Raw genomic sequence first — 144179 nt, forward strand, 5'->3', positions numbered from 1 at the left:
ATCATCTGCACTTGCCATCCGCGTGGAATAATCAATAGGACGCAAAACCTGGCAGACGTCCTTCATAGTGGCCCACTCTGTGGTTGTGAAGTCTGATCGGCGCTGACTGCGACTTCTTTGCGCCTGATGCAGCTGGTACTCCATAACTGCTTGCTGCTGCTCACACAACCGCTCCAACATATGTAACGTGGAATTCCACCGGGTAGGTAGGTCACATATGATGCGGTGTTCCGGAAGGCGGAATCGGCGCTGCAGAGCAGCAATGCGGGATATGGCCAAGCTGGAACGCCGCAAGTGAGCACACTCTAGGCGGACCTTGTGCAGCAGGGCATCAAGATCCGGATAGTCCCTCAGAAAACTCTGCACAACCAAATTGAGCACATGTGCCAGACATGGGATGTGAGTGAGGTTGCCAAGGGCCAAAGCTGCCACCAGATTTCGGCCATTGTCACACACTACCATGCCTGGCTGGAGATTCGCTGGCAGTAACCACACATCGCTCTCCTGCTTGATGGCATTCCAGAGCTCCTGTGCTGTGTGGCTTCGATGCCCCAATGAAACTAGTTTCAAGACGGCCTGCTGACGTTTGGCCACGGCTGTGCTCATGTCGGTCATAGGTAAACGTTCACGGGTCCATGTGGAGGTGGACTGTGACGGATCCTGCAGAGAGGAATCTGAGGAACTGGTGTAAGAGGAGGAGTCGATGCGTACAGACTGGATTCCTGCAATCCTTGGAGTGGGCAGGACACGTCCTGCGCCACTCGCACGATCTGTACCTGGCTCAACAACATTAACCCAATGGGCAGTGAGGGAAACGTATCGCCCCTGTCCATGCTGACTGGTCCACACATCGGTGGTGAGGTGGACCTTGCTACTGACGGCGTTCAGTAGCGCATGTTTTATGTTTGCCTCAACATGCCTGTGCAGGGCAGGGACAGCCTGCCTGCTGAAGTAAAAGCGGCTGGGCACCTTGTACTGTGGGACTGCCAATGCCATCAAGTCACGGAAGCTGTCAGTCTCCACCAGCCTGAACGAGAGCATTTCCAGGGACAACAGTTTGGCAATGCCTGCATTCAGAGCCTGTGCTCGGGGGTGGTTGGCCGAGAATGCCTGCCTTTTCTCCCATGCCTGTACTACCGATGGCTGTAGAGTAGACTGGGAGTGTGAGGATGACTGGGAAGGTGGTGCTGTGGGTGGAATTACACAAGGTCTCTGGACAACAGTGCCAGAGGTTCTTCCATGGCGATCCTGGGAGGAAGCCAAACCAGCTGTGCGTGAGCTGGAGGAAGAGGCAACACGAGCTGAAGAGGTGGTAGCTGCCGCTGTTGGTTGGACTACATCTTCAGTCTGTTTCTGTAACTCCACCGCGTGCCTGGTCCGCACATGTTTCCACATATTTGTGGTATTGAGGTTGCTGACATTTTTCCCTCTTTTTACTTTCTGATGACACAGCTTGCATTTGACAAAACAAATGTCATCTGCAACTGTGTCAAAAAAGGACCAGGCACTGCAAGTCTTGGGAGCGCCCTTTTTGGCTTTGGAAAGAGACAGGCTCCTAACGGGTGCCAAAGTGGAGGCTACAGGCTCCGCAGTCTTCCCCCTCCCTCTCCCTCTTTGGCCCGTAAGGGGAAGCTCTTCCTCAGAGCTGCTCCCACCACCTTCCTGTTCCTCACGCCACGATGGGTCAAGGACCTCATCATCTCCACTACCCTCTGCCACCAACTGCTCCTCCTGGGTAGTCTCGGCAGCACAGTATGCACCAGAAAGCGGCACCTGAGTTTCATCATCAGATGCGTACTGCACTGTGGTCACCGGAGGCACTGGCCCACCTGCCTCTTCAGAGTCAGAGAGAAAAAGCTGTTGGGCATCACTGCACACTGCCTCTTCTTCCATTTCTCCAATGCTGCTTGGCTGGCCCCCTGTTTCCAAGCCAAGAGATTCAGAGAACAGAAGTAGAGACGGCTCCTGTCCTGGGCTCTCTGACTGCCTGGCCAATTTGGCAGGTGGTGAAGAGACAGATGGCTGCTCTCCAGTGCTCTGTGTCTGAGAGGATGTGGCACTAACTGAAGTCGATGCCGAGGCGTTAGCTGCCATCCACCCGACAACGGCTTCAATTTGGTCTTCACGCAGCAGCGGTGCACGGCGCTCTCCGACAAAGCTGCGCATGAAGGACTGTTCCCTGCTAAAACTGAGTGACGACGAGTCACCGGTGCCCGCAGCAGGCACAGAATCACCACGTCCTCTCCCTGCTCCTATCCCTGCTCCGCGCCCACGCCCACGTGCCTTACTCCCTGCCCTCTTCATCTTGGTTGACAGATAAAGATAAGCAGAAAAGTACTAAGACCTTAGTGTGCTTATTCCTGAAATGCTCCTCCTAACAGGTGTAAGAAACACTAATGTTGTAAAGTGTGGACTAAACTTTATTATTTTTCAAATGTGGCCTACACAAGTGTTAAGTTGTGTTTGGTGAACTTTACTTTTTTTTTTGTGCAGATCGGGCTACAGAGCTAGTTTAAATCACACGGAGACCGTGCAGACAGCCGTAAACGGCGCTGCAAGGCCAAAAAACCCTCCTCTAGGTTATCCTATGTAGTGTTTTTCCACTATTTAGCTGGAGACGGGTGGAAAGACACTAATAGGAATTTTTTTTTAAAAATTTTAAACAGGCTGCACTATTTGAAAAAAAGGAAATTGTTTTTCAAGGTATGAGGCAGTAACGCACCCTGAGCTGAATCCAACCGGCTATAGCTGCACACAGACTACAGGGCGAGCTGCGCTCACACAGAGACCGTGCAGACAGCCGTAAACGGCGCTGCAAGGCCCAATCAACCCCCTCTAGGTTATCCTATGTAGTGTTTTTCCACAATTTAGCTGGAGACGGGTGGAAAAACACTAATAGGGAATTTTTTTAAAAATTTTTAAACAGGCTGCACTATTTGAAAAAAAGGAAAATTTTTCTCAAGGTATGAGCCAGTAACGAACCCTGAGCTGAATCCAACCGGCTATGGCTGCACACAGACTACAGGGCGAGCTGGGCTCACACGGAGACCGTGCAGACAGCCGTAAACGGCGCTGCAAGGCCCAAAAACCCCCCTCTAGGTTATCCTATGTAGTGTTTTTCCACAATTTAGCTGAAAAAATGTGCAGCAGGCTGCACTATGAGCAAAAAAGGACAACTGTGTGAGGCAGTGTGAACCCCCCCTGAGCTGAATACAACCGGGTATATGGCTGCACAGAGACTACAGAGTGAGCTGCACACACACACACACACAGAGACCTTGCAGAACGCTGTTAAAACAGCGCTGCAAGGCAAGAGCGAGGTGAACAGTGAAGAACACACAGCGTTTTGCTAAATTAGCCTTTGGAAAGGAAAATAAAGCAATTAGCTAGCTCAACTGGCCCTCAGTTAGAACACAGCGTCCTGTCCCTAACTGAAATCACAGCAGAGTGAGCGCAAAATGGCGGCAGCATTTTTTATAGTGCAGAGTGACATCATTTCAGCAGCCAATCACAGCCTTGCCAGTACTTACATGCCCACCATGCTAAACAGGATGTGCCCACACTTCCAATCATTCCTCATTGGCTGCTGCGTTCAGTTTGAATTCTGGGAACTTCCGATTCCGGTATCCGATACGCGGGAAGTATCGGAATTCGGTATCGGAATTCCGATACCGCAAATATCGGCCGATACCCGATACTTGCGGTATCGGAATGCTCAACACTAGTATTGTCGTGATTCTGAAAATATACTGGGCACAGATTTTATGCAGAAATTTGGATGGGTTGTTGATCTAGGGAATCAAGTGATCTGGAAAGATTCTAATGGTTGTAAACCTGTAGTCATTGATCCTAGTGATTATAGCCATGTTGGAAGTATTTGCTTAAATGATGTTGTGTCAGCAGATCATCTGTGGCCTGAAACTGGTAGTGATGAGGTATTGACAGAAATTGTACAGCTTTTTCCTTCTCTTTGGGCTCAGTTCAGGAATGAAGTGGGTTTGATGACAGATGTTGTTGTCAATGTGGAAGGGCCGAGATCCTCCTCCTCAATGTCAGTATAAATTGCCTCCAGAATCAATTGAGTCTATGTCAAAGATCATACAGGAATTGTTAAAACAAGGTGTTATCCGAAAGGCTAATCCTGTAAGTAACAATCCTTTGTGGTGTGTCTTGAAATCTGATGGTTCTTATCGAATGATATTGGATTTGCGGATGTTTAACAAACATACTCCCAATGTAGCACCCATTTTTGCAAATACTCATGACATGATGGCAAGGCTGAATGCAAAGGCAAAATACTTCTCTGTACTAGACATCAGTAATGTTTTTTTCAGTATACCTCTTGAAAAGAGTTGTCAGTACAAGTTTGCATTTACTTTCTTGGATGAACAATATCTGTTTTGCAGGCTACCTCAAGGGGCGCATTTGTCACCCAGTGTTTTCCATCAGGCGTTGGCAAAGGTATTATCTAAATTTTCGAGGCCTGATTGTATTTTGCAGTATGTGGATGATATCCTATTGTCTACTGAGGATAAAGAGTCACATGTTTCACTTCTGAAAGAATTGTTTGAGCTGCTGCATGATGCAGGGTTGAAATTGAACACTAAAAAGGTCAAATTGATGCAAACCAAGGTCAGGTTTTTAGGAGTGTTGTTGAGTCCAGGAAAAAGACAGCTACTGCAGGAAAGAATAGAGGCAATTGCTTCTTTACCGATTCCAACATCACACAAGGCATTGAGACATTTCTTGGGTCTTATAAACTTTTCAAGGGACTTCATTGAAAATTTTGCAGATAAGGCCAGGCCTTTGTACGATCTTCTAAAAGGTGAAAATAGTGATTACTTTGGTCCTTGGGGTGATGAACAACAAACCTCATTTGAACAATTGAAAATGAATTTACAAAAGTCACCTGCTTTGTCCACAGTAGATCCTTCGGCTCCATTTGCTTTGCAAGTGCACACATCAGAGACTTCTGTGTCTGCTGTGCTGCTACAGTTGCAGGGAGAAGAGTGGAGAATTTTGGGCTACTTTTCTAAGCTTCTCTCACCTGTTGAAAGAGGTTTTGAGACATGTGCAAGACACCTTGTAGGTGTACTTAGCAGTCAAAGCACCTGAATACATTGTTGGGTTCAACAAAATTACTTTGCAAACTCCTCATTCTACACTAAAACTTCTCTTTGAGAATAATATCCCAGGTGTGTCACAGAGATTTGCTCATTGGTTATTGTCATTGTCTCCCAAACAAATTGAGGTAGATTATAAGGCCAAATATGTTCTTCCTCAATTGATGCAATATGAAGGACAAACTCATGATTGTTTACAGTCTTTTCAGGATCCTAGTCCATCGCTTTTCAGACGGAAGGCAGAGACAACAGATGAACCAATTTTTGTAGATGGTTCCAGATTTTATGCAGATGGACACTACTATTCAGGATATGCCATTTTTTATCCCAAAAGAGAACAGGTTGTAAAACACAAATTACCAAGTCATTTTTCAGCTCAAATGGCAGAGCTAGAAGCAGTAAAAATGGTGATACAGATGAACGAAGCTGATGATCAGTGTCCCATTGTAATCTACAGTGATAGCTCCTATGTTGTTAGGTCACTGACAGATTATTTGCCAGTTTGGGAAAAAAAGAGGCTATGTAGATTCTTCTAATAAGACTCTTGTACATAGTGACACACTGAAAACAATCTTTGAGATAGCATAAAAAAACCCTAATGGTTTTGCTATTGTTAAAGTTTCTGCCCATAAGAAATCTGATGATGAATTATCTGTTGGAAATGCCACTGCAGATAGGTTAGCCAAAGAGGCAGCCCTGACAGGAGAAGAAGTGTTTCAACCTGAACCTCTCAAGGTTAGAGCAGTTAAAAAAACAGACACGCATGTCCCTACTTTTGCGGAAGAACAAGAAAAAGACAAATGTCTTGTTGCTTCCCGGGTTGATCCAAAACCTCCCTTTTGTTTGTGAAAACGTTGTTTTGTGTCATGACTTAAATGGGGAGTTGCGTCCTGTTGTACCAAAACATCTACAGGCCGAGTTCACAAAATATAATCATGAAAGTTTGGGTCATTTGGGCCAACAGAAATTGTTAGACATTCTCAGAAATTTTACTGGGAAAAGATGGAAGAGACAGTACAAAGTGTTGTCCAATCATGTCTCATTTGTGCCCAAATTAATCCAAGACCAAAAGGACAGAAACCGCCAATACTCCGAACCGCACCTGCAGATGGTCCATGGTCTACACTTAAATTGACTACATGGGTCCGTTACCATCAGGTAAAAATGGTCTCAGGTATGCATTGGTGGTAGTAGATGTTTTTTCTAAATGGGTTGAAATTTTAGCTGTCAGGAAAGATGATGCTTTGTCTACAGTTAGAGAATTAGTTAATCATGTCTTTTGTACTTGGGGATCCCAAGAATGATCTCCTCTGATCGAGAAAGTCACTTTACAGAAAAAATCATGCAATCCGTTTGTACTATTCTAGGGGTACAACAACAGTTCCATGTACCTTACCATCCACAGTCTGCTGGTATTGTGGAAAGGATGAATAGAACAATAAAATCCAGAATTGCCAAGATGCTATTGGACAAAGGCAATACTTGGGTTGTTGCAGTACCTTTTGTATTGTTGAGTGTGAGAGGGACAACTTCTTCTACAATTCAGTTTACTCCTTTTGAACTAATGACAGGAAGGAAAATGCCATTGATTTTTCCACATGAACCATTTTTGTCCACACCTCAAAAAGATGCTGTTACAAGGTCCAAATGGTTGCAATTGTTGCAGGAAAATTTAAAAACGATTCTTCCACATGCTGCATCAAGAATGCAGAGAATGGAGCCACCATATGAATCCAAATTCAAAAAAGGGGCTCAGGTGATGATCAAAACTTTCAGGAAGAATGGACCTTGGGAAAGTAACTGGGAAGGTCCCTTTGAGGTAATTGAAACCATGGGACAAGTCATGATTCTTGTGCAACGAACATCTAATGTGGTCAAAAATACCCGCAGACAACAAAGAGTGTGGGTACATGTCGATCAATGCAAATTGTATATTGCAAAATAATGATACTGCATTTCTTTTAGGAAGAAATGGATTCCAATAAGAGCTGGAATACGAAACACCATTTCCTTGATGGAAGGGAATCAACACCAATCCTTCAGGAGTAGGGTTGAGCGAAACGGGTCGTTCATTTTCAAAAGTCGCCGACTTTTGGCAAAGTCGGGTTTCATGAAACCCGACCTGACCCCTGTGCGGGGTCGGCCATGCGGTACGCGACTTTCGCGCCAAAGTCGCGTTTCAATGACGCGAAAAGCGCCATTTCTCAGCCAATGAAGGTGAACGCAGAGTGTGGGCAGCGTGATGACATAGGTCCTGGTCACCACCATCTTAGAAAAGGGCATTGCAGTGATTGGCTTGCTGTCTGTGGCGTCACAGGGGCTATAAAGAGGCGTTCCCGCTGACCGCCATCTTACTGCTGCTGATCTGAGCTTAGGGAGAGGTTGCTGCCGCTTCGTCAGAAGCAGGGATAGCGTTAGGCAGGGTCCATTAACCCCCAAACCGCTTGTGCTGTAGCGATTTCCACTGTCCAACACCACCTTCGGTGTGCAGGGATAGTGGAAGCTACTTTTTTTTTTTTCTCAGTGCTGTAGCTCATTGGGCTGCCCTAGAAGGCTCCCTGATAGCTGCATTGCTGTGTGTACGCCGCTGTGCAAACCAACTGCTTTTTTCAAAGCACAAATCCCCTTGTTCCTTCCTTTCTGCACAGCTATCTTTTTTGTTTGTCCACACTTTTTATTTAATTTGTGCATCAGTCCACTCCTTATTGCTGCCTGCCATACCTGGCTGAGATTACTGCAGGGAGATAGTAATTGTAGGACAGTCCCTTTTATTTATTTTATTTTTTTTAATTCTCCCTACAAAAAATAAGTTGTGGGAGATTAAGATTGGCATTTCTGCTAGAGTGCTATCCCTGTGTGTGCCATCTCTCTCACATAGTGGGCCATAGAAAGCCTATTTTTTTTTTTTTGGTTGATTTGGTTTCTAAATTCTACCTGAAAAAATCAATAAATCAATCAGTTGGAGATAAATATTGGCCTCTGGGCTTGTGTGCCACTCCTGACTCCTGTGTGTGCCATCTCTCACTCAGTGGGCCATAGAAAGCCTATTTTTTTTTTTTTGGTTTCTAAATTCTCCCGGAAAAAATCCTTTTATTTTATTTGGTTTCTAAATTCTTCCTGAAAAAATCATTTTATTTTATTTTGTTTCTAAAGTCTCCCTGAAAAAAAAAAAATGGGAGATTAATATTGCCCTTTCTGCTTGTGTGCCAGTCTTGACTCCTGGGTGTGCCATCTCTCTCTCTCAAATAGTGGGCACTGGGCCATAGAAAGGCAATTTTTTTTTATTTGGTTTCTGAATTCTCCCTGAAAAAAAAAAAATACAGTGGGAGATTAATATTGACATTTGTGCTTGAGTGACAGTCCTGCGTGTGTGGCATCTCTCTGATTTGGTGCCACAGAAAACAGAGTGTGTAACATTGTGCCTGATTTTCCTTGCGGTCTCACCAACCTGTAAAGGGATATCGAAATCATACTGAAGTTATAGCTCACCGTGTAAGTTGTTTGACAGCAACAAATACCGTTACTTTGGTTAAGTTTTTAAAACAATGAGGAAGTCTGGTGGAAGAGGTCGTGGCCGTGGGCGTTCATTGTCAGCTGGTAATGATGGTAGTGGTAGTGGAGCATCAGGTGGTCGTGGGAAAAGAAATATTGCACCTAAGTCTGGAGCTGTGGAGCCAGGTTCATCGTCTGGCTACAGAAGGCCTCGAACGCTCCCTTTTCTGGGAGTAGGAAAACCGCTTTTAAAGCCGGAGCAGCAAGAGCAAGTTTTGGCTTACCTTGCAGACTCAGCCTCCAGCTCTTTTGCCTCCTCTTTTGAAACTGGTAAATGTAAAAGCAGCGCGTCGTTAGTGGATGTTCACGGTCAGGGACAAGTCGCTTCCTTGTCCTCTTCAGCAAAAACAACAACAGAGAAGGATGCAGCAGGCGACACAACGGGTTACTCCATGGAGCTTTTTACACATACCGTCCCTGTCTTAGAAAGTGAAGCAGTTAACAGGCCATGCCCATTACAAGTTGAATCTGACATGGAGTGCACTGATGCACAGCCACAGCCAGACTACTATGCTGGTCCTTTGACTCAGACCACAACATTGCCCTCGCAGGGTACTGATCCAGAATCAGACCCTGATGAGACTATGTTGCCCCATCACGAACGCTCTACCACCGACTTACACGGTGACACAGACGAAGTTGCGCACGAGCTAGAAGAGGAGGTTATAGATGACCCAGTTGTTGACCCCGATTGGCAGCCATTGGGGGAACAGGGTGCAGGCGGCAGTAGTTCTGAAGCGGAGGAGGAGGGGCCGCAGCAGGCATCAACATAGCAACAGGTTCCATCTGCCGGGCCAGTATCTGGCCCAAAACGCGTGGCAAAGCCAAAAACTGTTGGACGACAGCGTGTCCATCCGGTTAAAGCTCAGTCTGCAATGGCTGAAAAGGGATCCGAGGCTCAAAAGAGTGCAGTCTGGCATTTTTTTAAACAACATCCAATTGATCCGCACAAAGTCATCTGTCAAAAATGTTCAACTAGCTTAAGCAGAGGTCAGAATCTGAAAAGTCTCAATACAAGTTGCATGCATAGACATTTAACCACCATGCATTTGCAAGCCTGGACTAACTACCAAACGTCCCTTTAAGGTTGTAGCACCCTCGGCCAATGAAGCTAGTCAGCAACGCTACATCCCTTCCGTCACTGTAAGGCCACCATTTTCCGCACCACCAGCAGTATCTGTGCAGGTTTCTTTGCCAGCCCAAAGCAGTCAGGGTCAGGGAATCACCAGTTTCGTAGGAGGAAACACTGTATCTAGGGCACCGGCGGAAACAATACCGTCTCCAACCGTCTCTCAGTCTGCCATGTCCACCGGCACATCCGCTAGTTCCACGATCTCCAGCTCTCCAGTCCAGCTCACCCTACATGAGACTCTGGTTAGAAAAAGGAAGTACTTATCCTCGCATCCGCGTACACAGGGTTTTAAAGCCCACATAGCTAGACTAATCTCGTTAGAGATGATGCCCTACCGGTTAGTTGAAAGCGAAGCTTTCAAAGCCCTGATGGAGTACGCTGAACCACGCTACGAGCTACCCAGTCGACACTTCTTTTCGAGAAAAGCCATCCCAGCCCTGCACCAGCATGTTAAAGAGCGCATCGTCCATGCACTCAGGCAATCTGTGAGTACAAAGGTGCACCTGACTACAGATGCATGGACCAGTAGGCATGGCCAGGGACGTTACGTGTCCATCACGGCACACTGGGTAAATGTGGTGGATGCAGGGTCCACAGGGGACATCAATTTCGGGACAGTTGTGCCTAGCCCACGGTCTAGGAAACAGTTGGCTGTAGGCGTTTGCACCCCCTCCTCCTCCTCGTCCTCCTGCAGAAGGGAGAGCTCTTCCACAGACCGCAGTCGCCCAACCACTCCATCGGCAGCTGTCACTGTTGCACACCTGTTGTCCCATTATGGCCCAGTTACTGGCAAGCGTCAGCAGGCTGTATTGGCTATGAAGTGTTTGGGAGACAACAGACACACCGCGGAAGTTCTGTCCGAGTTCTTGCAGCAAGAAACACAGTCGTGGCTGGGCACAGTAGATCCTGAGGCAGGCAAGGTAGTGAGTGATAACGGAAGGAATTTCATGGCTGCCATCTCCCTTTCCCAACTGAAACACATTCCTTGCCTGGCTCACACCTTAAACCTGGTGGTGCAGTGCTTATTGAAAACTTATCCTGGGTTCTCCGACCTGCTCCTCAAAGTGCGTGGACTTTGCTCACATATCCGCCGTTCGCCTGTACACTCCAGCCGTATGCAGACCTATCAGCGGTCTTTGAACGTTCCCCAGCATCGCCTAATCATAGACGTTGCAACAAGGTGGAACTCAACAATGCACATGCTTCAGAGACTGTGCGAACAGAGGCGGGCTGTAATGTTTTTGTGGGAGGATACACATACACGGGCAGGCAGTAGGATGGCAGACATGGAGTTGTCAGGTGTGCAGTGGTTGAAGATACAAGACATGTGTCAAGTCCTTCAGTGTTTTGAGGAATGCACACGGCTGGTTAGTGCAGACAACGCCATAATAAGCATGAGCATCCCCCTAATGTGTCTGCTGATGCAAAGTTTGACGCACATAAAGGATCAGGCGTCTGCACCAGAGGAAGAGGAAAGCCTTGTTGACAGTCAGCCATTGTCTGGTCACGGCAGTGTACAGGACGAGGTAGCGGGTGAAGAGGAGGTGGAGTACGAAGAGGATGATGGGGATGAGTATATTTTTAATGAGGAAGCTTTCCCGGGGGCACTGGAAATTGGTGGCGTGGCAAGGCCGGGTTCTGGTTTTGTGAGGGACACAAGTGACGTAGATTTGCCAGAAACTGCCCCTCAACCAATCACAACCGCAGATTTGACAACTGGAACTTTGGCCCACATGGCGGATTATGCCTTGCGTATCCTCAAAAGGGACACACGCATTACTAAAATGATGAACGATGACGATTACTGGTTGGCCTGCCTCCTTGATCCTCGCTATAAAGGCAAATTGCAAAATATTATGCCACATGAGAACTTGGAACTAATATTAGCAACCAAACAATCAACTCTTGTTGACCGTTTGCTTCAGGCATTCCCAGCACACAGCGCCCGTGATCGTTCTCACACGAGCTGCAGGGGCCAGCAGACCAGAGGTGTTAGAGGGGCAGAAATCAGAAGTGGTGTTGGACAGAGGGGTTTTCTGACCAGGTTGTGGAGTGATTTTGCTATGACCGCAGACAGGACAGGTACTGCAGCATCAATTCAAAGTGACAGGAGACAACATTTGTCCAGTATGGTTACTAAGTATTTTTCATCCCTTATCGACGTTCTCCCTCAACCGTCATTCCCATTTGATTACTGGGCATCCAAATTAGACACCTGGCCAGAATTGGCAGAATATGCATTGCAGGAGCTTCCTTGCCCAGCAGCTAGTGTCCTATCCGAAAGAGTATTCAGTGCTGCAGGTTCAATATTAACCGAAAAAAGGACTCATCTGGCTACCCAAAATGTAGATGATCTAACCTTCATTAAAATGAACCACAACTGGATTTTGAAATCTTTTGCCCCACCTTGCCCGCCCGACACCTAGCTTTCCTAAGAAAAGGTCTTGCCTGTGGGCTATTCTGAATGACTTTCGCAATCTCGTAATTTGCAGCACCTGATTGTCCAGCATACGACATGTTTACACCTCCCTAAATGGCCAAACTCCCCACACGGGGCCGTGGTATCGCCACTTGGCGCCAGCACCCGTGAGAGTGCTGTTTGTCTGAAGAGGTGGGTGTGCCCGCTTTTGGTCGACGGCACTGCCACTGGGTCCCTCATAGTACAATAAAGTGTCTCTGGCGGTGGTGGTGCGCATCCAACGTCAGACACACTGTGGTAACATGAGGGGCCCTGGGCCTGTACCACCGGCCACAAGAGAGTTTCCCCACCCCCAGCTCAAACATTGCTAAACCACTTGCACAATTATCTTCCACCAATGTTTAGTCTATGCGCTGACATCCATAAATTCCTGCCACTGACAATACCATTGTGTTGACATGTATGATGGTACTTAACATAGTCAGGGTCAGTGTCCTATATTTACCCAAGTAAATACTTTGTGCCAAATTACTAGGTCTGAAACTACGCAGAGGAGCCCACCCCAGTACCGAATGATTGCACCCTTTGGTGGTTTCGTTTTGTTGTCATGCGAGAGATTAACATGTATTTATTGTTTGGGACTACTAACTGGCAGACACTCATTACAATCGGCCTCCGCTGACAACACCAATGCTGCCCGTGTACCCCTGGAACCAATTATAAATTGCCTACAGCCCAATTTTATTATGTTACTCCTTCGAAGCCTGTCTGCGGTCCGTTCTTTCTAATACTCCTACACTGACCAGTCTACTGCTGCCCGTGTACCCCTGGAACCAATGTTAAAGTGCCTACAGCCCAATATTTTTTTATGTTAGGCCTTCGAAGCCTGTCTGCGGTCCGTTCTTTCTACTACTCCTCCACTGACCAGACCACTGCTGCCCGTGTACCCCTGGAACCAATTTAAAAGTGCCTACAGCCCAATTTTTTTTATGTTAGGCCTTCGAAGCCTGTCTACGGTCCGTTCTTTCTACTACTCCTCCACTGACCAGACCACTGCTGCCCGTGTACCCCTGGAACCAATTTAAAAGTGCCTACAGCCCAATGTTTTTTATGTTAGGCCTTCGAAGCCTGTCTGCGGTCCCTCCTTCCACTAGGCCTCCACTAACCTGTCTACTGCTGCCCGTGTACCCCTGGAACCAATTATAAAGTGCCTACAGCCCAATTTTTTTTATGTTAGGCCTTCAAAGCCTGTCTGCGGTCCCTCCTTCCACTAGGCCTCCACTGACCTGTCTACTGCTGCCCGTGTACCCCTGGAACCAATTATAAAGTGCCTACAGCCCAATTTTTTTTATGTTAGGCCTTCGAAGCCTGTCTGCGGTCCCTCCTTCCACTAGGCCTCCACTGACCTGTCTACTGCTGCCCGTGTTCTCCTGGAACCAATGTTAAATTGCCAACAGCCAAATTTTATTATGTTAGGCCTTCGAAGCCTGTCTGCGGTCCCTCCTTCCACTAGGCCTCCACTGACCTGTCTACTGCTGCCCGTGTTCCCCTGGAACCAATGTTAAATTGCCTACAGCCAAATTTTATTATGTTAGGCCTTCGAAGCCTGTCTGCGGCCCGTTCTTTCTACTACTCCTACACTGACCAGACCACTGCTGCCTGTGTACCCCTGGAACCTATTTAAAAGTGCCTACAGCCCAATATTTTTTTATGTTAGGCCTTCAAAGCCTGTCTGCGGTCCGTTCTTTCTACTACTCCTACACTGACCAGTCTACTGCTGCCCGTGTACCCCTGGAACCAATGTTAAAGTGCCTACAGCCCAATATTTTTTTATGTTAGGCCTTCGAAGCCTGTCTGCGGCCCGTTCTTTCTACTACTCCTACACTGACCAGTCTACTGCTGCCCGTGTACCCCTGGAACCAATGTTAAAGTGCCTACAGCCCAATATTTTTTTATGTTAGGCCTTCGAAGCCTGTCTGCGGCCCGTTCTTTCTACTACTCCTACACTGACCAGACCACTGCTGCCTGTGTACCCCTGGAGCCTATTTAAAAGTGCCTACAGCCCAATATTTTATTATGTTAGGCCTTTGAAGCCTGTCTGCGGCCCGTTCTTTCTAATACTCCTACACTGACCAGTCTACTGCTGCCCGTGTACCCCTGGAACCAATGTTAAAGTGCCTACAGCCCAATATTTTTTTATGTTAGGACTTCGAAGCCTGTCTGCGGCCCGTTCTTTCTACTTCTCCTACACTGACCAGACCACTGATGCCCGTGTACCCCTGGAACCTATTTAAAAGTGCCTACAGCCCAATATTTTATTATGTTAGGCCTTCGAAGCCTGTCTGCGGCCCGTTCTTTCTACTACTACTACACTGACCAGTCTACTGCTGCCCGTGTACCCCTGGAACCAATGTTAAAGTGCCTACAGCCCAATATTTTTTTATGTTAGGCCTTCGAAGCCTGTCTGCGGCCCGTTCTTTCTACTACTCCTACACTGACCAGACCACTGCTGCCTGTGTACCCCTGGAACCTATTTAAAAGTGCCTACAGCCCAATATTTTTTTATGTTAGGCCTTCGAAGCCTGTCTGCGGCCCGTTCTTTCTACTACTCCTACACTGACCAGTCTACTGCTGCCCGTGTACCCCTGGAACCAATGTTAAAGTGCCTACAGCCCAATATTTTTTTATGTTAGGCCTTCGAAGCCTGTCTGCGGCCCGTTCTTTCTACTACTCCTACACTGACCAGACCACTGCTGCCCGTGTACCCCTGGAACCTATTTAAAAGTGCCTACAGCCCAATATTTTATTATGTTAGGCCTTCGAAGCCTGTCTGCGGCCCGTTCTTTCTACTACTCCTCCACTGACCAGACCACTGCTGCCCGTGTACCCCTAGAACCTATTTTTAATTGCATAGAGCATCCTTTTTTAATAGTAGGCGTACAAAGTCTGTCTGCGGTCCACTATTGAAATTGTCCTCCACTGCCCAGAGCAATGCTGCCTGTGTACCCCTGTAACCTTTTTTAAGCTGCAGTGAGCCACATTTTTGGTTTAAGGCCTACTGCCTGTGTCTGTCTGCGCCACTCAATACAGCTGTGTTCCTTTGAAAAAAGCTGAGCGTCAATAGTCTTGTTTTCAGCCTCTAGGAATTTTAAAACTGCATTGGGGCTACAACTTTGGTAGGGCCTACTAACGGTGTCTGCCGCCCCAAGGTGTGCCCCAGGTTTCGTCCACATTGCTTCGATCTTCCTACTCTCGTTTAGTAGTTGTTGCAAACTACACTGCATTAGGCCTACAAATTTGGTATGGGGTGTAGAGAGACGGTGTGTTACACTCCAAGGTGTTCCCCAGGTTTCGTCCACATTGCTTCGATCTTCCTACTCTCGTTTAGTAGTTGGTGAAAACTACACTGCATTAGGCCTACAAATTGGGTATGGGGTGTAGAGACGGTGTGTTCCACGCCAAGGTGTTCCCCAGGTTTCCTCGCCATTGCTTCGGTCTTCCGACTCTCGTTTAGTAGTTGTTGGAAACTACACTGCATTAGGCCTACAAATTGGGTATGGGGTGTAGAGACGGTGTCTTCCACTCCAAGGTGTTCTCCAGGTTGCCTTTCCTGAGCTTCTATCTTCAGGCTCTTGTTAAATAGTGGTTAAATGGAACAACTGCATTTGGCGTACTAGTTGGTTTGGGGCCTACTAACAGTGTCTGCCGCTCCTTGCTGTTCTCCTGGTTTCCTGTCCTGAAATTCCATTTTCAGGCTCTCGTTAAGTAGTTGTTAATGTTAGACTGCATTTGGCCTACTAGTTGGGTTGGGGCCTACTATCGATGTCTGCCACTCCTTGCTGTTCTCCTCCACTGAACAAAGCTGTGCCGCCTGTTTACTACGGTTGCCAATTTTGAACTGCATTTAGACTACTTACTGATTTGGGCCTACTCTCTGTGTCAGCCTCTCATTCCAGTTGTCCTCCACTGCAATGCCCCCTGGTTAGTCCTGTTTTACCAATTTTGAACTGCATTTAGCCAACTTTATTCTTTGGGCCTATATCTGTGTTTCCTCCTCATCCTGCTCATTGCCCAGCCAGTGATAGATGAGTCTGCTGGTACATTGACCCATAACGCAACATTCCCCGTGCACGCTACACAGCAAGATTGTGACCCTGCTGAAAGTCAGGTTCCTCTTCCCGCATACCATACCACCTTACACGGGGACAAAGAGGAAGGTGCAGATGAAAGTGCAGGTTCCTTCATCAGGTGGGGGGAGGAATACTAGTTGGCGACGTCACTGGCACAGGGCCTCTCATAGTACGCAAAAGTGTTGCTGCCGGTGGGAGGCGCCCCCGCCGTGCAAACACACCGCTGTACTTTGAGGGGCCCTGTGCCAGTGCCAATGCCAACGAGTGGGTCCCCCCTGCTTGCTCAGGATCACAGCACTTGCAAAGTTGAAATACTTACCTCTCCCTGCTCCACTGCCGTGACGTCGTCCAGATTTAATGGGCCCACTAATTACTTGAACCAGCCCTACCCCCCACAACTTTAGCCAAATGACCCCCAATTTCAAATGCCTTCCAATTATTATAAGCTAAATTACGATTGACAAGCTTCTGTAACAAGAATGGATGTTTTTGCCATTAAAATGGGCAGTGTAGGTGTTTTCCTGGCCTCCACTCACTGCCGACTATGCTCCCCCATTGACTTGCATTGGGTTTCGTGTTTCGGTCGATACCCGACTTTTCGCGATAATCGGCCGATTCCACTCGACTCGGCTTCTAAGATAGTCGGGTTTCGCGAAACACGGCTCGACTCTAAAAAGGTCAAGGTCGCTCAACCCTATTCAGGAGAAGAAGACATTTCCCAGGAAAAGCTACTATCTGATGGGAATCACATTTCTGCTGCTATGTACTATTTTAACTGTGATCTACGCAGAAGATATTTTGCATCGTGGAACCAACACTAGTGAAGTGAATGAACCTTTCGAAAGAATTCTACTTTCCATAGTTGGTCACAGTCTTCAGCGAAAATGGCAGCAGGAAATGTATTATCTAATCTGATTGTTATAATATTTATAATAGTTTTGCTGTGTATCATATATCAAATAGTTATTATGTGTAAAATTAAGAATATTTACAAAAAGATAAAGATAGAAATTAAAAAGGAAAATGATATTTTAGGAGAAATGCTAAAAATAAAAATATAATCTTTGATTTAATTTGATTTTAGTCACCAAAATTTAGATGACATTCAAGACAGATGTTGATACAAGGTTTTCAGAATAAAGAATGAATGTGATACGAATGGTGAGAGAAAGAGTTTAGGATTGATTATGATATTTCTCAAATCATAATCAGGGGGGAATGTAAAATAATAATGATAATAATAATAATAATAATAATGCAACGTATATACAGAGATCAATTATTGAACAAGAAGCTCTAGTGTGTGTGTGTGCAAGCTATTCTGGAGATCTTGGCTTATACATCTGTTGTTTGTATGTCAAAGCTAAAGAACACTTGTCAAACTGTGTCTATATGTGGATTGCTCATGTTACTTGTAACTAATAAACAAAATCTATTTAGATAAAGTACTATGAGGTAATGTACAGCACCAAGATGTATAGGTTCTGCTAATATGGTACGAGCTATGGATATATAGCACCAGGTAGATCACCATATGTGGTTAGGAGGTAGGAAAAGATAGTAACCAATGGAAGCCTATGGGTCAAAAGAGTATATAAGGGCAGACCCAGCACCAGTAGGGGGCAGACTTTCTCATTTCTTGAGAACTCTCCACATGGACCACATCATGCCTCAAAGACATACGCAAGACCTATGCTTAATTTCTCTCTTATAATTTGTGTGCTATGAACTTATGAATTTACTTTTTCTTCATTTTTGTAACCACTTTTTGAATGGACATTAAATAAGATTTGTTTTATCCACACAATTCAAATTTGCTTTCCTTTCCTATTCTCACCGTATTGTTACTTAAAAAAATAAGGAACAGCTATTTTTTCTAACAGCCATATGTTGTTTAACTGATCTAAAAGTTGATTTAACATCTCCATAACCAAAAAACATCTGATTTTAAAAAAAGCCATAAAGCAGTTTTGCGTATGGTGGAGCCACATTGGACCCCATAGCTGTGCCTTGAATTTGAAGATAAAATGTCTTCAAAAAGAAAAAAAATTCTGTTACAACCAATTTAAGTAGGTCAATTAAGAAGGTAATTACTTCAGTATCAATTGAGGATTGTTCCAATAACTGTTTAGTTGCTCTGATACCTTTCTCATGCTGTATAGAAGTATACAAATAATTTACATCAAAAGAGGCAAGTAGAATTCCCTCAGGTAATTGTCCCTGATTCTTAATGGTTTGTAAAAAATCCCCTGTATCCAAAAGGAAAGATGGTGTAGTTTTGATGAGGGGTGTTAGGACCTTTTCCAATAGTTTTGCTGATTGGAATAAGATAGAATTGTCCAAAGCAACAATGGTGGACAATAAGATAATCCCTTTGATAATAGACATAACTGCGAAATACCTAGTGATTTTGACGAGATTTTCATTACCAAATTTGAGTTATTACCTGTGACCTGGTGTTCATTGTAAGTTGATTGGTTTCTAAAGCATTGCTCCCCTACCCCACTCCTTGACCTTTTCTTTGGTTGTATCTCCTGCTGGAGCCTAAAAAAGATCTTCCAGGACCAGCAAGTTCATTGTCTGAACTAGAAGCTGATGAGCCATCAGTGAACCTATAATTACGATAACTGGAGTAGGAGGAGAAAATGAGGTTTTGCCATCTATAAACTCTTTTTTGCAAATAGTCTTGTGCATCATGAAATTTTTTTTTGACGTTTAAATTTTTCAGTTTCTTGTTTAAAACGTCCAAATTCTCTTTAGTGCGGGATTTCATGGAGCCAAATTTGACCTTAGTTAAAGTGTCTTTCAATTGTGCTTCAATATTGGAGATCTTTTCTTGACCATTTTTGATTTCCTTTATTGAGATATTCCAGAGTTAATGTCCTTATGTCTAGTGGACATTTATTTAACACCTGTTCAAATCTTTGACAAAAATCAGTGTTATCCTGAAACAAGGTAGGACGTAGTGATACTCGGAGGCCTCTTGGAATCCGTTGTGTTCTAATTAGGGTTGAGCGAAACGGATCGGTCAATTTCATAAGTCGTCGACTTTCGGCAAAGTCGGGTTTCGTGAAACCCGAGCCGATCCCACTGTGGGATCTTCGCGCCAAAGTCGCGTTTCATATGATGCGTTAAGCGCCATTTCTCAGCCAATGAAGGTGGACGCAGAGTGTGGGCAGCGTGATGACATAGGTCTCAGTCCCCACCATCTTGGAGAAGGGCATTACAGTGATTGGCTTGCTTTCAGCAGCGTCACAGGGGCTATAAAGGGGCGTGCACGCCGACCGCCATCTTATTTCTGCCGATCTGAGCATAGGGAGAGGTTGCTGTAGCTTCGTCTGAAGCAGGGATATTGTTAGGAAGGGAGTATTAACCCCCAAACCGCTTCTGCTGTAGCGATTTCCACTGTCCAACACCACCTTTTCTTTGCAGGGACAGTGGAGGTTTTTTTGGGTGCATCAGCTCTGTAGCTTATTAGGCTGCATTCTAAGGCTCCCTGATAGCTGCATTGCTGTTTGTACGCCGCTGTGCAAACCAACTACTTTTCTTCAAAGCAAAAATCCTGTTGCTCCTTCTTTTCTGCACAGTTCTCTTGTTTTTTTGTCCACACTCTTGTGTGCAGCAGTCCTTTTTTATTGCTGCCATACTTGTCCTTTGATCACTGTAGGGAGATTGAAATTATACTACAGCCCTTGTATTTTTTGATATATCTGTCATCCACTTTCTGCCACTCAAACTGTAGTGTAATACAGTGGGCCTGATTTTTTGCTGCTGTCTCCCACACATAAAAAAGGAAGATTTGTATTGCCACTGAGTGCATCTGCATCAGTCCTGTTTGTGGCATCTGTCAGCCACTTTCTGCCACTCAAACTGTAGTGTAATACAGTGGGCCTGATTTTTTCCTGCTGTCTCACACACATAAAAAAGGGAGATTATTATTATTATTATTATTATAGCGCCATTTATTCCATGGCGCTTTACATGTGAGGAGGGGTATACATAATAAAACAAGTACAATAATCTTGAACAATACAAGTCACAACTGGTACAGGAGGAGAGAGGACCCTGCCCGCGAGGGCTCACAATCTACAAGGGATGGGTGAGGATACAGTAGGTAGGGTAGAGCTGGCCGTGCAGCGGTATGGTCAATCGGTGGTTACTGCAGGTTGTAGGAGATTTGTATTGCCACTGAGTGCATCTGCGTCAGTCCTGTTTGTGGCATCTGTCATCCACTTTCTGCCACTCAAACTGTAGTGTAATACAGTGGGCCTGATTTTTTCCTGCTGTTTCACACCTATAAAGGGAGATTTAAACTCGCAACAAGTTTACGTACACCTTCTAACTGGTTTTACAGTACCATATAACATTTGTTAGTTTGGTTACATTTTTCCAAGAATGAGGAAGTCTGGTGGAAGAGGTTGTGGCCGTGGTCGGTCATTGCCAGCTGGTAATGACGGTAGTGGTGGTGGAGCATCAGGTGGTCGTGGGAAAAGCAATATAGCACCTAAGTCTCGAGTTGTTGAGCCAGCGTCATCGTCTGGCTACACAAGGCCTCGAACGCTCCCTTTTCTGGGAGTAGGAAAACCGCTTTTAAAGCCGGAGCAGCGGGAACAAGTTTTGGCTTTCCTTGCTGACTCTGCCTCTAGCTCTTTCGCCTCCTCTTTGGAAAGTGCAAAATTTAAAAGCAGTGCGTCGTCAGTGGATGCTCCTGGTCAGGAACAAGTCGCTTCCTTGTGTCCTTCACCCAGAACAGAGAAGGATGCGTCAGGCGACACAACAGGTTACTCCATGGAGCTCTTTACACATACCGTGCCTGGGTTAGAAAGGGAAATTGTTAACAGGCCATGCCCATTACAAGATGAATCGGATATGGAGTGCACAGATGCACAGCCACAGCTAGATTATTATGCTGTTCCATTGACTCAGATCACAACATTGCCCTCGCAGTGTACTGAACAAGAATCTGACCCTGATGAGACTATGGTGCCCCGTTTCGAACGCTATAACACCGGCTTACACGGTGACACAGAGGAAGGTGCACAGGACATAGAAGAGGAGGTGATAGATGACCCAGTTGTTGACCCCATTTGGCAGCCATTGGGGGAACAGGGTGCCGCCGGCAGTAGCTCTGAAGCGGAGGAGGAGCCGCAACAGGCATCAACATCGCAACAGCTTTCATCTGGCAGGCCTGTATCTGGCCAAAAACGTGTCAAAACCAAAAACAGTTGTAGGACAGCGTGGCCATCCGGTTAAAGTAGCTCAGTGTGCAATGCCTGAAAAGGTATTCGATAGTAGGAAGAGTGCAGTCTGGCAATTTTTTAACCAAGATCCGAGTGATCAGTGCAAAGTCATCTGTAAGAAATGCTCAATGACCTTTAGCAGAGGTCAGAATGTGAAAAATCTAAATACAACTTGCATGCGTAGACATTTAACCACCATGCACTTGCAAGCCTGGACTAACTACCGAACGTCCCGTAACGTTGTTGCACCTGCTCACAATGAAGCTAGTCAGCAACGCTACATTGCTTCCCGCACTGTAAGCACACCGTTTACCACAACACCTGCAGCAAATGTGGAGGTATCGTCGCAAGGCCAAAGCAGTCAGGGAATCACCAGGTTCTTGGTAGGAAACACTGTATGTAGGCCAACAGCAAGAATACCATCACCAACCCTCTCTCAGTCTGCCATGTCCACCACCACCCCCGCTAGTTCCACCATATGCAGCTCTCCAGTCCAGCTCACCCTACAAGAGACTCTAGTTAGGAAAAGGAAGTACTCATCCTCTCATCCGCGTACACAGGGTTTGAACGCCCACATTGCTAGACTTATCTCGTTAGAGATGATGCCCTACCGGTTAGTTGAAAGCGAAGCTTTCAAAGCCATGATTGGACTACGCAGTACCACGCTACGACATACCCAGTCAACACTTCTTTGCGAGAAAAGCCAACCCAGCCCTCCACCATCATGTAAAAGACCGCATTGTCCATGTACTCAGGCAATCTGTCAGTAGAAAGGTGCACCTCACAACAGATGCATGGACCAGTAGGCATGGCCAGGGACGTTACGTGTCCATCACGGCACACTAGGTTAATGTGGTGGATGCAGGGTCCACAGGGGACAGCCATATTGGGACAGTTCTGCCTAGCCCACGGTCTAGGAAACAGTTGGCTGTAGGCGTTCCCCCCTCCTCCTCCTCGTCCTCCAGCAGAAGCGAGAGCTCGTCCACAGACCGCAGTCGCACGACTGCTCCATTCGCAGCTGCCACTGTTGCACACAAGGTGTCCCATTATGGAACAGCTAGTGGCAAGCGTCAGCAGGCTGTATTGGCAATGAAGTGTTTGGGCGACAACAGACACACCACGAGTAGTGTATAATAGCCATGATCCGTCAAACTCAATCTGACAGGTGCCCCGCCCCTATCAAAGTGTATCAAAGTGTGTAACCCCTCCCCTCCTCCTGTCAGCCAGCTGTCCCTGAGGCTGGCTGATTTCCCCTTTTGATATCGTTTGATATGCTTTAATTTATTGCAGTTTGATATTATTCACGTATTTTGTTTTTTATACACGTAGTTCGAGTTTGATTCTGTAAGCTGTATTTTATTCACAGTGTACAGATATAGTGGAGAACTTATATAACACATGTTTATAATTATAGCCTAGTCATGTATTTATTTTACACGTGGTTTATAACACCTTTCTCATTTGTTTTATATTAGATTTTATACGTAGCCCGAGTTTGATTCTGCAAGCTGTGTTTTATTCAGTGTATTCATATAGTGCAGAACTTATAACACACCAAGCTGTTTATTTGTGGTCCTACAGAACATTAACTAAATGGTAGGGTTATTTGCGGGTCAGAGGTTTATAAAGCCTAGGTCAATTGCTGTTGTAATCGCTTTACCAATAAATGTTTATTTACACAAACAGAAAAGTTATTGTGTCCTGTAGCTGTCTATTTGTTTTTTGTATTCGCTTCCTTAGAAAACTTATTTGTAATTCTACTGAACATTAACAGTAAATTGTAAGCTGTGTTTATTCACAGTGTAGCAGATTTTCTCCTACAGAAAAGTTATTGTGTCCTGTAGCTGTCTATTTGTTTTTGTATTCGCTTCCTTAGAAAACTTATTTGTGTTTCGACGGATCATTAACAGTAAATTGTAAGCTGTGTTTATTCACAGTGTAGCAGATTTTCTCCTTGTGGCTGCCTTATATACACAAACAGAAAAGTTACTGGACAACTTATTTCTGTATATATATATATATATATATATATATATATATATATATATATAATATGCACCAATGTTACAACACAAGCTATAATATGACCCAATGTTACAACACAAGTAAGAAGCGGCGTGTTTTATACAAATATAAACCAAAGACACGATATTGTAAAAAATTTAAAAAGATTTATTTCTCACAATAAAACAACATCTCAAAGACATTTCAATACTATAAAAATTCTTACAGAATATAAAAAGTAAAAACATTAAATAGTACAATGAACAATTACACTTCTCACAAAATAATTAATATAGCGTTACAAGACGAGTACAGCATTTATCTAGTACATTCTTTACATCGTGAGCCACATGGTTTGTAGCATCGGTAGAGACCTTTTTTTAGGTAGCAAAGTTCCACGTGTGGTACCTAATGACGGGGAATGTAAAGATTGAATTGTACGGGGTGCCGCCGCTAACTTCAGCGGTGTAGATACAGAGCGTGTCTCACTGTTGGTAATTTTTAATTCATCTAAAAGCTTCCTAGTAGCGGGGTTACCCACAACTGTAGACGGCATATTTAGCTCGGCCATAGCCTGCATAAATGAATCCCAACCCGGCGGTAAATTTCTACTGTTCAGAGCATGACTCTGCGTTGTACTACGTACCAAATCCAGTAAGTTAGACCCGGGTATTACGGATCCTTTGAAAATAAATTCAGCATTATTATTCCATGCTGTGACATTTTTATTCTGCAGCAGCCTGTTTAGTAAAAATTCAGCATTCTTTTTATATCTTTGGTTTATATGTCCGACAATTTCAGCGATCTCATGATTTTTATCAGAGTCGGTATTTGGCAATTGCTGCTGACCAGGATCAGGAGGGCTAACGAGATTTAAAGCCGTTACTTCTTTTGAGCTGTGCCTCGTATGTACCAAGTAGCGTTGTAGCACAGAGCTATACATTTTAATTTTCACATCATCGGGAATGTCACGACGCTGTAAAATGTCGCTAATTTCACCATCAAGGCGTCGAATAACACTGTCGCGTATGTTATCTGTAGTACCGGGTCTTAGTTTGTCTAGCTCCTGTTTGGGGACTAGATACATTTTCGTTGCATGCTCCATTATCTTCCGGCGATCAGGCTTGTTATTATTGGAATTGCAAAAGCTAAAAGAGGGCCGATAAACCCGCCGGCCTGTTTTAGTAGGCGCTTCTTTTTCTTTATGGGCTGAGATCTGTCGCTCAGGGTTCTTATAGCTTTACGCCACTTCTTTAATATACCTTTTTGGCGCTCTTTCAGCGGAATCCTGCCTTTTAAGATATTTAAAGCAATCTCGCCTATGGCTGTAATTAAATCATTGCTTGCATCGCGCAAAATAGACTTTCTGACAGCGGGGGTTGCTTTCACTAGGGTTTTTAAGAGAGCCCAGTTACGCCGGAGCCTCTCAGACATCTTTACAGCACAACGCACACAGCGTAGAATGTCTGATACCGGGTAAAATTCACTTTTTAGAAGTGTTTTTCTTTTGAACATAGACAGCGGGAAACGCGGGTGGAAACAACCCAGTCCTTAAACGCAGATCCTCAGGCGTATTAGCTCGCAAATCTACAAGCAAATACCCGTAAGGCTCCCGCGTGGCATCCTCAAAAGCTTCTAGGAAAAAACGTGTTTTTCCGGGATACATCTGACGAGCTAGAGTTAAAATTTGTAATTTATCTCGGGGGTTGTTAAAAAGCACCATGTACTTTGTGTTTAAATTTATCGTACGGCTTTTCTTGCCCTGACAAAATATGTTTTGCACCAAGTAGAAAATGCTGAGATTTCTGTGGTGCACATACTTGGTAAATGCTTTTTCTATCTCACAATTCTCACTAGCACTCTCCATGAGATCATCAACAATCGCCAAATTCACCTTCTCCGGTGGGAATAATTCGTCATCTACGAATGTATTCGGCAGACCCTCCACAAATCTGGCGTGGGGAAAAGAGAGAGAGATTTCATCATATAGTTTTTGCCAACACGAATAAAACCATACAATATTATCAGGTTTCTGAGAAAAATTAGCTTCAATATTATATAGCAGCTGTTTTACAAAATAGCTCTTTCCAGAATTAGACGGGCCTGCTAGAATGCAAGAGAAAGGGTGCTGCAGACGCGTATCCATCACAATACTCGACTAATACCCAAAAGGTAATGTTGTGAAATCGTCTAATAGTCGGCGCTTTGTATAAACGCACTTTTGTGTTTTGCGTAATGGCCTTGTTTCAATATCCCAGTACTATTTATTTCTCACAATGGACGCCTGCTGTACGACAATACGTTTCTGAGTTTCTGCGGCAGAATTGCGCGGGTAGTCCAGAACTAGATCTTTCAGACTGTTGAAATTAATCGATTGAGAGTTACCAACATTTAGTGTTATCCCCTTAACTTTTAAGACAGTTTTACCGGTGTTGAGTTTGTAGCCGTAAGTTTTGGGGCCCGTGGATACAAATTCTGTGATGTGTGTACCATCGGGTATTTCACTGGTCAGCTCCCCCAGGTAATCGCCTAAAGGCGGTTGCCACTCACCATCTCTCTGTACAAAAATAACTGAGTCTGTGTCGTGATAAAGGCACCTCTCCTGCAGCCGGTCCAGCAGAGAATAGAGCTCTAACCGAGCATACGCTGTTGTAAAACACGCTATAAAAATGTTTGTGTTTTTGTTGAGTGTGTGGTGGCCTTTTGCATATTTCCAGTTAACGGTTGCGGTGTCATCATCAAGGAAATGTAACATCGAAATGTCATAGTAAGGCAGGAACAAATACTTAAAAAGCTCATCTGGATCCCTAACAATGCTGGTACATGATAGATTAGATCTCTGGGCAAACTTTCCCCATAAAGAATTTAAGAAAAGCTTGGAGATCTGTCGCTTAGCAGGATTGACAGCTATATTTTCAGGCCGTAATTGGACACCTTCTTTTTCAAGAAAAGAGTCAATGTACTGCCGTTTCTTGGCGTCATCAGTGCACCAGCTAGGATAACCAGAGGCTTCCTGCTTATCCCTAAGATGTAATTTAATGTAGGGAGCAAACAGATCATCAGTGGTTTTAGGAAAATGCCATATTTCATAGATGTGAGCGATCCGATACCCTTTTTCTATAGCCATCTCGAGCTCTATAGTGCACCAGGTGCCTGTCAGCGCCCGTTCTTCATCACTGTGGGCACAAATATCTACCTGGGAATTTGCAGCGCATGTGTTGCAAAGGGGAAACATTAATTTTTTGTTGAGTTTTACCGGTAGAACTGGAAAAAATAAATCTCTCGGCGGGTAGACCTTGACTCTAGCAATACCAAAGTATTTTTTAATGAATCCAAAATTGTTGTAGATGATGTCTGGATGGCCTACAGGGTATGTTTTAGTTTTGTTTACAAAGGGGTACAGACTGGTGAAATCGTAGTAATGTAAAGTCTCCCCTTCTTCCAGATGGTGATAGAGCTTAATGGCGTTAGTTCGCCCACCATAAAGCGCATCACGGGGGTCTAAAGGAACGGGGAATTCCATCTGGCGGAGAAATGCTTGAAGGTTAGAATCATTTTCAATCATTTCATTCCACTCATGCTCCCACATCAGTCTTACTGTGTACCCGCAGCACTGTAAGTAACGCTTTTTAGCTAAAAAGGTGTAATATAACTGACCGTAGGACGTACTTGTGACCTTATTCGTGTCATTTTCATTATAGCACACGGGGCATCCGTGGTAAAAACTGTCTATTTGTTTTTGTATTCGCTTCCTTAGAAAACTTATTTGTAATTCTACTGAACATTAACAGTAAATTGTAAGCTGTGTTTATTCACAGTGTAGCAGATTTTCTCCTTGTGGCTGCCTTATATACACAAACAGAAAAGTTACTGGACAACTTATTTTATATATATATATATATATATATATATATATATATATATATATATATATATATATATATATATATATAATATGCACCAATGTTACAACACAAGCAAGTAAGAAGCAGTGTGTTTTATACGAATATAAATTTTATTTCTCACAAAAAAACAGCATCTCAAATTTTAAGTTAGCTAACAGCATGATGCTGACAATTGCATCTTTGCGGTATCTGATAACGACATGATGAACATTAATTCTGCATTATTTTATCACATGATGAAAATAGCCATTTTATATTGAATTACTGCAGATCGCCGGCATGACTGAGTGTAATATTGCACTCAATACTGTGCAAAGGGTCTGAATACTTATGTCCGTGTGATATTTCAGTTTTTCTTTTTAATAAATTCGCAAAAAAATCTACATTTCTGTTTTGTTCAGGCATGATGGTGTGCAGAGTGTACATTAATATATATATCTCAGAATGCAACTGAATAGTAATGCTAATTAGTCCATATAAATAGAAAATTATGTAGAAATCCAAAGTTTTGATAAGTGTATGAAAATACACCAATATTAACTATTTGTGCTATTTTAGGCGTACATTTGGCTCCCCAATGTTACAACACAAGCAAGTAAGAAGCCGTGTGTTTTATACGAATATAAATTTTATTTCTCACAATAAAACAGCATCTCAAATTTTAAGTTAGCTAACAGCATGATGCTGACAATTGCATCTTTGCGGTATCTGATAACGACATGATGAACATTAATTCTGCATTATTTTATCACATGATGAAAATAGCCATTTTATATTGAATTACTGCAGATCGCCGGCATGACTGAGTCTAATATTGCACTCAATACTGTGCAAAGGGTCTGAATACTTATGTCCGTGTGATATTTCAGTTTTTCTTTTTAATAAATTCGCAAAAAAATCTACATTTCTGTTTTGTTCAGGCATGATGGCGTGCAGAGTGTACATTAATATATATATCTCAGAATGCAACTGAATAGTAATGCTAATTAGTCCATATAAATAGAAAATTATGTAGAAACCCAAAGTTTTGATAAGTGTATGAAAATACACCAATATTAACTATTTTCGCCCGCATTTTATATAAAATCTGCATAAAAAAATCTTCTTGGCTGCACCAAAACACGTAAGAAACAAATGTACAACTTTTAGCGCTGCCGCATCCGCAGATATTATTCCAGCGTTCTTTAATTCTACATTATTTTATCACACATTAATTTCACAACTTTTATATGATATTTATAACACATTCTCATTTATAAGGGATTTATAACACAATATTGTAAAATCATTTATTGGTTCGCGGCCTTACTAATATCCTTTGAAAATAAATTCAGCATTATTATTCCATGCTGTGACATTTTTATTCTGCAGCAACCTGTTTAGTAAAAATTCAGCATTCTTTTTATATCTTTGGTTTATATTATATTAGCTTTTTGTCATAGGTCAGGGATTTTTTGCACTTTATTAATATGCGGTTATTAGTCATTTAGGACTTATGTTATCATGTTTTTGCACTTTATTAATATGCTGACCACATAGGTCAGGCACGAACACACACACACAACACAGAACTCACACACAACAAACACACATAACATACAAAACACACACAACACATACAACACACACGACAAACATACACACACACACAACATACAGAACACATACAACACATGCGACACACACACACAAACAACACACACACAACAAATACACATGATTTTTTGCACTTTATTAATATGCGGGCCACATAGGTCAGTGATTTTTGCACTTCATAGGTCAGGGATTTTTTTGCACTTTATTAATATGCGGTTATTAGTCATTTAGGACTTATGTTATCATGTTTTTGCACTTTATTAATATGCTGACCACATAGGTCAGGGATTTTTTGCACTTTATTAATATGCGGTTATTAGTCATTTAGGACTTATGTTATCATGTTTTTGCACTTTATTAATATGCTGACCACATAGGTCAGGGATTTTTGCACTTTATTAATATGCGGTCCACATAGGTCAGTGATTTTTCCACTTTATTAATATGCTGTACACATATAGTATTTTTGATATCTCAAAAGGGTGTGACACATTCCCATATATTATTCCAGCTTTCTTTAATTCTACATTATTTTAGCACATATTAATTTTACAGGGGACTGTGCTGTCTATAATTTGACTCCTTTTTATTCAAAGACATCTAACATATACAGACTTTTAATGTTTTTGTGTAAAATCGCGGGCAGACAGGCACGAACACACACACACACACACACACAACACAGAACCCACACACAACAAACACACAGAACCCACACACACAACACATACAACACACACAAGAAATAGACATTTAGGACTTATTTATGATTAATATGCGATTATTAGTTATTTAGGACTTATGTTATCATGTTTTTGCACTTTATTAATATGCGGTTATTAGTCATTTAGGACTTATGTTATCATGTTTTTGCACTTTATTAATATGCTGACCACATAGGTCAGGGATTTTTTGTACTTTATTAATATGCGGGCCACAAACACTTCTGCACCCACGGGCGCTTCTCAGACAACCATGCATCCGGTACTCATCAGGCACTGTGAAATAATGCAAAAATACATCTGTGTGCGGCTGTCGGCATCAACATTTTGCTATTATAAGTTTATGGTTCTGTAAAGAACACGCAACACATACAGAACTCACACACACACACACAAATACACACAACACACAACACGCACATATTATGAAAAATGACAATCATTGTATGTGATTTAAAAGACTTTAGTTAGATTTATCAGGGGTGATTTAGTTTGAAAGCACGCAGCTCCTCGGTAATGTCTGGTGTTGGACATGCATTTAACAGTCTTTCATATGTATCGCAGAAAGATTTTAGTTCCATCTGTGTGAGTTTGCTTTGAGCGTACTGCGCAGACATGTCAGTAAACATTTTGACATGGTCAGCATCCCACGAAGGACGACCTGTGTAAGGTGTATGTACAGCAACTTTTTGCTTTCTACCTACATGGCGCCGGGATACGGCGCGTTTCTTTAGAGGTAATACAGGGGCAAAAACGCTAAAAGAGCCTGCAAGAGCAGTATCTGCAGATTGCACAGTCTGGCACACAGGTATATTGAGGGGCTCTATGGGTGACCACATACCCTCGGAGAGCTGTTCAATATCTCTGTTTTCAGGAGTAACTTGTGGTATGGCGTCTGTGCTATTGGCGGGCCGAGTTATGCGGGGCCTAGCGTTCTGCGCTGTACGTTTCTCTCTTGAAACGTTCGTATATTTCTGATGTGAAATCTTGGGGCTTGGATTCCCGGGTTGTTTTGGTGCAGCGTAGCATTCATCACGATCCACAACACAGATGGGCGAAAGAGATGTTGTTCGCACCGCCGTATTAGCTCTTTGTGGTTGATTCCCTTCAGCGCCGTAATTACGCCGGTGCAAAACTCGTTGCTGAAGAGGCGACGTATCTAAAAGAAAAGATACAAGTGGCGGTTAGCCGCGAAACGGCGCAAAATTGGAAAAGCTAAACGGCGACGCATAGCTATGATCATGCGTAATATTTGAAAAGTTAATGGGGACAGGTACCCATGAAATCATTGTAACAATATTTACATAAACCTGTATAGAGCAGTCCAGATATATACTTACAAGTATGAAGCGGGAATTGTCCCACAACAGCTCCTGGTTTAACGGGTGGCGCGATGCTCAAACTCGCAGAGGCGGGAATATTCTCTTTTTCAAGCTGTATTTTCCGGGCAACTAGATTAGCTGGTGTAAGTAAAAATATAACGATTAGCGAACACAGAATTGATTTTCTACACAAAACTGCAGCGTTGAGACGGATATATATATATATATATTCAAAAATGAATTTTCTGACAGTTAGCTAGCAGCTGTAAGTAAATATGAGTATTACACAAAAGTGAGAATCGACTGTATTTCAAGTGAACAGATACCTTTTCTATTCTTGAAACACCGGCGTAACGAGCTGCCGCGTGTTTTAGGCGCATCGGGTTTCGCTGAAGTTGCAGGGTTCTTGACATCTATGATCTCCACGTCTGAACCCAGCGTATCGCGTGGTTCGGGAACACACCAGTTTTCAGGCATATCGTCAGATGTCTCCGTGTCAGTATCTGTATGAGAAATTGCGCGTAGTTCGTGTTTACATACAAAGGATTAAAGCAACTGATATAGTATAATATAGTTTTACGGTATAAACATATTTGCGGTGTAAATTAATATAGCAAGACTTATGCCGCTATATATTAATAATTCAGTATTATATTGGTGGCTACCGCTATTATTTGTTTTATTAATTTAATCATATATTTATTATGACATAATTTGTGTAATACAATAGTTAATAGATGCTATAGTTTTATGCCATAAACAGTATATATTAACATAGATAATATATATATATATATATTTAGCTTTCTTACATGTGATACATGAAAGATAAATATCTTTGTACCGTGTTACAATGACATTTTTCCCTATCTAAAAGCAAAAAGGTGCTCCTAATTACCCATGATGAGGTGAAGAGCAGGCCCATTATCGGCTAGCGGCTCCACGGCTTCAATGCGCTCATAATTCTGCGTTATGAAATTATTGCGCCAATCGGGCGACATACACGGCTCTTAAATAAGAAAGAATGCATGAATATATAATTAATATAATTTACTTATAATATAATGACACAATCAGAATGAGTCAATACTCTGTACATTATACGCGTATAATACCTAATTGTGTGCTTGCAAGAAGGGGGCTGCATTGCTCGCGAGGGTATTGGGCTTCCATCTTAAATAAATAGGGGATAAGTTTTATCTATAACTGCTCCGCCAATAAATACAGTTTAAAACTACGTTACAAAAATATGCGTTACAGGCATTGATAATATTAGACCGCAAATAAAACAGTAAACACTTACTTTTCAGAGAGTAGCGCAACTGTTCAGAGAGAAATTACCACCCACCGTGAACACACCTACAGGAAAACCGCATTATACGGCACCCGTGACTAATTGCTAGCACATGTCAGATAACAATGGTGGTTATGGCCCAGCCATAAGCCTTTCTATATTAATTATGTCCCACAAATATGGCTTATACAGTAAAAACTATATTATACATCGCTACTAAATATGCAGTTAGCTTCCAGTATAACACTAACTTATTAAACAAATAACATCCTTAATTATGGTTTAGAGATGCATAGTTAAATATAATTAAGCATTTGCGAATAATAAGACAAGTGTCTTATATACTTACATTTAGAATAGTCCTTCTTTTAGCCTAGTCTGGCTTCTGGTGGATGTCTGTTGTACTGTAGTGGGACAGTCAGCTGTATTTATCCTGAGTGTCAGAAAGCAACTCAGCTGTTAACACCCAGAAACACACCCAGTTACGCCACATCACACGCCTTCTGTTAACACCCAGAACACAGTCATACATGCAATTAATGCATGTATTAACTCAGTATTATACGCGTATAATGTACAGAGTATTGACTCATTCTGATTGTGTCATTATATTATAAGTAAATTATATTAATTATATATTCATGCATTCTTTCTTATTTAAGAGCCGTGTATGTCGCCCGATTGGCGCAATAATTTCATAACGCAGAATTATGAGCGCATTGAAGCCGTGGAGCCGCTAGCCGATAATGGGCCTGCTCTTCACCTCATCATGGGTAATTAGGAGCACCTTTTTGCTTTTAGATAGGGAAAAATGTCATTGTAACACGGTACAAAGATATTTATCTTTCATGTATCACATGTAAGAAAGCTAAATATATATATATATATATATTATCTATGTTAATATATACTGTTTATGGCATAAAACTATAGCATCTATTAACTATTGTATTACACAAATTATGTCATAATAAATATATGATTAAATTAATAAAACAAATAATAGCGGTAGCCACCAATATAATACTGAATTATTAATATATAGAGGCATAAGTCTTGCTATATTAATTTACACCGCAAATACGTTTATACCGTAAAACTATATTATACTATATCAGTTGCTTTAATCCTTTGTATGTAAACACGAACTACGCGCAATTTCTCATACAGATACTGACACGGAGACATCTGACGATATGCCTGAAAACTGGTGTGTTCCCGAACCACGCGATACGCTGGGTTCAGACGTGGAGATCATAGATGTCAAGAACCCTGCAACTTCAGCGAAACCCGATGCGCCTAAAACACGCGGCAGCTCGTTACGCCGGTGTTTCAAGAATAGAAAAGGTATCTGTTCACTTGAAATACAGTCGATTCTCACTTTTGTGTAATACTCATATTTACTTACAGCTGCTAGCTAACTGTCACAAAATTCATTTTTGAATATATATATATATATATATCCGTCTCAACGCTGCAGTTTTGTGTAGAAAATCAATTCTGTGTTCGCTAATCGTTATATTTTTACTTACACCAGCTAATCTAGTTGCCCGGAAAATACAGCTTGAAAAAGAGAATATTCCCGCCTCTGCGAGTTTGAGCATCGCGCCGCCCGTTAAACCAGGAGCTGTTGTGGGACAATTCCCGCTTCATACTTGTAAGTATATATCTGGACTGCTCTATACAGGTTTATGTAAATATTGTTACAATGATTTCATGGGTACCTGTCCCCATTAACTTTTCAGATATTACGCATGATCATAGCTATGCGTCGCCGTTTAGCTTTTCCAATTTTGCGCCGTTTCGCGGCTAACCGCCACTTGTATCTTTTCTTTTAGATACGTCGCCTCTTCAGCAACGAGTTTTGCACCGGCGTAATTACGGCGCTGAAGAGAATCAACCACAAAGAGCTAATACGGCGGTGCGAACAACATCTCTTTCGCCTATCTGTGTTGTGGATCGTGATGAATGCTACGCTGCACCAAAACAACCCGGGAATCCAAGCCCCAAGATTTCACATCAGAAATATACGAACGTTTCAAGAGAGAAACGTGCAGCGCAGAACGCTAGGCCCCGCATAACTCGGCCCGCCAATAGCACAGACGCCATACCACAAGTTACTCCTGAAAACAGAGAAATTGAACAGCTCTCCGAGGGTATGTGGTCACCCATAGAGCCCCTCAATATACCTGTGTGCCAGACTGTGCAATCTGCAGATACTGCTCTTGCAGGCTCTTCTAGCGTTTTTGCCCCTGTATTACCTCTAAAGAAACGCGCCGTATCCCGGCGCCGTGTAGGTAGAAAGCAAAAAGTTGCTGTACATACACCTTACACAGGTCGTCCTTCGTGGGATGCTGACCATGTCAAAATGTTTACTGACATGTCTGCGCAGTACGCTCAAAGCAAACTCGCACAGATGGAACTAAAATCTTTCTGCGATACATATGAAAGACTGTTAAATGCATGTCCAACACCAGACATTACCGAGGAGCTGCGTGCTTTCAAACTAAATCACCCCTGATAAATCTAACTGAAGTCTTTTAAATCACATACAATGATTGTCATTTTTCATAATATGTGCGTGTTGTGTGTTGTGTGTATTTGTGTGTGTGTGTGTGAGTTCTGTATGTGTTGCGTGTTCTTTACAGAACCATAAACTTATAATAGCAAAATGTTGATGCCGACAGCCGCACACAGATGTATTTTTGCATTATTTCACAGGGCCTGATGAGTACCGGATGCATGGTTGTCTGAGAAGCGCCCGTGGGTGCAGAAGTGTTTGTGGCCCGCATATTAATAAAGTACAAAAAATCCCTGACCTATGTGGTCAGCATATTAATAAAGTGCAAAAACATGATAACATAAGTCCTAAATGACTAATAACCGCATATTAATAAAGTGCAAAAACATGATAACATAAGTCCTAAATGACTAATAATCGCATATTAATCATAAATAAGTCCTAAATGTCTATTTCTTGTGTGTGTTGTATGTGTTGTGTGTGTGGGTTCTGTGTGTTTGTTGTGTGTGGGTTCTGTGTTGTGTGTGTGTGTGTGTGTGTTCGTGCCTGTCTGCCCGCGATTTTACACAAAAACATTAAAAGTCTGTATATGTTAGATGTCTTTGAATAAAAAGGAGTCAAATTATAGACAGCACAGTCCCCTGTAAAATTAATATGTGCTAAAATAATGTAGAATTAAAGAAAGCTGGAATAATATATGGGAATGTGTCACACCCTTTTGAGATATCAAAAATACTATATGTGTACAGCATATTAATAAAGTGGAAAAATCACTGACCTATGTGGACCGCATATTAATAAAGTGCAAAAATCCCTGACCTATGTGGTCAGCATATTAATAAAGTGCAAAAACATGATAACATAAGTCCTAAATGACTAATAACCGCATATTAATAAAGTGCAAAAAATCCCTGACCTATGTGGTCAGCATATTAATAAAGTGCAAAAACATGATAACATAAGTCCTAAATGACTAATAACCGCATATTAATAAAGTGCAAAAAAATCCCTGACCTATGAAGTGCAAAAATCACTGACCTATGTGGCCCGCATATTAATAAAGTGCAAAAAATCATGTGTATTTGTTGTGTGTGTGTTGTTTGTGTGTGTGTGTCGCATGTGTTGTATGTGTTCTGTATGTTGTGTGTATGTGTATGTTTGTCGTGTGTGTTGTATGTGTTGTGTGTGTTTTGTATGTTATGTGTGTTTGTTGTGTGTGAGTTCTGTGTTGTGTGTGTGTGTTCGTGCCTGACCTATGTGGTCAGCATATTAATAAAGTGCAAAAACATGATAACATAAGTCCTAAATGACTAATAACCGCATATTAATAAAGTGCAAAAAATCCCTGACCTATGACAAAAAGCTAATATAATATAAACCAAAGATATAAAAAGAATGCTGAATTTTTACTAAACAGGTTGCTGCAGAATAAAAATGTAACAGCATGGAATAATAATGCTGAATTTATTTTCAAAGGATATTAGTAAGGCCGCGAACCAATAAATGATTTTACAATATTGTGTTATAAATCCCTTATAAATGAGAATGTGTTATAAATATCATATAAAAGTTGTGAAATTAATGTGTGATAAAATAATGTAGAATTAAAGAACGCTGGAATAATATCTGCGGATGCGGCAGCGCTAAAAGTTGTACATTTGTTTCTTACGTGTTTTGGTGCAGCCAAGAAGATTTTTTTATGCAGATTTTATATAAAATGCGGGCGAAAATAGTTAATATTGGTGTATTTTCATACACTTATCAAAACTTTGGGTTTCTACATAATTTTCTATTTATATGGACTAATTAGCATTACTATTCAGTTGCATTCTGAGATATATATATTAATGTACACTCTGCACGTCATCATGCCTGAACAAAACAGAAATGTAGATTTTTTTGCGAATTTATTAAAAAGAAAAACTGAAATATCACACGGACATAAGTATTCAGACCCTTTGCACAGTATTGAGTGCAATATTACACTCAGTCATGCCGGCGATCTGCAGTAATTCAATATAAAATGGCTATTTTCATCATGTGATAAAATAATGCAGAATTAATGTTCATCGTGTCGTTATCAGATACCGCAAAGATGCAATTGTCAGCATCATGCTGTTAGCTAACTTAAAATTTGAGATGCTGTTTTATTGTGAGAAATAAAATTTATATTCGTATAAAACACACGGCTTCTTACTTGCTTGTGTTGTAACATTGGGGAGCCAAATTTACGCCTGAAATAGCACAAATAGTTAATATTGGTGTATTTTCATACACTTATCAAAACTTTGGGTTTCTACATAATTTTCTATTTATATGGACTAATTAGCATTACTATTCAGTTGCATTCTGAGATATATATATTAATGTACACTCTGCACGCCATCATGCCTGAACAAAACAGAAATGTAGATTTTTTTGCGAATTTATTAAAAAGAAAAACTGAAATATCACACGGACATAAGTATTCAGACCCTTTGCACAGTATTGAGTGCAATATTACACTCAGTCATGCCGGCGATCTGCAGTAATTCAATATAAAATGGCTATTTTCATCATGTGATAAAATAATGCAGAATTAATGTTCATCGTGTCGTTATCAGATACCGCAAAGATGCAATTGTCAGCATCATGCTGTTAGCTAACTTAAAATTTGAGATGCTGTTTTATTGTGAGAAATAAAATTTATATTCGTATAAAACACACAGCTTCTTACTTGCTTGTGTTGTAACATTGGGGAGCCAAATGTACGCCTAAAATAGCACAAATAGTTAATATTGGTGTATTTTCATACACTTATCAAAACTTTGGGTTTCTACATAATTTTCTATTTATATGGACTAATTAGCATTACTATTCAGTTGCATTCTGAGATATATATATTAATGTACACTCTGCACGCCATCATGCCTGAACAAAACAGAAATGTAGATTTTTTTGCGAATTTATTAAAAAGAAAAACTGAAATATCACACGGACATAAGTATTCAGACCCTTTGCACAGTATTGAGTGCAATATTACACTCAGTCATGCCGGCGATCTGCAGTAATTCAATATAAAATGGCTATTTTCATCATGTGATAAAATAATGCAGAATTAATGTTCATCGTGTCGTTATCAGATACCGCAAAGATGCATTTGTCAGCATCATGCTGTTAGCTAACTTAAAATTTGAGATGCTGTTTTATTGTGAGAAATAAAATTTATATTCGTATAAAACACACTGCTTCTTACTTGCTTGTGTTGTAACATTGGTGCATATTATATATATATATATATATATATATATATATATATATATATATATATATATATATATATATATATATATATATAAAATAAGTTGTCCAGTAACTTTTCTGTTTGTGTATATAAGGCAGCCACAAGGAGAAAATCTGCTACACTGTGAATAAACACAGCTTACAATTTACTGTTAATGTTCAGTAGAATTACAAATAAGTTTTCTAAGGAAGCGAATACAAAAACAAATAGACAGCTACAGGAAACAATAACTTTTCTGTTTGTGTAAATGAACATTTATTGGGAAAGCGAATACACCAGCAATTGACCTAGGTGTTATAAACCCCTGACCCGCAGATAACCCTACCATTTAGTTATTGTTCAGTAGGGCCGCAAATAAACAGCTTGGTGTGTTTTAAGTTCTCCACTATATGAATACACTGTGAATAAAACACAGCTAACAGAATCAAACTCGGGCTACGTATAAAATCTAATATAAAACAAATGAGAAAGGTGTTATAAACCACGTGTAAAATAAATACACGACTAGGCTATAATTATAAACATGTGTTATTCCACAAATACGGGAATAATATCAAAATGCAGCAAATTAAACTATATTAAACGATATCAAAAGGGGAAATCAAACAAGGAGGGACAGCTGGATACCAGCCGTCAGACAAGGAGAGGGGAGGGGTTACACATTTTGATACACTTTGATAGGGGGCGGGGCACCTGTCAGATTGAGTTTGACGGATCATGGCTATTATACACTACTACCACGGAATTTCTGTCCGAGTTCTTGCAGCAAGAAACTCAGTCATGGCTGGGCAGTGTACATCTTGAGGCAGGCAAGGTAGTCAGTGATAACGGAAGGAATTTTATGGCTGCCATAGCCCTTTCACAACTGAAACACATTCCTTGCCTGGCTCACACAGTGCTTCCTGAAAAGTTATCCGGGGTTACCCGACCTGCTCCTGAAGGTGCGCAGACTTTGCTCGCACATCCCCAGTTCGCCCATACACTCCAGCCGTATGCAGAACCATCAGCGATCTTTGAAGCTTCCCCAGCACCGCCTAATAATCGACGTTGCAACAAGGTTGAACTCCACACTGCACATGCTTCAGTGGTTGTGCGAACAGAGGCATGCTGTTCTGTATTTGTGGGAGGATACACATACACGGGCAGGCAGTTGGATGGCAGACATGGAGTTGTCAGGTGTGCAGTGGTCGAAGCTACAAGACCTGTGTCAAGTTCTTCAGTGTTTTGAGGAATGCATACGCCTGGTAAGTGCAAATGATGCCATCATAAGCATGAGCATCCCCCTAATGCGTCTGCTGATGCAAAGTCTGATGCACATAAAGGAGCAGGCATCTGCAGCCGAGGACGAGGGAAGCCTTGATGACAGTCAGCCATTGCCTGGTCAGGGAAGTCTACTGGACGAGGTGGCGGGCGAAGAGGAGGAGGACGAGAAGGATGATGGGGATGAATATTTTTTGGATGAGGAAGCTTCTCAGGGGGCAATAGAAACTGGTGGCGTTGCAAGATCAGGTTCAGGGTTTTTGAGGGAGACAAGTGACATTGATTTGCCAGAAAATGCTCCTCAACCCAGCACAAGCAGTGAATTGACACCTGGAACATTGGCCCACATGGCGGATTATGCCTTGCGCATCCTAAAAAGGGACCCACACATTATGAAAATGATGACCGATGACGATTACTGGTTGGCCTGCTTCCTGGATCCACGCTACAAAGGGAAATTGCAAAATATCATGCCACATGAGAACCTTGAGCAAATATTGGCTACCAAACAAGCAACTCTTGTAGACCGTTTAGTTCAGGCAAACCAGTGCTGCCTGTGTACCCCTGGAACTTATTTAGATCTGCATCGAGCCTACTTTTTTATTTTAGGCCTAGTAAGTCTGTCTGCGGTCCCTCCTTCCAATTGTCCTCCGCAGACCACACCAATGCTGCCCGTGTACCCCTGTAATCTTTTTTAAACTGCATTGAGACAACTTTGTGGTGTAAGGCCTACTACCAGTGTCTGTGCCACTCAATACAGCTGTCCTCCTCTTAAAAAAGCTGAGCTGCAATTGTCAGGTTTTCAGCCGGAATTTGAAAATTGCATTGGGGCGACAAGTTTGGTTGGGTTCTACAAACGGTGTCTGCCGCTCCAAGGTGTTCTCCAGGTTTACTGTCCTGAGCTTCAATCTTCAGGCTCTCATTAAGTAGTTTTTAATATAACACTGCATTTGGCCTACTAGTTTGGTTGGGGCCTACTAACGGTGTCTGCCGCTCCAAGGTGTTCTCCAGGTTTACTGCCCTGAGCTTCAATCTTCAGGCTCTCATTAAGTAGTTTTTAATATAACACTGCATTTGGCCTACTAGTTTGGTTGGGGCCTACTAACGGTGTCTGCCGCTCCAAGGTGTTCTCCAGGTTTACTGTCCTGAGCTTCAATCTTCAGGCTCTCATTAAGTAGTTTTTAATATAACACTGCATTTGGCCTACTAGTTTGGTTGGGGCCTACTAACGGTGTCTGCCGCTCCAAGGTTTTCTCCTGGTTTCCTTTCCTGAGCTTCAATCTTCAGGCTCTCATTAAGTAGTTTTTAATATAACACTGCATTTGGCCTACTAGTTTGGTTGGGGCCTACTAACGGTGTCTGCCGCTCCTTGCTGTTCTCCACTGAACAAAGCAGTGCCGCCTGTTTACTACTGTTACCAATTTTGAACTGCATTTAGACTACTTACTGATTTGGGCCTACTCACTGTGTCAGCCTCTCATTACAGTTGTCCTCCACTGAACAAAGCAATGCCGCCTGGTTAGTCCTGTTACCAATTTTGAAATGCATTTAGCCCACTATATTATTTGGGCCTATATCTGTGTTTCCTCCTCATCCTGCCCATTGCCCAGCCAGTGCTAGATGACTCTGCTGGTACATTGACCCAGACCGCTACATTCCCCTTGCACGCTATACAGCCAGAATCTGACCCTGCTGAAAGTCAGGTTCCCCTTCCCGTATACTATTTCACCTTACACGGGGACAAAGAGGAAGGTGCAGATGAAAGTGCAGGTTCCTTCATCAGATGGGGGGGAATACTCGTTGGCGACGTCACTGGCACAGGGCCCCTCATAGTACGCAAAAGTGTTGCTGCCGGTGGGAGGCGCCCCCGCCATGCAAACACACCGCCGTACTTTGAGGGGCCCTGTGCCAGTGCCAATGCGAACGAGTGGGCCCCCCCTGCTTGCTCAGGATCACAGCACTTGCAAAGTTTAAATACTTACCTCTCCCTGCTCCACTGGCGTGACGTGGTCCACGTTTCTTGGGCCCACTAAATACTTGAATCAGCCATACCCCCACAACTTTAGCCAAATGACCCCCAATTTTCAATGCCTAACTATTTTTATAAGGTAAATTAAGATTGACAAGCTTCAGTACCAAGAATGTATGTTTTTGACATTAAAATGGGCACTGTAGGTGTTTTCCTGGCCTCCACTCACTGCCGACTATGCTCCCCCATTGACTTGAATTGGGTTTCGTGTTTCGGTCGATCCCTGACTTTTTGCGATAATCGGCCGATTTCACTCGACTCGACTTTTGAGATAGTCGGGTTTCGCGAAAGCCGACTCGATCCTAAAAAAGTAAAAGTCGCTCAACCCTAGTTTTAATATATATAGCAGTCGTTGCACTGTGAAGCTCCAGGCCTAGAAGATGAGATTCTCTTTCCAGATCACATGATTTAAATTCACTGCCGGAAATTTGTAAAAATTTGCTGGATGCGGTAACTTCTGAGACAATATTGGCCACATCTGTCTCATTATAAGAAAAGCTGATTGCAAACATCTCTTGTTACATTAATCAGTGAAAAAACAGGGCTCGTGTATATGGTAAAAATATATTCAATCACAAAACATGTCACAACGTTCTAAAATTTGGGTGCACAGAAAAAGGATACCAATCCTAGTAATAAATATGAAAAAAAAATCTGGCACTCCTTAATGCATCAAAATGAAAGATATTTATTGAACATATAATAGTCCCAATAATACAATAATGCACAACTTTGGTAATTTAGTTATTGTATAGTATTGTAAGCTGTCCAGTGTCATCAGGTCTTCATTCATTATAATATTTAGCCTCGATGTTCTATATCTGTATTAACTGTTACCAAATATCAGTGACGTGTTATAACTGATTGTAGATTCTTTTTTTATTTGTTTCGTTATATGTATCTCAATCTAAAGAAGGTTCAAATTTGGACCAAAATGTTACATAATTTTGTGACTCTGATATTTTCAATAAATATCTTTCATTTTGATGCATTGGTGCCAGATTTTTCTCCTAATTTAGAGCGGCATTAGCTGTATCTGTATAAATAGGTATACAGTGAACCCGGCATTGTCAGGGTGACGCTGTTACACCAAGTAAAATGGTTTCTGGGTTGAAGAAATCCGTCTTGTGTTTCATTCTTTTTTTAATCTGTGGTTGAAGTTAATGAGATACTTCATGCCAGACAAAGAGAAGTTCCTGATTCTGGGGCCCCTGCAGTCTGTGGCAGACTGTGTCTGTGTCGGCACGGTAATAAATTGTGTTATCTCCAGCTTCACAGAAGGACGATAACACCATAGAAATGATAATAATAGGCCTCAGTTATATCTGTCTACAAGGAAAACTGTTGCTTACAGCAACCAATCATAGCTCAGCATTGATCTTCTAAACAGCTCTGGTGAAATGAAAGATGCTTAGTGATTGGTTGATGTGGTCAACACAGGCAGTGAAAGCTGTTGTGGTCAAGATGATGTGCCTATGAAATATATACATTAGATATTATATACACTGCTCAAAAAAGTAAAGGGAACACTTAAACAACAGAATATAACTCCAAGTAAATCAACTTCTGTGAAATCAAACTGTCCACTTAGGAAGCAACACTGATTGACAATCAATTTCACATGCTGTTGTGCAAATGGAATAGACAACAGATGGAAATTATTGGCAATTATCAAGACACATTCAATAAAGGGGTGGTTCTGCAGGTGGAGACCACAGACCACATCTCAGTACCAATGCTTTCTGGCTAATGTTTTGGTCACTTTTGAATGTTGGCTGTGCTTTCACACTCGTGGTAGCATGAGACAGACTCTACAACCCACACAAGTGGCTCAGGTAGTGCAGCTCATCCAGGATGGCACATCAATGCAATCTGTGGCAAGATGGTTTGCTGTGTCTGTTAGCGTAGTGTCCAGAGGCTGGAGGCGCTACCAGGAGACAGGCCAGTACACCAGGAAACGTGGAGGGGGCCGAAGGAGGGCAACAACCCAGCAGCAGGACTGCTACCTCAGCCTTTATGCAAGGAGGAACAGGAGGGGCACTGCCAGATCCCTGCAAAATGACCTCCAGCAGGCCACAAATGTGCATGTGTCTGCACAAACGTTTAGAAACCGACTCCATGAGGATGGAGCGCCTGACGTCCACAGATGGGGGTTGTGCTCACAGCCCAACACCGTGCAGGACGCTTGCCATTTGCCACAGAACACCAGGATTGGCAAATTCGCCACTGGTGCATTGTGCTCTTCACAGATGAAAGCAGGTTCACACTGAGCACATGTGAGAGACATGACAGGGTCTGAAGACACCGTGGAGAGCAATCTGCTGCCTGCAATATCCTTCAGCATGACCTTTTTGGCAGTGGGTCAGTAATGCTGTGGGTTGGCATTTCATTGGATGGCCGCACAGCCCTCCATGTGCTCACCAGAGGTAGCCTGACTGCCATTAGGTACAGAGATGAGATCCTCAGACCCCTTTTGAGACCGTATGATGGTGCGGTTGGCCCTGGGTTGCGCCGAATGCAGGACTAATGCCAGACCTCACGTGGCTGGAGTGTGTCAGCAGTTCCTGCAAGATGAAGGCATTGAAGCTATGGACTGGCCTTTCCGTTCCCCAGACCTGAATCCAACACATCTGGGACATCATATCTTACTCCATCCACCAACGTCATGTTGCACCACCACAGACTGTCCAGGAATTGGCGGATGCTTTAGTAAAGGTTTTGGAGGAGATCACTCTGGAGACCATCTGCCGCCTCATCAGGAGCATGCCCAGGCATTGTAGGGAGGTGACAGGCACATGGAGGCCACACACACTACATAGCATCATTTCCTTGTCTTGAGGCATTTCCACTGAAGTTGGATCAGACTGCAATTTGATTTTCCACTTTGATTTTCAGCATCATTCCAACTCCAGACCTCCATGGGATATTAGTTGTGATTTACATTGATCATTTTTAGGTTTTACTGTTCTCAACGCATTCCACTATATAATGAATAAAGATTTACAACTGGAATATTTCAGTCAGTGATATCTAGGATGTGCGATTTTAGTGTTCCCTTTATTTTTTTGAGCAGTGTATTTATTATATATATATATATATATATTATTTATTGTACGGGGCTTTGCGTGTGGAATGGGTGTGGCTATATGGAGTGGGCGTGGCTTCATACACACACATACATATATGTATGTATACAGGATTGATTACCACTTATGTCTCTGTAAAAACAATCCCCTTTAACTCCTTTCCAACATCAGGCGTGTTGGACTACTTTCCTTTGATGTGGGCTCCAGCGCTGAGCCACATCTTTTCTGGTACGTCAGCAAGAGAGCCAGAAATCCCGCCCAGTCACATGATCGCGGGTCTCTGATGGGTTGGCATGACAACAAGAAGTCTCCCCTTGAAGTCTACGGTTGTCACTGCCGGATTGCTATGAGCGCCGCCCACTAGCCGAAAACGCAGGGACCATGGACCGTCTCGCCGAACTCCCGCTCTCCTTTTAACATGGGCAACACACTACTCAGGCAACACAGGGTGAGGGTAAAACAGTGTGGCATAGCTTTATTGAACCACAAATCAGGCAGATAACATATAGAACAGTCCCAGCACATTACTCAAAATGGTGCACATTAGAGTCTCACCCTTCCGCTGACTCACCTGGATACTAGCAGCTGTGACTACAGATCTTCCAGGGACGCTACCTCACCTGTGGCACGCACACAGAGAGGAGGCAACTATAAGCGTAGGAAGATGCCAGTCCACACAAGGCCAGTTGATCCTAGGATCACAACCTGGCTTCGAATTCCAGAGTCGGTTACTCCACCTGTGGCACGCACGCAGAGAGGAGGTAATGACAAGCGTAGGAAGATGACAGTCCATACAAGGCCAGTTGATCTGAGGATCACAACCTGGCTTCATATTCCAGGGTCGGTTACTCCACCTGTAGTTTCACATACTATCTGTTCCTGAAACTGGAGAGGCTTATAAACTTACAAAGTATTTAGTTTGAGGTTTGGGATCTGCCAATATGTGGTTGGTTTTCTGACTGTTTCGGATAACATGATACATGACTTTAGTTTTTTTTTTGTCTAGTCTCGCTTGAATATAGGTCAATATTAAATAGTCTCCTGAGGAGTTGCTTTTGGTGAGGATGATGAAACCCATAGAAATGAGAGGCTTGGAGAGCGAGTGTGTATACGTCACCTCACCCTATATACTCAACTGTGGGGTACATGTTTTTTCTATTAGTCACCTACTGAATAACCTTCAAGGGGTGAATTATGGGTATAGTTTTACATTTGGAATTAATAAAGTTTAGTTTTATCCTTTTGTCAGCAAACATGAGGAATGACAGGAGACAACTCATTTAAAAAGATTCAATTTTGGTTAAAACTATTCCAACATTATGAACATAAAAAGGCTTCTCCCCTATGTGACGTCTCTGATGTTTATTAAAAGTTTATTTCCAAGTAAAATATTTCCCACATTAGGAAAATGTAAAAGTTTTCTCCTCTGTGTGACTGCACTGATGTCTAACAAGAAGCGATTTCCATTTAAAACATTTCCCACATTCTGAACAGGAAAAAGGCTTCTCCCCTGTATGAGTTCTCTGATGTCTAACCAAATATGATTTCTGGCTAAAAAATTTCCCACATACTGAACACGAAAAAGGCTTCTCCCCTGTATGAGTTCTCTGGTGACTAACCAAATATGATTTCTGGCTAAAACATTTCCCACATACTGAACACGAAAAAGGCTTCTCTCTTGTGTGAGTTCTTTGGTGTGTAACAAGACTACTTTTCTGGTTAAAACATTTCCCACATTCTGAACAGGAAAAAGGCTTCTCCCCTGTGTGAGATATTTGGTGTGTAACAAGCCTCCCTTTCTTGTTAAAACATTTCCCACATTCTGAACATGAAAAAGGCTTCTCCCCTGTGTGAGATATTTGGTGTCTAACAAGACTCTCTTTGAAGGTAAAACATTTCCCACATTCTGAACAGGAAAAAGGCTTCTCCCCTGTGTGAGTTCTCTGGTGACTAACAAGAAGCACTTTCAATTTAAAACATTTCCCACATTCTGAACATGAATAAGGTTTCTCCCCTGTGTGAGTTCTATGGTGATTAACCAAATCTGATTTCCATTTAAAACATTTCCCACATTCTGAACATGAATAAGGCTTCTCCCCTGTGTGAGTTCTATGGTGATTAATCAAATCTGATTTACATTTAAAACATTTCCCACATTCTGAACATGAATAAGGCTTCTCCCCTGTGTGAGTTCTATGGTGATTAACCAAATCTGATTTCCATTTAAAACATTTCCCACATTCTGAACATGAAAAAGGCTTCTCCCCTGTGTGAGTTATTTGGTGTCGAACAAGATGCCATTTCTGATTAAAACATTTCCCACATTCTAAACATGAAAAAGGCTTCTCTCCTGTGTGAATTATTTGGTGATTAACAAGATTCCATTTCTTGTTAAAACATTTCCCACATTCTGAACATGAAACTGACTTATTTGCTTTAGGGGCAGTTTGTTTTTTAATGCCTCTTTTGTGACTTTGATTTTCCTTAGTAGCCAGTAATGAATCAGAAGATGGGACGTGTTTCATAGGATCAGATGATAGATCTTTGCTGTGAATGGATGATGATATATATGGAGTAACAGCAATCACTTCCGTTGCTTCTTGTAGGATCTCAAGATCATCAGATTTAAAAATTGAAGATGTCAACTGTCCCTCTGATCTCCTGGTACAGTCATCTGCTAAGATAAAAAAATATTTTTAATAACATATCCTTGAGTTTTATATTTTTGAACATTTCTACTTAAACTGTCCAAAAAATGGCAAGCGATGTAAAAAACTTTAATTATTTACCAAGACAATGACAGTTCACAGTCTAATAGAAAACCTTGTTGGATGTACCAGTAGTGCGTGGTATTCAATTGTTTGTTCATTCTGCCTCCCAAATATTGAATAAAAAGAAACCAATCAATGTTATGTAGGCAAAAATAATGCAGGAAAAGACTTGAAAAAATCCAGCTCCAGGAGAAAGAAATAATATTTTTGGTAAAATCCAACTTTATTAAGAATATAATGATAAAAAATCCCAATAACAAGTGGCTGACAAAAGTATCACGTAACAACCCATCACTGAATCAGTTCAGTGAGGGCTGTTACGTGATCCTTTTGTCAGCCACTTGTTATTGGGATTTTTTATCATTATATTCTTCATAAAGTTGGATTTTCCCAAAAACACGGGTATTACATACCTGGTAATGTGTTTTTTCATGAGACATGACGGCACCACGAGAGAGGGGATCTACCCATCAAGGACAGGAAACCTTCAAGATAAATGGGTGGCTCCTCTCTCCACATCAGTTGTTTTACAGAGTACGAGAGGAACTCCGCTGGTTAGTGTACACATAAATAATACATCCTATACGGTTCTATTCACCGATATCCCAGGGAGTGTATAATACAAATAATGCTAATAATGCACCCAACTAATGACGTGATCAAAAGGGTGGGAATATAAGGGTGCCGTCATGTCTCATGAAAAAACACATCACCAAGTATGTAATACCTGTGTTTTTCCATCATACATGACGGCACCATGAGAGAGTTACAGAGATTTGTATTCTCTTCAGGGAGGCATCACTGCTTGTAACACTCTTCTCCCAAATGTGAGAACAGAGGTATCAGATAGGTCTAGCCTATAATGTTTAAAAAATGTAGACAGAGAGGACCAAGTGGCCACCTTACAGATTTGGTCGATGGTAGCATCTGCTCTCTCCGCCCAAGATGTTGTCATGGCCCTCGTGGAGTGGGCTTTCAGACCCTGTGGAACAACCCTGCCTGCACTACTGTACGCTAGAATAATGGCCTCTCTCACCCATCTAACGATAGTTTGTTTTGAGGCTTTAAGGCCCTTCTTTGACCCCTGGAACGAAACAAATAAAGCCCGCTGTTTCCTCCAGGATTTTGTCATCTCTAAATACTGTAGGATACATCTCCTGACGTCTAGGCAATGGAGTCTCTCCTCTTTCTTGTTACTAGGATTGGGACAGAAAGAGGGTAGGGTTATATCCTGAGCCCTATGGAATCTCGATACCACTTTGGGGAGATATGCCGGATCTAATTTTAATACAACCCTATCGTCCATAATTTGTGTGTAAGGGGGGTCAGCTGACAACGCGTGTAGATCCCCCACCCTACGGGCCGATGTAAGTGCCACTAACAAAGCTGTCTTTAATGTCAGTACTTTATCTGATGTTGTATTTAACGGCTCAAAGGGGCTTTCTGTCAAAGCTGTCAACACTAAATTTAGATCCCATGGTGGAGGAGTAGGGGATGGAACAGAGTCAGCTCTACTACAGGCTCGGATGAACCTCGCCACCCACCTATTGCTTGCCAGGTCACAGTTGAATAAGGCTGCTATGGCTGAAATGTGTACTTTGAGGGTACTAACAGCTAATCCCAGATCTAAGCCCTTTTGCAGGAACTCCAGTATTGCCACTATTGGGACCTCCCCTTCATGTATTTGCCCTGAGCTGGAGAGGAATTTCTTCCATATTCTCCCATAGATCTTGGTCGTTACTGGTTTTCTTCTACTGAGCAAGGTGGATAGTAAACCAGCTGAGAACCCTTCTTTCTCTAACAACGACCGTTCAAATGCCAGGCTGTCAAATGTAGCCCGGAATTCTGCGGGTGGTTGAAGGGACCCTGTGTTAGAAGGTCCTGGTCTTCCAGGAGAACCCACGGGTCCGTCACTGACATCACTCTCAGCCAGTAAAACCATGGTCTTTTCGGCCAGAAGGGAGCTATCACAATTACCCTGGCCTTGTCCTCCCTGATCTTCTTCAGAACTGCTGGGATTAGACATATCAGTGGGAAGGCATACAGGAGTCCTGATGTCCAATCTATGCTGAAGGCGTCTACTGCCAACGGCCTGTCTGCTGGGTTCAGGGAGCAGAACTTTTGAACTTTTTTGTTGGCTTTTGAGGCAAAGAGGTCTACACTGGGTCTTCCCCACATGTGCACTATCCGTTGAAAAATGGACTTTTTTAGGGACCATTCCCCTTGCATCAAGTGGTTCCTGCTTAAAAAGTCTGCCTTTATATTGTCCACACCTTGAATATGCAGGGCCGATAATGGAAGGAAATGCCTTTTGGCTAGAGTCATGAGAATTCTGGTTATGTGCATCAGTGACCGAGAACGGGTGCCCCCATGGTGGTTCACATATGCGACCGCTGTTTGGTTGTCCGATAGGACTCTCACATGATGCCCTGTCAAGTGTGGAAGTAATCTCTCTAGCGCCTTTTCTATTGCTAGGAGTTCCCACTCGTTTGAGGATAGATTTTTCTCCTCTTGAGCCCAGGGGTCTTGGCCCCTTAGTGTGTCTGAGTGAGCTCCCCATCCCCATGGACTGGCGTCCGTTGGGATTACCTTGAAGGCTGTGTATGTCCAGGGAACTCCTCTCGGAGATGACTCTACCTGTAACCACCATCTGAGTGATTGTAGTACAGAGAGTGGGAGAATGAGCTTCTGCTCTAGCTGCCCCTGAAGTTCCAAGTCATTCTGCAGCACATACCATTGCAGTTCTCTTGCATGGAACTGGGCCCATTTTACTGCCGGTATGCAGGAGGTTAGAGACCCCAATACCGACATGGCTCTTCTTAAAGTCATCTCTGGTTTTTTTAATGTGGACATAATCATTTGTTTGATCTTTTTCCTCTGGGAGGCGACACTCCTGCGCCACGGAGTCTACTGTTATCCCTAGGAAATTCTGGACCATTGCTGGCTCTAGTTTGGATTTCTTGAGGTTCAGTTGCCATCCTAGTGTCTATAGAGTGTCCATCACTATTCTGACCTGCTCCTGACAGTGAGAAAAGTTTTTCCCCACTATCAGGAAGTCATCTAAGTAGGGTATTAACAGAGTGTCTTTTTCTCTGAGATGTGCTGTGACCTCTGCAATCAGTTTTGTAAACACCCGTGGGGCTGTTGCTATCCCAAAGGGCAGAGCCCTGTACTGAAAGTGACGTAGCTGGGACCCCATCTGAACTGCCACTCTGAGGAACTGACGATCTTGTTGTCTGATTGGGACGTGATAATAAGGTCTAGGACGGACATGTAACACTGAGGATATAGAAGTTTCACCGCTGATTTTATGGTCTCCATTTTGAAAGATGGAATTATTAGATATTTGTTGAGGCCTTTTAAATTTATTATTGTCCTCCAAGAATTGTCCGTTTTTTTAATGAGAAAAAGAGGGGAGTAAAACCCTTCCAGCCTTTCCTGGAACTTCTTCCAAGACGTGTTTGTCTAGGAGTGATATTATTTCTCCTTCCAGACTGTCTTGTTTCTCTTGGGAGGACTGTACCGGGGTCTGCATGTATCTTCTTGGAGGCCAGTGGTGGAATTTTAGTTTTAGGCCTGATCCTATGATCTGTCGGATCCATACGCTGGAGGAGATCCTCTCCCAGGCTGGAAGGAAGTGACAGAGCCTCCCTCCCACCTGAGAAGGACCGTCACTGAGAGGGTTTCTTGGTGTCCCTGGGGGACTTGCCAAAATAGAAGCCTTTCCCTCCCCTTGACCGCTTATCGAAGTTGCTCCTGTTTCGGTCTCTATACTGCTGCCTTCAGAATTTTTGGCCTCTCCGAAAGGAGCGCCGAAAGGGCTGAAATGGCTGCTTAGGAAAATTTTTCTTTTTGTCACCACTAGGGTTGAGCGAAACGGGTCGAACATTTTCAAAAGTCGCCGACTTTTGGCGAAGTCGAGTTTCATGAAACCCGATCCGACCCCTGTGCGTGGTCGGCCATGCGGTACGCGACTTTCGCGCCAAAGTCGCGTTTCAATGACGCGAAAAGCGCCATTTCTCAGCCAATGAAGGTAAACGCAGAGTGTGGGCAGCGTGATGACATAGGTCCTGGTCCCCACCATCTTAGAGAAGGGCATTGCAGTGATTGGCTTGCTGTCTGCGGCGTCACAGGGGCTATAAAGGGGAGTTCCCGCCGACCGCCATGTTACTGCTGCTGATCTGAGCTTAGGGAGAGGTTGCTGCCGCTTCGTCAGAAGCAGGGATAGCGTTAGGCAGGGTCCATTAACCACAAAACCGCTTGTGCTGTAGCGATTTCCACTGCCCAACACCACCTTCGGTGTGCAGGGACAGTGGAAGCTCCTTTTTTTTTTTTTTTTCCTCAGCGCTGTAGCTCATTGGGCTGCCCAAGAAGGCTCCCTGATAGCTGCATTGCTGTGTGTACGCCGCTGTGCAAACCAACTGCTTTTTTCAAAGCACAAATCCTCTTGTTCCTTCCTTTCTGCACAGCTATCTTGTTTGTTTGTCCACACTTTTTATTTAATTTGTGCATCAGTCCACTCCTTATTGCTGCCTGCCATACCTGGCTGAGATTACTGCAGGGAGATAGTAATTGAAGGACAGTTCCTTTTTTTTTTTTTTTTTTTTTTTTGGTGGGAGATTAAGATTGACATTTCTGCTAGAGTGCCATCTCTGTCTGTGTCATCTCTCACTCAGTGGGCCATAGAAAGCCTATTTATTTTTTTGCTTGATTTGGGTTCCAAAATCTACCAGAAAAAATCACAACATCAATCAGTGGGAGAAAAATATTGGCCTCAGGGCTTGTGTGCCACTCCTTACTCCTGTGTGTGCCATCTCTCACTCAGTGGGCCATAGAAAGCCTATTAATTTTTTTGCTTGATTTGGGTTCTAAATTCTACCTGAAAAAATCAATAAATCAATCAGTGGGAGATTAATATTGGCCTTTGGGCTTGTGTGCCAGTCCTAAGCGTGCCATCTCTCTCTCTCTCAGATAGTGGGCCATAGAAAGCCTATTTTTTTATTATTTTATTGGGTTTATAAATTTTCCCTGGAAAAAAAAAAAAGTGGGAGATTAATATTGGCCTCTGGGCTTGTGTGCCAGTCCTGAGCGTGCCATCTCTCTCACAAATAGTGGGCCATAGAAAGCCTATTTATTTTTTTGGTTGATTTGGGTTCATAATTCTACCTTAAAAAAATCAATCAATCAATCAGTGGGAGATTAGTATTGGCCTTTGGGCTTGTGTGCCAGTCCTAAGCGTGCCATCTCTCTCTCTCAGATAGTGGGCCATAGAAAGCCTATTTATTATTATTTTTTTTATTGGGTTTATAAATTTTCCCTGGAAAAAAAAAAAAAGTGGGAGATTAATATTGGCCTCTGGGCTTGTGTGCCAGTCCTGAGCGTGCCATCTCTCTCACAAATAGTGGGCCATAGAAAGCCTATTTATTTTTTGGGTTGATTTGGGTTCATAATTCTACCTGAAAAAATCAATCAATCAATCAGTGGGAGAAAAATATTGGCCTCAGGGCTTGTGTGCCACTCCTTACTCCTGTGTGTGCCATCTCTCACTCAGTGGGTTATAGAAAGCCTATTAATTTTTTTGCTTAATTTGGGTTCCAAAATCTACCTGAAAAAAATCACTAAATCAATCAGTGGGAGATTAATATTGGCCTCTGGGCTTGTGTGCCACTCCTGACTCCTGTGGGCGTCATCTGTCACTCAGTGGGCCCTAGAAAGCCTATTTTTTGTTTTATTTGTTTTCTAAATTCTCCCTGAAACAATCATTTTATTTTCTTTGGTTTCTAAATTATTCCTGAAAAAAATCATTTTTTTGGTATTTTTTTTTCTCTCAAGTCTCCCTGAAAAAAAAAAAAAAAAAAAAAATCTGTGGGAGATTCATATTGCCCCTTCTGCTTGTGTGCCAGTCTTGACTCCTGGGTGTGCCATCTCTCTCTCTCTCCCCAATTGTGGGCCATAGAAAGCCTATTAATTTTTTTGCTTGATTTGGGTTCCAAAATCTACCGAAAAAAATCACTAAATCAATCAGTGGGAGATTAATATTGGCCTCTGGGCTTGTGTGCCACTCCTGACTCCTGTGTGCGTCATCTGTCACTCAGTGGGCCCTAGAAAGCCTATTTTTTGTTTTATTTGTTTTCTAAATTCTCCCTGAAACAATCATTTTATTTTCTTTGGTTTCTAAATTATTCCTGAAAAAAAATCATTTTTTTGGTATTCATTTTTCTCTCAAGTCTCCCTGAAAAAAAAAAAAAAAAAAAAAATCTGTGGGAGATTCATATTGCCCCTTCTGCATGTGTGCCAGTCTTGACTCCTGGGTGTGCCATCTCTCTCTCTCTCCCCAATTGTGGGCCATAGAAAGCCTATTAATTTTTTTGCTTGATTTGGGTTCCAAAATCTACCTGAAAAAAATCACTAAATCAATCAGTGGGAGATTAATATTGGCCTCTGGGCTTGTGTGCCACTCCTGACTCCTGTGTGCGTCATCTGTCACTCAGTGGGCCCTAGAAAGCCTATTTTTTGTTTTATTTGTTTTCTAAATTCTCCCTGAAACAATCATTTTATTTTCTTTGGTTTCTAAATTATTCCTGAAAAAAATCATTTTTTTGGTATTTATTTTTCTCTCAAGTCTCCCTGAAAAAAAAAAAAAAAAAAAATCTGTGGGAGATTCATATTGCCCCTTCTGCATGTGTGCCAGTCTTGACTCCTGGGTGTGCCATCTCTCTCTCTCTCCCCAATTGTGGGCCATAGAAAGCCTATTAATTTTTTTGCTTGATTTGGGTTCCAAAATCTACCTGAAAAAAATCACTAAATCAATCAGTGGGAGATTAATATTGGCCTCTGGGCTTGTGTGCCACTCCTGACTCCTGTGTGCGTCATCTGTCACTCAGTGGGCCCTAGAAAGCCTATTTTTTGTTTTATTTGTTTTCTAAATTCTCCCTGAAACAATCATTTTATTTTCTTTGGTTTCTAAATTATTCCTGAAAAAAATCATTTTTTTGGTATTTTTTTTTCTCTCAAGTCTCCCTGAAAAAAAAAAAAAAAAAAATCTGTGGGAGATTCATATTGCCCCTTCTGCTTGTGTGCCAGTCTTGACTCCTGGGTGTGCCATCTCTCTCTCTCTCCCCAATTGTGGGCCATAGAAAGCCTATTATTTTTTTTAGCTTGATTTGGGTTCCAAAATCTACCTGAAAAAATCACTACATCAATCACTGGGAGATAAATATTGGCCTCTGGGCTTGTGTGCCACTCCTGACTCCTGTGTGCGTCATCTCTCACTCAGTGGGCCATAGAAAGCCTTTTTTTGTTTTATTTGTTTTCTAAATTCTCCCTGAAAAAATCATTTTATTCTCTTTGGTTTCTAAATTCTTCCTGAAAAAATCATTTTATTCTATTTTTTTTTTCCTAAAGTCTCCCTGAAAAAACAAAAAAACAAAAACAAATCAGTGGGAGATTAATATTGCCCTTTCTGCTTGTGTGCCAGTCTTGACTCTTGGGTGTGCCATCTCTCTCTCTCCAATTGTGGGCCATAGAAAGCCTATTAATTTTTTTGCTTGATTTGGGTTCCAAAATCTACCAAAAAAAATAACTAAATCAATCGGTGGGAGATTAATATTGGCCTCTGGGCTTGTGTGCCACTCCTGACTCCTGTGTGCGTCCTCTCTCACTCAGTGGGCCCTACAAAGCCTTTTTTTTTTTTTTTTTTTTTCTTCCTAAATTCTCCCTGAAACAATCATTTCATTTTATTTGTTTTATAAATTCTTCTGTAAAAAATAATTTTTTTTTAATTATTTTTTTTTCTGAAGTCTCCCTTTTAAAAAAAACAAACACAAATCAGTGGGAGATAAATATTTATATTTGCGCTTCAGTGACAGTCCTGCGTGTGTGCCATCTCATTTGTTGCCAACAACAACAGAGTGTGTAACATTGTGGCTGATTTTCGTTGTGGTCTCACCCACCTGTAAAGGGGTAGCTAAATCATACTGAAGTTATAGCTCACCGTGTAAGTTGTGTGACAGCAACAAATACCGTTCGTTTGTTAACGTTTTCAAAACAATGAGGAAGTCTGGTGGAAGAGGTCGTGGCCGGGGGCGTTCATTGTCAGCTGGTAATGAGGGTAGTGGTAGTGGTGGAGCATCAGCTGGTCGTGGGAAAAAAAATATTGCACCTAAGTCTGGAGCTGTGGAGCCAGGTTCGTCGTCTGGCTACACAAGGCCTCGAACGCTCCCTTTTCTGGGAGTAGGAAAACCGCTTTTAAAGCCGGAGCAGCAAGAGCAAGTTTTGGCTTATCTTGCTGACTCAGCCTCTAGCTCTTTTGCCTCCTCTCGTGAAACTGGTAAAAGTAAAAGCAGCGCGTCGTTAGTGGATGTTCACGGTCAGGGACAAGTCGCTTCCTTGTCCTCTTCAGCAAAAACAACAACAGAGAAGAATGCAGCAGGCGACACAACGGGTTACTCCATGGAGCTCTTTACACATACCGTCCCTGGCTTAGAAAGTGAAGCAGTTAACAGTCCATGCCCATTACAAGTTGAATCTGACATGGAGTGCACTGATGCACAGCCACAGCCAGACTACTATGCTGGTCCTTTGACTCAGACCACAACATTGCCCTCGCAGGGTGCTGATCAAGAATCAGACCCTGATGAGACTATGTTGCCCCATCACGAACGCTATACCACCGACCGCCACGGTGACACAGACGAAGTTGCACACGAGCTACAAGAAGAGGTAATAGATGACCCAGTTCTTGACCCCGATTGGCAGCCATTGGGGGAACAGGGTGCAGGCGGCAGCAGTTCTGAAGCGGAGGAGGAGGGGCCGCAGCAGGCATCAACATCGCAACAGGTTCCATCTGCCGGGCCCGTATCTTGCCCAAAACGCGTGGCAAAGCTAAAACCTGTTGGAGGACAGCGTGGCCATCCGGTTAAAGCTCAGTCTGCAATGCCTGAAAAGGTATCCGATGCTAGAAAGAGTGCAGTCTGGCATTTTTTTAAACAACATCCAATTGATCAGCGCAAAGTCATCTGTCAAAAATGTTCAACTACCTTAAGCAGAGGACAGAATCTGAAAAGTCTCAATACAAGTTGCATGCATAGACATTTAACCACCATGCATTTGCAAGCCTGGACTAACTACCAAACGTCCCTTAAGGTTGTAGCACCCTCGGCCAATGAAGCTAGTCAGCAACGCAACATCCCTTCCGGCAGTGTAGGGCCACCATTTTCCGCACCACCTGCAGTATCTGTGCAGGTTTCTTTGCCAGGCCAAAGCCTTCAGGGTCAGGGAGTCACCAGTTTCGTAGTAGGAAACACTGCATCTAGGGCACCGGTGGCAACAATACCATCTCCCACCGTCTCTCAGTCTGCCATGTCCACCGGCACCCCTGCTAGTTCCACGATCTGCAGCTCTCCAGTCCAGCTCACCCTACATGAGACTATGGTTAGAAAAAGGAAGTACTTAGCCTCGCATCCGCGTACACAGGGTTTGAACGCACACATAGCTAGACTAATCTCGTTAGAGATGATGCCCTACCGGTTAGTTGAAAGCGAAGCTTTCAAAGCCCTGATGGACTACGCTGTACCACGCTACGAGCTACCCAGTCGACACTTTTTTTTCCAGAAAAGCCATCCCAGCCCTCCACCAGCATGTTAAAGAGCGCATCGTCCATGCACTCAGGCAATCTGTGAGCACAAAGGTGCACCTGACAACAGATGCATGGACCAGTAGGCATGGCCAGGGACGTTACGTGTCCATCACGGCACACTGGTTAAATGTGGTGGATGTAGGGTCCACAGGGGACAGCAAGTTTGGGACAGTTCTGCCTAGCCCACGGTCTAGGAAACAATTGGCTGTAGCCGTTCGCACCCCCTCCTCCTCCTCTTCGTCCTCCTGCAGAAGCGAGAGCTCGTCCACAGACCGCAGTCGCACAACCACTCCATCCGCAGCTGCCACTGTTGCACACCAGGTCTCCCATTATGGGGCAGCTACTGGCAAACGTCAGCAGGCTGTATTGGCTATGAAGTGTTTGGGCGACAACAGACACACCGCGGAAGTTCTGTCCGAGTTCTTGCAGAAAGAAACGCAGTCGTGGCTGGGCACTGTAGATCTTGAGGCAGGCAAGGTAGTGAGTGATAACGGAAGGAATTTCATGGCTGCCATCTCCCTTTCCCAACTGAAACACATTCCTTGCCTGGCTCACACCTTAAACCTGGTGGTGCAGTGCTTCCTGAAAAGTTATCCGGGGTTATCCGACCTGCTCCTCAAAGTGCGTGGACTTTGCTCACATATCCGCCGTTCGCCCGTACACTCCAGCCGTATGCAGACCTATCAGCGTTCTTTGAACCTTCCCCAGCATCGCCTAATCATAGACGTTGCAACAAGGTGGAACTCAACACTGCACATGCTTCAGAGACTGTGTGAACAGAGGCGGGCTGTTATGTTTTTGTGGGAGGATACACATACACGGGCAGGCAGTAGGATGGCAGACATGGAGTTGTCAGGTGTGCAGTGGTCGAAGATTCAAGACATGTGTCAAGTCCTTCAGTGTTTTGAGGAATGCACACGGCTGGTTAGTGCAGACAACGCCATAATAAGCATGAGCATCCCCCTAATGCGTCTGCTGATGCAAAGTTTGACGCACATAAAGGATCAGGCGTCTGCAGCTGAGGAAGAGGAAAGCCTTGATGACAGTCAGCCATTGTCTGGCCAGGGCAGTGTACAGGACGAGGTAGCGGGCGAAGAGGAGGACGAGGAGGATGATGGGGATGATTATATTTTTAATGAGGAAGCTTTTCCAGGGCCACTGGAAATTGGTGGCGCGGCAAGGCCGGGTTCTGGTTTTTTGAGGGACACAAGTGACGTGGATTTGCCTGAAACTGCCCCTCAACCAAGCACAACCGCAGATTTGAGAACTTGAACTTTGGCCCACATGGCGGATTATGCCTTACGTATCCTCAAAAGGGACACACGCATAACTAAAATGATGAATGATGACGATTACTGGTTGGCCTGCCTCCTTGATCCTCGCTATAAAGGCAAATTGCAAAATATAATGCCACATGAGAACTTGGAACTAATATTAGCAACCAAACAATCAACTCTTGTTGACCGTTTGCTTCTGGCATTCCCTGCACACAGCGCCCGTGATCGTTCTCACACGAGCTGCAGGGGCCAGCAGACCAGAGGAGTTAGAGGGGCAGAAATCAGAAGTGGCGTTGGCCAGAGGGGTTTTCTGACCAGGTTGTGGAGTGATTTTGCTATGACCGCAGACAGGACAGGTACTGCAGCATCAATTCAAAGTGACAGGAGACAACATTTGTCCAGTATGGTTACAAACTATTTTTCATCCCTTATCGATGTTCTCCCTCAACCGTCATTCCCATTTGATTACTGGGCATCAAAATTAGACACCTGGCCAGAATTGGCAGAATATGCATTGCAGGAGCTTGCTTGCCCGGCAGCTAGTGTCCTATCAGAAAGAGTATTCAGTGCTGCAGGTTCAATACTAACAGAAAAAAGGACTCGTCTGGCTACCCAAAATGTAGATGATCTAACCTTCATTAAAATGAACCACAACTGGATTTCGAAATCTTTTGCCCCACCTTGCCCGGCTGACACCTAGCTTTCCTATGAAAAGGTCTTGCCTGTGGACTATTCTGAATGCCTTTTCCAATCTCGTAATTTTCAGCACCTGATTGTCCAGCATACGACATGTTTACACCTCACTAAATGGCCAAACTCCCCACACGGGGCCGTGGTATCGACACTTGGCGACAGCACCCGTGAGAGTGCAGTTTGTCTGAAGAGGTGGGTGAGCCCGCTTTTGGTCGACGGCACTGCCACTGGGTCCCTCCTAGTACAATAAAGTGTCTCTGACGGTGGTGGTGCGCACCCAACGTCAGACACACCGTTGTAATATGAGGGGCCCTGGGCCTGTACCGCCGGCCACAAGACAGTTTCCCCCCACCCCAGCTCAAACAGTGCTCTACCACTTGCAAAATTATCTCACAGCTCCACCAATGTTTAGTCTATGCGCTGACATCCTTCAATGCCTGCCACTGACAATACCATTGTATTGACATTTTTGTTATGTTAGGCCTTCGATGCCTGTCTGTGGTCACTCCTTCCACTAGGCCTCCACTGACCACACCACTGCTGCCTGTGTACCCCTGGAACCAATTTAAAATTGCCTACAGCCATGTGTTATTATTTTAGGCCTTCGATGCCTGTCTGCGGTGACTCCTTCCACTAGGCCTCCACTGACCACACCACTGCTGCCCGTGTACCCCTGGAACCAATTTAAAATTGCCTACAGCCATGTGTTATTATTTTAGGCCTTCGATGCCTGTCTGCGGTGACTCCTTCCACTAGGCCTCCACTGACCACACCACTGCTGCCCGTGTACCCCTGGAACCAATTTAAAATTGCCTACAGCCATGTGTTATTATTTTAGGCCTTCGATGCCTGTCTGCGGTGACTCCTTCCACTAGGCCTCCACTGACCACACCACTGCTGCCCGTGTACCCCTGGAACCAATTTAAAATTGCCTACAGCCATGTGTTATTATTTTAGGCCTTCGATGCCTGTCTGCGGTCACTCCTTCCACTAGGCCTCCACTGACCACACCACTGCTGCCTGTGTACCCCTGGAACCAATTTAAAATTGCCTACAGCCATGTGTTATTATTTTAGGCCTTCGATGCCTGTCTGCGGTGACTCCTTCCACTAGGCCTCCACTGACCACACCACTGCTGCCCGTGTACCCCTGGAACCAATTTAAAATTGCCTACAGCCAGCCCAATTTTTTTATTTTAGGCCTTCGATGCCTGCCTGCGGTCCATTCTTTCAACTACTACTACACTGACCAGGGCACTGCTGCCCGTGTACCCCTGGAACCAACATCAGAAAATATAAAAATAAGTATTTTGCTTACAAAAAAGAAAATACTGGAGAGATATCAAATGCAGACATTTTAACATTAAAAACAAACACACAACTAAAATCTGGTACAGTACTAAAAATGGCCACCAGCTACAATTACTTTCTCCTACAAGTAGTTAACTGAAAGGTTTTTTCAATTGAAAACACACATATGGCATCCACCGAGTGTTGTCCTGTCGCGTCTTCTTTATATTATTGCCGAGAAGATGCAAAACAATGAAAATAATAAAATCATTAATTACCAAAATAATAGAGAAAGTCAACACTACATTGCAAATAAACATTCATTCCAAATAAAGAAGCAGGGCGCGTCCGAGGGTGAGTATATACCTAATAAGAATATAATCACCCTCGGACGCGCAATGCTTATTTCCAACAGCCTTCCTTCCTAAGAATCAGCCCTTCCGTGGTGTAGAGAGACGTTGTGTTACACTCCAAGGTGTTCCCCAGGTTGCCTTTCCTGAGCTTCGATCTTCCGGCTCTCGTTTAGTAGTTGTTGGAAACTACGCTGCATTAGGCCTTCAAATTGGGTATGGGGTGTAGAGAGATGGTGTGTTCCACTCCAAGGTGTTCCCCAGGTTGCCTTTCCTGAGCTTCGATCTTCCGGCTCTCGTTTAGTAGTTGTTGGAAACTACGCTGCATTAGGCCTTCAAATTGGGTATGGGGTGTAGAGAGATGGTGTGTTCCACTCCAAGGTGTTCCCCAGGATGCCTTTCCTGAGCTTCGATCTTCCGGCTCTCGTTTAGTAGTTGTTGGAAACTACGCTGCATTAGGCCTTCAAATTGGGTATGGGGTGTAGAGAGATGGTGTGTTCCACTCCAAGGTGTTCCCCAGGTTGCCTTTCCTGAGCTTCGATCTTCCGGCTCTCGTTTAGTAGTTGTTGGAAACTACGCTGCATTAGGCCTTCAAATTGGGTATGGGGTGTAGAGAGATGGTGTGTTCCACTCCAAGGTGTTCCCCAGGTTGCCTTTCCTGAGCTTCGATCTTCCGGCTCTCGTTTAGTAGTTGTTGGAAACTACGCTGCATTAGGCCTTCAAATTGGGTATGGGGTGTAGAGAGATGGTGTGTTCCACTCCAAGGTGTTCCCCAGGTTGCCTTTCCTGAGCTTCGATCTTCCGGCTCTCGTTTAGTAGTTGTTGGAAACTACGCTGCATTAGGCCTTCAAATTGGGTATGGGGTGTAGAGAGATGGTGTGTTCCACTCCAAGGTGTTCCCCAGGTTGCCTTTCCTGAGCTTCGATCTTCCGGCTCTCGTTTAGTAGTTGTTGGAAACTACGCTGCATTAGGCCTTCAAATTGGGTATGGGGTGTAGAGAGATGGTGTGTTCCACTCCAAGGTGTTCCCCAGGTTGCCTTTCCTGAGCTTCGATCTTCCGGCTCTCATTTAGTAGTTCTTGGAAACTACACTGCATTAGGCCTTCAAATTGGGTATGGGGTGTAGAGAGAGGGTGTGTTACACTCCAAGGTGTTCCCCAGGTTGCCTTTCCTGAGCTTCGATCTTCCGGCTCTCGTTTAGTAGTTCTTGGAAACTACACTGCATTAGGCCTTCAAATTGGGTATGGGGTGTAGAGAGAGGGTGTGTTACACTCCAAGGTGTTCCCCAGGTTGCCTTTCCTGAGCTTCGATATTTCGGCTCTCGTTTAGTAGTTGTTGGAAACTACACTGCATTAGGCCTACAAATTTGGTATGGGGGAAACATTGGCGCATCTGCGGTCCCTCCTTCCTCTAGGCCTCCACTGACCTGTCTACTGCTGCCCGTGTTCCCCTGGAACCAATTTTAAATTGCCTACAGGCAGCCCAATTTATTATGTTAGGGCTTCGAAGCCTGTCTGCGGTCCCTCCTTCCACTAGGCCTCCACTGACCTGTCTACTGCTGCCCGTGTACCCCTTGAACCAACATCATAAAATAAAAAAAAAAGTATTTTGCTTATAAAAAAGAAAATACTGGTGAGATATCAAATGCAGACATTTTAACATTAAAAACAAACACACAACTAAAATCTGGTACAGTACTAAAAATGGCCACCAGCTACAATTACTTTCTCCTGCAAGTAGTTAACTGAAAGTTTTTTTCAATTGAAAACACACATATGGCATCCACCGAGTGTTGTCCTGTCGCGTCTTCTTTATATTATTGCCGAGAAGATACAAAACAATGAAAATAATAAAATCATTAATTACCAAAATAATAGAGAAAGTCAACACCACATTGCAAATAAACATTCATTCCAAATAAAGAAGCAGGGCGCGTCCGAGGGTGAGTATATACCTAATAAGAATATAATCACCCTCGGACGCGCAATGCTTATTTCCAACAGCCTTCCTTCCTAAGAATCAGCCCTTCCGTGGTGTAGAGAGACGTTGTGTTACACTCCAAGGTGTTCCCCAGGTTGCCTTTCCTGAGCTTCGATCTTCCGGCTCTCGTTTAGTAGTTCTTGGAAACTACACTGCATTAGGCCTTCAAATTGGGTATGGGGTGTAGAGAGAGGGTGTGTTCCACTCCAAGGTGTTCCCCAGGTTGCCTTTCCTGAGCTTCGATCTTCCGGCTCTCGTTTAGTAGTTGTTGGAAACTACGCTGCATTAGGCCTTCAAATTGGGTATGGGGTGTAGAGAGATGGTGTGTTCCACTCCAAGGTGTTCCCCAGGTTGCCTTTCCTGAGCTTCGATCTTCCGGCTCTCGTTTAGTAGTTGTTGGAAACTACGCTGCATTAGGCCTTCAAATTGGGTATGGGGTGTAGAGAGATGGTGTGTTCCACTCCAAGGTGTTCCCCAGGTTGCCTTTCCTGAGCTTCGATCTTCCGGCTCTCGTTTAGTAGTTCTTGGAAACTACATTGCATTAGGCCTTCAAATTGGGTATGGGGTGTAGAGAGAGGGTGTGTTACACTCCAAGGTGTTCCCCAGGTTGCCTTTCCTGAGCTTCGATCTTCCGGCTCTCGTTTAGTAGTTCTTGGAAACTACACTGCATTAGGCCTTCAAATTGGGTATGGGGTGTAGAGAGAGGGTGTGTTACACTCCAAGGTGTTCCCCAGGTTTCCTTGCCATTGCTTCGGTCTTCCGACTCTCGTTTAGTAGTTGTAGAAAAGTACACTGCATTAGGCCTACAAAATGGGTATGGGGTGGAGAGAGATGGTGTGTTACACTCCAAGGTGTTTCCCAGGTTGCCTTTCCTGAGCTTCTATCTTCAGGCTCTCATTAAATTGTGGTTAAATGGAACAACTGCATTTGGCGTACTAGTTGGTTTGGGGCCTACTATCGGTGTCTGCCACTCCTTGCTGTTCTCCTGGTTTCCTGTCCTGAAATTCCATTTTCAGGCTCTCGTTAAGTAGTTGTTAATGTTAGACTGCATTTGGCCTACTAGTTGGGTTGGGGCCTACTATCGGTGTCTGCCACTCCTTGCTGTTCTCCTCCACTGAACAAAGCTGTGCCGCCTGTTTACTACGGTTGCCAATTTTGAACTGCATTTCGACTACTTACTGATTTGGCCCTACTCTCTGTGTCAGCCTCTCATTCCAGTTGTCCTCCACTGCAATGCCCCCTGGTTATTCCTGTGTTACCAATTTTGAACTGCATTTAGCCCACTTTATTCTTTGGGCCTATATCTGTGTTTCCACTTCATCGTGCCCATTGCCCAGCCAGTGATAGATGAGTCTGCTGGTACATTGACCCATAACGCAACATTCCCCGTGCATGCTACACAACAACATTGTGACCCTGCTGAAAGTCAGGTTGCTCTTCCCGCATACCATACCACCTTACACGGGGACAAAGAGGAAGGTGCAGATGAAAGTGCAGGTTCCTTCATCAGGTGGGGGGAGGAATACTAGTTGGCGACGTCACTGGCACAGGGCCTCTCATAGTACGCAAAAGTGTTGCTGCCGGTGGGAGGCGCCCCCGCCGTGCAAACACACCGCTGTACTTTGAGGGGCCCTGTGCCAGTGCCAATGCCAACAAGTGGGCCCCCCCTGCTTGCTCAGGATCACAGCACTTGCAAAGTTGAAATACTTACCTCTCCCTGCTCCACTGCCGTGACGTGGTCCAGATTTCCTGGGCCCACTAATTACTTGAACCAGCCCTACCCCACACAACTTTAGCCAAATGACCCCCAATTTCAAATGCCTTCCAATTATTATAAGGTAAATTACGCTTGACAAGCTTCATTAAGAAGAATGGATGGTTTTTACATTAAAATGGGCACTCTAGGTGTTTTCCTGGCCCCCACTCACTGCCGACTATGCTGCCCCATTGACTTGCATTGGGTTTCGTGTTTCGGTCGATCCTGACTTTACGTCATAATCGGCCGATTTCACTCGACCCGACTTTTGAGATAGTCGGGTTTCGCGAAACCCGGCTCGACTCTAAAAAGGTCAAGGTCGCTCAACTCTAGTCACCACCTTTTTCTAACGCTTCGTCTTGTGCCGGTCCGAACAGGAAGTTCCCCGCACATGGCAAAGAGCAAATCTTCATCTTTGCCTGAGTATCTCCTGGCCAGCATTTAAGCCATACGGCACGGCGTCCTGTGTTGGCTAAAGCTGCTGATTTTGCTGCCAGTCTAGCTGAGTCAATGATGCTTCAGCTAGAAATACTGCTGCTCTCATGGTTGGTATTGCCTCTAGGAGAGTTTCTCTGGGAACTTTTTGTTCTACCTGTTCCTCCAGGTTGTCTATCCAGATTTTAAGGGATCTGGCTACACAAGTGGCTGCGATAGCTGGCCTTAGTGCCCCTGCTGAGACTTCCCATGCCGTTTTCATGGAACCATCCACTTTTCTATCCAGCGGTTCTTTTAGAGAACCTAAATCCTCGAATGACAGGGAGGATTTTCTGGCAACTTTTGAAATTGCCACATCAATCTTCGGGGCTCTATCCCAAGATGAGGACGCCTCCTCTTCAAAAAGATATCTTCTCTTTAGGGAAGTGGTTATCTGGGACATTTTTTCCAGTTTTTGCCATTCCCTTTTAATCAGTTCTTGTAGCTGATCAATAATAGGGAATTACCTCCGTTTTCTCTTTTGCAGACCACTGAACATAAGTTCTTGGGCTGTCTTTTTAGCCTTCTCATCTACCAGCTCCATGGTAGAGCGAACAGCTTTTATAAGCTTATCCGTAGCCTCCGCTGGAAATGCGTCTTCCTCCTTTGAGCTACTATGTGAGCAGCGGGCTGTATCCGAGTCCCCCTCTGACTCCGAGGAATCTCTTTGGGATGCTACTGAGGGGCTGGATCTGTCCCTAGATCTGGCATCTGTGTCAGCTGTCTGCAATGCTTTTACAGACCTCTGATTGGATCAGTGATCTTAGACTCTCTGTAAAGAAGGGTGTTTCCTCCGCTACCGTCTTGTTAATGCAATCCTGACACAGATTTTTATTCCAGGATGGTTTTAATGCTTTTTTGCATAAGGGACATTCCTTGTTTTTAGCCTTTGATTTACACTTCTTGGGGACCTCCTATACTCCACCCCCCAATGTATGTAAGAAAAAGAGGGGAGAGACGGAGATAAGAGAAGAGAAAAGAACAGACATTAGCGTGCTAGACTTTCCCGCAGTTCACTCACCACTCAGACGCTTTCAAAGTACGGGTACCGGATCCGGAGGTTGGCTGGTTTTCTCCCTGTCTCCCAATGAGACTAGGGACTCCTCCTTGGTATGGCGATCCATCCGTACACTGTCCGAGCGGCTTCTGCTGCTGCCATGGCGGATCTGGCTCTTCTCACTTGAGCGAGACCGCCTCTCCTGTACCTCTTGCTGTGGCATCAAATGTTCTGGTGAAAAGCTCTCCATCATACACACTACCACGTAACAAGAGTAGTTACCCTCAACCTGGTCTGGTTTAGTGACACAGCGCAGCACTTCTGGCTCGTTTAAATGGATTCACTTCCTTTTTTTTTTTTAATGAATCACCTGGTTGATCTTGCCATTACTGGTCGCTTCAGTAGTCAGGTGCATGCGCGCTCCTGTCATGATTTGATTACCTGGCTTCCGGTGCTCATAGATGCATTCAATCACCTGGTTGATCCTGCATCTGCCGGCCGCTAGCGCAACGCCTGTATAATTATGTCAGAGCGCGCTCCCGGCAACCACTTCCGGTGCGGGCTATTAGATCCACCATTCACCTTGTTGATCCTGCCTCTGCCCGAATACTGCCATCGGGTCCTGAGTGCGCACCCGGCCCTTACTTCCAGTGCGTGTGTGACACCGATCCAGCGATGTCTTCACTTGTAACCAGGGTAAACATTGGGTTACTAAGCGCAGGGCCGCCCTTAGTAACCTGATGTTTACCCTGATTACCATTGTAAATGTAAAAAAAACAATCCACTACATACTTACATTCCGGTGTCTGTCGCGTACCCCGGTGTCAGCTTCCCTGCACTGTGTAAGTGCCAACCGTAAAGCAGCTTTACAGCCGGCCGGCGCTGACACAGTGCAGTGAAGCTGACGCCGGGGGACGCGAAAGACACCGGAATGTAAGTATGTAGTGTTTTTTTACATTTACAATGGTAACCAGGGTAAATATCGGGTTACTAAGTGCGGCCCTGAGCTTAGTAACCTGATGTTTACCCTGGTTACAAGTGAAGATATCGCTGGATCGGCGTCACACACGCCGATTCAGCGATGTCAGTGGGTGATCCAGCTACAAAATAAAGTTCTGGCCTTCTAGCTCTGACCAGCGATGTCACAGCAGGATCCTGATCGCTGCTGCCTGTCAAACACAACGATATCGCTATCCAGGACGCTGCAACGTCACGGATCGCTAGCATTATCGTTCTAAAGTTGCTCAGTGTGAAGGTACCTTTAGAAGTGCTGCTGGCAACAGCTGTGTCAGTCAGCGATCTTGTTATAAGGTAAAAAAAAACAGATAAGGCAGGTTAGGGTTAGTGCTATAGTTAGGGTTAGTGTTGGGGCTAAAGTTAGGGTTTATTCCAAAGTTAGGGTTAGGCTAAAGAATTAAGCTTTTCTCAATTGTCTCCCCAATAATTTGGTCACGTCAGTGTTTTCGATTTCCGAAAAAAAAAAAAAAAAAAAAATGGCCCATCAGTATTATAGTGCAAACAAGGCTTATGCACTTTTATGTTCTGACAGTGAAGATAGCGCAGTGCCGGATGGGGATGTGGATTTCGAGGGCTTTAGTAGCAGCGACAGTGATAGCTCAGAAATGAGCAGTGATTCTGGTCCATCCTCACACACAAGGACAAGTACAACAAGGACAAATAGCGCTTCTGGAGAAATGTCTGCAACTCAGGGAACAATACCCAGTACTGGTGCTGTCCCTAGTGCTCGTGAGTTGGCGCACACCAATGTCCAAGGGGCTTTGCCTCTTGATGTAGCATTTCCCAGAGGAGGATTCGGCTACTCCATTCATCCCTAATTTTTTTGCCATTCCTGGTATAAATGTGGAGGTGGAAAATTTTGGACCAATCAATTTTTTATAATTTGTTTGACAGAGCTTGCTAGAGCATATTGTCCTACAAACAAATTCATGTGTGTCCCAATTCATCAGCCAGAATCCATGGTAATCATGGTATTATGGCTGGACTACACCACCGATAAAGCAGCCACAGCCGGTGATGAGAAGAATCTGTGACCTCTCTGCATTTAGTGGTTACTACTCACCTGGGTAGCCATATGTGGGAATCTCCTCTTTACACCGCTCATCCCCCCTAACATATGTCTCTGTAGTATTAATATGGGTCAGATCTTCACCCTGAAACAAATATTATAAAAGTCACCGACAGATGGAGAAGTCACATCTATGATCGGCTCTAATCCTGCCATCTCCACCGTTCTCATTACACAAGTATAAAACATATAATACTGGTGGATAAAACAAGACTGAGCACAAGACCTTCACCGGCGTCTACACATCATAGGGGAGATCTCCTGACACCTTCTCTCCATCTACCTGATGATCCTGAGGAGCATTGGGATCTTCTTGCTTACAGTCCTGTGGAAGAAGAGGACGGGGACATCTCTCTGGTGTTGTCCTCTTACTGGATAGATCTGGAGGAAACGCATACAGGGGGTGAATTCATTCTTTACATACAGATAATTATAGGCTGTGTGTATTTAGTCCTGTCTATTACCTGGAGATGTGAGGGGCTGGGGAACCTCCATTATGACGTCGTTGTACAGATCTCTGTGTCCTTCTAAATACTCCCACTCCTCCATGGAGAAATAGACAGCAACATCCTGACACCTTATAGGAACCTGACACATACAATGATACCATCATCCCCCGATCCCTTCATAGTGTTACTGTATAATGTCCCAGCATTCCCAGCAGTGTCACCTCTCCAGTCAGCAGCTCAATCATCTTGTAGGTGAGTTCTAGGATCTTCTGGTCATTGATGTCCTCATGGATCAGGAGGTGAGGTGGAGGCCCCGTGATTGGGCTCAGGGGTCTTCCCCATCCCTCAGACACAGGATCCTGACAGCGATCACTAGAGGTCTTCTTCACCACTGTGTAATCCTGGTAATGGAGAGACACATTAATAAATCTCACTACAGACATTTCCAGAGTTCTCACCTCTCCAGTTCTGTCCATCTGTTATTCCCATAGATAAGAATGATGTAATGTGACGTCATCAGAATCTCTCACCTCTCCAGTAAGCCGGAAGAGGATCTCTAGGGTGAGGTGTAATATCCTCTCCACCATCTTGTCTCTGTCCATATCCATCTTTGATGGGTAAATCAGGAAAATGTTCTTTTGTAGAAGATCTTCACTGAGAGGATTCGATATTGTAGAGACCTGAATGAGAAGATGAGCCGATGTAACATCATAAGAATCCTGTAATAATAAAATTACTGGAGATAATAAGGGAAACATATGTGGAGATTTATTATTTTACAGTATTTAGTTTCCTTCTTTACATCTACTAATAAATCCTATATATTTAGGCCACACACAACAAGCAGTTTCCTCCTCGGAGTCGGCAGCTGAATACGTTTCTCATAGACTCATCTTCCATAACGCTAATTCTCGTCTCATTTACCGACCCTGGAATCAGCATTAGCAATACTGCAGGAGATATTCATTACACACGACATGAGAAATAACTACTTCATGATGAGGACGACATCTTCATCTTCTACTACGGCTCTAGAAACAATATTTGGCCAGAGTCGGTCACTGACTCCATCACCACCGGCCTCTATATGAAGATTTCCCGTCTTCCCCGCACTGTAATCTTCTATCACGTTAGATCTCCGCTCTGATTCACACACAGAAGTTTGAGGTTTTTAGAAAAGATTTTTTGTTTCCACAATCAACGTGGACAGAAATGATCTGATCCCAAAGTCTCCATGTACAGTGATTTATAGGGTTTATTTCTGGGCTTAGGCTTTCCTATATTACAAGAAAAACACCCGAAAAAGCAGATATTGAAATGTTTCTAAAGAAAATTGGCTCCAACAATTCTTGTAAAAAGAAAAAAAACCATAAAAAATCAGAAGACACATTTTATAATTTTTAACATGTTAAACATTTATTAAAAAGAAGTAAATCTTTTTATGCCCCAGAACATAGATGTGCACCGCAGGGACGGCACAGATGAGGCTTCAACAAAAACCCTGGCAGTTTAACCACTTGCTGCTGTGAAAAGCAAACATGGCATCTAAAAATGTGACAGAGTTTGGCTGAACGCCCCAGCCCCCAAGTACTGGATAGTATGGGGCGGCCGAGTTATTACGATACTTACATGCCTAATAATGGGGTCTGGGCTGCAATGTATGAAGGCCTGTTAGGCCAGAGGCAGCGTCCAATAAGTTACCTTTTACCGCCCCGATACACATTAGACTAAAGTTCCATGAAATCACTGATTTCGGGGGTTTGGGCGACTATATAACATATTTGGGGACCTCCCGACAGATGATGTCAGGGCAGAGAAGGATCTGACATCCTGAATTTCAGAGGATAATCCGTTTGTTCTTCCTGTAGATAATCCTCCGCTAGAGGAGTCTGGAGGCGACTCTCTCATACAGACCCCATGACCGTGTATGGCCAATATGGCTCCCTTACTAACCATTCCAAACCCCCCAACCACCATTGCTAAAAGCAAACCCACATTCCAATAAAAAACGTAACTCCAATGTCTTTGGATAATTATGGCCACAGCGGCCAGTTTATTAACAAACAAACAAAAACATTTAAATAAACATTAGCATAATTTTTATGCAAATAATTTGAGGGGAGGTTCTTGGAGCCCACCGGGGAAAAAGTTCTGGCTTCAAATTATTTTGGCAAAAACCAAAAAACGTAAAACACCTCAATTTACCCCCAGCCGTAACAGCAGCTCAGGGGCACCATAATTCCCGTTTTGGGAACAATTAAACCACCACCAGCTCCCAGGGTAAACACCCCGTCCAGAGCCTGTAACCAAAATGCCAGAACACCAAACCCGTTTAACTGTCCGGAATTTCCATCAAATTCCTTCGCCGCTGAATCCGCATAAACTCCAAGAACCCCACCCCCGCCACTGCCACTGTGACAATATATATTAAAATAACATTTAACACCTGCCTAACTAACAACCCTGCTCTAAATCAAAACGCCCCGTTGACCCAACTATAACCAGCCACTCAGAACAAGACCAAAAAAATTGGGGAGGGCGGGTGGGACTAAAATCCTGAACTGCCAGCTAAAAGTGTGCCCAGTTTCCCGCACTTTTACCTATATAGCCCCCACCTCCCTCTCATAACCCCTCCCACCCTACTATTGACCAATCAATGCGGCTATTTTATTTAAAACTGGAGCCCATGACCAAGCACAGTCATGGGGGGCCTCCATTTACTTCGCCTATTCCTGCCCCCTCCTTGACCGTGTATGGCCAATATGGCTCCCTTACTAACCATTCCAAACCCCCCAACCACCATTGCTAAAAGCAAACCCACATTCCAATAAAAAACGTAACTCCAATGTCTTTGGATAATTATGGCCACAGCGGCCAGTTTATTAACAAACAAACAAAAACATTTAAATAAACATTAGCATAATTTTTATGCAAATAATTTGAGGGGAGGTTCTTGGAGCCCACCGGGGAAAAAGTTCTGGCTTCAAATTATTTTGGCAAAAACCAAAAAACGTAAAACACCTCAATTTACCCCCAGCCGTAACACCAGCTCAGGGGCACCATAATTCCCGTTTTGGGAACAATTAAACCACCACCAGCTCCCAGGGTAAACACCCCGTCCAGAGCCTGTAACCAAAATGCCAGAACACCAAACCCGTTTAACTGTCCGGAATTTCCATCAAATTCCTTCGCCGCTGAATCCGCATAAACTCCAAGGACCCCACCCCCGCCACAAACTCGCCGCCCGGACACCTCAGGCCCGCGAGTGCCCCAAAGACACTAACGCTTTTTCAATTCCCTCCTGAATGGACAAGGCCCATAAATCAATCCCCACCTCGTTCAAGTGCACCCCGTCGTCCCTCCAATATTCACCAACACCCGACTCCAAATCAAAGTGCCGAACACATATCCCACCATTTCTGGCTACAAACTTGGCAATTGCCCTGTTCAACTTCACCCGCGCTCTGTTGATACCCTTGACAGATCGCGCACCCCTCCAATTTTTTCGAGGAACAATGTCCGACCATATAGTTAGAACACCGGGGAAGGCCGTCCACAAACGGAGAAAATCGGAACGAATGTCCCGTATCAACTCCCTCACTGGTTTGGAAACTAAATCGTTCCCTCCCAAATGAAAAACCACGATATCCGGTGCTCTATCCAGACGGACCGCACGAGAAAAACAAGGAATCGCCCTGCTCCACACCATACCTCGAAAACCCAGCCACCGAACTACCGCATCTTTCCGGCTGAGACCCAACTGCCTACCGTCCGGCCTGGCATCCGCCCGATGCGCCCCCCAATAGACAAACGAATGACCAAAAATCCAGACGAGATACGGCTCCCGACCTGCAATATACAATAACAGTAACCGTTAACATAATGCCACTTAACGTAAACAAACCAACCATTTTAGTGTCGGATATAGGACTGATAACGGCTTGAGCTCCAACGCCCAATACGCTTGATAACATCCGACCCCAAGCCCAGGCTGTCGGCCTCTGACGCTGCCCCAATCCTGAAGGAATGCGAACCGAAATCGGACCGCGAAAAGCCCAAAACCCTCAAACTTTTATGCAGAATTGCTATAAATTGGAAACGGGACAAGAAGACCCCGTCCTGGTGGCACAACAATGGTCCCGTACGACCCGACCATAAAGACCAATACTCACGTAAACATTGTTCAGGGCACATCAATGACCCCGAAACTTTACCCAACACAACTCTTTTACCAACCCCTGTCTGATCCGTCTTTGAACGACGTATCCAAAAAACGATGCCCCCAGACCAGAAATCCACATCTTGCGCCAATAAACCACCCGCTTGAACCCTGCTACGAGACACCAATTCACCTATCCGTAACGCCCCAAAAAATGCCAAGGAAAAAGCCAAACGAAACAACACCGCTTCAAAATGAGAGCAGCATATATCACCCAGAACACCACCCAAACGTTCAAGCACCTGAAACGAAATAGGCCTGCGCCCATCCACCCGTCTAACATCTCTCCTATAACCCTTCAGTGCCTGCCGCACCAAAAAATTTTTCGTCACATCTACTGAGCCCTCAAGCTTAAAACCGAAAGCTAACCCGGTCACCAACTTGTTTACTTTCGAAAACGACCAACCTGCATCCGCCGCCTTACCCACCAATGACAAAACAGCTAATGACTTGTCTTCGTCAGACACCAATTCCCCCCACTGCGCCAAAGAATTCTGCCAAACATTCCAGGAAGCTTCATAAGACGCCCAGGTCTGACTCGTAACCGAGGCCCGAATCAAACGTCCCGCTCCTCCATAGGTATCTGCCACAAGTGCGAAGGGCATACTGCTCCTGCTGCGTCCGCTTCTGGTGCCAACTCCCGGAAACGCTCCCACTGTAAACGAGATAATGCATCCGCTAACGAATTCTGAACGCCAGGCACATGAACCGCAGAAATCCACGTATTGATCTTCAAACATCTTAAGACAAGTTTTCTCACTAATTTTATTACGGGTGGTGACGATGCCGATAACGAGTTGATCACGGACACGACACTCATGTTGTCACAATGGAATCTGATCCTGCGATTTTCAAACGCGTACCCCCAAATGAATACCGCTACCACAATGGGAAACAACTCCAACAAGGCCAGATTCTTTGTAAAACCACTCGTGTGCCAGCAGTCCGGCCATGCTCCAACGCTCCATTGGCCTGCGCAATAGGCCCCATAACCCACACTTCCCGCTGCGTCCGTGTAGATCTCGCAATCAAAATTACTCACCAACTGCTGCTGCATCAGCGAGCGACCGTTATATTGCTCCAAGAAATTATGCCATACCAACAAGTCGTTTTTGTGCTCCTGCCCAAGTCGAATGAAATGATGCGGGGACCGCACCCCCGCCGTCGCCCTGGACAACCTTCGGCAAAATATGCGCCCCATGGGCATAATCCTACATGCAAAATTCAAACGACCAAGCAGAGACTGTAATTCCTTCAATGTCACTTTCTTCAGCTTAGCCACGCGACTCACTTCCTGCTTCAGCGCCAACAATTTATCGTCCGGAAGCCTGCATTCCATGTTTTCAGAGTCTATCAGAATTCCAAGAAAGCTCAACACCGTACAAGGGCCCTCAGTTTTTTCCCTAGCAAGGGGAACGCCGAAATGGTCCGCTACCCACTCCATAGCCGCCAAAATATTCCTGCACACATTCGAGTCAGGAGGACTTATGAACAAAAAATCATCCAAATAATGAATGACGGATGGAACACCAGCCACTTCTCTAACCACCCATTCCAGAAACGTACTAAAAGATTCAAACAAGGAACACGAAATGGAACAACCCATCGGTAGACATCTGTCTACATAGTAACCGTCATTCCAACACATCCCCAACAACGGGATGCTATCCGGATGAATCGGAAGCAAACGAAAAGCCGACTCCACATCCGTCTTTGCCAACAAGGCTCCTGGCCCGTAACAGCGGACCCAGTGCACCGCCATGTCAAACGACGTATAAACAACTGAACACAACTCCTGCGAAATGCCGTCATTCACAGACAACCCCTTTGGGTACGACAAATGGTGAATTAAACGGAATTTATTCGGCTCTTTTTTGGGGACCACCCCCAACGGTGAGATGATCAGCCCCTCTATCGGCAAACAAGTAAACGGACCAGCCATTCTCCCCAACTCCACCTCCTTCCTCAACTTATCATTCACCACACTTGCTTGCGCCATTGCTGACCTCAAATTCTTTTTTGAAAACGGAACAACGTGTTCTGGAGGAGGGATACGAAAACCCTCCGCAAAACCCCGTGTAATGACACCGGCCTTCTCCTGATCCGGATACCTACTTAGAAAGGGGGCCATCCTTTCCAGCCTCACTGGCGTCTCCCCCTTGACCGGCACCCACTGACGGCTTGCCTCTTGCTTTTTTGAAACATTTGGAAGCCCCATGCGAAACTCCGCCACAATGGGAACACACATGTTTAAATCTGCAGGTGTTCCCAAACTTACACTGGCCCTCATTGAATTGCCAACACGTTCCTGATTTTTCTTTAGCTCCCTGTCCCCCCTGACTACTACCGCTATGTCCCGCCTGTTGTCCGGAGCTACTTCCGCCCCCATGAAAGGACTGCCCGTATCTGCTAGGAGCCATCACTTTTAACCAGAGCCCGATGTCCTTTTGATCCCAGCGTATTTCAGGCCTTACCGCTTTCCTCTGCCTGAACTGTTCATCATAGCGTAACCAAGCCTGTCCGCCATAAGTACGATGCGCTTCACCTATCGCATCAAGATAACAAAATAAACCGGAACAATTCTCCGGGGCCTTTTCACCTATTACGCTCGCTAGTATAGCGAATGCTTGCAACCAATTAATGAACGTCTGTGGTATAAGACGCCACCTCCTCTTCTCTTCTTCCTCTTTCTTACTATCGTCCTTTTTCCCCTTATCAAGATTAAACTTTTCTAATGGCAGCAAAGAAAAAATCTCCACATAATCATCGCGCCAAATCTTTTCTTTTACCTCCTTTTTCAAATGAGCCCCCAACGGCCCCTCAAAACAAACATATACCTCGCCTTTTGCTCTATCATCCAACTTTACCGTATCCCCTTTATTCTTCTCCGTTTGCACGGATACAGACACTCCAGACACTGATGGCGACTGTTCGCCCACTAACAGACTCCCCGAATCCATTGTAGACGAACCCGAAGCCCCGGCCCCAGGTAGCCAAGACCTGGCCGGTGATACCCCCGCTTCCCTCACTGCCCCATTCTGTAAACTACTCAGCAATTGCGACACGCTCAGCAATACATCCCGCAGCGCAGGCTCCAACGCCCCGCTGCTCCCTCCAATGTCCGGCGCCCGCCCACCCGACGCCTGATCACCTCTAACCCCCTCACCATAAGCCCCTCTGGGCGACAAGTCAGAAATAGCATGGTACTCACCGAGCTGCGCAGGTGCTGTGTCCCTGCCAGCCGTGCGTCCCGCATCCCGCCGATCCTCCCCGGCATCAGGTTCTCCGTCCGACCACGATTCTTCGGCACCATCGTGCTGCTCCCGGCCCGCGCCCCTGGCCTCCACATCACCAGGGGGGACCTGAGCGTCAGCTGCTCCACGTTCGACCGACCTTCTCCCGGACCTGGACCGTACTTGCTCCGCCGACCTCTGTTCCCTCTCAGGCTCCCGACCACTCCGCCTGCCAGACAGTGGGGTTCCACTGCCCGCCGCTCCTCCAGAACCGCGCTCGTTTCCTGGTGTCCTCAGCTCAGATGCCGCCTGCACCGCAGCATCCGCCGTCATCCGACCTCCTGCACGCCCTCTGCCTGGCCTTCCTCCTGCCGTCCATCTACCGCCGCTCCTGAACTGCCAGCTAAAAGTGTGCCCAGTTTCCCGCACTTTTACCTATATAGCCCCCACCTCCCTCTCATAACCCCTCCCACCCTACTATTGACCAATCAATGCGGCTATTTTATTTAAAACTGGAGCCCATGACCAAGCACAGTCATGGGGGGCCTCCATTTACTTCGCCTATTCCTGCCCCCTCCTGGAAAGCTGGAATATTTGTGTGTATGGGGGAGTCGGGAGAGATGGCCGTCTGCCAAATGACCGTTCAGCCAACTCTTATCTCATGTGTATGGGGCCGTTAGTGTAAAGGTACCTTCACACTAAGCGACGCTGCAGCGATCCAGACAACGATCCGGATCGCTGCAGCGTCGCTATTTGGTCGCTGGAGAGCTGTCACACAGACCGCTCTCCAGCGACCAACAATGCCGGTAACCAGGGTAAACATCGGGTTACTAAGCGCAGGGCCGCGCTTAGTAACCCGATGTTTACCCTGGTTACCATCGTAAAAGTTAAAAAAACAAACACTACATACTTACCTAGTCTGTCCCCGGCGCTGTGCTTCTCTGCTCTGGCTGTGAGCACAGCGGCCGGAAAGCACAGCGGTGACGTCACCGCTGTGCTTTCCGGCTGCCCGGCGCTCACAGCCAGAGCAGAGAAGCAGAGCGCCGGGGACAGACAGCGGTAGGTAAGTATGTAGTGTTTTTTTTTTTTTAACTTTTACGATGGTAACCAGGGTAAACATCGGGTTACTAAGCGCGGCTCTGCGCTTAGTAACCCGATGTTTACCCTGGTTACCAGTGAAGACATCGCTGAATCGGTGTCACACATGCCGATTCAGCGATGTCAGCGGGAGAGCCAGCGACCAAATAAAGTGCTGGCCCTCTAGCCCCGACCAGCGACATCACAGCAGGATCCTGATCGCTGCTGCGTGTCACACTGAACGATATCGTTAGCCAGGACGCTGCAACGTCACAGATCGCTAGCGATATCGTTTAGTGTGAAGGTACCTTTACACTGACAGCAGTGATGATACACGGCACTACAGTAGTACAGGGCATCACCGGAGACATCAGAGGCTTGTATGTTGTATGATCGCACTGATCAGAGGGGTTTAACAAAGGGTTAAAGTGAAAAACATCATAGTTTTAACAGCAAGAAATATCCATCACTATATGGAAAGCAGAGTCACTGCACAATGTTAGTTACATCACGTCCATAACTACTTTATTATACTCTATTATCCTGTACACAGTGGAGGAGATAGAAATCACAGGTCCGACAGCAACAGCTGGAATTGGGCCCTACAACGTAAAGAAAAAAAATCTATATATATAAAGCTGTGTGTGTGTGTGTGTGTGTGTGTGTATGTATGTGTGTGTATGTATGTATGTGTATCTGTGTGTGTGTGTCAAGCCACACTCATTCCACATAGAAACCAATCACTAAGCATCTTTCATTTCACCAGAGCTGTTTATAAGAAGCAGAGCTGTGATTGGTTGCTATGAGCAGCGGTTTTCCCACTCCACAACACCTCAGCAGACACTGACCGGGTGGGAGAAATCTATCATCCCTGGGAACATAAGCTCCAGCCATTGTCTGCCCCCCAGAAAGGAGCAGAGAGCACATGACAGAAATGAATCCCCCTCCTCTATTACTGCTGCGCTCTATTGTTACCGGCGTAGAAAATCGCATCATCAGCGGCCGCACACAGAGCCACACTGCCAGGTTACATAACAGCACATCTCCAGGAACTCCCTGCTCAGCGCCACCCAGCTCGGGACTATGGGATGGAGAAGGTGTGATGGGTATATGGGCACGGGACTATGGGATGGAGACTGTGTGATGGGTATATGGGCACTGGACTATGGGATGGAGGATGTGTGATGGGTATATGGGCACGGGACTATGGGATGGAGGATGTATGATGGGTATATGGGCACAGGACTATGGGATGGAGGATATGTATGATGGGTATATGGGCACTGGACTATGGGATGGAGGATGTGTGATGGGTATATGGGCACGGGACTATGGGATGGAGGATGTATGATGGGTATATGGGCACGGGACTATGGGATGGAGAATGTGTGATGATCTCCAGCTTCGACTACTACAACATCCTTTTCTGTGGCCTCCCTGCTAACACCCTTGCACCGCTCCAGTCCATCCTTAACTCTGCTGCCTGACTAATTCCTCTCTCTCCTCACTACTCCCCTCTGTAAATCTCTTCACTGGTTACCATTCCCTCAGCGTATCCTGTTTAAATTACTAATACTGAACTACAAGGCCATCTATAAACTGTGTTCTCCATACGTCTCTGAACTAATATCCCAATATCTTCCCTCGTGTAATCTCCGGTCCTCCTAAGACCTCCTTCTATCCTCCACACTAATTCGCTCCTCACCCAACCGCCTCCAGGATTTCTCCCGAGTATTCCCCATCCTCTGGAATTCTTTGCCCCAACACGTCTGACTATCAACGACATTTGGATCCTTCAGACGGAACCTGAAAACCCACCTCTTCAGAAAAGCCTACAGCCTGCACCGACCGTGCACCGCTACTGGAACTACTGCCTCACCAACACCGGAGCTCCTGCAACCCTCAACCTACTGTCTCCTTCCCCACCATCCTGTAGAATGTAAGCCCGCAAGGGCAGGGTCCTCGCCCCTCTGTATCAGTCTGTGATTGTTCGTTTGTTTACTGTAAGTGATATCTGTAATTTGTATGTAACACCTTCTCATGTACAGCACTATGGAATAAATGGTGCCATTTAAATAATAATAATAGCATATGGGTACTGGGCTATGGGATGCAGGATGTGTGATGATCTCCGCTTCGATTACTGCAACATCCTTTTCTGTGGCCTACCTGCTAAAACCCTTGCACCTCTCCAGTCCATCCTTTACTCTGCTGCCTGACTAATTCATCTCTCTCCTCGCTACTCCTCTGCTTCTCCCCTCTCCAAATCTCTTCACTGGCTCCCATTCCCTCTTGCCTTGTCCATGTATGGTTTGGTCCAGTAGCCCATTTATCATCAGATTGTCCTGGTTCCTCGACAGCTGACGTGGACCTTGTTAATCCTGCAGGCATGACTCTCCTTGTTCAGGACACTCTCATGCTTATTGAGGTAGGCACCATAGTGTTATGGACCACTACTTGTATATTATGTCCAACAGGGCAGAGCCAGAATTTGAACCCCAGTCTCCCACATTGGTGGCTGTGATTTTACTAAACGTGGCACATGTATTGCCAGCTTCTATTATATCTTTTACCGAATGTTACTGACTTTTTCCGATGTTAAGAAAAATGCTCGTGTTACCGATCATGAATCCGAATGTACCATATTCCTACCGAATTTATGTTTGATTATCGTTTTCCGAACATATTCGCTCATCTCTAATTATGGCCACCACAACCTGATACACAAAATAAAAAACCCCACTCACTATGGAGGCATTTACAGTCCACCAGAACCCCATTATAATGACCCCTACCAGCCACACATTCAGTATGAGAGTCCCAACAGCTCTTCTCTTAACCCCTTTACCCCCAAGGGTGATTTGCACGTTAATGACCGGGCCAATTTTTACAATTCTGATCACTGTCCCTTTATGAGGTTATAACTCTGGAACGCTTCAAGGGATCCCGGTGATTCTGATATAATTTTCTCGTGACATATTGTACTTCATGATAGTGGTAAAATTTATTTGATATTACCTGCGTTTATTTGTGAAAAAAGGGAAATTTGGCGAAAATTTTGAAAATTTTGCAACTTTCCAACTTTGAATTTTTATGCAATTAAATCACAGCGATGTAAAGATGCAGAAAAAATTGGCAGCACTCACCGGTCTTCATAAAACAGGTACTTTATTGTGACATATCGTCACGGCACGGGGGTGTGTATAAAGAACGTAGCAGCCGAACGACGGCCGTTTCGCTCCCACCTGGCGCTTCAACGGGTTCAATGGGAGTACGGATGTGATGCCTGAAGTAGCGCCTGACACTAGCGCTCCTCCCTGCGCCAACACCCGCCCACCCACGGTACACAATATGATTAAAAACATCTAAAATCAATACGCTTAGTACGCGGCATGAACCATAAGCCATATCAATAATGAGCATTATAACATCTTAGTATATTGAGATATTGTACAGTACAGACATTGCTAAGTCAAACATATAATTGTTATTAAGTCGCGCCGGGCCACTCAGATGCTAACCCAATACTGGTGCCCGTGTCGCTTCTCCATCCTCTCAGGCTGAACGTGACACCACCTACCATACCCAGGATATCACTCTCCGATCTCCTGTGCTACGGGCTCACATACGGTCTACGTTGTAACCTTAAACAATATATACCGTTCACAGAAAAATAGACATATCTACCTTATCATTGAGCCCCGCAGGGCCCATGGCCCCTGTCCGCATTATCCACATTGCCTCACATCTTAACAAGACATTATGATGGTCACCCCCTCTTTTTGGGATCTTAACCTGTTCCACACCAGCAAATGTCATTACCTCCGCGTTTCCTCCATGCTCCTCCCGCAAGTGATTAATGAGTCTGGGTACCCCCTTCCCTGTGGTGACAGATCGACAATGCTCTCTAAAACGCACATATAGACACCTGATGGTCTTACCCAAATAATATCGCCCACACGGGCACCACACTACATGCACATTTTTTGTTTGGCATGTAATTAGCTGCATCACCTTATGTTTGACTGGCCCAATGTACAAGACCCTATCCGTAACATGTTGTTTGCAAAACGTGCAGTGTCCGCATCGATAATTCCCCATCGGGATACTCCTTCCCAACCAATTGTCGGTCCTGCTTTCTACCACTCGATTTTGCACCAATACATCTCGCAACCTAGTGCTCCTTCTGTTTGAAATAAGGGGGCCCCTGGCTACCACCTCGGTTAGCTCTTTATCCCTATCCAGCAGGTGCCAGTTTTTTCTTATAGCGGACCTGATCTGTCGGTCCATGGGGCCATATTGGAAGCAGAATGTGAATCTTTTACTCATGGAATGCTGTGCCCTACTCGTTATCTGATCCCTACTACTCATTTTATCGCAAGCATCTTGCCAAACGCGATCCGGATACCCTCTATATTTTAATCTCTGTTCCAACTCCAAAGTTTGTGCCTCCAAACCCTCTCGTGTGTTATTGGCCCTACTGATTCGCACCAATTGACCATAGGGCAGGGACCGCTTAGTATGCCCTGGATGATAACTGTGATAGTGCATCAATGCGTTGGTAGAGACTGGTTTCCGATATAGAGAGGTGTTAACCTCCCCATCCACTATATCGACTGACATCTAAAAATTCTAAATGGGATCCCCCAAATGTAGACGTGAAAGCCATACCCATACTATTGTCATTTAGGTAAGAAACAAAATGTCCAAAGGAGTCCTGTGACCCATCCCACACGAAAAACATATCATTAATGGGGACTCCGGCAGCTTGTACTTTCGCCAACTTGTATTTAGGTTATTTTGAGGAGATACACATGTACTCTTTACAGAATCCCTACCTCGAGCATATCAGGATGTACTTACGGTACGTCGATGATATGTTTTTCATGTGGGATGGGTCACAGGACTCCTTTGGACATTTTGTTTCTTACCTAAATGACAATAGTATGGGTATGGCTTTCACGTCTACATTTGGGGGATCCCATTTAGAATTTTTAGATGTGTCAGTCGATATAGTGGATGGGGAGGTTAACACCTCTCTATTTTGGAAACCAGTCTCTACCAACGCATTGATGCACTATCACAGTTATCATCCGGGGCATACTAAGCGGTCCCTGCCCTATGGCCAATTGGTGCGAACCAGTAGGGCCAATAACACACGAGAGGCTTTGGAGGCACAAACTTTGGAGTTGGAACAGAGATTAAAATATAGAGGGTATCCGGATCGCGTTTGGCAAGATGCTTGCGATAAAATGAGTAGTAGGGATCAGATAACGAGTAGTGTTGTGAATTCTGTTGTCGGGCTCCCTTCTGTGGTCATGAATGGTACTTCGGCTGGTTCTGTCCATGGACTTCCTCTGGTGGGTGTTTCTGAGTTTCCTTTCACAGGTGACGAGGTTAATTCGTTAGCTGCTGCTCTATTTAACTCCACTTAGATCTTTGCTCCACGCCACCTGTCAATGTTTCAGTATTGGTCTAGTTCACTCCTGGATTGTTCTTGTGACCTGTCTTCCCATCAGAAGCTAAGTTCCAGCTTGTATTTCTTTGGTTTGCTATTTTTCTGTCCAGCTTGCTATTTAATTTGTTGTCTTGCTTGCTGGAAGCTCTGGGACGCAGAGGGAGCGCCTCTGCACCGTGAGTCGGTGTGGAGGGTCTTTTTGCGCCCTCTGCGTGTTCTTTTTGTAGGTTTTTGTGCTGACCGCAAAGTAACTTTTCCTATCCTCGGTCTGTTCAGTAAGTCGGGCCTCACTTTGCTTAATCTATTTCATCTCTGTGTTTGTATTTTCATCTTTACTCACATTCATTATATGTGGGGGGCTGCCTTTTCCTTTGGGGAATTTCTCTGAGGCAAGGTAGGCTTTATTTTCCTATCTTCAGGGCTAGCTAGTTTCTTAGGCTGTGCCGAGTTGCATAGGGAGCGTTAGGCGCAATCCACGGCTATTTCTAGTGTGGTTGATAGGTTTAGGGATTGCGGTCAGCAGAGTTCCCACGTCCCAGAGCTCGTCCTTTATTATCAGTAACTATCAGGTCTTTCCGTGTGCTCTTAACCACCAGGTCCATTATTGTCTTGACCACCAGGTCATAACAGAGTAGGGCACAGCATTCCATGGGTAAAAGATTCATGTTCTGCTTCCAATATGGCCCCATGGACTGACAGATCAGGTCCGCTATAAGAAAAAACTGGCACCTGCTGGATAGGGATAAAGAGCTAACCGAGGTGGTAGCCAGGGGCCCCCTTATTTCAATCAGAAGGAGCACTAGGTTGCGAGATATATTGGTGCAAAATCGAGTGGTAGAAAGCAGAACTGACAATTGGTTGGGAAGGAGTATCCCGATGGGGAATTATCGATGCGGACACTGCACGTTTTGCAAACAACATGTTACGGATAGGGTCTTGTACATTGGGCCAGTCAAACATAAGGTGATGCAGCTAATTACATGCCAAACAAAAAATGTGGTGTATGTAGTGTGGTGCCCGTGTGGGCGATATTATTTGGGTAAGACCATCAGGTGTCTATATGTGCGTTTTAGAGAGCATTGTCGATCTGTCACCACAGGGAAGGGGGTACCCAGACTCATTAATCACTTGCGGGAGGAGCATGGAGGAAACGCGGAGGTAATGACATTTGCTGGTGTGCAACAGGTTAAGATCCCAAAAAGAGGGGGTGACCATCATAATGTCTTGTTAAGATGTGAGGCAATGTGGATAATGCGGACAGGGGCCCTGGGCCCTGCGGGGCTCAATGATAAGGTAGATATGTCTATTTTTCTGTGAACGGTATATATTGTTTAAGGTTACAACGTAGACCGTATGTGAGCCCGTAGCACAGGAGATCGGAGAGTGATATCCTGGGTATGGTAGGTGGTGTCACGTTCAGCCTGAGAGGATGGAGAAGCGACACGGGCACCAGTATTGGGTTAGCATCTGAGTGGCCCGGCGCGACTTAATAACAATTATATGTTTGACTTAGCAATGTCTGTATTGTACAATATCTCAATATACTAAGATGATATAATGCTCATTATTGATATGGCTTATGGTTCATGCCGCATACTATGGGTATTGATTTTAGATGTTTTTAATCATATTGTGTACCGTGGGTGGGCGGGTGTTGGCGCAGGGAGGAGTGCTAGTGTCAGGCGCTACTTCAGGCGTCACATCCGTACTCCCATTGAACCCGTTGAAGCGCCAGGTGGGCGCGAAACGGCCGTCGTTCGGCTGCTACGTTCTTTATACACACCCCCGTGCCGTGACGATATGTCACAATAAAGTACCTGTTTTATAAAGACCGGTGAGTGCTGCCAATTTTTTCTGCATCTTTACATCGTTGATGGTCGTGTTTCCGGCTTTAGCACCCAAGGTCTGCCGGCTGGCTGAAGTTTGTGAGTCTGACGTGTTCCCGGTCTGTGGAGCGGTGGTGCGGTCAGCTGTTCTCTACCCCATGCTTAAATCACAGAGATATGTCACACAAAATACTTAATAACTAACATTTCCCACATGTCTACTTTACATCAGCACAATTTTGGAACCAACATTTTTTTTGTTAGGGAATTATAAGGGTTAAAAGTTGACCAGCAATTTCTCATTTTTACAACACCATTTTTTTTAGGGACCACATCTCATTTGAAGTCATTTTGAGGGGTCTATATGATAGAAAATAACCAAGTGTGACACCATTCTAAAAACTGCACCCCTCAAGGTGCTCAAAACCACATTCAAGAAATTTATTAACCCTTCAGGTGTTTCACAGGAATTTTTGGAATGTTTAAATAAAAATGAACATGTAACTTTTTTTCACAAAAAATTTATTTCAGCTCCAATTTGTTTTATTGTACCAAGAGTAAAAGGAGAAAATGGACCCCAAAAGTTGTTGTACTATTTGACCTAAGTACGCCGATGCCCCATATGTGAGGGTAAACCACTGTTTGGGCGCATGGCAGAGCTCGGAAGCGAAGGAGCGCCATTTGACTTTTCAATGCAAAATTGACTGGAATTGAGATGGGACGCCATGTTGCGTTTGGAGAGCCCCTGATGTGCCTAAACATTGGAACCCCCAACAAGTGACACCATTTTGGAAAGTAGACCACCTAAGGAATTTATCTAGATGTGTGGTGAGCACTTTGACCCATTAAGTGATTCACCGAAGTTTATAATGCAGAGCCGTAAAAAGAAAATCATATTTTTTCACAAAAATGATATTTTCGCCCCCAATTTTTTATTTTTCCAAGGGTAAGAGAAAAAATTGGACCCCAAAACCTGTTGTACAATTTGTCCTGAGTACGCTGATACCCCATATGTGGGGCTAAACCACTGTTTGGGCGCATGGCAGAGCTCGGAAGGGAAGGAGCGCCATTTGACTTTTCAATGCAAAATTGACTGGAATTGAGAAGGGACGCCATGTTGCGTTTATAGAGCCACTGATGTGCCTAAACATTGAAACCCCCCACAAGTGACACCATTTTGGAAAGTAGACCCCCTAAGGAACTCATCTAGATGTGTTGTGAGAGCTTTGAACCCCCAAGTGTTTCACTAGTTTATAACGCAGAGCCGTGAAAATAAAAATTCTTTTTTTTTCCAGAAAAATTATATTTTAGCCCCCAGTTTTGTACTTTTCCAAGATAACAGGAGAAATTGGACCCCAAAAGTTGTTGTCCAATTTGTCCTGAGTATGTTGATACCCCATATGTGGAGGGGAACCACTGTTTGGACGCATGGGAGGGCTTGGAAGGGAAGGAGCGCCATTTGGATTGCAGACTTAAATGGAATGGTCTGCAGGCGTCACATTGCGTTTGCAGAGCCCCTAATGTACCTAAACAGTAGAAACCCCCCACAAGTGACCCTATATTGGAAACTAGACCCCCAAAGGAACTTATCTAGATGTGTTGTAAGAACTTTGAACTCCCAAGTGTTTCACTACAGTTTATAAAGCAGAGCCATGAAAATAAAAAAATCTTTTTTTTCCCACAAAAATTATTTTTTAGCCCCCAGTTTTGTATTTTCCCAAGGGTAACAGGAGAAAATGGATCCTAAAAGTTGTTCTCCAATTTGTTTTGAGTACGCGGATACCCCATATGTTGGGGTAAACCACTGTTTGGGTACACGGGAGAGCTCGGAAGGGAAGGAGCACTGTTTTACTTTTTCAATGCAGAATTGGCTGGAATTGAGATCGAACGCCATGTCGCGTTTGGAGAGCCCCTGATGTGTCTAAACAGTGGAAACCCCCCAATTATAACTGAAACACTAATCCAAACACACCCCTAACCCTAATCCCAACGGTAACCCTAACCACACCCCTATCCCTGACACACCCCTAACCCTAACAATATTCCCAACCATCAATGTAATCCAAACCCTAACTTTAGCCCCAACCCTAACTGTAACCTTAACCCTAGCCCCAACCCTAACCCTAGCCCTAACGGGAAAATGGAAATAAATACATTTTTTTAATTTTTCCCTAACTAAGGGGGTGATGAAGGGTGATTTGATTTACTTTTATAGCGGGTTATTTAGCGGATTTTTATGATTGGCAGCCGTCACACACTGAAAGACGCTTTTTATAGCAAAAAATATTTTTTGCTTTGAAACATTTTGAGAGCTATATTTAGGTCCATAGAGTCATGTGAGGTCTTGTTTTTTGTGGGACGAGTTGACGTTTTTATTGGTAACATTTTTGGGCATGTGACATTTTTTGATCGCTTTTTATTCCGATTTTTGTGAAGCAGAATGACCAAAAAGCAGCTATTCATGAATTTCTTTTTGGGGAGGCGTTTATACCGTTCCACGTTTGGTAAAATTGATGAAGCAGTTTTATTCTTCTGGTCAGTACGATTACAGCGATATCTCATTTATATCTTTTTTTATGTTTTGGTGCTTTTATATGATAAAAACTATTTTATAGAAAAAATAATTATTTTTGCATCGCTTTATTCTGAAGACTATAACTTTTTTATTTCTTCGCTGATGACGCTGTTTGGTGGCTCGGTTTTTGCGGGACAAGATGATGCATTCAGCGGTACCAAGGTTATTTATATCAGTCTTTTTGATCGCATGTTATTCCACTTTTTGTTTGGCGGTATGATAATAAAGCGTTGTTTTTTGCCTCGTTTTTTTTTTTTTTTACGATATTCACTGAAGGGGTTAGTGATATAGTTTTATAGGTGGGGTCGTTACGGACGCGGCGATACTAAATATGTGAACTTTTATTGTTTTTTTTATTTAGATAAAGAAATGTATATATAGAAACAATATTTTTGTTTTTTAGGAATTTTTCTTAAATCTTTTTACACATGTGAATATTTTTTTTTGCACTATAACATTGCCCCAGGGGGGGGGGGGGGGGCATCATGTTATAGTGTAAGATCGCTGATCTGACACTTTGCACAGCACTGTGTCAGATCAGCGATCTGACGTGCACATCTCCAGGCTTACAGGCGCCTGCTTTGAGCAGGCGCTGTGAAGCCACCTCCCTGCAGGACCCAGATGCCGCGGCCATTTTGGATCCGGGCCTGCTGCAGGAAGGAGGAGGTAAGAGACCCTCGCAGCAACGCGATCACATCGCGTTGCTCCGGGGGTCTCAGGGAAGCCCGCAGGGAGCCCCCTCCCAGCACGATGCTTCCCTATACTGCCGGAACACTGCGATCATGTTTGATCGCAGTGTGCCGGGGGTGGTCCATGACCGCTCCTGGCACATAGTGCCGGATGCCAGCTGCGATAGTCAGCTGACACCCGGCCACGCTCCCCCCGTGAGCGCGGCCGATCGCGTATGACGTACTATCCCGTCGGTGGTCATACAGGCCCACGCCACCTCGACAGGATAGTAGCCACATGTCAGAAAGGGGTTTATACGATGCCACCATTTCCTGATATTTGATTAAAAAACCACACATACTACTCACCCAACCTGGTTCCTGAGGAGCGCTGCTCTGGTCTGTGCGGTGTGAGTACTGAGGCTCCGTACTACAGGTGTGATGTAGTGACGTCATTGTGCCTGCAGTGCACGGAGTCTCAGACTCTGAAGTGAAGGCTGAATGGTGGATCAGGAGCTTTCCACTCCCTGATTCACTAATCTACGGTATTCAGCGGTGTCACCGTCATGGGAATGTGGATATTGCTGAAATTGTGATGATGGGAAGGAGAGGGTGACCAATACCACACCCCACCGAGCCCTGTCAATTCATAGGCATCATAGCAACTGAATGGGCGACCTTTATGGATGACACACTCCTGCCTATCCAACTATCGTATGGTAAATATCTCCTAGATCCTGGGTTCATTAGTATTTGCACCAAGAATGAGACTAAGTGGTACAAAGGAGGGCAACAAAATTAATAAAGGGGATGGGAGAACTACAATACCCAGATAGATTAGCGAAATTAGGATTATTTAGTCTAGAAAAAAGACGACTGAGGGGCGATCTAATAACCATGTATAAGTATATAAGGGGACAATACAAATATCTCGCTGAGGATCTGTTTATACCAAGGAAGGTGACGGGCACAAGGGGGCATTCTTTGCGTCTGGAGGAGAGAAGGTTTTTCCACCAACATAGAAGAGGATTCTTTACTGTTAGGGCAGTGAGAATCTGGAATTGCTTGCCTGAGGAGGTGGTGATGGCGAACTCAGTCGAGGGGTTCAAGAGAGGCCTGGATGTCTTCCTGGAGCAGAACAATATTGTATCATACAATTATTAGGTTCTGTAGAAGGACGTAGATCTGGGTATTTATTATGATGGAATATAGGCTGAACTGGATGGACAAATGTCTTTTTTCGGCCTTACTAACTATGTTACTATGTTACTATGTTATTAACTGACGGTGGTCGGAGGTAGTCAGTGAGATGAATGGTACCATATTGTGCATGTAGGGGGCAGTACTGTGGGAGCATTAGAAAGTGTGGGGATGACAGCACTGTGGGGACATTATACTGTGTGTGAGGGGGATGCCAGTCCTGTGGAAACATTGTCCTGTGTCTGTGGGAAGCCACTAATGTGGGAACAAAATACTGTGTGTGGGGGTATTGCGGTACTGTAGGAACATTATACTGTGTGTGGTGGGATGATGGTACTGTGGGAACTTTATACTGTGTGGGGGTATGGCGGTACTATGAGAACATTAAACTGTGTGTGGGTAGTATGGCGGTACTATGAGAACATTATACTGTGTGTGGGGGTATGGCGATACTATGAGAAGATTATACTGTGTGGGGGGGTATGGCGGTACTGTAGGAACATTATACTGTGTGTGGTGGTATGGCGGTACTATGAGAACATTATACTGTGTGTGGGTGGTATGGTGGTACTATGAGAACATTATACTGTGTGTGGGGGTATGGCGGTACTATGAGAACATTATACTGTGTGTGGGTGGTATGGCGGTACTATGAGAACATTATACTGTGTGTGGGGGTATGGCGGTACTATGAGAACATTATACTGTGTGTGGGGGGTATGGCGATACTATGAGAACATTATACTGTGTGGGGGTATGGCGGTACTATGAGAAGATTAGGGGGTATGGCGGTATTGTAGGAACATTATACTGTGTCTGGGGGTATGGCGGTACAATGAGAACATTATACTGTGTGTGGGTATGGTGGTACTGTAGGAACATTATACTGTGTGTGGTGGTATGGCGGTACTGTAGGAACATTATACTGTGTGTGGGGGTATGCCGGTACTATGAGAACATTATACTGTGTGTGGGGGTATGGCGGTACTATGAGAACATTATATTGTGTGGGGGATGGCGGTACTATAAGAACATTATACTGTGTGTGGGGGTATGGCGGTACTGTAGGAACATTATACTGTGTGTGGTGGTATGGCGGTACTGTAGGAACATTATACTGTGTGTGGGGGTATGGTGGTTCTATGAGAACATTATACTGTGTGGGGGATGGCGGTACTATGAGAACATAATACTGTGTATGGGGGTATGACGGTACTATGAGAACATTATACTGTGTGTGGGGGTATGGCGGTACTGTAGGAACACTATACTGTGTGTGGGGGTATGGCGGTACTATGAGATTATACTGTGTGTCGGGGTATGCGTCATGATCCCAATGGCAGGGGATCACAAAAGGACAAGCACAAAAAACAAAACAAGCTCTAGGGTGATGGAAACTGAGCTGACCGCGATCCTGAACCTAAACACACAACTAGCTGTAGCCGGGGAACGTACCTACGATGATTCCTAGACGTCTCGCACCAGCCGAAGGACTAACTTCCCCTATTAGAAGAAACACAGACCTCTCTTGCCTCCAGAGAAACCCCCCACAGAAATAGCAGCCCCCCACATGTAATAACGGTGAAATGAGAGGAAAGCACATACGTAGTTATGAAAACAGATTCAGCAAAATGAGGCCCGCTAAAGCTAGATAGCAGAGGATACAAAAGTGAACTGCGCGGTCAGCGAAAAACCCTACAAAAAACCATCCTGAAATTACTTGAACTCATGTGCCAACTCATGGAACATGAGGAGTAATATCAGCCCACTAGAGCAACCAGCAAAAAGGAATCACATATCTGCAAGCTGGACTAAGACAAAAATTAAGCAAAACGTGAAACAGGAAAATCAAAAACTTAGCTAGTCCTGAAGATTACAGAAGCGGGAAGCAGAGGTAACAAGACACACTGATTACATTGATAGCCGGCGAGGAAATGACAAGAAAGCCAGGTTAAATAGGAAACACCCATATCCTGATAGAACAGGTGGACACCAGAGACCGCAGAAAACACAAATCACCCAGTACCATCTGTAACCACCAGAGGGAGCCCAAAAACAGAATCCACAACAGTACCCCCCCCCTTGAGGAGGGGTCACCGAACCCTCACGAGAACCACCAGGGCGACCAGGATGAGCCCTATGAAATGCACGGACCAAATCAGCAGCATGAACATCAGAGGCAACCACCCAAGAATTATCCTCCTGACCATAACCCTTCCACTTGACCAAATATTGGAGTTTCCGTCTGGAAACACGAGAATCCAAGATCTTCTCCACAACATACTCCAATTCTCCCTCCACCAGCACCGGAGCAGGCGGTTCAAGCGAAGGAACAACAGGTACCTCATACTTCCGCAACAACGACCGATGGAACACATTATGAATAGCAAACGATGCCGGGAGATCCAAACGAAACGACACAGGGTTAAGAATTTCCAAGATCCTATAGGGACCGATGAACCGAGGCTTGAACTTAGGAGAAGAGACCTTCATAGGAACAAAACGAGAAGACAACCACACCAAGTCCCCAACACGAAGTCGAGGACCCACGCGGCGACAGCGATTAGCAAACTGCTGAGCCCTCTCCTGGGACAACTTCAAATTGTCCACCACATGACTCCAAATCTGATGCAACCTATCCACCACCATGTCCACTCCAGGACAATCAGAAGGCTCCACCTGACCAGATGAAAAACGAGGATGAAACCCCGAATTACAAAAGAAACCAAGGTAGCAGAACTAGCCCGATTAGTAAGGGCAAATTCGGCAAGCGGCAAAAAGGTAACCCAGTCATCTTGATCAGCAGAAACAAAACACCTTAAATAAGCTTCCAAGGTCTGATTAGTTCGTTCCGTCTGGCCATTCGTCTGAGGATGGAATGCAGACGAAAAGGACAAATCAATGCCCATCTTAGCACAGAACGTCCGCCAAAATCTAGACACAAACTGGGATCCCCTGTCAGAAACGATGTTCTCCGGAATCCCATGCAAACGAACTACGTTCTGGAAAAACAGAGGAACCAACTCAGAGGAGGAAGGTAACTTAGGCAAGGGTACCAGATGAACCATCTTAGAAAAGCGGTCACACACAACCCAGATGACGGACATTTTTTGAGAGACAGGGAGATCCGAAATAAAGTCCATGGAAATGTGCGTCCAAGGCCTCTTCGGGATAGGCAAAGGTGACAACAATCCACTGGCGCGAGAACAGCAAGGCTTAGCCCGAGCGCAAACTTCACAAGACTGCACAAAAGAACGCACATCCCTCGACAAGGAAGGCCACCAAAAAGACCTGGCCACCAAGTCTCTAGTACCAAATATTCCAGGATGACCTGCCAACGCAGAAGAATGGACCTCGGAGATGACTCTACTGGTCCAATTATCCGGAACAAACAGTCTTTCAGGCGGACAACGATCAGGTTTATCCGCCTGAAACTCCTGCAAAGCACGTCGCAAGTCTGGGGAGACAGCCGACAAAATCACCCCATCCCTAAGGATACCAGTGGGCTCAGAATTTCCAGGGGAGTCAGGCACAAAACTCCTAGAAAGAGCATCCACCTTCACATTCTTTGAACCTGGCAGGTATGAAACCACAAAATCGAAACGGGAGAAAAACAGTGACCAACGAGCCTGTCTAGGATTCAGACGCTTGGCAGACTCAAGGTAAATCAGATTTTTGTGATCAGTCAAGACCACCACACGATGTCTAGCACCCTCAAGCCAATGACGCCACTCCTCAAATGCCGAAAGTACAGAAAGTTATAGAAGGCTAGCACTCGACAGTTCTGAAGGTGACGGTGCAAATGAACGGAACCCGTGGTCCTCTCAATCATGTAGCGTAAAATCACTGCTCTCGTACGATGAAGAGATTCAATTCATGTGGATGCTTTTATTAGATAAATGTTCAGGTGAAGCGATAAGTACAAAAACGTTTCGGCCAGCCCGTGGCCTTGATCACTAAATCGCTGAAACAAATAGAACAAAACAATACTAAATAACTATTCTCAGGACAAAGACAAGATTACAAATACATATATACATATATACAGTTCAGAAAACATGTCAATGCTTATGTTGAGGGAATAGAAGCCATCCAGGCTTTACCTATACATCATTAACAAGGAACCAAAAGCAAAGGAACAAGAGAGATACACAATACATAATTGGATACAGTAGAGACGGTAGGAAAAGATGGTTCAGCGTACCCTAAGGTAGTAGATTCTTCCCTTGCATGGGTGAATGTTGCTGCTGAGGTGTCAGCCAAAAGGAAAAAAGGTAAACAACCTGTAACGGTAACGGGTAATGGGAAAAATGAGCGAGGGTGCTGCATAACAGGTGCTTTAATGACCTAAGGTATAGTCATAGATAGGTGTAGCATGGCCACCATTGGATGTATGTACCTCACCTTATTATAAATAATGTTGTAGTCGCCGTGATGGAGGGCAGACTGGTGTATATCAATGGCTGTATGGGTAGACATGGGTAGATATAGATATATTAAATATTCCGGTATGTACATAACAAATAGGTGAATGATAAAAAGTTAAAATTACATAACTACCTCTGCGCTTTAAGGGACCAGCCTGAATACAAGTAGGATACCTTGAGAGAGTGCAACCAATAATGTGGGGAGATTCGTATGGCTTAGTGGTACTGGTGCTGTAGTCGCCGTGATGCACGGCAGACAGGTCTATGTACCATATGCTGTATTGACAGATATAAAAAAATAAAGATCTCAGCGTGTAGGTAGCCAGATAAATGATGATGATGATGATAGAAAAAATTGTATATATATGTATATATACATAGCTACCTGTGCGCTATAGAAGACCAGCCAGAGCAACGCTTGAATACCTTTGAGGAGTACAACCAGTACTGTGGGAATATTTGTGTAGCTGCAGAGAAGGGCAGTGGAGAGTACATAAGTATCTAAAATTCTACTAGTCACGTGTATGCAGCAGAAAGAAGAGAACACTACCTGCTAGGTTGTGGAGCCAGTCAAGGTCAATGTCTAATGAGCTAAGCCACCGTAATAGGGGAACCAATGTCACTAGAAAGAAAAAGGAGGGGGGGGGGGGGGGGCATGAGTATGGCGCTTGGCTGGTATTTGTTTAGCACAAGAAAACTTATCTGTAAGTAGTCGCTCACATCCGTCCTCAGGAGTCCGTGGAGACAGGTGGCCAGGACCAGCGTTGGGCAAGTGGGAAAGGCAGACACTAACCGTGTCACTGCGTGAGGTAGCGCTTGTCTGGAGGAGCCCAAAAGGCTCCTTTTTATGGCCCTGGGTGGAGGTGCGTCCGGAACGAGTGTAGGGACGCCGGCGCATGCGCAATAGCGATTCCAGCCACTCGCGCGTGCGCAGTAGAGACGGAGCACGTCGGTCTGCCACAGAAAGGCTGGGCCTGCGCAGTGTATGCAAGCCCAGGCCAGCCGATGACCGAACGGAAGAAGCGCTCGTCCTGTAGGGACTGAAGGGGAAGGGGCAGCGCAGTAGGTGCTATAGATAGAACGCCAATGTAAAAGGGCAGTGGACTCATAGGTGCTGGTGCGGTGCCTTGCATGTGGACACTCTTCAGGAAACGCTGTAGAGATGTGGGGGAAGCGCTGTAATGAAATGGGCAGAGCGCTGTGTAATGGAGAATACATCATAAAAGTACAACACAGTTACATGATTAAACATATAAATGCATGGTAGGAGTCCAAACTAAATAAATAAAATGAAAAGAAAGGAAAAGAATGAAAAGAATGAAATGAATGAAATAAATGAGAATAGATGAACTGAATGAAAAAATGGATCATGGAACATAATCAGATGAAAAAAGATGAAAAACTGAAAAAATGAATGAAATGAAATAAAAATTGAAGAAAAAATAAATAAATAATAAAAAACAATAAAAAAATAGAAAATGAAATATAAAAATGAAAAAAATGAAAAAAATAAAAAATAAATAATAAAACTGGGTACTAATTAAATGGCTATGGAAAAACACAATCTTACCGTCTCTATAGTGCGGAAGGGTGAGGCTACTAGTGCAGTTGGTTAGGTCTAGAAAAATAAAGTAAGTCATATTAGCCAGTCTATCTCACGGTTCAATCCCCTAGGGTGAAGGCTATCAAGGGTATAAATCCAGAACGTTTCTCGCTGTTTTAGCAACCGAACATGGTTTCCTCCCCTTCTCGGGCGAGGAACTCTTTCTATAATCTGAAACCTAAGTTGTGACACGTTGTGTCTTGCCTCCTTAAAATGCAGTGGTAATGGTAACCATGTTTTTTCGCATCTAATGGTGGATTTGTGGCTGGATATTCTATCCTTAATGGCCTCAGTCGTCTCTCCCACATATAATAATCCGCATGGGCACTTGATGATATAGACCACATAGTTTGTGTCACAGGTGTAGTGTTCCTTGATGGGATATGACTTCCCGGTCCGTGGGTGGACAACCTCATTGCCTTTAATAACGTTGGAACAGCACCGGCAACTCAAACAGGGGAAAGTACCTGTTCTGCTTTGGCCCGTCAGAGTTCTATTTGGAGCCGTTTTTTGTGACCCTAAGTCTGCCCTTACTAATTTGTCACGTATATTCTTGGGTCGTCTAGTGCACATCAAAGGTGGATCTTTAAAGATGGGGATGTTAGGATAGGCCTTGTTGAGGAGAGGCCAGTGTCCTCGGATCAAGTTATGTATTTTATTCATTGTAGGGTGATAATTATGTACAAAGGGCAGACGTGGATTTTTTTGTTTTTGTACCCCTGAGTTTAGGTTGTCAGAGTCATGGAGTGCTCTAGAGGATTCCGTATTCAGGAGATCCAACGGATACTGACGGGCTTTGAACTTGTTGGACATTTCATGTAGCCTCAATTCTAAAGTGGAAGGATTGGACACAATTCTGGTTACCCTTTTAAATTGTGATCTGGGGAGACTGTTTTTGATAGACCTGGGATGACAGCTATTATATAACAAAAGGCTGTTGCAGTCAGTCGGTTTTGTAGAGATGTCAGTGCTTAAATTACCGATAGAGTCTTTGATAATCTTAGTGTCTAGGAAGGTCACTTCGTTACTGTGGTGAGCTAATGTGAAGGACAGTTCTGGTCTGACGGTATTGATGGTGTCGTAAAATTCTAGAAGGCTAGTCTGGTCGCCCCGCCATACGCAAAAAACATCATCTATGTATCTATACCAGGCGAGAGCATGCTGCTGAAAGCCGGGGTTTGTGTACACGAAGTCCCGTTCAAAACGATCCATATACAGGTTCGCGTAGGCAGGGGCCACGTTGGACCCCATTGCCGTGCCGCATATCTGTAGGAAAAAATCATCCTCAAATATGAAAAAGTTCTCCCTGAGCACTAAATTAAGGAGATCAATGCAAAGTTCTTGAATGCCCTCGTCAAGACTGGCCTCACTGAGGGTTTGGGACACTGCTTCAATGCCCATATCATGGGTAATGGATGTATACAGGCTATTTACATCTAGTGTGCATAGGAGGCTGTCGCTGGGTACCCTCTTCATGTTACGGATTTTACCTAGGAAATCCCCAGTGTCCAGTATAAAGGACTTTGTAACCCTGGTGTAGGGTGTGAGGATCTTTTCGAGGAATATGGATAATGGATTAAGAATGGAATCGGTCGATGCTACAATAGGGCGACCAGGGGGATTACGGAGATTTTTGTGAATTTTAGGCAAGATGTATAGGACAGGGGTCACAGGATGAAGGTTAATGAGGTATGTTTTTGTTTTGTTGTCGATAGTCTTAAGTTGTAGGTGTTTGTCAACTATCCTAGTGATCTTTTGGCGTATGGCATGGGTAGGATCATTCTGGATCTTTTTATAGGTTGTCGTGTCAGCAAACTGTCTCCTTACTTCAGAAACATAGAAGCTTTTGTCCATAACCACGATGGCTCCCCCCTTGTCCGCCGGTTTAATAATGATATTTCTATTCTCACATAGTGAGTTCAAGGCTTGTTTTTCAAGCGAATCCAGATTGTGGTGGACAGGGAGGAAACCTAATCGTTGGTCATGCAGAGTTTTCTTAATGTCTCTGTCCAAAAGATTGACAAAAGTCTCCACCGCGTGGTTTAATTTAGATGGAACAAAAGTACTTTGATTTCTAAGACCAAGTTGGTCAATAGTAATACTGGGTCCCTCAGTGTGTGATGATATAGAGATAGGTCTGATAGAATTGTTAGAGTCCTCAAAGTGCACCTTCAATCTGATATTCCTATAGAATTGCTGTAGATCCCTTTCAAGTTGAAAGGAATCCCACATAGGAGTCGGGCAGAAAGATAGACCCATGTTAAGCACTTTGAGTTCTAAGGGAGAAAGAGTATAGTTAGAAATGTTTACTACCGAGTTTGGACTCCTACCTGAGATCTGAGAGTCATGTGACGATCCCCGTCCCTTCTTCCTTGACCTCCGGGTTGGCGTGCGTTTTGTCCTAAAAAACGGGGACCTGATGTCTGTGCCCCGCCAGTTTCGCTGCCGGATCCTGCAGAGGAACCCCCTGCAGGTGAGGAGCCCCCGGAGTGGTAGTTCCCTCCCGGTGTTCGGCGGTATCTTTGCCTCTGGCGCCTGGGAAACGGGTCCTCCCATTTGTAGACGTTGTTCGTGAGGTAATCTTCCGTATCTCTCTGGAACTTAGTTCGTTTTCTTTCTTCCAGGGTTTTCTGGTGTGTTGTAAGTATGGAGTCCACCTTACTTTTCAGTGTGGCGAATTCAGTAGTACTCAAGGTAGTGGTCAGTTGGGTCTCAATGCTCTCGATTTTCTCCTCTGTGCTTTTAATAGCTTCCTGGAGGTACTCGATTGTCAATAGTATAATATCAAAAGAACACTTATTCAAAATTTTCTGGAATGTCGTACAGTACTTATCATTGTCCGAAAACAGTGTTGGACGAAGGTTGCAACGTAAGCCTCTGGGTATTTTCCCTTGACGGTGGTATTCACCTAAAGTTGCACAGTGTAAATCGTAGCCGATGAGTTTTTTCTTTTCTTTCTCCCAGTCCCTTGACTTAACGTCCTTGCTGGGTAGGTGGAGGAAGTCCGTTTTGGTCTTTATCCTAGATAAGATGGTGGTGCCTGTGGCCTCGTCGTAGACATAGGTATCTGTTGACATGGATTCGGTCGGTGCTCAAAGCCCAAAGCCAATGGTACAGAAAGTTATAGAAGGCTAGCACTCGACAGTTCTGAAGGTGACGGTGCAAATGAACGGAACCCGTGGTCCTCTCAATCATGTAGCGTAAAATCACTGCACTCGTACGATGAAGAGATTCAATTCATGTGGATGCTTTTATTAGATAAATGTTCAGGTGAAGCGATAAGTACAAAAACGTTTCGGCCAGCCCGTGGCCTTGATCACTAAATCGCTGAAACAAATAGAACAAAACAATACTAAATAACTATTCTCAGGACAAAGACAAGATTACAAATACATATATACATATATACAGTTCAGAAAACATGTCAATGCTTATGTTGAGGGAATAGAAGCCATCCAGGCTTTACCTATACATCATTAACAAGGAACCAAAAGCAAAGGAACAAGAGAGATACACAATACATAATTGGATACAGTAGAGACGGTAGGAAAAGATGGTTCAGCGTACCCTAAGGTAGTAGATTCTTCCCTTGCATGGGTGAATGTTGCTGCTGAGGTGTCAGCCAAAAGGAAAAAAGGTAAACAACCTGTAACGGGTAATGGGAAAAATGAGCGAGGGTGCTGCATAACAGGTGCATTAATGACCTAAGGTATAGTCATAGATAGGTGTAGCATGGCCACCATTGGATGTATGTACCTCACCTTATTATAAATAATGTTGTAGTCGCCGTGATGGAGGGCAGACTGGTGTATATCAATGGCTGTATGGGTAGACATGGGTAGATATAGATATATTAAATATTCCGGTATGTACATAACAAATAGGTGAATGATAAAAAGTTAAAATTACATAACTACCTCTGCGCTTTAAGGGACCAGCCTGAATACAAGTAGGATACCTTGAGAGAGTGCAACCAATAATGTGGGGAGATTCGTATGGCTTAGTGGTACTGGTGCTGTAGTCGCCGTGATGCACGGCAGACAGGTCTATGTACCATATGCTGTATTGACAGATATAAAAAAATAAAGATCTCAGCGTGTAGGTAGCCAGATAAATGATGATGATGATGATAGAAAAAATTGTATATATATGTATATATACATAGCTACCTGTGCGCTATAGAAGACCAGCCAGAGCAACGCTTGAATACCTTTGAGGAGTACAACCAGTACTGTGGGAATATTTGTGTAGCTGCAGAGAAGGGTAGTGGAGAGTACATAAGTATCTAAAATTCTACTAGTCACGTGTATGCAGCAGAAAGCCACTTCATGGCCAAAAGCTCCCGATTACCAACATCATAATTCCGCTCAGTGGGCGAAAACTTTCTAGAAAAGAACGCACTCCGAAGATCAATCTTAGTGAACCATTTAGCCCCCTTAATGCGAGCGAACAAATCAGTCAACAATGGCAAAGGATACTGATATTTGACTGTAATCTTATTCAAAAGACGGTAATCTATACAAGGGCTCAAGGAACCATCTTTTTTGGTCAAGAAAAAAAAACCTGCTCCCAAAGGGGACGAAGATGGACGGATATGTCCCTTTTCCAAGGACTCCCTAACATAATCCCGCATAGCAGTATGCTCTGGCACTGACAGATTGAACAAACGTCCTTTAGGAAATTTACTGCCAGGAATCAAATCTATAGCACAATCGCAATCCCTGTGAGGAGGAAGCGAATTGAGCTTAGGCTCCTCAAAAACATCCCGATAATCAGACAAAAATACAGGAACCTCAGAAGGAGTAGATGAAGCGATAGAAATCGGAGGTGCATCATCATGAATCCCCAGCTTAACACAGACATTGTTTTCCAGTCCTGGACTGGGTTATGAGTTTGTAACCATGGCAGACCAAGCACTAAGACATCATGTAAATTATACAGTACCAGGAAGCGAATCACCTCCTGATGAACGGGAGTCATACGCATGGTCACTTGTGTCCAGTACTGAGGTTTGTTCATAGCCAAAGGTGTAGAGTCAATTCCTTTCAAAGGAATAGGGACTTCCAGAGGCTCCAGACTAAACCCACAGCGGTTGGCAAATGACCAATCCATAAGACTCAGGGCAGCGCCTGAATCCACATAGGCATCGATGGAAATGGCTGATAATGAACAAATCAGAGTCACAGACAGAATGAACTTAGACTGTAAAGTACTAATGGCAACAGACTTATCAACCTTTTTTGTGCGTTTAGAGCATGCTGATATAACATGAGCTGAATCACCACAATAAAAACACAATCCATTTTTCCGCCTATAATTTTGCCGTTCACTTCTGGACTGAATTCTATCACATTGCATTATCTCAGGTGCCTGTTCAGAAGACACCGCCAAATGGTGCACAGGTTTGCGCTCCTGTAAACGCCGATCAATCTGAATAGCCATAGTCATGGACTCATTCAGACCTGTAGGCGCCGGGAACCCCACCATAACATCTTTAATGGCCTCAGAAAGGCCATCTCTGAATTTTGCAGCCAGGGTGCACTCATTCCACTGAGTAAGCACCGACCATTTCCGAAATTTCTGACAATATATTTCTGCTTCATCTTGCCCCTGAGAGAGAGCCAATAAAGCTTTTTCAGCCTGAATCTCTAAGTTAGGTTCCTCATAGAGCAAACCCAATGCCAGAAAAAATGCATCCACATTGAGCAACGCAGGATCCCCTGGTGCCAATGCAAATGCCCAATTCTGAGGGTCACCCCGCAGGAAAGATATAACAATTTTGACTTGCTGAGCAGGGTCTCCAGAGGAGCGAGATTTAAAAGAAAGAAACAACTTGCAATTGTTCCTAAAATTCAGAAAACTAGATCTATCTCCAGAAAAAAACTCTGGGATAGGAGTTCTAGGTTCAGACACAGGAGCATGTACAACAAAATCTTGTATATTTTGAACCTTAGCAGCAAGATTATTCAGGCTGGAAGCCAAACTCTGGACGTCCATGATAAACAGCTGAGGTCAGAGCCATTCAAGGATTAAGAGGAGGTAAGACGCAGCCAGGCTGCAATTAAGGCTAGGCAGCAAACTCTGAGGGGAGAAAAAAAAAAAAAAAAAACTTCCTCAGACTACTTTTCCTCCTACTTCAGCCAATACGATTACCACTTTTGGCCGGCTATACTGTCATGATCCCAATGGCAGGGGATCACAAAAGGACAAGCACAAAAAACAAAACAAGCTCTAGGGTGATGGAAACTGAGCTGACCGCGATCCTGAACCTAAACACACAACTAGCTGTAGCCGGGGAACGTACCTACGATGATTCCTAGACGTCTCGCACCCAGCCGAAGGACTAACTTCCCCTATTAGAAGAAACACAGACCTCTCTTGCCTCCAGAGAAACCCCCCACAGAAATAGCAGCCCCCCACATGTAATGACGGTGAAATGAGAGGAAAGCACATACGTAGTTATGAAAACAGATTCAGCAAAATGAGGCCCGCTAAAGCTAGATAGCAGAGGATACAAAAGTGAACTGCGCGGTCAGCGAAAAACCCTACAAAAAACCATCCTGAAATTACTTGAACTCATGTGCCAACTCATGGAACATGAGGAGTAATATCAGCCCACTAGAGCAACCAGCAAAAAGGAATCACATATCTGCAAGCTGGACTAAGACAAAAATTAAGCAAAACGTGAAACAGGAAAATCAAAAACTTAGCTAGTCCTGAAGATTACAGAAGCGGGAAGCAGAGGTAACAAGACACACTGATTACATTGATAGCCGGCGAGGAAATGACAAGAAAGCCAGGTTAAATAGGAAACTCCCATATCCTGATAGAACAGGTGGACACCAGAGACCGCAGAAAACACAAATCACCCAGTACCATCTGTAACCACCAGAGGGAGCCCAAAAACAGAATCCACAACAGGTATGGCGGTACTGTAGGAACATTATACTGTGTGTGGGGGTATGGCGGTACTATAGGAACATTATACTGTGTGGAGGTATGGTGGTAGTGTGAAAATACCTTTTTTACGACAGATACCAGTACTGTGGAAACATTATACTGTGTGTGGGGGTATGGCGGTACTGTAGGAACATTATACTGTGTGGAGGTATGGTGGTAGTGTGAAAATACCTTTTTTACGACAGATGCCAGTACTGTGGAAACATTATACTGTGTGTGGGGGTATGGCGGTACTGTAGGAACATTATACTGTGTGGAGGTATGGCGGTACTATGAGAACATTATACTGTGTGTGGGGGTATGGCGGTACTATGAGAATATTATACTGTGTGGGTGTATGGCGGTACTATGAGAACATTATACTGTGTGTGGGGGTATGGCGGTACTATGAGAAGAATATACTGTGTGTGGGGGTATAGCGGTACTATGAGAACATTATACTGTGTGTGGGGGTATGGGGTTACTGTAGGAATATTATACTGTGTGGGAGGGTATGGCGGTACTATGAGAACATTATACTGTGTGTGGGGGGGATGGCGGTAGTATGAGAACATTATACTGTGTGTGGGGGGTATGGCGGTAGTGTGAAAATACCTTTTTTACGAGAGATGTCAGTACTGTGGAAACATTATACTGTGTGAGCGCCATCATATATATTACATAAGGGGTGTAAAAAGGAGATTCATAAAAAAGACTCCTCAGGGCTGTGCTGCATTTGTACAAAAAGACTGCTATCTGCCGTCCAGACGGGACCATGTGACATCAATGGGAAGAGGGAGGGTTTCCGGAGGGAAGAGTCTAGAGGGTGCACCTGGTCAGGAGACCTTGATGACGCAGTTACTGATATTATAAAGGCCGGAGCCCCAAAGGCAGAACAGATTTGGCGCCAACAAAGGAAAGGGGTGCTGGGAAGAATCTGAGGTACCAGCTCATGGCAAAGTGCCCGAGGCAGGTGGGTGTGGGGCAGAACCCTGCTTACAGGGCATAATGGGGGCATTACACTGTGTGGGGCCAAGAAAGGGGCCCTGTACTAGGAGAACAATCTGCTCCCTCACTTCCTGTCCTCCATAGTTGGCTCGTATGTATCTATTACAGGAAACAGAACAACAACGTTATGATTCTTATAAAGAGTCTCAGTGCAGAATGGGTTAATGTCCCCGCGCTCAGTAATGGGGAATCTCCACATACCTCCACCTGCAGAGCCGCACTCCACATATATGGCTGCTCTGTGCGCACAGGACCTGTGATGAGGTAACGGGGGGAGGAGTCAGGGTCACGTGATCCGCAGTGAAGACGCTACATGGAGACTTCTCCTCAGTCAGTGACATTTCCGCCATTATTCGCCCTCACTACTGGCACAATTACCTCGCGCCGCCTTTTCTACACAATGTTATGTGTGGAATGTAACGTGTGATTTCTCTGGAGACAAATAGACCACACACATGAGGGAATTATTACCGGTTACCGGACGTCTAGTATATGGCGGCATATGATTGTGCTATCGCCTCTACACCAGGAGCTAAAATGCCAAAATCTCGCTTATTTACCCCCTTCCAGTGTCCGGCTAAGGGTCATATACGGCCATGCACCTCTCCAGTCACTGTGGGGTTTTGTTAATAGGATGGAGGGCGGCGTCCATGCTTGGACTTCAGAGAGAGTAATAAAATCACAGCTCACCTTCCCTGTCCTTTACCCCTTACACCTGACCTGTTTAGCCAATTACCTGGAGATAAATGGTTTTACAGACTTAACGTGAGAGGGGCATATAACCTTATATGTATCGCCATGGTGACGGATGGAAGACCGCACACAATACACCTGAGGGGCAGATTGAACATTTGATGCTGCCATTCGGGGTAACCAATGCTTCCAGTCTTTGAAAATGTCATTAATTACATTTTTTCTCACTGATTGGTAGATTTGTGGTAATTTTCCTGGATGATATATTGAGTTCCTCACGTACTCTGGAGGAGCATGGTGAGCATGTCAGACAGGTTCTCCATGTTCTACTTGACAACTATTTATTTGCTAACCTTGACTGCATATCGCCAAGATTGGTCCTTTGTAATGCCATGATATTCTTACCCCAAACCAAATTCCCCATAAAATTATTCTTAGTACCAGTCGAATTAAGACATGACCATTATTTTTTTGGATAAATTGGCCACAGCGGCCATTTTTATTAACAAAACAAACATAAATAACACCATTTATACAATTGTATAAAAAACTTGAGGGGAGGGTTCTTGGAGCTAAAAAATCTGGCACCCAATAGGCAAAAGCCCACACCAACTGTTTAAACGCAAACCTTCTTTACCCTCAGCGAGGGCACCATGTAACCCGTTTTCAAGCAAACAAACCCCAAAGCTCCCGAGGTAAACTCCCCGTCCAGAGCCCGTAAACCAAAGCCAGATCAGCCCCATAAAACACCAACTCCAAGAACCCCACCCCTCGCCAACCACGAGCAGCCCTGATCACCTCAGGCTCGCGAGTGCCCCACCACCGCCATGGCTCTCTCAACTCCTTCCTGTATGGCTAGCACCCACAAATCCAAACCGATATCATTCAAATGAACACCGTCATTCCTCCAAAAATTTCCCACGCCAGCCTCCAATTCAAAATGCCGAACCGCCACACCCCCGTTCCGGGAGACAAAACTTGCCACGGCCCTGTTCAGTTTCACCCGGGCCCTATTGATCCCCTTATGAGAATGTACCGCCTTCCACGTCTTCCTAGGCATGATGTCAGACCAAACTGTCACCATCCCTGGAAAGGATACCCACAGTCTCAAAAAGTCAAAACGGATATCCCGAATCAACTCCCTCACCGGCTTAGACCCCAAGTCGTTCCCACCCAAATGCACCACGACAATGTCCGGGGACCGATCCCAACGAGCAGCGTGGGAAAACTCAGATAATATCCTGGACCACAACATGCCTCGAAATCCCACCCATCGAACAACCACTGTATCTCTCCTAAAACCCAGTTGCCTACCATCTTGCCTAGCACCGGCCCGAATCGCACCCCAATGAACAAAGGAGTGTCCGAATATCCAGGCCAACAGGGGGGTCCGACCTGTAAAATATAACAACAATTAATACCAACCTAACAAAGGCCCCACCCCCATATCATGGCACTCCCATCAACGCCGAACGTAAGACAAATATCGGTTAGACGTCCATCTGCTTATACGCCGAATCACCTCCGGCCCCAAACCCAAATCATCAGCCTCAGATGCCGCCCCAATTCTAAAGGAGTGTGACCAGAAGGAAAATGGGTCAAGGCCTAACAATGTTAGACCTTTTCTTAACACCGCCGTAAACTGAAACCGCAACAAGAATTCACTTTTTCGGTGCCGTAAAAGTGGGCCGGACCTACCAGGCCACAATCCCTAATAATCCTACAAACACCGATGTGGGCACATCAAACCCCCAACCACCTTCCCTAACACGACACGTTTGCCTTTACCCCACTGATCAGTCTTCGAACGACTAATCCAAAAGGCGATACCTCCAGCCCAAAAATCTACATCCTCCGCTAACAAACCCCCAGCCTTAACCTTATTAGAGGACACCAGCTCTCCAAGTCTCAAAGCCCCGAAGAAAGTCAATGAAAACGCCAACCAAAACAGAACAGCCATAAGTGAGAACTACAAATCTCCCCCAACGCCTCCCCCAAACGCTCCAACATCCCAAAAGATATGGGCCTACACGTATTTCAAGTCGAGGAACCTTTCCGAAAACCTCTTAACGCCTGCCGTATCAAGAAATCTTTTGTAACATCCACGGAACCTTGAAGCTTGAAATAAAAGCCAAACCAGCTATAAATTTGTTCAATTTCAACACCGACCAACCCCATTCCTCCGCCGACCCTATCAGTAACCAAACCGCCATAACCTTATCACCATCTGATTCTACCGTACCCAACTGCTCCAACCACCGTTCCCACATATGCCACGACGATTCATAACCTGACAACGTCCGTCCCGACACCGAGGCCTGTATCAACTGACCACCTCGTCCGCAACTATCCGCCACAAATGTGAAGGGCATGCTGTTCCTGCATCCTCTGCGTCTGGTGCCAACTCCCGGAAACGCTCCCACTGCAAACGAGACGAAGCATCCGCTATAGAGTTTTGAACGCTGGGAACATGTACAGCTGAAATCCATGCATTCAATTCCAGGCACCGCAATACCAACTCCCGAACAAGTCTTATTACCAGGGGAGAGGAAGAAGAAAGGCTATTAATCACCGCTACCACACTCAAGTTATCGCAATAAAAACGCACATGCTGCCCCAAATAAACACAAGAGACCACAATTGGAAGCAGCTCAAGCAACGCCAATTTTTTGGTTAAACCGGTTTCGCACCACCAATCGGGCCACACGCCAACACTCCATTTTCCTCCGCAATAGGCCCCGTAACCAACACTGCACGCCGTGTCCGTAAAAATCTCGCAGTCAAAATCATTCAGTTCCTCCTGTTGAATCAAAGCCCTGCCATTATAATTTTCCAAAAAACGCCACCAGACAATTAAATCCTCCCTATGCTCTTTATTCAAACGAATGAAATGATGTGCCGACCGCACTCCACAGTTGCTCTGGATAATCTCTGGCAAAAAATTCTACCCATAGGCATGATACAGCGACTGTAACTCTTTCAATGTAACCTTCCGCAACTTTTCGCATCGCATCTCAGCACCTCCTGCCGTAGAGAAGACAACTTATCCTCAGGCAGCCTACACTCCATCTCTGAATCTGTAAGAATTCCCAGAAAGCTCAACACAGTGCAAGGGCCCTCCGTTTTTTCCTGTGCTAACGGCACGCCAAAGTGTCCCGCCACCCATTCCATGGTAGCCAGCAAATTCCCACACAAAAGAGAATCTGGCAGGCCGACAAACAAAAAATCATCCAAGTAGTGGATTACTGACGGGACCTGTGAAACATCTCGAACAACCCACTCAAGAAAAGTACTAAAAGACTCAAACACCGAGCACGAAATCGAACAGCCCATAGGCAAACACCTATCCAAATAAAAAACCCCATTCCAAAAACATCCCAATAGAGGAATGCTGTCGGGGTTAACCGGAAGCAATCTGAAAGCCGATTCAACATCTGTCTTAGCCATTAATGCACCGGTGCCATACCTACGCACCCATTGTACCGCAGCATCAAAAGATGTATATACCACGGAGCATAGCTCCTCAGCAATGCCATCGTTAACTGACTGGCCTTTTGGATATGACAGGTGTTGAATCAAATGAAACTTATTAGGCTCCTTCTTAGGAACAACCCCCAAAGGCGAAACAACCACTCCCTCCCCAGGTAAACAATTAAACGGCCCTGCCATTCTCCCCAACTCCACCTCTTTTGCCAATTTTGCCGTAACTATGTCCGCCTGTAAATTAGCAGACCTCAAGTTATTTTTAGAAAAAGGGATAGCATGAGTAGGATGAGGAATCCGAAAACCCTCAGAAAAACCTTCCCAAAGTAACCTCGCCTTTTCCCGATCCGATACTTATTTAGATAGGGGGCCATCTTTTGAACCTTCACTGGTGTCACCCCCTTGACTGCCGCCCACTCCTGGTTTACCCCTTGCCTTTTTAAAACATTTGGCCGCTCCATGAGAGGCCCCGCTGCAGTGAGAACAGACATGCTTGAACTTACATGTATTGCCGTACTTGCATTGGCCGCCATTAAACTGCCAACACGTCCCTGTTTTATCCTTTGCCCCCCGTGTCCCCTGTCCACCACCTCCCTGTCCCGACTGCTGACCGATACTCCCCCCGCCCCCATGAAAGGACTGCCCAAACCGCGTTGGTGCCATAACTTTCAACCACAACCCTATGTCTTTTTGATGCCATTTTATCTCGGGCCTGACCGCCTTTGCCGAAACTGTTCATCTTACCGGAGCCACGCCTGGCTCCCGTACGCCCTATGTGCTTCCCCAACGGCATCCAAGTAACAAAAAAGGCCCGAACAATTTTCCGGAAACTTTTCCCCAATAACACTCACCAAAATGGCGAATGCCTGCTGCCAATTCACAAATGTCTGAGGTATTAGTCGCCAACGCCTCTTTTCCTCCTCCTCCTTTTTACTATCGTCCTTCTTTCCCTTGTCTAAATTAAATTTCTCCAATGGAAGGAGGGAGAAAATCTCCACATATTCATCCTTCCAAATTTTTTCCTTTATTTCTTTTTTCAAATGAGCCCCTAAAGGCCCTTCAAAACACACATAAACCTCCCCTTTCGCTCTATCATCCAATTTAATCATATCACCTTTGTCCTTTTCCGTTTGAACCGACACCCCCGCCAACGATGCTTGCTCCATACCACTCAATCTGTCTGACCCAAATGCCCCTCCTGCACCCTGACCAGACGCCGGCAACCATGCTCCCACAGGAGAAGACCTTGAACTATCTAGGCCCCCCCATCCAGCCTCCTTAAAATCTGTGACATACCCGCCAAAAGCTCCCTAACACCAGGAACCCCATAGTTCCAGCCCCTCCTCTCCCTGCCAAATCAACCCCCCATTCCAGCTATCCCCCAAATCACCAGACCGAACTCCACTATTCAGCACCGAAAAAAGATTAGACTCATACTCACGAGGCTGCGCAGGTGCTGTGTCCCCGCCAGCCGTGCTTCCAGAGTCCTGTTGTTCTTCATATTCGCGTGGGTCACTCCCGGATCCCGAGTCCTCTGCGCTGCTGTGTTGCTCCTGGCCCGTGCCCCTGGCCCCCATGGCTTAGTGGTACTGGTGCTGTAGTCGCCGTGATGCACGGCAGACAGGTCTATGTACCATATGCTGTATTGACAGATATAAAAAAATAAAGATCTCAGCGTGTAGGTAGCCAGATAAATGATGATGATGATGATAGAAAAAATTGTATATATATGTATATATACATAGCTACCTGTGCGCTATAGAAGACCAGCCAGAGCAACGCTTGAATACCTTTGAGGAGTACAACCAGTACTGTGGGAATATTTGTGTAGCTGCAGAGAAGGGCAGTGGAGAGTACATAAGTATCTAAAATTCTACTAGTCACGTGTATGCAGCAGAAAGAAGAGAACACTACCTGCTAGGTTGTGGAGCCAGTCAAGGTCAATGTCTAATGAGCTAAGCCACCGTAATAGGGGAACCAATGTCACTAGAAAGAAAAAGGAGGGGGGGGGCATGAGTATGTCGCTTGGCTGGTATTTGTTTAGCACAAGAAAACTTATCTGTAAGTAGTCGCTCACATCCGTCCTCAGGAGTCCGTGGAGACAGGTGGCCAGGACCAGCGTTGGGCAAGTGGGAAAGGCAGACACTAACCGTGTCACTGCGTGAGGTAGCGCTTGTCTGGAGGAGCCCAAAAGGCTCCTTTTTATGGCCCTGGGTGGAGGTGCGTCCGGAACGAGTGTAGGGACGCCGGCGCATGCGCAATAGCGATTCCAGCCACTCGCGCGTGCGCAGTAGAGACGGAGCACGTCGGTCTGCCACAGAAAGGCTGGGCCTGCGCAGTGTATGCAAGCCCAGGCCAGCCGATGACCGAACGGAAGAAGCGCTCGTCCTGTAGGGACTGAAGGGGAAGGGGCAGCGCAGTAGGTGCTATAGATAGAACGCCAATGTAAAAGGGCAGTGGACTCATAGGTGCTGGTGCGGTGCCTTGCATGTGGACACTCTTCAGGAAACGCTGTAGAGATGTGGGGGAAGCGCTGTAATGAAATGGGCAGAGCGCTGTGTAATGGAGAATACATCATAAAAGTACAACACAGTTACATGATTAAACATATAAATGCATGGTAGGAGTCCAAACTAAATAAATAAAATGAAAAGAAATGAAAAGGAAAAGAATGAAAAGAATGAAATGAATGAAATAAATGAGAATAGATGAACTGAATGAAAAAATGGATCATGGAACATAATCAGATGAAAAAAGATGAAAAACTGAAAAAATGAATGAAATGAAATAAAAATTGAAGAAAAAATAAATAAATAATAAAAAACAATAAAAAAATAGAAAATGAAATATAAAAATGAAAAAAATGAAAAAAATAAAAAATAAATAATAAAACTGGGTACTAATTAAATGGCTATGGAAAAACACAATCTTACCGTCTCTATAGTGCGGAAGGGTGAGGCTACTAGTGCAGTTGGTTAGGTCTAGAAAAATAAAGTAAGTCATATTAGCCAGTCTATCTCACGGTTCAATCTCCTAGGGTGAAGGCTATCAAGGGTATAAATCCAGAACGTTTCTCGCTGTTTTAGCAACCGAACATGGTTTCCTCCCCTTCTCGGGCGAGGAACTCTTTCTATAATCTGAAACCTAAGTTGTGACACGTTGTGTCTTGCCTCCTTAAAATGCAGTGGTAATGGTAACCATGTTTTTTCGCATCTAATGGTGGATTTGTGGCTGGATATTCTATCCTTAATGGCCTCAGTCGTCTCTCCCACATATAATAATCCGCATGGGCACTTGATGATATAGACCACATAGTTTGTGTCACAGGTGTAGTGTTCCTTGATGGGATATGACTTCCCGGTCCGTGGGTGGACAACCTCATTGCCTTTAATAACGTTGGAACAGCACCGGCAACTCAAACAGGGGAAAGTACCTGTTCTGCTTTGGCCCGTCAGAGTTCTATTTGGAGCCGTTTTTTGTGACCCTAAGTCTGCCCTTACTAATTTGTCACGTATATTCTTGGGTCGTCTAGTGCACATCAAAGGTGGATCTTTAAAGATGGGGATGTTAGGATAGGCCTTGTTGAGGAGAGGCCAGTGTCCTCGGATCAAGTTATGTATTTTATTCATTGTAGGGTGATAATTATGTACAAAGGGCAGACGTGGATTTTTTTGTTTTTGTACCCCTGAGTTTAGGTTGTCAGAGTCATGGAGTGCTCTAGAGGATTCCGTATTCAGGAGATCCAACGGATACTGACGGGCTTTGAACTTGTTGGACATTTCATGTAGCCTCAATTCTAAAGTGGAAGGATTGGACACAATTCTGGTTACCCTTTTAAATTGTGATCTGGGGAGACTGTTTTTGATAGACCTGGGATGACAGCTATTATATAACAAAAGGCTGTTGCAGTCAGTCGGTTTTGTAGAGATGTCAGTGCTTAAATTACCGATAGAGTCTTTGATAATCTTAGTGTCTAGGAAGGTCACTTCGTTACTGTGGTGAGCTAATGTGAAGGACAGTTCTGGTCTGACGGTATTGATGGTGTCGTAAAATTCTAGAAGGCTAGTCTGGTCGCCCCGCCATACGCAAAAAACATCATCTATGTATCTATACCAGGCGAGAGCATGCTGCTGAAAGCCGGGGTTTGTGTACACGAAGTCCCGTTCAAAACGATCCATATACAGGTTCGCGTAGGCAGGGGCCACGTTGGACCCCATTGCCGTGCCGCATATCTGTAGGAAAAAATCATCCTCAAATATGAAAAAGTTCTCCCTGAGCACTAAATTAAGGAGATCAATGCAAAGTTCTTGAATGCCCTCGTCAAGACTGGCCTCACTGAGGGTTTGGGACACTGCTTCAATGCCCATATCATGGGTAATGGATGTATACAGGCTATTTACATCTAGTGTGCATAGGAGGCTGTCGCTGGGTACCCTCTTCATGTTACGGATTTTACCTAGGAAATCCCCAGTGTCCAGTATAAAGGACTTTGTAACCCTGGTGTAGGGTGTGAGGATCTTTTCGAGGAATATGGATAATGGATTAAGAATGGAATCGGTCGATGCTACAATAGGGCGACCAGGGGGATTACGGAGATTTTTGTGAATTTTAGGCAAGATGTATAGGACAGGGGTCACAGGATGAAGGTTAATGAGGTATGTTTTTGTTTTGTTGTCGATAGTCTTAAGTTGTAGGTGTTTGTCAACTATCCTAGTGATCTTTTGGCGTATGGCATGGGTAGGATCATTCTGGATCTTTTTATAGGTTGTCGTGTCAGCAAACTGTCTCCTTACTTCAGAAACATAGAAGCTTTTGTCCATAACCACGATGGCTCCCCCCTTGTCCGCCGGTTTAATAATGATATTTCTATTCTCACATAGTGAGTTCAAGGCTTGTTTTTCAAGCGAATCCAGATTGTGGTGGACAGGGAGGAAACCTAATCGTTGGTCATGCAGAGTTTTCTTAATGTCTCTGTCCAAAAGATTGACAAAAGTCTCCACCGCATGGTTTAATTTAGATGGAACAAAAGTACTTTGATTTCTAAGACCAAGTTGGTCAATAGTAATACTGGGTCCCTCAGTGTGTGATGATATAGAGATAGGTCTGATAGAATTGTTAGAGTCCTCAAAGTGCACCTTCAATCTGATATTCCTATAGAATTGCTGTAGATCCCTTTCAAGTTGAAAGGAATCCCACATAGGAGTCGGGCAGAAAGATAGACCCATGTTAAGCACTTTGAGTTCTAAGGGAGAAAGAGTATAGTTAGAAATGTTTACTACCGAGTTTGGACTCCTACCTGAGATCTGAGAGTCATGTGACGATCCCCGTCCCTTCTTCCTTGACCTCCGGGTTGGCGTGCGTTTTGTCCTAAAAAACGGGGACCTGATGTCTGTGCCCCGCCAGTTTCGCTGCCGGATCCTGCAGAGGAACCCCCTGCAGGTGAGGAGCCCCCGGAGTGGTAGTTCCCTCCCGGTGTTCGGCGGTATCTTTGCCTCTGGCGCCTGGGAAACGGGTCCTCCCATTTGTAGACGTTGTTCGTGAGGTAATCTTCCGTATCTCTCTGGAACTTAGTTCGTTTTCTTTCTTCCAGGGTTTTCTGGTGTGTTGTAAGTATGGAGTCCACCTTACTTTTCAGTGTGGCGAATTCAGTAGTACTCAAGGTAGTGGTCAGTTGGGTCTCAATGCTCTCGATTTTCTCCTCTGTGCTTTTAATAGCTTCCTGGAGGTACTCGATTGTCAATAGTATAATATCAAAAGAACACTTATTCAAAATTTTCTGGAATGTCGTACAGTACTTATCATTGTCCGAAAACAGTGTTGGACGAAGGTTGCAACGTAAGCCTCTGGGTATTTTCCCTTGACGGTGGTATTCACCTAAAGTTGCACAGTGTAAATCGTAGCCGATGAGTTTTTTCTTTTCTTTCTCCCAGTCCCTTGACTTAACGTCCTTGCTGGGTAGGTGGAGGAAGTCCGTTTTGGTCTTTATCCTAGATAAGATGGTGGTGCCTGTGGCCTCGTCGTAGACATAGGTATCTGTTGACATGGATTCGGTCGGTGCTCAAAGCCCAAAGCCAATGGTACAGAAAGTTATAGAAGGCTAGCACTCGACAGTTCTGAAGGTGACGGTGCAAATGAACGGAACCCGTGGTCCTCTCAATCATGTAGCGTAAAATCACTGCACTCGTACGATGAAGAGATTCAATTCATGTGGATGCTTTTATTAGATAAATGTTCAGGTGAAGCGATAAGTACAAAAACGTTTCGGCCAGCCCGTGGCCTTGATCACTAAATCGCTGAAACAAATAGAACAAAACAATACTAAATAACTATTCTCAGGACAAAGACAAGATTACAAATACATATATACATATATACAGTTCAGAAAACATGTCAATGCTTATGTTGAGGGAATAGAAGCCATCCAGGCTTTACCTATACATCATTAACAAGGAACCAAAAGCAAAGGAACAAGAGAGATACACAATACATAATTGGATACAGTAGAGACGGTAGGAAAAGATGGTTCAGCGTACCCTAAGGTAGTAGATTCTTCCCTTGCATGGGTGAATGTTGCTGCTGAGGTGTCAGCCAAAAGGAAAAAAGGTAAACAACCTGTAACGGGTAATGGGAAAAATGAGCGAGGGTGCTGCATAACAGGTGCATTAATGACCTAAGGTATAGTCATAGATAGGTGTAGCATGGCCACCATTGGATGTATGTACCTCACCTTATTATAAATAATGTTGTAGTCGCCGTGATGGAGGGCAGACTGGTGTATATCAATGGCTGTATGGGTAGACATGGGTAGATATAGATATATTAAATATTCCGGTATGTACATAACAAATAGGTGAATGATAAAAAGTTAAAATTACATAACTACCTCTGCGCTTTAAGGGACCAGCCTGAATACAAGTAGGATACCTTGAGAGAGTGCAACCAATAATGTGGGGAGATTCGTATGGCTTAGTGGTACTGGTGCTGTAGTCGCCGTGATGCACGGCAGACAGGTCTATGTACCATATGCTGTATTGACAGATATAAAAAAATAAAGATCTCAGCGTGTAGGTAGCCAGATAAATGATGATGATGATGATAGAAAAAATTGTATATATATGTATATATACATAGCTACCTGTGCGCTATAGAAGACCAGCCAGAGCAACGCTTGAATACCTTTGAGGAGTACAACCAGTACTGTGGGAATATTTGTGTAGCTGCAGAGAAGGGTAGTGGAGAGTACATAAGTATCTAAAATTCTACTAGTCACGTGTATGCAGCAGAAAGCCACTTCATGGCCAAAAGCTCCCGATTACCAACATCATAATTCCGCTCAGTGGGCGAAAACTTTCTAGAAAAGAACGCACTCCGAAGATCAATCTTAGTGAACCATTTAGCCCCCTTAATGCGAGCGAACAAATCAGTCAACAATGGCAAAGGATACTGATATTTGACTGTAATCTTATTCAAAAGACGGTAATCTATACAAGGCCTCAAGGAACCATCTTTTTTGGTCAAGAAAAAAAAACCTGCTCCCAAAGGGGACGAAGATGGACGGATATGTCCCTTTTCCAAGGACTCCTTAACATAATCCCGCATAGCAGTATGCTCTGGCACTGACAGATTGAACAAACGTCCTTTAGGAAATTTACTGCCAGGAATCAAATCTATAGCACAATCGCAATCCCTGTGAGGAGGAAGCGAATTGAGCTTAGGCTCCTCAAAAACATCCCGATAATCAGACAAAAATACAGGAACCTCAGAAGGAGTAGATGAAGCGATAGAAATCGGAGGTGCATCATCATGAATCCCCAGCTTAACACAGACATTGTTTTCCAGTCCTGGACTGGGTTATGAGTTTGTAACCATGGCAGACCAAGCACTAAGACATCATGTAAATTATACAGTACCAGGAAGCGAATCACCTCCTGATGAACGGGAGTCATACGCATGGTCACTTGTGTCCAGTACTGAGGTTTGTTCATAGCCAAAGGTGTAGAGTCAATTCCTTTCAAAGGAATAGGGACTTCCAGAGGCTCCAGACTAAACCCACAGCGGTTGGCAAATGACCAATCCATAAGACTCAGGGCAGCGCCTGAATCCACATAGGCATCGATGGAAATGGCTGATAATGAACAAATCAGAGTCACAGACAGAATGAACTTAGACTGTAAAGTACTAATGGCAACAGACTTATCAACCTTTTTTGTGCGTTTAGAGCATGCTGATATAACATGAGCTGAATCACCACAATAAAAACACAATCCATTTTTCCGCCTATAATTTTGCCGTTCACTTCTGGACTGAATTCTATCACATTGCATTATCTCAGGTGCCTGTTCAGAAGACACCGCCAAATGGTGCACAGGTTTGCGCTCCCGTAAACGCCGATCAATCTGAATAGCCATAGTCATGGACTCATTCAGACCTGTAGGCGCCGGGAACCCCACCATAACATCTTTAATGGCCTCAGAAAGGCCATCTCTGAATTTTGCAGCCAGGGTGCACTCATTCCACTGAGTAAGCACCGACCATTTCCGAAATTTCTGACAATATATTTCTGCTTCATCTTGCCCCTGAGAGAGAGCCAATAAAGCTTTTTCAGCCTGAATCTCTAAGTTAGGTTCCTCATAGAGCAAACCCAATGCCAGAAAAAATGCATCCACATTGAGCAACGCAGGATCCCCTGGTGCCAATGCAAATGCCCAATTCTGAGGGTCACCCCGCAGGAAAGATATAACAATTTTGACTTGCTGAGCAGGGTCTCCAGAGGAGCGAGATTTAAAAGAAAGAAACAACTTGCAATTGTTCCTAAAATTCAGAAAACTAGATCTATCTCCAGAAAAAAACTCTGGGATAGGAGTTCTAGGTTCAGACACAGGAGCATGTACAACAAAATCTTGTATATTTTGAACCTTAGCAGCAAGATTATTCAGGCTGGAAGCCAAACTCTGGACGTCCATGATAAACAGCTGAGGTCAGAGCCATTCAAGGATTAAGAGGAGGTAAGACGCAGCCAGGCTGCAATTAAGGCTAGGCAGCAAACTCTGAGGGGAGAAAAAAAAAAAACTTCCTCAGACTACTTTTCCTCCTACTTCAGCCAATACGATTACCACTTTTGGCCGGCTATACTGTCATGATCCCAATGGCAGGGGATCACAAAAGGACAAGCACAAAAAACAAAACAAGCTCTAGGGTGATGGAAACTGAGCTGACCGCGATCCTGAACCTAAACACACAACTAGCTGTAGCCGGGGAACGTACCTACGATGATTCCTAGACGTCTCGCACCCAGCCGAAGGACTAACTTCCCCTATTAGAAGAAACACAGACCTCTCTTGCCTCCAGAGAAACCCCCCACAGAAATAGCAGCCCCCCACATGTAATGACGGTGAAATGAGAGGAAAGCACATACGTAGTTATGAAAACAGATTCAGCAAAATGAGGCCCGCTAAAGCTAGATAGCAGAGGATACAAAAGTGAACTGCGCGGTCAGCGAAAAACCCTACAAAAAACCATCCTGAAATTACTTGAACTCATGTGCCAACTCATGGAACATGAGGAGTAATATCAGCCCACTAGAGCAACCAGCAAAAAGGAATCACATATCTGCAAGCTGGACTAAGACAAAAATTAAGCAAAACGTGAAACAGGAAAATCAAAAACTTAGCTAGTCCTGAAGATTACAGAAGCGGGAAGCAGAGGTAACAAGACACACTGATTACATTGATAGCCGGCGAGGAAATGACAAGAAAGCCAGGTTAAATAGGAAACTCCCATATCCTGATAGAACAGGTGGACACCAGAGACCGCAGAAAACACAAATCACCCAGTACCATCTGTAACCACCAGAGGGAGCCCAAAAACAGAATCCACAACAGGTATGGCGGTACTGTAGGAACATTATACTGTGTGTGGGGGTATGGCGGTACTATAGGAACATTATACTGTGTGGAGGTATGGTGGTAGTGTGAAAATACCTTTTTTACGACAGATACCAGTACTGTGGAAACATTATACTGTGTGTGGGGGTATGGCGGTACTGTAGGAACATTATACTGTGTGGAGGTATGGTGGTAGTGTGAAAATACCTTTTTTACGACAGATGCCAGTACTGTGGAAACATTATACTGTGTGTGGGGGTATGGCGGTACTGTAGGAACATTATACTGTGTGGAGGTATGGCGGTACTATGAGAACATTATACTGTGTGTGGGGGTATGGCGGTACTATGAGAACATTATACTGTGTGGGTGTATGGCGGTACTATGAGAACATTATACTGTGTGTGGGGGTATGGCGGTACTATGAGAAGAATATACTGTGTGTGGGGGTATAGCGGTACTATGAGAACATTATACTGTGTGTGGGGGTATGGGGTTACTGTAGGAATATTATACTGTGTGGGAGGGTATGGCGGTACTATGAGAACATTATACTGTGTGTGGGGGGGATGGCGGTAGTATGAGAACATTATACTGTGTGTGGGGGGTATGGCGGTAGTGTGAAAATACCTTTTTTACGAGAGATGTCAGTACTGTGGAAACATTATACTGTGTGAGCGCCATCATATATATTACATAAGGGGTGTAAAAAGGAGATTCATAAAAAAGACTCCTCAGGGCTGTGCTGCATTTGTACAAAAAGACAGCTATCTGCCGTCCAGACGGGACCATGTGACATCAATGGGAAGAGGGAGGGTTTCCGGAGGGAAGAGTCTAGAGGGTGCACCTGGTCAGGAGACCTTGATGACGCAGTTACTGATATTATAAAGGCCGGAGCCCCAAAGGCAGAACAGATTTGGCGCCAACAAAGGAAAGGGGTGCTGGGAAGAATCTGAGGTACCAGCTCATGGCAAAGTGCCCGAGGCAGGTGGGTGTGGGGCAGAACCCTGCTTACAGGGCATAATGGGGGCATTACACTGTGTGGGGCCAAGAAAGGGGCCCTGTACTAGGAGAACAATCTGCTCCCTCACTTCCTGTCCTCCATAGTTGGCTCGTATGTATCTATTACAGGAAACAGAACAACAACGTTATGATTCTTATAAAGAGTCTCAGTGCAGAATGGGTTAATGTCCCCGCGCTCAGTAATGGGGAATCTCCACATACCTCCACCTGCAGAGCCGCACTCCACATATATGGCTGCTCTGTGCGCACAGGACCTGTGATGAGGTAACGGGGGGAGGAGTCAGGGTCACGTGATCCGCAGTGAAGACACTACATGGAGACTTCTCCTCAGTCAGTGACATTTCCGCCATTATTCGCCCTCACTACTGGCACAATTACCTCGCGCCGCCTTTTCTACACAATGTTATGTGTGGAATGTAACGTGTGATTTCTCTGGAGACAAATAGACCACACACATGAGGGAATTATTACCGGTTACCGGACGTCTAGTATATGGCGGCATATGATTGTGCTATCGCCTCTACACCAGGAGCTAAAATGCCAAAATCTCGCTTATTTACCCCCTTCCAGTGTCCGGCTAAGGGTCATATACGGCCATGCACCTCTCCAGTCACTGTGGGGTTTTGTTAATAGGATGGAGGGCGGCGTCCATGCTTGGACTTCAGAGAGAGTAATAAAATCACAGCTCACCTTCCCTGTCCTTTACCCCTTACACCTGACCTGTTTAGCCAATTACCTGGAGATAAATGGTTTTACAGACTTAACGTGAGAGGGGCATATAACCTTATATGTATCGCCATGGTGACGGATGGAAGACCGCACACAATACACCTGAGGGGCAGATTGAACATTTGATGCTGCCATTCGGGGTAACCAATGCTTCCAGTCTTTGAAAATGTCATTAATTACATTTTTTCTCACTGATTGGTAGATTTGTGGTAATTTTCCTGGATGATATATTGAGTTCCTCACGTACTCTGGAGGAGCATGGTGAGCATGTCAGACAGGTTCTCCATGTTCTACTTGACAACTATTTATTTGCTAACCTTGACTGCATATCGCCAAGATTGGTCCTTTGTAATGCCATGATATTCTTACCCCAAACCAAATTCCCCATAAAATTATTCTTAGTACCAGTCGAATTAAGACATGACCATTATTTTTTTGGATAAATTGGCCACAGCGGCCATTTTTATTAACAAAACAAACATAAATAACACCATTTATACAATTGTATAAAAAACTTGAGGGGAGGGTTCTTGGAGCTAAAAAATCTGGCACCCAATAGGCAAAAGCCCACACCAACTGTTTAAACGCAAACCTTCTTTACCCTCAGCGAGGGCACCATGTAACCCGTTTTCAAGCAAACAAACCCCAAAGCTCCCGAGGTAAACTCCCCGTCCAGAGCCCGTAAACCAAAGCCAGATCAGCCCCATAAAACACCAACTCCAAGAACCCCACCCCTCGCCAACCACGAGCAGCCCTGATCACCTCAGGCTCGCGAGTGCCCCACCACCGCCATGGCTCTCTCAACTCCTTCCTGTATGGCTAGCACCCACAAATCCAAACCGATATCATTCAAATGAACACCGTCATTCCTCCAAAAATTTCCCACGCCAGCCTCCAATTCAAAATGCCGAACCGCCACACCCCCGTTCCGGGAGACAAAACTTGCCACGGCCCTGTTCAGTTTCACCCGGGCCCTATTGATCCCCTTATGAGAATGTACCGCCTTCCACGTCTTCCTAGGCATGATGTCAGACCAAACTGTCACCATCCCTGGAAAGGATACCCACAGTCTCAAAAAGTCAAAACGGATATCCCGAATCAACTCCCTCACCGGCTTAGACCCCAAGTCGTTCCCACCCAAATGCACCACGACAATGTCCGGGGACCGATCCCAACGAGCAGCGTGGGAAAACTCAGATAATATCCTGGACCACAACATGCCTCGAAATCCCACCCATCGAACAACCACTGTATCTCTCCTAAAACCCAGTTGCCTACCATCTTGCCTAGCACCGGCCCGAATCGCACCCCAATGAACAAAGGAGTGTCCGAATATCCAGGCCAACAGGGGGGTCCGACCTGTAAAATATAACAACAATTAATACCAACCTAACAAAGGCCCCACCCCCATATCATGGCACTCCCATCAACGCCGAACGTAAGACAAATATCGGTTAGACGTCCATCTGCTTATACGCCGAATCACCTCCGGCCCCAAACCCAAATCATCAGCCTCAGATGCCGCCCCAATTCTAAAGGAGTGTGACCAGAAGGAAAATGGGTCAAGGCCTAACAATGTTAGACCTTTTCTTAACACCGCCGTAAACTGAAACCGCAACAAGAATTCACTTTTTCGGTGCCGTAAAAGTGGGCCGGACCTACCAGGCCACAATCCCTAATAATCCTACAAACACCGATGTGGGCACATCAAACCCCCAACCACCTTCCCTAACACGACACGTTTGCCTTTACCCCACTGATCAGTCTTCGAACGACTAATCCAAAAGGCGATACCTCCAGCCCAAAAATCTACATCCTCCGCTAACAAACCCCCAGCCTTAACCTTATTAGAGGACACCAGCTCTCCAAGTCTCAAAGCCCCGAAGAAAGTCAATGAAAACGCCAACCAAAACAGAACAGCCATAAGTGAGAACTACAAATCTCCCCCAACGCCTCCCCCAAACGCTCCAACATCCCAAAAGATATGGGCGTACACGTATTTCAAGTCGAGGAACCTTTCCGAAAACCTCTTAACGCCTGCCGTATCAAGAAATCTTTTGTAACATCCACGGAACCTTGAAGCTTGAAATAAAAGCCAAACCAGCTATAAATTTGTTCAATTTCAACACCGACCAACCCCATTCCTCCGCCGACCCTATCAGTAACCAAACCGCCATAACCTTATCACCATCTGATTCTACCGTACCCAACTGCTCCAACCACCGTTCCCACATATGCCACGACGATTCATAACCTGACAACGTCCGTCCCGACACCGAGGCCTGTATCAACTGACCACCTCGTCCGCAACTATCCGCCACAAATGTGAAGGGCATGCTGTTCCTGCATCCTCTGCGTCTGGTGCCAACTCCCGGAAACGCTCCCACTGCAAACGAGACGAAGCATCCGCTATAGAGTTTTGAACGCTGGGAACATGTACAGCTGAAATCCATGCATTCAATTCCAGGCACCGCAATACCAACTCCCGAACCAGTCTTATTACCAGGGGAGAGGAAGAAGAAAGGCTATTAATCACCGCTACCACACTCAAGTTATCGCAATAAAAACGCACATGCTGCCCCAAATAAACACAAGAGACCACAATTGGAAGCAGCTCAAGCAACGCCAATTTTTTGGTTAAACCGGTTTCGCACCACCAATCGGGCCACACGCCAACACTCCATTTTCCTCCGCAATAGGCCCCGTAACCAACACTGCACGCCGTGTCCGTAAAAATCTCGCAGTCAAAATCATTCAGTTCCTCCTGTTGAATCAAAGCCCTGCCATTATAATTTTCCAAAAAACGCCACCAGACAATTAAATCCTCCCTATGCTCTTTATTCAAACGAATGAAATGATGTGCCGACCGCACTCCACAGTTGCTCTGGATAATCTCTGGCAAAAAATTCTACCCATAGGCATGATACAGCGACTGTAACTCTTTCAATGTAACCTTCCGCAACTTTTCGCATCGCATCTCAGCACCTCCTGCCGTAGAGAAGACAACTTATCCTCAGGCAGCCTACACTCCATCTCTGAATCTGTAAGAATTCCCAGAAAGCTCAACACAGTGCAAGGGCCCTCCGTTTTTTCCTGTGCTAACGGCACGCCAAAGTGTCCCGCCACCCATTCCATGGTAGCCAGCAAATTCCCACACAAAAGAGAATCTGGCAGGCCGACAAACAAAAAATCATCCAAGTAGTGGATTACTGACGGGACCTGTGAAACATCTCGAACAACCCACTCAAGAAAAGTACTAAAAGACTCAAACACCGAGCACGAAATCGAACAGCCCATAGGCAAACACCTATCCAAATAAAAAACCCCATTCCAAAAACATCCCAATAGAGGAATGCTGTCGGGGTTAACCGGAAGCAATCTGAAAGCCGATTCAACATCTGTCTTAGCCATTAATGCACCGGTGCCATACCTACGCACCCATTGTACCGCAGCATCAAAAGATGTATATACCACGGAGCATAGCTCCTCAGCAATGCCATCGTTAACTGACTGGCCTTTTGGATATGACAGGTGTTGAATCAAATGAAACTTATTAGGCTCCTTCTTAGGAACAACCCCCAAAGGCGAAACAACCACTCCCTCCCCAGGTAAACAATTAAACGGCCCTGCCATTCTCCCCAACTCCACCTCTTTTGCCAATTTTGCCGTAACTATGTCCGCCTGTAAATTAGCAGACCTCAAGTTATTTTTAGAAAAAGGGATAGCATGAGTAGGATGAGGAATCCGAAAACCCTCAGAAAAACCTTCCCAAAGTAACCTCGCCTTTTCCCGATCCGATACTTATTTAGATAGGGGGCCATCTTTTGAACCTTCACTGGTGTCACCCCCTTGACTGCCGCCCACTCCTGGTTTACCCCTTGCCTTTTTAAAACATTTGGCCGCTCCATGAGAGGCCCCGCTGCAGTGAGAACAGACATGCTTGAACTTACATGTATTGCCGTACTTGCATTGGCCGCCATTAAACTGCCAACACGTCCCTGTTTTATCCTTTGCCCCCCGTGTCCCCTGTCCACCACCTCCCTGTCCCGACTGCTGACCGATACTCCCCCCGCCCCCATGAAAGGACTGCCCAAACCGCGTTGGTGCCATAACTTTCAACCACAACCCTATGTCTTTTTGATGCCATTTTATCTCGGGCCTGACCGCCTTTGCCGAAACTGTTCATCTTACCGGAGCCACGCCTGGCTCCCGTACGCCCTATGTGCTTCCCCAACGGCATCCAAGTAACAAAAAAGGCCCGAACAATTTTCCGGAAACTTTTCCCCAATAACACTCACCAAAATGGCGAATGCCTGCTGCCAATTCACAAATGTCTGAGGTATTAGTCGCCAACGCCTCTTTTCCTCCTCCTCCTTTTTACTATCGTCCTTCTTTCCCTTGTCTAAATTAAATTTCTCCAATGGAAGGAGGGAGAAAATCTCCACATATTCATCCTTCCAAATTTTTTCCTTTATTTCTTTTTTCAAATGAGCCCCTAAAGGCCCTTCAAAACACACATAAACCTCCCCTTTCGCTCTATCATCCAATTTAATCATATCACCTTTGTCCTTTTCCGTTTGAACCGACACCCCCGCCAACGATGCTTGCTCCATACCACTCAATCTGTCTGACCCAAATGCCCCTCCTGCACCCTGACCAGACGCCGGCAACCATGCTCCCACAGGAGAAGACCTTGAACTATCTAGGCCCCCCATCCAGCCTCCTTAAAATCTGTGACATACCCGCCAAAAGCTCCCTAACACCAGGAACCCCATAGTTCCAGCCCCTCCTCTCCCTGCCAAATCAACCCCCCATTCCAGCTATCCCCCAAATCACCAGACCGAACTCCACTATTCAGCACCGAAAAAAGATTAGACTCATACTCACGAGGCTGCACAGGTGCTGTGTCCCCGCCAGCCGTGCTTCCAGAGTCCTGTTGTTCTTCATATTCGCGTGGGTCACTCCCGGATCCCGAGTCCTCTGCGCTGCTGTGTTGCTCCTGGCCCGTGCCCCTGGCCTCCTCGTCACCATGGGGGACCGGAGCAGAAGAAGCGGACCTCTCTCTCGATCTCCTCGCCGACCTCGACCTGGCAGCTGCCAGTCCGTCTCCTTGCCTGTCTTCCTGCTGGGCCCTGCTGTGAGCCCCAGCCTCTGTTACTGTACGACCCCTTCGCACTAAGCCAGGCTGAGGGCCTGGAATCCACCTGCCCGCCGACCTGCCTCTAAAGTTTCCAGCCCTGCCAGGCACCCACGGGGTGACCCCGGGTTACCCGCCGCCATGCCGGCATCCTCGCGCCCCTGCTCCGCCGCAGATCCTTCCAAGCTCCGCCTCCTCGCCATCGCCGGTGCCATGGTCCGTGTTGCTCCCCGCCGGGTGGTACCTCTCCTCACCGCTGCCATAGCTGCCACGTGTCCTGGATCTGCAGCCACTTCCGGTGCAGCCCTCGCCTCCGATCGGGCCTGCACCGCAGCTGCTCCAGACCACTGACCCACGCCAGCAGCGCCGGCCGGTGGATTCCTGCCGGAGGGCGGGCCGGGCTGGGTTGCTGCACCGCGGCCTGCACCCTCCGCAGGGTCTCGGGAGGGGCCGCGTGTACTCGCCTCTGGGGATAGTCGCTCCGGGGGAAGGGTCCTCCTCGATCTGGTCCCCTGGCTTCCTGGACCGCCGAGCAGCGTCGCCAGCTGGTCCTCCAGCCAACCGCCCCGTCTGGACCGCGCCATCTCCCGCACCTGAGCCATCATGGAGTCCACTGTGGCCATCTTAAACACGTCTTCTCTCACCGCTGACGTAAAAGGTAATGTCGCTTCCCGCACTTTTCCCTTCAAACCCGCCCCACAACCTAAACCATCCCCTTTCTCCACCCCCCTGAACCAATCCCCACTGCCTCCTGATTTATTTCCAAAAATGCTCCCACTCCCCTTGGCAACGCAGTCATGGGGGGCTTTTGTTTACCTGCGTTACTACAGCCTCCCCCCCCCCCCCCGCTGGAGAAATGGCAATTTGTGGTACAGCAGGTCCAGTTCTCAGGACATTTGGCTTCTGCATTGGGGTTTCAGATTGACCCCGTTGAGGTACAAGCAGTCCTTGATTGCTTCTAACCAAGTAAACTGAAAGCGTTACAGAGATTTCTTGTAGTCGAGATTCTGAGGAACAAACAAGCGAAAAATAGGGTCTTATCTGATAACAAGATCTAATTAGAATAGAGGAGTATTACACTCACCTGATAGAGCGGCACCTCAGCAACATGTTCACTGCATAAGTCAGCTGCTGCCGGACACGGGGCCAAAGACCGAGCAGAATAGCTGATCCGGGTATAATGTGTCTGTACCTGCACTGCTGATGAAGACTATCAGATATGGAGATTTCCTTAAAAACATTTATTCAAATAGGTTTTCAGAGTCATGCAGGACAAAACCTGATAGCGGATGAACATGACAAGCTTGGAATGTTTTATATGGAGTGTTTTTGAAAAAAAAAAAAAGCCAAACAAAGCACAATATGTGAAGGTTCATGAGAAAGTCCATCAAACAAAGATAAATTATGGTTCATGAAAATTTTTTTTACATACATTAATTATATTAAAAAGTACTTATGAATGAAGTGAGGTCACCTAAAAGAATGAATAAACCTGTATGTGATGTGAATGAGAAAGTTCTTGCCAGTAAATAAATCCTTTATAAATGGTGTTATTGAGTTGTGTCAGTAGTTTCCTATATGAGGTGTGACCTGGTGTTCTGGTGCGATTTCTCCCTGATGAAGCCGCCTGTTTTTCAGCGATACGCGTGGAATCCTATCCCACACCTGCTCTTTTTTTCCCCCCTTGGCTCATGCTGGCTCCGTCTCCAATATCTGGACTCCTGGTATCTGGGTTTATTTATCCTTAGATTCTGGCATGCTTTATTTCTGCCGTCTCCATCTGCTCTCCTATCGTTCATTGTGCATTGAATTTTCCTTACAAGAATGTTATTTATCTTTCTGCACCCATACGGTACTGTGACATCGGTTTAGGCACATATATTTTCCATCCGCACACTGTGTCTGGATATATGCATATTGAGATCTGTATGGTACATTAACCCCTCTGTGACCTTAGACGTACTATCCCGTCGAGGTGCCCTGGGCCTATCTGACCCTGGACGGGATAGTACGTCATAGCGATCGGCAGCGCTCACGGGGGGAGCGCCGCCGATCGCGGCCGGGTGTCAGCTGCTTATCGCAGCTGACACCCGGCACTATGTGCCAGGAGCGGTCACGGACCGCCCCCGGCACATTAACCCCCGGCACACCGCGATCAAAGATGATCGCGATGTCCCGGCGGTGCAGGGAAGCACCGCGCAGGGAGGGGGCTCCCTGTGGGCTTCCCTGAGCCCCCCGCAGCAATGCGATGTGATCGCGTTGCTGCGAGGGTCTTACCTCCTTCCCTCCCTGCTCCAGGCCCGGATCCAAGATGGCCGCGGATCCGGATCCTGCAGGGAGGGAGGTGGCTTCACAGAGCCTGCTCAGAGCAGGCACTGTGAAGCAGCCTACACTGCTCTCAGATCGGTGATCTGACAGAGTGCTGTGCACACTGTCAGATCACCAATCTGTGATGTCCCCCCCATGGGACAAAGTAAAAAAGTTAAAAAAAAAATTCCAAATGTGTAAAAAAAAAATTAAAAAAAATATTCCTAAATAATAAAAAAAATATATATATTATTCACATAAATACATTTCTTCATCTAAATAAAAAAAAAACCAATGAAAGTACACATATTTAGTATCGCCGCGTCCGTAACGACCCGACCTATAAAACTGGCTCACTAGTTAACCCCTTCAGTAAACACCGTAAGGAAAAAAAAAAAAAAACGAGGCAAAAAACAACGCTTTCTAATCATACCGCCGAACAAAAAGTGGAATAACACGCGATCAAAAAGACAGATATAAATAACAATGGTACCGCTGAAAACGTCATCTTGTCCCGCAAAAAATGAACCGCCATACAGCATCATCAGTAAAAAAATAAAAAAGTTATAGTCCTGAGAATAAAGCGATGGAAAAATAATTATTTTTTCTGTAAAATAGTTTTTATCGTATAAAAGCGCCAAAACATAAAAAATGATATAAATGAGGTGTCGCTGTAATCGTACTGAACCGAAGAATAAAACTCCTTTATCAATTTTACCAAACGCGGAACGGTATAAACGCCTCCCCCAAAAGAAATTCATGAATAGCTGGTTTTTGGTCATTCTTCCTCACAAAAATCGGAATAAAAAGCGATCAAAAAATGTCACGTGCCCGAAAATGTTACCATTAAAAACGTCAACTCGTCCCGCAAAAAACAAGACCTCACATGACTCTGTGGACCAAAATATGGAAAAATTATAGCTCTCAAAATGTGGTAATGCAAAAAATATTTTTTGCAATAAAAAGCGTCTTTCAGTGTGTGACGGCTGCCAATCATAAAAATCCGCTAAAAAAACTCGCTATAAAAGTAAATCAAACCCCCCTTCATCACCCCCTTAGTTAGGGAAAAATAAAAAAAATGTATTTATTTCCATTTTCCCATTAGGGTTAGGGCTAGGGCTAGGGTTAGGGTTAGGGCTAGAGTTAGGGCTAGGGCTAGGATTAAGGCTAGGGTTAGGGCTAGGGTTAGGGTTAGGGTTAGGGCTAGGGTTAGGGCTAAGGTTAGGGCTAGGGTTAGGGTTAGGGCTAGGGTTGGGGCTACAGTTAGGGTTGGGGCTAAAGTTAGGGTTAGGGTTTAGATTACATTTACAGTTGGGAATAGGGTTGAGATTAGGGTTAGGGGTGTGCCAGGGTTAGAGGTGTGGTTAGGGTTACCGTTGGAATTAGGGTTAGGGGTGTGTTTGGATTAGGGTTTCAGTTATAATTGGGGGGTTTCCACTGTTTAGGCACATCAGGGGTTCTCCAAACACGACATGGCGTCCGATCTCAATTCCAGCCAATTCTGCGTTGAAAAAGTAAAACAGTGCTCCTTCCCTTCCGAGCTCTCCCATGTGCTCAAACAGGGGTTTACCCCAACATATGGGGTATCAGCGTACTCAGGACAAATAGGACAACAACTTTTGGGGTCCAATTTCTCCTGTTACCCTTGGGAAAATACAAAACTGGGGGCTAAAAAATAATTTTTGTGGGAAAACAAAAAGATTTTTTATTTTCACGGCTCTGCGTTATAAACTGTAGTGAAACACTTGGGGGTTCAAAGTTCTCACAACACATCTAGATAAGTTTGTGGGGGGGGTCTAGTTTCCAATATGGGGTCACTTGTGGGGGGTTTCTACTGTTTAGGTACATTAGGGGCTCTGCAAACGCAATGTGACTCCTGCAGACCAATCCATCTAAGTCTGCATTCCAAATGATGCTCCTTCCCTTCCAAGCCCTCTCATGCGCCCAAACGGTGGTTCCCCCCCACATATCGGGTATCAGCGTACTCAGGACAAATTGGACAACAACATTTAGGGTCCAATTTCTCCTGCTACCCTTGGAAAAATACAAAACTGGGGGCTAAAATATAATTTTTGTGGAAAAAAATATTTTTTATTTGCACGGCTCTGCGTTATAAACTGTAGTGAAATACTTGGGGGTTAAAGCTGTCACAACACATCTAGATGAGTTCCTTAGGGGGTCTACTTTCCAAAATGTTGTCACTTGTGGTAGGTTTCAATGTTTAGGCACATCAGTGGCTCTCCAAATGCAACATGGCGTCCCATCTCAATTCCTGTCAATTTTGGCATGAAAAGTCAAACAGTGCTCCTTCCCTTCCGAGCTCTACCATGTGGTCAAACAGTGGTTTACCCCCACATATGGGGTATCAGCGTACTCAGGACAAATAGTACAACAACTTATGGGGTCCAATTTCTTCTCTTACCCTTGAAAAAATAAAAAAATTGGGGGCAAAAATATAATTTTTGTGAAAAAATATGATTTTTTATTTTTACAGTTCTGCATTATAAACTTCTGTGAAGCACTTGGTGGGTCAAAGTGCTCACCACACCTCTAGATAAGTTCCTTAGGGGGTCTACTTTCCAAAATAGTGTCACTTGTGGGGGGTTTCAATGTTTAGGCACATCAGTTGCTCTCCAAACGCAACATGGAGTCCCATCTCAATTCCTGTCAAGTTTGCATTGAAAAGTCAAACGGCGCTCCTTCCCTTCCGAGCTCTCCCATGCGCCCAAACAGTGGTTTACCGCCACATATGGGGTATCAGCGTACTCAGGACAAATTGGACAACAACTTATGGGGTCCAATTTCTTCTCTTACCCTTCAGAAAATAAAAAATTGGGGGCGAAAAGATAATTTTTGTGAAAAAATATGATTTTTTATTTTTACGGTTCTGCATTATAAACTTCTGTGAAGCACTTGGTGGGTCAAAGTGCTCACCGCACCTCTAGATAAGTTCCTTAGGGGGTCTACTTTCCAAAATGGTGTCACTTGTGGGGGGTTTCAATGTTTAGGCACATCAGTGGCTCTCCAAACGCAACATGGTGTCCCATCTCAATTCCTGTCAATTTTGCATTGAAAAGTCAAATTGCCCTCCTTCGCTTCCAAGCTCTGTCATGCACCCAAACAGTGGTTTACCCCCACATATGGGGTATCGGCGTACTCAGGACAAATTGTACAACAACTTTTGGGGTCCATTTTCTCATGATGTAAAGTAGACATGTGGGAAATGTTACTTATTAAGTATTTTGTGTGACATATCTCTGTGATTTAATTGCATAAAAATTCAAAGTTTGAAAATTGCAAAATTTTCAAAATTTTCGCCAAATTTCCATTTTTTTCACAAATAAACGCAGGTACTATCAAAGAAATTTTACCACTATCATGAAGTACAATATGTCACGAGAAAACAGTGTCAGAATCACCAGGATCTGTTGAAGCGTTCCAGAGTTATAACCTCATAAAGGGACAGTGGTCAAAATTGTAAAAATTGGCCTGGTCATTGACGTGCAAACCACCCTTGGGGGTAAAGGGGTTAATTAGGAGCCAGTTTTGTATTTTTCACATATTTTGCTCGTTTGCATTTTTTGCACATTATTGCATATTGTTTTCTGTGTGAAAAATAAAGGGATAAAGGGGGGGGGGACTCTGGGTGCTAGTCATCATTGCCCCTACACTAGGGTATGGTTTCTTGTATCGGTATCTGTTTGTATTTTAGTGTTTTTAACTGTAGTTTGTGCTGCGTGTTCCCACCAATAAAGCTTTTTTGACTTTTATATTATCTGAAGTGTTCCCAGTATATGGGCATGATCTTTTTTCTATGTGTTTTCTGGTGTTCTGGAAGGTTCTGAAGTCACAGGTATAGTGGTGTAAAGCTGGGCACCACTAGTGAACTGGATGGATCAGCATTGGACTGAAAAAATAGGATTATTGGAAAAAAAATCCATTGAAGCAGAAGACAAAATCATAACCCAATGGTTAATAAGTAATAAGAATGAATGTCAGCCTGGGGTGTTACATAGTGAGAAATGGAAGTGCTGACAACACAAGAATGTGACTGAATCTTGTATGTATCGGCTGTCTATTCGAAGAGCGCGTGTTGGTTCCTGATCGCGGCTGTTCTGGTGACAGGAGACATAAACCTAGTGAGCATGTATCAGGGTCAAGCTACTATGGTGGAAGCTGATAGGAAGGGTGGTAAATTGCGCTCAAAATTGTGCCATTTCAGGGCTCCATAGAATTTTTGTTGTTGTGGCATTGCAACTTATTGACACAATTTTGCTGACCCACAAAAAAATACAGGCCACATATTTTACAGTGTGGTATCTCCGTGACACGCCTCATCTATCTGTGGGCTACAAATTGTGGCATTTGAGGCCTCCATTGAACTGTTTTTGCTGTGTGTTACCCTTGTTATTGACACCAGTTTGCTAAAAAAAAATATTGTTACCTACAGGGCAGATATTGTAAACTGTGGTTTTCCCGCACACGGATCACATACAAGTTCACTCCAAATTCAGCCATTTGTAATGAACGTGGAAAATATTGTAGTCCATTTAAAATGGGCAAGGTGTGTGGCAACGGATGGGGAAGTGGAACTGATTATGATGGTGCATGCAGAGGCCGAGGCCGTGGGCAACCTGAAAGTTTGCCACAACAAACACCCACATTTATAGCAAAAACATTGGATCACAAGTATCACTACACACCACTCAGAAAGAGGTATAATAAAAGTGTAAATTTTATTGAAAAGTATATATTCCAAAAATTCATGAAAATATTAACAGACATAGAGTAAGAGGAAAAGAGTGTACTCAAGTAAAACACACATGGCAAAGTGGGAAAATACCGGGTTATGGGATAGTACAGAGACTTAAATGACACACATCTCAATCAGAGATCTTATATATTACGTCCCACTCATGCTGAGTACAGCAGATAGTAAAGAGCTAACAGTGCAAAAAGTGCAGAACGGAGTATCGCATGTAAAGTCTAAGACATACCCATATCAAGGTCAGAAGCCTGTCCACCGTACCACTGACGCCCCAACGCGCGTTTCGCGGAGTGCTTTCTCAAGAGGAGGTGTGTCACATTTGCTGGCTCGACCTTCCTGTCCCAATTACTAGAGGACCGCAGCAGGACAGCAGTATTGAAGCCAGAGCAGTGGGAAAAGGTTGTTGGTTGGATAGTGGATAATAGAAAATAGCAAAAAATGGGAACCTAAAACATCACATTTAATAAGACTATTAAAATGACATGACACAACAACAAAAATCAAACCTATATTTAGCAAAAGCTAACCAGATAGGAAGCTGATTATAAGTCTAGAGACCACTAGTTAATATAGGCAGACTTCTCTGCTCCCTTAACTTGAAACAGTCACTAAACTGATAGACATTTATAATCAAGCAGAGGAAAGAAACAAGGTACATAGATCAAAAAGAATAATACCACCACTGCCAGTAATATGGAAAAGGAAGGGGAGTAAAAAAGCCTACGTAATACCCTAAACACCTTCCCCTATACACCCTACCTGACAGCGGAGGTTGGCACCCTAGATCAGCGCAGTGGCGCCCCCACTCGGTGGCGGCTCACCCTCACTGGAGCACCCAACAAACGCCCTACACCTCAAAGAAAAGAGGCCAAAGGATAGTTGTTCATTTAACCCTATTGGGTAGAAGGAGCCCAATCTGTGAATCCATCTTGTCTCATGTTGCATTACCAACCTATCCCCGTAGTCGTTTATTGACTTTCTCAATACCCATAAATTTCACTGTGGTTAGATCACCTCCATGGGCAAGGTTCACATGTCTCGCTAACTCTCCTCCTAAACTCTCTAATCGTTTTGCCAACATATACAAGATCACAACTGCAAATTGCTCTATAAACAATACCTTTGCTTCTACAATTAATGAAGGACCTGATCCCAAACTTATCTACCTTGTTGGTAGAAAAGAAAAATTTACCCACTTCGATATTCTTGCAGGCTATGCAACCACTACATTTATTGCACCCAGTGATATTAGAGGTCAACCACGATTTCTGTGGCGATTGGAAGAAGTGACTACGTATCAACCGATCTTTAATGGACTTCCCTTTTTGAAATGTGATCTGAGGAAATGTCGGCAAAAAGTCCCCAATATCACGATCCATTTTTAAAATTGACCAATGCTTCTTCAAAATTTGCCTCAGATCATTTGCACTATTGTTAAACGTGGTTATGAAATGAATGCCAGAATATTCATCTTTTTTCACTGGAACTGGAGTCAATAAATCAGCTCTCTCCTTTTCAACCTCGTTAAAGGCCCCCCTCAAAACCAGATCAGGGTACCCCCTTTCACTGAATCGATTCCGTAGGTCATGTTCCTGTCTCACAAAACTATTGTTATCCGAGCAGTTCCTACGTACTCTCATGTACTGCCCTTTAGGAATGCCTTTTTTCAATGCTAAAGGGTGCCCACTCTCCCATCTAAGCAGGGAGTTTGTGGCGATGGATTTCATGTGAATACTTGTGCCCGAAGAGCCATCAGATATCCTCTCAATCAGTACATCCAGGAAGGGGAGTTTCAATGAGTTCCACTCAAATGTGAAGGTAAATCCCAGATCATTAGAATTAAGTTTAGCAACAAATTCAGAGGAGTCACCTGTGTCTCTCTATATAACGAGCACGTCATCAATGAATCTTAACTACAATAGGGCCCTGTCATTGCTTTCAATCCCAGTCTCATCAAAGACTATAGTTTCCTCCCACCAGCTCAGGAGAAAATTACCATACGAAGGAGCACAGGGTCTCCCCATCGCTGTGCCCCTGAGCTGATGGAAGTACTTACCGTCAAAGGTGAAGTAGTTGTGCGTCAATAAAACATCAAGACACTCTAGTATGAAGTCATTATGATTACTCAAATGGCGCCCCCTATTTCTCAAGTAATAGTCTACAGCCTCAAACCCCTTATGATGAGGAATTGATGAATAAAGGGCCTCAACGTCAATACTACCAAGAATAGTGTCAGCGTCAAGAATTAGGCCCTCAATTATCTTCAACCAGTCTGTTGTATCTCGTGTGTATGAGCTTAGGGCCAAGACAAAGGGATTTAAAATTTTGTCCAAGTAGACAACAAGATTCCTTGTCAGACTTCCTCTACCTGACACAATGGGTCTATCCCTCAATAGAATGTGGCCGTTATAGGGAATTTTGGTACAATGAAATCCATCTCAGTTTTATCAATGACTGCTAAGGAGAGACCATGTGTGGTGATATCCTTCAATTCATTAAGAAATGTCTCAGTGGGATTTGATGGAAGTACACGATAGAAATTCTTGTCATGTAAAATACGCAAACACATTTGTTCATAATCAAAGGTGTCCATGACCACAACGTTACCACCTTTATCTGAAGGCTTGATTCTAATGCTGTGGTCCTTTTCAAGACAACACAATGCAGAGATCTCCTGTCGGGTTAAATTATAACGAACCTCAGAGGAGGTTTTATCAAGATTTTCAATGTCCTTTGAATCTAAATTGAGGAAAATATCAATAGAATCCGCTAGAGGACGAGGCATCTTTTTACTCTTTGATCTTAGGTCCATAAAAGGACCTTCACCCCTGGTGTTAGGGTTTACATCAGACAGGTCATAGAGCAATCTAATGTCCTTCATCATTGAGTCAGGAACCCCCAGAATCTCACTCATTTGGTGTTGAAATCGCTCGAAGGCACAAATGACAAACCTTTACTTAAAATACACATATCATGAGCAGTTAAGGTTCTTGATGATAGATTTAACACCTGGGGGTTTCTGCTTGATTCGGTACCCCCCCCAGGTTCAGTCTGTTTTGTAAGGGGTAAATTTGATCAAAAAAAGGAGTCGGGGGATTATGTCTGCGATCAGTACCTCTCCTGCGACTATCCCCGCGTCCCCTCTATCTCCCTCTTTGCGTCTTTTGATGACCCTCAATATCTGAAACCTCAGTATCCGTGGATGTATAATCCACCTCAGAGCCTCTAGAATCTCTGTTGGGATAGAGATAGACCTTATTTTCCTTGAAGTCCTGCGGATCACGGATAAACTGTTTGTGTTTCCTGTCTTTTAAGTGAAATTGAAAAGGTTCAATGTTCTGTAAATTTAGCTCTTTAGCAGCACATTCTGATTCAGATGAAAACTTTTTAGTTACCTCAATTTGTTCCCTCAAGACCTCATTTGATTTATTGAGGGTTATACGCTCTTTATCTAACAGGATCTAAATAAACTTCAATGAACTATTAGTGACCTCTCTCTCCCATTTAGTGAGGAGGTCAGGACATTTATATCTTAATCCAGGTGCCAAAGAAATCCTCAGGTGACATGGTACTATTCCAGCCTTGATATAACGTTCCAAGTCCTGAATCTCCCCCACCAGGAAATAATCTGATTTTTAGATACCCTTTTGAATTTGCTAATGGCAGAATTGAAGGAGGGAGTGTACTTCTTCTCTGATCGGGATTTTCAACAAAAGATGTCCTTAACCTCAGTGAGTCAATGATTGGCATCTATCCCAGTGGTAAGGAAGCCAGCCATACTCAATTGTATCCAAATAATACTCAGCACAGAGTTACAAACACAAATCAATTGAAAAAAGTTCCCAAAGTATAATAGAAAATAGCAAAAAATGGGAACCTAAAACATAACATTTAATAAGACGATTAAAATGACATGACACAACAACAAAAATCAAAGATGTATTTAGCAAAAGCTAACCAGATAGTAAGCAGATTAACTTGAAAAAGTCACTAAACTGATAGACATTTATAATCAAGCAGAGGAAACAAACACGGTACATAGATCCAAAAGAATAATACCACCACTGCCAGTAATATTGGTCAACATAACCAAATTATTACCCATTAGGAAAATCAGTACTACTGATAATCATATAGATTATGTTACCAAAGAAAAGATGGGGGGTACAGGAATAATTGGAACAATCTCACCAAACGATGGGGATGCCTCATGGAAATTGGACCCTCCTATTACAGTTGAACAGGAATCCGTAAGATTGATACAGGATTTCTCAAACCATTCCTATATAAGACCACCTCTGTTCTGTCTTCCTCCACGTAGGATGCTGTGTTGATGCTTAAGTCTTATTTATTAGGGTGATGATAACCAAAACTATAACGTTGAACAACAATGATGGACAGTATTCATAGTAGATGATCGAATAGTGAATGATGTTGATGTACAAGTAGATGCTCAGTGAATAATCATGGTGGATGACTGATCATAGTGGATGACTGATCATAGTGGATGACTGATCATAGTGGATGACTGGTGAAAAACTGTAAAGAATAACAGCATTTCAGTATATGCACATACAGGGTGCAATCACATAAATAACTGGGACATTACAGCAAGAATTATACAGAGTGCATTACACAGTAATTCTAACAGCACTGCCCTATTCTATACAAGAATGCATCTATCTACATGCAGAGTACACCTGAACCTAACTGCAAGCTGCAAAGCACATCTGCCTAACTATATCTGACTATAGGAGCTGCATAAGGCTTAAATACTAACACAAAACATAAGATGCATTAAACCTTTATAAACGTACCGAGATCCGTTAGGACAGGGGTAAGAAAGTAAGCGAGACAGGAGCACGAGTGCCTCTCTTCAGACCAGAGGAAAATGGCTCTGGTTGAAACCTCTGTAACCGGCAGTCTCCCCTCCTAAGAATGAGCGAGTGAATGACCTGCGATGACGTCGCGGCTTGTGATTGGTCGCGTGAGCGGTCACATGAGCGGTCACGCGACCAATCACAAGCCGCAACGTTATCGAAGGTCCTTCACCCTGCATTTTTAGGAACAGAGGCTGCCGGTTACACCGCTTATAGCCAGGGGCCGTCGGAGGGGTGAGTAAAACCATATTTTTTTATTTTTATTCTTTATTTTTTACATGAATATGGATCCCAGGGCCTGAAGGAGAGTTTCCTCTCCTCCAGACCCTGGGAACCATACAGGATACATTCCGATATTTGCGTCCCATTAATTTGAATTGGTATCGGATATCGGTATCGGCGATATCCGATATTTTTCGGATATCGGCCGATACAATCCGATACCGATACTTTCAAATATCGGAAGGTATCGCTCAACACTATTTATAAATGATTTATTTAATGGCGAGAACTTTCTCATTCATATCACATACATGTTTATTCATTCTTTAGGTGACCTCACTTAATTCATAAGTACTTTTTAATATAATTAATGTATGTAAATGGTTTTTGTTTTTTTCATGAACTATAATTTCTTTGTTTGACGTACTTTCCCATGAACTTTGACGTATCGTGCTTTGTTTGGCTTTTTATTTAAAAAAGACGGCATATAAAACGTTCCAAGCTTGACCTGTTGATCCGCTATCAGGGTTTGTTCTGAGGAAGAGGTCCTGTGTGACTTTGAAAACCTATTTGAATAAACATTTCTAAGAAACTCTCCATATCTGACAGTCTTCATCAGCAGTGCAGGTACAGACACATTATACCCGGATTATCTATTCTGCTCGGTCTTTGTCCCCGTGTCCGGCAGCAGCTGATTTATGCATTGAACATGTTGCTGAGGTGCCGCTCTATCAGGTGGGTGTAATACTCCTCTATTCTCATTATATCTTGTTATCAGATAAGACCCTATTTTTCGCTTGTTTGTTCCTCAGTATCTCGACTACAAGAAATCTCTGTAACGCTATCAGGTTACTTGATTAGAAGCAATCAAGGACTGCTTGGACCTTAACGGGGTCCATCTGAAACCCCAATGCAGAAGCCAAATGTCCTGAGAACTGGACCTGCTGGACCACAAATTGCCGTTTCTCCAGGTTAGCAAATAAATAGTTGTCACGTAGAACCTGGAGAACCTGTCTGACATGCTCACCATGCTCCTCCAGAGAACGTGAGGAACTCAATATATCATCCAGGAAAATTACCACAAATCTACCAATCAGTGAGAAAATATTATAATTAGTGACATTTTCAAAGACTGGTGAAGCATTGGTTACCCCGAATGGCAGCATCAAATGTTCAATCTGCCCCTCAGGTGTATTGAATGCGGTCTTCCATTCGTCACCATGGCGATACGTATAAGGTTATATGCCCCTCTCACGGTAAGTCTGTAAAACCATTTATCTCCAGGTAATTGGCTAAACAGGTCAGGTGTAAGGGGTAAAGGATCGGGAAGGTGAGCTGTGATTTTATTACTCTCTGAAGTCCAAGCATGGACGCCGCTCTCCATCCTATTACCAAAACCCCACAGTGACTGGAGAGGAGCATGGCCGTATATGACCCTTAGCTGGACACTGGAAGGAGGTAAATAAGCGAGATTTCGGCATTTTAGCTCCTGGGGTGGAGGCGATAGCACAATCATATGCCGCCATATACTAGACGTCCGGTAACCAGTAATAATTCCCTCATGTGTGGGGTCTATTTGTCTCCAGAGAAATCACACGTTACATTCCACACAGAACATTGTGTAGAAAAGGCGGCGCGAGGTAATTGTGCCAGTAGTGAGGGCGAATAATGGCGGAAATGTCACTGACTGAGGAGAAGTTTCCATGTAGCGTCTTCACTGCGGATCACGTGACCCCTGACTCCTCCCCCTGTGTGGAGATCAGACTGAACTAAAACAATCCATCTTGTCTTCTTCCTGAGAAATCTCGCTTACAACAAGATACATTTCTGCTGACTTGACATTTCCTTTTATGGAAGTAATCATGTGTGCATTCCTTCTTTCAATAGCAGCCTTTATTCACCTTCCAGATGATGTAACTTTCTACTGATAAAGACTGGTATAGATTGTTTATGTAAGAGATAGTGAAATATGAGCGCTTGTGCGCATGTCTGTAAAAGAATAATTCTTTTCTATATAAAGGGAGGGCGAAGCCCAGAGAGAGAGATGTGCTCCTGGGCTTCCCCTGTATATGATCACACAATACCTTGTTTGCGTGTCATTTACTCTGGATTCCTACCTCTAGTAAGCCAGGGACTGAGAAGAAGGACTTAACATTTCTTTGGCGCACCGAACGGGGACCCGAGATGAGAGTATTTGCTCGAGATTCACCTGCAGATACGGACAATGGAGATCTGGGATAATGGACGGCAAATGAACTGAAAAACCTGGCCAGGTAAGAGACATTATTAGTTCTCTTTTATCTGCCTTGTATTATCCGAAAGATCTCTATGAGCCGTGTCACGCTGGGTTAGTCTAGTAGTGAGTAGATACCTATAAAACTCGGGTTACTATATTGTATAGATTTATGAGTCCTGTCCCTGGCAGTGTGTGAACAGAGTGAAGGTTGTGGTATGTTGTGAAAGAAGAGCAAAAGTGCGTAGAAAAATAAGCCGAAATAGTTGGGGTATAAGCCTTGTACACGGAAGTCAGCCTAACTGGGTCATGTGGTTGCGTCCTTTCGGGGAGACCTCCGCCCATGCTTGACTCTCATTTAAGTGCTTAACCTCCTTCATTTCTGGATAAGGTTTGATAGAATGAGCCCAGGACGCGGGTCCATGAGCCTGGGACAAGTATGCTAACTGACACAGAAAGTTTTGTGATCTGTATGGTGTTGCTGGGTCTGTTTGCGTGCATAATAGCACTTAAGTACATTCTGCACATTAGAAAGAATGGAGCAGATCAGCCCTTCAATATTTTAGCTCCCTAGGAGAGAAGGCAACGAGACATCACCTAGGATAAGTGATTGTCCAAACGTCACCTGGGGTAGAAATAGCTAATATTGAAAAAAAAAAAAAGAAAAATGGGAAATAAACAGACAAAAACCGTCTTAGGACAAGTGGAAGCAGCAGATATCATACAGGAAAGATGTGGGAAGACAGTCAGAAGTCAGATTAGAAGGGTAAGAGAAAAATTGGGAATTTCAGAAGCACTTATGTTTAGCACTGAATGGGAAAGACTGAGTAAAGAACGAGGTGGAATTATCAAAGACAATGGGTGGGAAGAAATCATACACTGTATGATAGAGGTCTCAAAAACAGCTAAAGAGGAGAATTGGAAGTATGATCCAGACACTTCCAAATGGATTATGGGGAAGGGAAAAAGTTGTGACATAATCCCACCACCTTACCTAGATCCAAAAGCCCAATCATTTGTACCATCTGGAGGAGCAGAAGGAGGAAAACAATTTCCAGCCTTGTATCCCAATCTTGGTGGGGTAGGAGGATGGGTATGTTCACACTGTGGACAACAAAATCCAGATTGGAGAAATGATTGCCTAGTCTGTGGTACACCTAGACATGGCGCTGTACTTGCCCCTGTTAGGGTAGTACCAAGACCCTTTAGGGAACCTGGTGCTGACGGGGTAATGGGAACTAGATATCACCAGACCCGACAGTATTTTCCTTGGTCCCCTGCTGAAGGTATGTCCCTCCTGCATAATGCGCCTGATCCCACTCAATATCCCATCCGATTTGCACAATACATACAACAAATCATGCAGACTCATGCTGGGGTCTGGGCGGACGGGGAAGAATTATGTAGAATGAAAATGTCCCCCGGACTTTTTCAGGAATTATTGACACACCTACAGCCCAATAGACCAGTGGCAGAAGGGGGTGCCTTACAGACAGAAGCATCAGGTACCCAGTTCACAGAGGCATTAATAATTTTCATGAGAGAAAAACAGAGGGAAAGGGGATCTACGGGTGTGATTATGCAGAAATTTGGGCAAAGTATTGAAGAATATAGTCAAGAATTAGAAAATAGCTTTAGGGATGAAGGATTGGATTTGACTGATGCTTCAGTAAGGAGACTTTTTACAAAACAATTAATAGAGGGGCTAGATCCGAAAATCAGAGAAAAATTTAAATCCTCTACTCCAGATTGGAGAACAATTGAACAACCAAATATTGTGAAACAACGATGTTTAGGAATAGTCATGGATATGAGAGAGAATCGTAAGCCTGTTAGAATAGCACAAGCTAATACAGGAGGAAGAGTGAAACACAACTTTCCTTGCCACTACTGTAAAAAGCCAGGTCATTTCCAAAGAGAGTGCAGGAAGAAGTTGGCAGATATAAAGTCAGGCAAATTTGTTCCCAGAAATAACCCTCCCCAAACGGACAACCAGCAGAAATCTACCATCATAGATGGTCCCATAATAGATTCAGATTGACTCGATGTGTTACAAACTTCCCTACCAGCTAGAAGACCTATGATACAGGTGAATGTGGGGGGGAGAGAGATTCCATTTTTGATAGATACAGGTGCAACTTCCTCAATTTTGAATCAAGATTTTCTTCCGAATCCGGAAGATATTTCAGAACAAACAACTTTTGCTGAGGGTTATGATGGGGTAATTCGAACACTGCCATATACTGTGCCCCTAGAGGTCTCATTAGGACCTAAATGTTTTGCATCCAGATTTTTGTATGCCAGAGGTGCCCCAACATGTTTGTTAGGAACTGATGTCCTAAAGAAATTAGAAGCTAACATCAATTTTAGGGAAGATGGCACGGTTATACTGACTATCCCTGATGATGCAGAAACATTAGAACAATATGTTAGAATTCAGGCTTTTGAGGATTATGCTGAAGAAAAAGAGTACACCACAGATCTAGACCTCTCAATGGTCCCAGAAACACTGTGGGCACAGGGTGACACCGATGTGGGACTATTGCATATCTCTCCTGTAAAACTATCTGTGCAACCAGGAACTGTTCTCCCACAGCTCAGACAATACCCTGTGAGTGCCCAGCAGGAACTAGCGATTACAAAACAGATAGAGGGATATAAAGAGAAAGGAGTTTTGGTAGAGATACAATCACCTGCTAACACTCCTCTGTATCCAGTCAAAAAGAGAACTCTTGATAAGAGTTCTATGCCCAAATATCGTATGGTACATGATTTAAGAGAAATAAACAAAGTTCTAGATCCAATCACCCCAGTTGTACCCAATCCTCATACGTTACTATCACAGATACCAGCCAGTTCTCAAGTATTTACTGTAATAGATCTTTCAAATGCATTTTTCTCGGTTCCTTTACACCAAGATAGTTGGCATTTGTTTGCATTTACATTTAAGGGCAAACAGTTGGCGTGGACACGCCTTCCACAGGGAATGATACACTCCCCTACTCTTTATTCAAATGCCCTACAAACAGTCCTTCAGAGGTTTGAACCCGAACCACAGGTAGTAATTTTGCAGTATGTGGATGACCTACTACTTTGCTGCCCAGATCTAGAAACTGCAGAAAGGTCCACTGTGAGTTTACTATGTTTTTTAGAAAAAGAAGGGTGTAAAGTGAATAGACAAAAGCTACAAGTTTGTCAGACCAAAGTGGTCTTTCTAGGTCATTGCATTTCTCAAGGTAAAAAGCATCTTACACCACAAAGAACTGAAGCAATAAGACAGATGAATGAGCCTAGAAATCATAAACAGCTACGAGCATTTTTAGGAATAGTGTCTCATTGTAGACAATGGATTATACATGCAAGTCAACTAATGCAACCACTGTATGACTGTGTAAAAAGTGAACCTTATTTGTTGACAAAAGAAGGTCAGATTTCGTTCCAACAATTAAAAGATGCCCTTGTTTCAGCTCCAGCGTTAGGGCTACCAGACTACACCAAACCGTTTCAGCTTATGGCTGCAGAAGTTGATTCCCATGCTACAGGAGTTCTTACCCAGAAGCATGCAGGGAAACAAAGACCAATTGCATATCTTTCAGCAAGGTTAGATCCCGTAGCTAGAGCAGCGCCAACCTGTGTACGTGTAGTTGTTGCTGTCTCACTATTGTTGGACAAAGCATCAGAAATTGTCCTAGAGTATCCACTCACAGTTCAAACTACACATGATGTTTATGGGATATTAAACCAGGTCCAACCAAAACACATTTCCATGGCCAGACATTTGCGGCTTCAGTGTTCTTTGCTGCTCCCCTCTACTATCACATTTGCTAGGCTTCAGACTCTCAATTTAGCTACACTGCTACCTCTCGAGTCTGAAGGGGGGAATAAGGACACTGATACACACACAAATTTTTTCCCTACAGACACACATGATTGTACAGAGCTCATTTTACAAGAAACGGTAGGCTTACCCAATGTATCCGAAACACCACTTCAAAATCCAGATTTAGAGCTGTTTATAGATGGTAGTAGGTTTGCAGATGACACAGGTAACTTCCATACAGGGTATGCAGTTGTGTCAGAATCTGAAACTCTCAAAGCAGAACCACTTCCACCGAAACAGTCTGCACAAGAAGCAGAACTAACAGCATTGATTGAAGCTCTTAAAATAGCTGAGAACCAGACAGCTAATATATACACTGATTCTAGGTATGCACATGGTATTGTGTTTGATTTTGGAGTAATCTGGAGAGCTAGAGGTTACATGACAGCGTCAGGACAACCTGTAAAACATGCTTCTCTGATCAAACAGATCTTAGAGGCTGCACAAGAAACAAAAGAAGTAGCAGTAATCAAGGTAGCTGCACATGTGAGACTCGATACTAGGGAATCTAGGGGAAATGATAGGGCTGATAAAGCAGCCAAAGCAGCAGCAGTCAAACCCTTACAACAGGTTCATACTGTAAACCCCACAGAAAATACTGAAGATAGACTGAGACAAGCACAGGAAGATGCAGGAGAAGAGGAGAGGGACAGGTGGAAAAAGGAAGGGGCAGAAGAACAAGCGGGAATTTGGAAGAAAGATGGACTAATATGTCTACCTAGAGCCTGGTATCCGATTGTAGTTGGTGGACTGCACCACCCTACTCATGTGTCTGCAAATGCAATGACACTACTGGCAAAGCAAGCACTTGGTTGGCTCCAGGTTTTGGCAACTATGCAAGAGACTATTGTGCTGCATGCGCTATATGCCTGACACATAATCCCGGACAGACAGCAAAGACCCCTATGAAGCACCACGTCCGACCTCTCTACCCGTTTCAGCGATTACAAATAGACTTTATCCAGCTGCCAAAAAGTAATGGGTATGAGTATGTGTTGGTATGTGTGGACATGTTCTCGGGGTGGCCAGAGGCCTATCCAGTTCGGAAGGCTTCAGCTAAAAACACTGCTGTAAAGCTAGTTGCCGAACTGATACCCCATTACGGTCTCCCTGAAGTGATCGAGTCAGATAGGGGTACTCATTTCACTGGAGAAATATTTCAAAATGTACTGAAAATGTTGGGTGTTGAAAGTCAGTTACACACTCCGTACCATCCTCAAAGTTCTGGTAAGGTAGAACGCATGAATGGAACTTTAAAATTAAAAATACAGAAAGCCATGGCTGAAACAGGAAAGCCTTGGACAGAATGCCTTTCACTGGCCCTTTACTCAATACGCAATACCCCAAGGGGTAAGACTAAACTGTCTCCATATGAAATTTTGTTTGGCAGGACTGCCAATTTAGGATGTTATTTTCCACAGCAACTTGTGTTAAATATTGAGTCATTGACTTCTTATGTGCAAAATCTTCAGAAACAATTAACTAAGGTGCATGCACAAGTTTTTGCTTCCCTTCCAGATCCTGACAACACAGAAGGAAGTCACAAGTTGGAACCAGGTGATCAAGTCTATGTAAAAAGACACACCAGAAAGGCTCTAGAACCAAGGTTTGACGGACCCTTCCAAGTCCTGTTGACAACACCTACATCAGTCAAGCTTGAAGGAAAGGCATCATGGATACATGCAAGCCATTGCAAGAAAAGCAGTATAAACTCATGATATTGATGTTAATAATGATAACCTCAACGGAGGCGTGGGATAGACTGAATTCTCTAGCCCCTTTGAACAATAGATTCGTACAACATCATAGAAAATTAGTGCATGACTTGTTAAACAATACACAAACCCTGACAGATTGTTGGATCTGTACCCATTCGCCGGTATCAGCCACAAGTATACCTTTTCTAGCAGTTCCCGTATTAGCAGAAGAAATATTCGCTTGGCCTAATTGTTCAGACAACCTGGCCAACAACCAAATTGGTAATGCTAGGCTGTGGAATACTACAATCGCCATACCAATTGTGGGATGGGTAGAATTTCCTTGGTGGCAGGGTAATCTCTCAGGGAGTAACACACATCTACAATATTTAGCATTTAGGGGAGGAAAATGGGTACCTAGAAATAAGACTGGATTAACTAATTTAGGACAGGTCCCCACAGAAAATCTACAGCTTAGTTTCAGTACAACCGTCCCCCCCTCTGATGCTTTCAAACCTGTAGTATTGGAAAGATACATACATAATAGAAAATGGAAACATTCTAAATTGTTCCCCCAAGGTGATGCAAACAGTTGTACAAGTAAGCCGGGGAACCTGGTTTGTAATGAATCCAA

The 144179-nt window shown here is 44.4% G+C and overlaps 1 protein-coding gene and 1 long non-coding RNA gene across 3 annotated transcripts; both read right to left on the reverse strand.

Moving 5' to 3' along the window:
• Positions 1-45073: 45073 nt before the first annotated feature.
• On the reverse strand, positions 45074-117927 carry LOC138662869 (zinc finger protein 250-like). Of its 2 annotated transcripts, XM_069748856.1 has the most exons (12): positions 117894-117927; positions 112082-113078; positions 109719-109766; positions 108227-108425; positions 98230-98308; positions 96993-97989; positions 68907-69056; positions 68598-68777; positions 68392-68515; positions 68211-68308; positions 67922-68012; positions 45074-47292 (listed from the first exon to the last, which is right to left on the reverse strand). In XM_069748856.1, exons 6-12 carry the CDS (start codon positions 97737-97739, stop codon positions 46019-46021), a joined length of 2664 nt encoding a protein of 887 aa, XP_069604957.1. In that variant the 5' UTR covers positions 97740-97989; positions 98230-98308; positions 108227-108425; positions 109719-109766; positions 112082-113078; positions 117894-117927; the 3' UTR covers positions 45074-46018. The 2 variants fall into 2 exon arrangements, with proteins under 2 accessions (XP_069604957.1, XP_069604956.1); XM_069748855.1 differs by lacking the exons at positions 98230-98308; positions 108227-108425; positions 109719-109766; positions 112082-113078; positions 117894-117927 and adding an exon at positions 102811-102858 and having other exon boundaries at positions 45074-47295.
• On the reverse strand, positions 93035-93530 carry LOC138667345 (uncharacterized). The gene is made up of 3 exons (XR_011318721.1): positions 93445-93530; positions 93193-93335; positions 93035-93095 (listed from the first exon to the last, which is right to left on the reverse strand). It is a non-coding gene; the product is annotated as an uncharacterized lncRNA (long non-coding RNA).
• Positions 117928-144179: the final 26252 nt, after the last annotated feature.

Source organism: Ranitomeya imitator, chromosome 2 (genome assembly GCF_032444005.1).
Source record: "Ranitomeya imitator isolate aRanImi1 chromosome 2, aRanImi1.pri, whole genome shotgun sequence".
NCBI lineage: Eukaryota > Metazoa > Chordata > Amphibia > Anura > Dendrobatidae > Ranitomeya > Ranitomeya imitator.

What these genes read in the sequence shown, in the direction of transcription:
- LOC138662869 (XM_069748855.1), bottom strand. Translation starts at nt 97,739, where the DNA reads ATGTCAACAGATACCTATGTCTACGACGAGGCCACAGGCACCACCATC. An exon ending in ACATGACTCTCAGATCTCAG is followed by an intron (nt 69,057 to 96,992) that starts GTAGGAGTCCAA and finishes CTTCTCATTCAG; the next exon opens with GTCTCTACAATATCGAATCC. An exon ending in TCTTCCGGCTTACTGGAGAG is followed by an intron (nt 68,778 to 68,906) that starts GTGAGAGATTCT and finishes CTCCATTACCAG; the next exon opens with GATTACACAGTGGTGAAGAA.